Below are 144179 nucleotides of genomic sequence, written 5' to 3' on the forward strand. Positions count from 1 at the left end.
AGGATTTAGTTGAAAGCACACTCTTGTATTGCATCCAGTGTGTTCAGTATGTTTTAAAGTGATACTTCACTCTTGACACATATTCAAAGAAACCACCATCATAATATATATAATATTTTCCCAAGGCATAGTTAATAAGACTGCAGTTTTTGGTGGAAATATCACTTTAAGTTGTAGGATTACATATTATTTTATTTAGCATTGCTTGTGAAAGCAATGCTGAACTGTTCTTATTTGAACAGTGGCATTTCTTTTGTCTAATGTTTGGACTGTTTCTCTAACAATGCCAAACTGATTAAAACAGTACCTGGAAAAGGCACCATGAAACACTTCAGTCACCCTATTCTACACTGTTGCCTGTTAAAAAGTTAGTGACATGATTATCAGTATAAGGAAATACATATAAATTTAAATATATGAATATGATACTGATACCATGCTTTACATTTCTCTGTCAGTGCACCCAGTCACTATAGGCTGGAAATGCATGTATTTGGCCTTTTGAGATCAGCAAATTCAATGACTGAACTGGATGAGATGCTCCTCAGCTGCACAATACTGTTCTTCAGCCCATGCAGTTCAGAAAATATTGAGAAGCACTTTAAGAACATTCAAGTTATGCTAACTACTATAGAAGATACACCTGTCAGTGACAGATATATTGTTGCTAAGCAGTTTGAGCTAAATTACTATTTGCAGTATTCTCTTTTGAATATGACAGTCAGCAAGATCTTGCACTTATTTTTTAGGACACAATAAATCCAACACATTTTCAGAGACATATCAGGGTGGTCATCAGCAACACACCACTTGACCTAGGAGATCCAAATGTGTATTATTCAAAGATATTCATCTCTTCCTTGGCCATTTACTTGTATGATGCTAGATCAGTTAGGTCTTTATATGTTCAACCTATACTAAGATATAAACCATGAAATTATTAAGTGTTTAACATGTGATCATTAAATTTATTTATTATTATTTTTTTAATAATAATGATCTGATGGCAAGATACATGATGTATGCTGCGATTTATCGTTAAACAAGGAGCAAACATAAGAACATCTTAAACAAAATTTTACATAGTTTATATTTTTAGGTGACCTGGGGAAGGCATGGTGAGGCACTTGCTTAGCAGCAATTTTCAAAGAAATTTTTAAGAATAACAAAGAAGAACACCCAGCTATACTACAAATTAGATATGTATTTTTTGCTGCTAGCCATAATGCAAGAAAAACATATTAGTTACTTAAGTCTTAGAACTTCACAAAAGGACATGAAGCATCATGGAATAGTACCAGTGGGATCTCAGAAGAATAATCACAACCCACCAGTACAGTCGTACAGTCATACAGCCCTTTTAAAGGAATTTGTTGATACAAACCATACACAGATCTCACCCCTATCTAAGTAGCATGCCTTCAGGGATTGTTCCTTGGTGGTTTTCCTCTTGTGCACCCCTGTGATGCCCAGGAGGCTGAAGGCCTTACACAGGGGCTGAGCTACAAAAAAGCCTCTATAGCCCACCTCTATGGGCTCGCACCATGCTGTCCACCCCTGTCTGTGGCACTTTTCTACCAAGTCTGCATACTTGGCTCACTTCCTTTCGTTGGCCTCCTCCATCCTCTCCTCCCAGGACACTGTCAGCTCCAGCCTGAACACCTGCGTTGTTGATTCCAAAACCAGCACTGTGTCTGGTCTCAGGGTTTTATTTGTGATGTTTGCTGGGAATCAGAGCTGCTTCCCCAGGTCTCATTTGCCAGTCATGTGCTAAGAGCCCTGCTGTTGTCTTCGGCTGGGGCTAGGGCTTCTCCTCTGCTCTGATGAAGGCATTTGCCTGCCTTGCTGGTCAGAAGTGCTTGAACTGGTCTCCGGCACTGCAGATGGTGTTGGCAATTGACTTCATCACCTGGTCATGCTGCCAACAGTAGCACCTTCACCCAGCATTTTGGTTCAGCAGACCTGGGCTCCTTGTGGAGATGATGGGCTATCTCCTCTCTGGAACAGATGAGGTGGCCACTGAATTTCTGCCCTAGCAGCTGCCTGGTGAACACAGGCAGCAAGAAGCTTATTCTTCCAGAGGATAGTATGGAGTTTTCCCAAGGTCTGCCTCTCTTCCTCACCAGCCTCCTTAAATTGCTGTTTTAGTGTATGTGGCTCCTGCCTTATCTGGCTGATTTTCTCTGCTCTGTGGTTCTTCAGATTGCCTTTCTTCTCTACTGTGTCACACCTTTCAGCTGCAATGCTGATGATCATGGTTGACATTGTCCAGAGTCTCCTGTCAGCATCCCCCCTTCATGCTGCTTCCAGGATACTGTCCACATCATCATCAATCTTGTGCCAGTCCTTCTCCTTGCTTACTGGAGGCCACTTGTCCTACCAATGTTCTCCTGCTCTGCTTGGTGATGGAGCTCCTGGCATGTAGCTGTTCCAGGCAGTGTGGGATTTATTCCCCATTCTGATTGTTGATGTGAACGTTACCCAAAGCTGCTGGCTGTATCTGCATGATTTTTTGTATTGCGCTGCTGCCACATGATTGGCTGATTAGATAATTGCATGAAGGGGTAGGTGTACAGGTGTTCCTAATACAGTGTTCTGTGAGTGTGTATATACAGTCTTAAATATAGCTACCACATATATTGGAGTTGACTAAATAATGAATATGAGACTTTCAGGGGTATTCAAAGGATACTTACATCCAAATACTTTTTCGGAATTACAGTACTTTTTATGTGTCCGAAAGTAATTGGACAAATTAACATAATCATAAATTGTTATTTTTAATCTTCCAAATCCAAATTCAAGAATTCACAAAAGGTTTTCCAAGCTTAACAGTTTCCAGCTCTTTTAAAATCACTTCTTCTCACTGTTAACTTCGCACTTTTTGTCACTAGCCATGATTAAATATTATTCTAAATATAAATTAATCTGCAGGTGTGTCAGAGAAAAAAAGGTCTTGCATTTCAGCTGTGTTAACATTGTCTACTGAAAGGAAAAATTGCAACGTGTTGGCGGTCGGGCCACACTGTACAATACAGTACAGTGGGGCCAGTTAGCATCAGTCCACAGGCCGCATTTGGCCCTGGGGCCAGACTTTGGAGACCCCTGGAGTTAATAGTGTATGTCTATATAGGCTAGTATGCTATTGATGTTTTAGAGATGTATAACATTAAACCTGCTAGACAACAATACTGTGGTCTATGTCGTGCTTTACAAGTTTATCATTAATTTGGTGGACAAACAGTTGTTTAATTTCTCCTATCAGGATGCTCACGTGCAAATTACTTTTGTGTAACCTAATACTGCAAGGCCTAAATTAGTCATTTAAGTCAGTAGTTAATAGCATAATAGCAACTACTATATGCTTTAGTTCATGATGGTGTGCAAAAACACGCAGAAGATGGCGCTATGGCACTTCTACTGGTGCGCACAATGGGCGCGTATTTATTACAATACACTGCTGGCCAAAATGATTGCTGGATCTTGGAAATGCCCTGATTTATGAAAACAATTAGCACTCATTTTGAAAGTCTCTAGCTAGTCGGTATGCTCACAGCACACATGCCGTGATTTGTTATAGGGCTCATCTGCAAATTACATCCTACAGAGACAATATCGTGATGGTGACTACTAAATGAAATATGGTGCAGTCCTAGGCGTAATCCCCCGTTGCCACCCACTATTTGTCTCCACCAGCCCTTCCAGCCTGCCCTCCTCACTGTCTCTCAGCTGGAATAGGCTGTTTCAGTCTTTTTTCTTCATACAGCAGGCAGATCGCGCACCTGTTCATATGGACGACATTAACGACACTGAACTGTCTAACCCCTGTCGTTTCCATCCGCCGTTTCAATGACTGGACCAGAAGAGCGCAATATATTGAGATACATGAAACATCTTCTCTGTAATAAACGAAAGAACTAGAGCCTAACATTCACTGTCACTGTTTTTCCCGAAAGTTTGTTTTCGGTGTAGAATAAAGGTTTTGTAGCTCCGCGATGGAGAAAGTGGGATTTTGGTGCCTGGTGTTACTCGCTTACACTTCAGCCGCCCCAAACGCCCCTCGCGCGCTTCAGCAGGAGAAAAGCGAACAAAACAAACCTTCAGAAGCTGAGCTGGAAGATCAGGGTAACGTTTTGATTGAGGTAAGAAACAACGCCATTTCACGATGTCAAAGTGCACAGTTATTTTTTTTTCTAATGAATGTACATTAGTTGTTAATCGATGCTTCAGGGTTTTATGATTAAAATCCAATAAACAGTGTTTACTGTGTAATGTGCTGTGCATGCACCGCAGGCTTCTTTAACGAACCTCTTTGAAAGTTTTACTTTGTTACGTTGCTGTGTTGTGCATTGATCATGGCTTGGTGGAAAATGTATCCGTGCGTCCTCTTCTCTTTGTAGCTGCTGGCTGATTATGACAAAGAGAGAGGCGCTGACTGTGGCTGTAAATGTGTTGTCAGAGTCCCGGGCAGGAGCGCGCGCCCTCCGGAGTCCTACACGGTGCAGAGCGTCGCGTCTCGCCACGGCTGCAAGTGCGCATGCGCAGCAACTCCACAGCCAGCGCAGCAGCCCTGCGAGGAAAGCTTAAGAGAAAAGAAGCTGCAGCAAGTTGCGAGAGAAAATGACAAGGTGAATGCAAGTGGATTAAATAGAGCTGCCTAAAACTCCCAGCGTTGTATAGTCGCTCTGGCCACTTTATAATGTACACCTAACATGAAGCTACACACACCGGCCATTTTATCAGGTACACGGAGCCTGTAGGAGCACATTGTGGGAATGCAGTTATTGCAGTCAGCCCAGCTATTGTTATGCTTTTGGATGCTTTTGGTTAGTGGACTGTCCTTTAATCAGCAGTGACACTGAGGTGTCTAAGTAACACTGATACACTCATACAAGCTAAATACACACAACCATGTCAGTGTCACTGCTTTCTGTTTTGCCGAGAGTGGTCTAGCACCTAAATATAGTATTGTCTTGTCAGTGATCAGCCCTTCTCATTGAATGAGAGAATGGAGGCTGATGAATTATGCATAGCAAAAGATGGGCAATATTTATGAGCTGTATATCAACAAAGTACACATATTAGGTAGGTTTATGTGATATGGCCAGTGAGTGTAGCTACAAGGTGACTGTATCTAATAAAGGTGTTTCTAACTTTTCCAAGTCCAACTGTAAGTAAACTAACAATAGAGTTGTTTTGCTTTACATTCCTAAGCAATTTACAAAGTGTGTCCAGACTTGTAGTTATGGTTTGATTACCATGGAGATTACCATCTACAGATGGATGACAAATTAAATGCAAACCTGAATAAATAAATGGAGACATAACAAGTACAGATGCCTCCAGACAGATTTACTGCAGTTAACATCCTACCATGCTCTGTGGCATATATAAAATGCAGATCAGGCTCAGGTGACTAACATATTGCGTTAAAAAAATGACAAGAGAAATGATCAAAGTGACTTAAAATGAAGGATCATTATTTAGGCATGGAAGGCAGGAGCTTCAGGCACAAAGGCTGCTCAGCTGAAACTGTGATTCATAGAAACAGTCACTAAAGAGCATTTAGTTCTATGGGAGAGACATCAGTAAATAGGATTGGAAATGTGCACATCCAGTGACTGTGATGCTTGTGCATTTGTGTGATATGTAAGGAAGAACAGAAGAGCAACTGTTCTACAGGTGACTGAGAATTTAGGATATGATCAGATTGTCGGCAAGAACAGTTCATCCCCAACTATAAGTGCATGTATGCATACGCCAAAATAACAGTACAGGCCTGAATTTGACCCCTACAGTGATTGTCCGGTGGGTCCGTTCTGGTGTGGGAGGAATTTTGCTAGCATGTTTGGGTCCACTTGTCCACTTAGATGGAAAGGGTCACTGCAAAACAACAAAACAAAAAAAGGTATTCTGACTATATTATTCAATGATGAAACATTTCTACCCTGATGGGAGTGGTATCTTCCAGGATGACAGTGCCCCCATACGCAGGGCACGGGGGATCACTGAATGGGTTGATGAGTATGAAAATCATCTAAATGAGAGATCTGTAAAATCTGTGCCAAGGCACACTGAAGCTGCTCTGGTGGCCCAGCACCTTACTTAGACACTTTATTTTGTTTTTTTTCTTTGTCACCCCTCTGTGTACTGTCTTGTCTATCCTAGTGTGAGCTATGGTGGCATTGTGTTATATAGCCTGTGTAGCCTGGATCCATATGGATCCATTGAAACATTGCTCTTCCTTACTCATTCCAATGGTTTGAGAACAATACTAAAGCATACCCTGAGGCATGAGCTGCAAGGATTGTCCCAAGCTCTGTTTATTTTGTTTGATCCTTACAGCTCCTGGCTATAATGGACTTGCTGGAGGACTCTTTCTCCAAAGCAAATCTGTTAAAGTTGCTTAAGCTGAGTATGCTCACTGCCGAGCTGCTGGAACGGGTGGCCAACATCGAGAGGGTGAGTATAGAAAATGGATATGGGGAAAAGTTAGCAGTGTTTGATATCTATGATATATATTTGTGTATGATATCTGTGTCAACCACAGTTATGTCTGATTTAGCCAAGTTTAAACTATGAATTTGTGATTAAATCATTTGCAGTTCACTTGGAGGGGGAAATCGACTGTCAAAAGATTGGTGTGTCAGTCTTTTTTATGAATATATTGTAAAGCTCAGTTCATCAGCCTTGACTCAAATTAGATTGGAATTGGAACCCAAATAAAGCATTATAAAATGGATAGTTTCAGTTCTGAAATCTGATTGCTGTTGTAAAATCCTCCATATATGCACACCTGTGAATGCATCACAATAGCTGAATTCTGTGTCAATTCAGCAGGTTTTAAATAATAAGAAAACAGCAGGTTTTAAACAATAAAAAAAACAAAAAAACTGTTACACTTAAGCCATTGTTCTGTCCAGATAATGCCCTAATCCTTGTCTGTTAAATTGTTTAGCCATCAAAGATTACTGTTAACATATTACATAGCCTGGTGGAAGAATTGTTTATCATGAATATTATTAAAATTAAATTCTTTAATGAACACTGGATTTTTGTTAACATATTGTTTTTGCTGCCCTTTTTATACAAGCAATAAGCAACCCGAGAGCGTGTTTTTATTGTGGGCTTTGCGTTGTACCCTTACCCCATGATAAAATCATTGTAAAGCCCTGTCGTTGCTTATTGCTAATGGCTTATTCTATGCCATCATATTCAGTTGTCACGCTGGGATCTTGGGTGGTCAGTGCCACTGTTCATCTCTCTGATGGGCTGGTGGCTGGGATTCTGCCCCCTCCCCAGTGTGGCGTGTGTCCCTGTCAGGATGTGGTGACTCTTCTCTTAATGTAGTGCACAAAGCATTTTGACCCTGAACTTGTAAAGCATCAGATAAAATCCTAATCACAGTAGGTTACTCTTTATTTGAGCAGTGGTTAAGACTTTGGTCTATTGTTTGGAAGGTCTTGAGTTCACATCCCAGCACCATTAAGATGCCACTGTTGGACTCTTGAGCAAGGCCCTTAACCCTCAACTGCTTAGTTGTAATCCTGTCTCAATTGTAAGTTGCTTTAGATAAAAATGTTAGCTGAATTAGGTAAATGTAAATGTATTTACCTATTCCTGTAGCTCTGAACTTGTCTTTCATAGATTCTCTTTTAACAGATATTAGCAAACATTGTCCCTGTGTCTGCTTCAGTTTCATCTGGGTTCAAATCCTTACGCTTGCCCATTTTTCCTGCTTCCAGCTACCAGAACTGACTGTTCACTTGCTGCCTAATATTATCCCACCCCTTGACAGGTACCATTGTAACGAGATAATCAATGTTATTCATTTCACCTGTCAGTGGTTTTAATGTTATGGCTGATCAGTGTATTCCCACCATATGTCCAGTGTTCCCAGGATATGCTCTGGATCCACCACGACCCCTTCAGTGGTTACTGAAAATGAATGAGTGAATGAATAAATTAATGTTTAATGAATGCAGCGATGTTTTATATAAGCCAGTAGAGTCATGTTTTCTAACGATACACCAATTAAGACCATCATTGGGGCTGCTGTGATCACTTCTAATATTAGAAACACTATATTTAAAGCTGTCTGTCTATATTTTTAAACTGTGGTTGGTTATGTAAGAGGTACTGCACAGTGAATGTCTCAATATAAGTAAATAACAATTCAAAATTGTGTTTTTTTCTGCAAGGCTCATTACTTTCTGGAATCGGGACTCTTTGGCAGGCAACTTACTGGCATTTAACATATGTTTGTGCATGTTTTCCTTACTCAAAACTATATAACATTAAAATAACAAACTTGTCATTTTATTTAACTCTCATGTTACCCTCTCCTGCATAACAGTATGCCACCGTTATATGATTGTTGTTGTCTTGGGGGTGTTGTATTTTTCTTTTCTTCTCTGTTTTTTTTAATTAAAACATTTCTGTGCATAGCCTAGGAAATAATTCCTTTGTGAACAAATCCATGTCATTTCTTATTCTGATTTGTTGCTGCAACAGTAAAGGCAAGAGCATAGCATAAACATTAATTAACAGATTCACATTAGTGGCTGTTTTGTGCGCTACACTCCAGGTATTATTTCAGAACCAGACTACTGAGAAGACTAAGGTACAGAGTGTGCCACCAGAACCAGAAATAAGAGCAGTCCTACCGACATCTGCACCCCCACCATGGCGTGAGAACAGAAAGAAACAGAGCGAGAAGAGTAGTGAGGCTGCAGCTTATCAGCATACAGAGGTGGGCAGATCCTAACACTATAGCAGCATACATCCAGGGGTGGAAAATACTTGAGTCATTGTACTTCCTTACTGTAATTTGCATATGCATTATTTTGACCTATTTATATAGTTGAAATGGAATACTTGTGGTCCTACTTCTTTTAATTCTAATTACAATTCCAAAAAAAACCTTTCACTCCTTCTATTTTTATTTAGACCTTCAAAGTATTGATTACAAATCACAGCTCTCTTCTTCTCTGTCATACAGCCAATGACAGTGAACAGGCCCGGCAATCAATTGAGTTCAGATTATCATCCAATCAAGTAGAAAATCAAGTAGAAAATCCAATCAGTGTAGAAAAAACTATGAAGAATCATAACAATTTGTCATCTGCTCCGAACTTCTCTTGCTACACAATGTAGTTAGTGCTATAGCTATTTGTGTGCATATGAATGTGGATAATCCACTACACTGCAGTGTGGAACTTCAGGATGAACATCCCTGGCCCTTACCTCAGTAAAATGTTTCAATATGTTGGAGTAAGCAAAGACTCGTATAATAAAATGAGAATAAAACAAAGGCATGAACTCAGTTAGCCTGTTTTATTTGCTAATGCCAGGTTGGACTAGCATTGATGCCAGTAGCTAACATAATTAGCTAGGCAGTAAGTCAAATTGATTTCTGATTAATTTATTATTAAACTACATAGCGTTAGTCATGCATATGACCAGCATACTTACAGAGATTGAATGACTCAGGCAAAACTGCAGTTGCTTTAAAATGAATATCATCTTCTTACAGTTTTTAGATAAGTAATAAGTCACTTTTAATAAGTAACTTTTAAGTGACTAACTTAATTTCATCAGTTGAAAACATTTACTTATTACTTAATACTTCGGTATATTTAAAAGTAGCAAAGTTTTTAACTTTTACTTGAGTACATTTGGCTGGATACTTTCACTTTTAACTGAGTAAGATTATGACACACTATATTTTCTCACTGCTTTTTCCACCCCTACAAATATCTACAGTTTCCTTTTACAATTTTATGAATCACGTATTCATAAAATTAATATAGCATAGGGATACAGCTAAATCATTGTAAAATAAAATGTGCCAAATAGCATCTAAGACTGAATGGTGTGTGCTAGGTGCAAGGTGGCATAACCATCCTTGCTACCCAGCTACAATCCCACATGTGATATGACCTGTGATTTGGACAGAGTAAGTATGAGGAGAAGTTTGTGGGAGGCCTGTTAAAAAGGAGTGGACCTGGACCAGATGTTAAAGCTTTACAGGAACAAGAGCATCATGGGAGGCAGCAGCACCCAAAGTTGATTGTTAGGGGGATCACATACTACAAATCTGACCCGGTGGATGAGACAGAGACAGAGGAGAACAGTAAGTAAATACAATCTGTTTACTACATATTCTAAATCAACTGACAGATACATCTAGAAAAGATGGCATTTTCAGAGCTGCATTATTGAAGGCCATGCTACAAAGTCTGTTATCCACGTATGCTAGTTTGCAATCCCCATGGTCCTTGAGTAAAAATAGATAGGGAAAATACACCTATTTTACAATTTATCTACAAAAAATAGAATTACAAAATATTACAAATGATTTTGAAAAAGTATTTTTTCATGGCCCTCTCCAAACCTGATTTGAAGAAGTAGGGTTTTGGGCCACCATGAGCTACCGGAACACTTTCAGAATCAGTATCAGAATCAGAACACACTTTATTTGCCAATATTATCAGAGATCCACAGTCATGTATCAGAATTTCTCTTGGTGTGACTGGTGCCATGTAACATACACAGGTGTAACACAGGTGTCAAAAATTGTCACATACACACATTGTATATAGTGCCACAAATTAACATACAGATACAGAGACAGATCAGACTTACAAAGTGCAGAGACAATAACACATATGTGTATAACATGCAAAGTATGAATCTAAAACCAAGAAAAACATCATTAGTCTTGGTTGGTGAGGTTGATGAAGCTGTTGTGATGACAAGCTCTCTTGGTGCATATGGTTCAGTAGCGCCTGCCTTATGGTAGCTTCTGAAACAGGTGGTTCCCTGGATGGGTGGGGTCAATAGCAATTTTCTGGCCCCATGTCCTTGCTCTGGTGGTGTACAGTTCATTGATGGGAGTGGGCAGGTATCTGATGATCTTCTCAACAGTTCAGCTTACTTACTGTAATATTCTCTTGGACTGAGAAGAGTAGGAGGGGAGCCACACAGGGATGGAGGATGTAAGGATGCCCTCAATGATAGCTCTGTAAAACTGAACCAGTATTGATAGACATACATTGAGTTTCCTCAACTGCCTCAGAAAGAACATTCTTCCATCCATGTGCCTAACTAAGGCATGTGATGTTCTTCATGTTCTTCATGAAGAACAATTCTGAGGATATTGTTCGCACACCAGCCTGCAAGTTGCGTTCTCTTTCAAGCATTCAGTTCGGTATCTCACTATGGGACACACCCCTTCGTGCTGTCCCTCAGAAGCACTATTGCATTCTGCCAGCATGGACTGGCTGGTAGACATGACATGTGCATTGCAGAGGCAGGGCATACATCTGCCTTATAATCCTCGGCACTATGTCACCGAGTCTAAAACCTCTTCTTGCTCGCAGAAGCATCTCTCAGATGACGAGCGCAGCTAGCAGGTCAGCTAAACTGTTCAGGGAGCGAGTTACCCGCCTGCTCTAAACATTCGTCTGCTTGCGGCTAGCCTGTTCCCAAACAGTAGCCTTAGTCAGCTAGTCACCTTACTATGCTGTGCTTATTGATGTCTTACATGGAGACGTTGTGTGAACACTGTGCCCGCTTTTCCCTTAAGAGTCTCCAGTGCTAGCTGTCCTGTTTGGCCACCTGTATATAAGCGTTTTCAATGATGGGTTGCCTCCCTCAGGCTGGATCCGCCATGTGCATCGCCATGTCACTGTGTCAATAACCTGTGCAGCGGCCCTGCATCCCTGGAAATGCCCCTCTTTTGTGACGTAAGATGTGCCAGTGGGAACTGTCCCGACCAGAAAGGCAATCATGACAGATGCCATGGGACTTGTATATGTTACTGGAGGTAATTTCAGAACCTCCATTTGAGTCTCTGGATCAGCTAGATCTCAGAGCTCTCTTTTTGAGTTTCTGCACAGTGCCTCAGTAACAACCACGCTTTGTCGGTAAACCCATTATATATGCAATTTCTATGGGGCGAGGCTCAGGTCTTGCTGAAGCCTAATCCCTCTTTCATCCACAGTTATTGAAAGCCAGTTACATTATTAGCTTTCTATCCTCCTTCTTTTGTTTCTGGACAGGAGTGATTAAATGCTCTCTGTCCGGTCCATGCGCTGCAGACCTATGTTGACAGGAAATCCGACCAGCTGTTTGATGGGCTGCGCCTCACTTGGGTAGGCCAATCACAAAACAGCACTTTGCGCACTGGATTATGGAAGCCATAGACTCAGTTCTCAGTGATTAAACCCATACTGGCGCATTCTGTCCTTAGCTTGAGCTCGTGAACAGACATGTCAGTCACGTCAGTTTGGCCATGGTCATTGAGATAAGCTTGGCTGGCATTTCTGGAGTCACCATATCACATAGTGAGATACCAAAATGAATGCTTGAAAGAGAACTTTAAGTTACAACCGTAACCCCAGTTCTCTGACAGCATGAGTGAGGTATCTAATTGGACCACCCTCCATGCGTAGAATGAGGAAGAGGTGTGTTTGTGTAGACTGTGTAGCTGATGTTGTGCCAAGGATTATAAGGCAGATGTAAGCACGAAGGGGTGTGTGCCATAGTGGGATACCTCACTCATGCTAACTAGAGAACTGGGGTCACGTTCGTAACCTAAAGCTACTTTCCTTTGTCAGTCAGACTTATCAGTGTCCTTTATGAGAGCCACTATAGTGGTATCAGCTACAAATGTGATGGACTAGACTGAGAGATGGAGAGAAATGCAATCATTTGTACATAATGAGTATAGTATAGGAAAGTACGCCCCCTTGTGGTGCACCCTGCTAGTTGATAGGCTGCATGGTTTGATTCACACATGTCTTCTATCTGTCAGTTGATTAGGAATCCATTGACAGATTTCAGAGAGGATAGCCACCTGAAGAAGCATGGCATACATTCGTTTAGGGATTAAAGTATTGAAAGTGGAGCTAAAGTCCACAAAACGGATTCTGGCATAGACACCAGTATTGTCCAGATGGTCCAGGACATAGTGGAGGCTCGTATTGACCGCATTCTCCACAGTTGGTCATATAGGCAAAAATGCAGTGGATCCAGACGGGGGCTTGTGTTCCTTTTCAAAATCGATAACACCATAAGCTTACATGATTTCATGATCACTGATGTCAGAGTCGATGCGCACAGATTCTACAGGTCACTGGAACTGTACTAGAGGGATGGAGCACCATTCTTTCAGAAGATGTTTCCCTAATTAATTTTGATGATGATGGTGGAAAGTGCTGTCTAACCTGTTGGTCCAAAGTCTTCAATTAGTGTTCAGTTGGGTTGGTAACTGGTAACTATGTTCATAGCATATGATTTCCATTATTTTCATCCTTATCAAACCTTTCAGTGAGCCCTCGAAGTTGAACACAAAAGCTGTTCAGAAGGTACAAAAAAAGGCAGTTTCACACAACATTTTATGATTCCAAAGCCTTTGTTTAAAGATGTAGGGTCTTGTAAGAGCCTCACATAGTATTCAATCTAAAATGGGAATGTTATGATCATAAATCTTAAATGGATAAGACAGTGATTTGTTGTTTAATTCCTTCCTGTAGTGGGTGAAGATGAAAGCCACAGTGGTGACAGCTCCGTAGATCTTTTTTCAGAGGAGGAACTTCTTCCTCTCAGTGCTCCTTCGTTCAAAACTATCACCAGACCATGGCCAATTTCAGCTAAACCCAACACTCCACCTCAGGATAGTACAACACCACAAAGTGTGCCCAAGCCTCAGCTGGAAGAATCTGACTCTTCTCTGTCGGTCAAGAGGAAAATGCTTAATAATTCAGGGCTTGCATTGGCAAAAACCTTCCAGTCAACCACAGAAAGCTTCATCAAGCTCAGAGCCTTGCAGTCCTCAGCTACCACAGATAACGTCCGAGCCATTTGGCCCACAAAACACACCATACCTCAAACACTCCCTGGAACAGAGGAAGAAAGAGAGGAGAAGACCACTTCTCAGATGATGATGAACATGGAATCAACTTCAAGTCACATAAAGATGAAGTCTAATTCAGCTTCTTTAGAAATGACAGAAAACATCATACCAAGCACAGTAGCGGCCGTCATCAGTCAGTCAGAGGTCACTATGAAAACTTTAACTGAGCAAACTCACAACACTGGAACCATTTCCAGGCAGAATTTCAGTCAGGCCAATGAACAAAACACGCTGTCAAATGCAACTTCATCACCAACCACTCAGAGCCAAGCTGCTACTATTCCAGAAACTTATTCCAATCCAATCACAGATGTGAGAAGCTACATGAAGACCAATGCTGGGATGACAGCTACTACCACAGAGTCTGGCAATACAGGAACAATTGTCATTCTGTCTACATCACATGTAACTGAGGGTGAAAGTGATTCCAGCACAACTGCATCAGTGTCCACAAACAGACTGGTTAATAGTACCACTACAACTATTACCACTGGCAAACCTGACAAACACAATACAGACAGCATTAGTTTGGTTAAAAAACAGCAAGACCCAAAACGAAAGATCATTAAAACTGTGGAGGATGAGGATGTTGAGGAGAAACCTCAAAGGCAGCCAGGTAAACAAAGTCTCTAAGTTTAACTACAGCAATACCACAAGCAAAAATGACTATGACCAATTATTTTTGAATATTTTATGGGTGGTTTTGGAATCTTGCCTCAATATTGCCTCTGATTTCCTAATTTTGTGTAGGTAGTGGGCAAACTAAAACTATACAATTATATATATATATATAAAATGTTCTTATTTCTCATTGAAAATATAAGTCATATTTTGAAGTACTTTTTAATTCCTGTCCTGTGTCCTGTTTTGAGAATTCAAAATTGCTTTATGCAAAATCCTTGATTTATGCAAAAATGTTCAACTTCTGAAAATTCATGCACCACTGAGTCTAGGACAGTTAAAAATGTGTGAGTATTTTTGACTACAGTGTAATATAATGACTAATATTAATAGCATAGCTAGTCCTAGAGGCTGTCTGTACCACTGACACTGACACTGGGCAAGAAGCAGAGTACACTCTGGATAGAATGCCAGTCCATCATGGGGTACACCATACATTCGCACATTTAAACATACCAAGGGGCAGTTTAGAGTAACCAGTCCAGCCAGATGACCAAACAGAGCTAATCTGAACTCATTTTCAAATGTAGATATTTCTTATTTTTCTTTTTAGATATTCTAAATGAGCCTTACAGGAACAATTTTCTAGAATTGTATAAGAGATCAATACTTTATGCCTATACTGTATGTTCTTAGGCTTATACTGTTATAATAAAAGTATAAAAGTGTCTGTCAAATGAAAAAAGTATCTGCCAAAATGAATAAATGTAAATTAGATGACCACATGTTGAGAGTGTATTGTGTTCCAAACATGTCTAAGTCAGATTCTACCCTGAACTGTAAACTAAGACCCTTAAAGAGGACTATTTTCTTGTTTGCAGGAGAATGCAAGGACACACTGGCCACAATCGCAGAACCCATAGCACACAACACATATGGCCGTAATGAAGGTGCCTGGATGAAAGACCCATTGGCTCGTGACAACAAGATCTATGTTGCTAATTATTATTATGGCAACAACCTGTTGGAGTTTCAGAACATGGATGTCTTTAAACAAGGTATCATTTCCAGTGAATATCCAGTGAGCAGAATTAGACTGAATTTCATTTGGAAAGCACTGCATGGACAGCGTTGCATGTACCTATTTTGCATGAAGGCAAGTCAATAATTCTGCTAAAAAAACAAGATTTCCATAAAACATGATATACTGAACTGTCATTTTCAGGCCTTTAGTTGAGGAATAATTTTAGTAACCATTTTAACATGCAATGTTTGATGTAATAAGCAGCAACAGAAGGCTGGAAAATTTTATTTTATGGTAGTTTAATATGGACACCTTCTCAATCTTGTTTAATTACTAATATTTGTTAATACTATTAATATTGAATCAATATTGAATTCCAGGTCGTTTCACCAACTTCTATAAGCTGCCCTATAGCTGGCTGGGCACAGGCCATGCAGTCTATGACGGTGCCTTCTTCTTCAACCGTGCTTTCTCACGTGACATCATCAAGTATGACCTCCGGCGGCGACGTGTGGCAGCCTGGACCATGTTGCATGACGCTGCACTGGAGAGTGATGAGGTTTCATCATGGCGATGGAGAGGCCACTCGGATGTGGAGCTGGCTGTAGATGAAAGTGGCCTCTGGGTGATCTACGCTGCACTGGATGACGAAGGTTTCTTACAGGAAGTGATAGTACTGAGCCGTCTGAACCCGGATGACCTGACCACACAGCGAGAAACCACATGGAGGACGGGGCTGAGGCGTGAACGTTATGGCAACTGTTTTATTGTATGTGGGGTCCTGTATGCAACTGATCACCATGGAGAACAGCGGGAGAACAATCTGAGCTATGCCTTTGATACACATACCAATACACAAATGACCCCTCGGCTCCCTTTTGGCAATAACTCCACTTACATTGCTCAGATTGACTATAACCCCAAAGAAAGGGCACTTTATGCCTGGAACAATGGCCACCAGATCACTTATGATGTTGTATTTGCATACGTAGACCCACTTTAGATGGGAAAGCAGATCATTCTAAAGTGTATTATATAAATTTGGGGAAATGTATGCCTATGATACAATATGTGTATGAAATGTGGACTGTGGAGCAGTCACTTAACATTTTTGTGATATATTATCCCTCATATTTCTCATTATGCTGATGTTTGTACCAGTTATCTACAGTCAACTCCAAAATTATTGCCACATTATTAAAATAAGCAAAATTGAGTACTGTATTTTTCCCACATTTTTGCCCCTGCAAAACCTTTAATATTTTTATTATATTTAATATTTTAATTAATTAATGTAATTTTATATTATCGGCGCCATTACAATTAATATTTGGTGAAGCTTCTCTGGGAGAGAATACCAAAACTGAGCTTCTACCTGCAATGTCCAGTATAGCTGTAGAGGATCTTGCATCACTTCTCCATAAAGACCATTTCAAACTGTGTGTGCATGTCGACTTCCCTCTTCAATTCAGACACAGGTTTTCTACAGGAGTTCAAAAATTTTATGTATGTGTTGGTGCGTTTGGCTCATTATCTTGTTAGAAACTCTATCTTTGGTTCTATCTTAGCCTCCTGGTAGAGGCAACCTTGTTCAAGCTGAAATGTCCAGGCTAGCAGAATTCATGTTGACATCATATTCAAAAGAACTACTAGCCACAACACAGCCTCAAGGCATTACTTATCCACCCCCATGTTTTTCATTCCAATGGGGTTCATAGCCAAAAAGTTTGACTTTGACCACACACACTTCCAGTTGTAGTTCCTGAGGGCTTCTTTAATGCAACCCTTTCAAACTGTGGTATGGACGAGATGGCATCTAACACTTTTTGAAACTAATACATAAATCAACTGTGCAGAATTCAGTACAATTCTGAACGTTTGGGTGCTTTGCCTTCCTCACTTCACTTTGCAAATAAAAACAGATTTTTTTCTGACATTTTTGCATTTATTTAAAATATTAAATGTAAATATTACAATAATTTTTGGCAATAATTCTGGAGTTATAATACTATAGATGGTTTACAAGATACTAATATCGCTGTTTTGCTTAACAGTTCTTAGGAAAAAACTAATGTTTTGAACTCAGTGCCTTTATAAACACAAAATAACGGCTCAACCAAATATCAAGTTTACAGTGAGGGGGAAATACATCACTTATGTTTCAGACACTTTTGTTCTAGTTATATGTTATAGTTATTTAGTTCCAGTGCATCCAATATCCAATTCAAATTTACACACATAATGTCTTTTGATTTTGTACATGTAAAAGTACATATTCGTAAGCATGAACCAAAATATGTTTAAAAACAAAATTGATAGGGAAAAAAGAATTTGGACACCACAAATTGCCAACATTAGTGCTTTGTTGCAGAGCGGTGTTGGCAATTACAGCTCTATGATAAGATGTTATTGGGTTTTTGCAGCATTATGGCTCAATTTTGGCCCATTCCTCTCAGCAAAACATCTTCAATTCCCCAAGGATCCATCTGATGGATTCGCAAATTCAAAATCCGCCATAAATTTTCAATGGGATTCAAGTCAGAAGATTGGCTAGACCATGCAGTGACTTCTTGAGTTATTGTGGCTGCATGTTTGAGATTAAATTCTCTACTAATATGTCCCGGGAAATCACTCCATTAGTGTTTCTTTCAATGACGTGTAAAGCCCCAGTAATGTTTGCAGAGAAGCACCACCACATCATGATGTTCCCACTACTGTGCTTCACTGTAGACATGGTGTTCTTCGGATCCTACACACAATCCTTCTTTCTCCAAACATGAAGCGTTTAATTAGTGCTATATTGCCAAAGAGTCTTTTTGTTTCTTCTGAGCATATTGTTCCAAAATAGTTCTGATTTGTTTTAATGCTTTTAGACATGCATCTCTGTGCTTCTTTTTTAACAAAGGAACTGTTGTTCCTGCTGCTTTTGCGTCATCCTGCAACCGAAAGTGACTGCTGGCTTCTCTCTTACCTTCCTTATGATTAGTCTGAGAGCGTGGTTCACCTGTCTGGGGATTATTATTTAGAGTGCAATGAAATTTCCACCTGTATATCATCGAGCCAATTGTAGTGAAAGAGATGTTTAAGGTCTTTGCTATGGCTTTGCAGCTTTTTCATTCAAGTGTTGTTTAATAATGTTGTCTCCAAGAACTTTAGGAAGCTTTGTTGCTTATGAATACATACTTTTTGTTCAGATTTATATGAACAAAGACAAAAGATATGTAAGTTTGAAAGCGATATATGCACTGGAAGTATATTAAATAACAAAAACAAAATAAGTGTCCAAATTCTTATTTCCCCTCACAGTGTACACACATCATGGTTCACATGCAGTCATGGGAAAACAAAAGAACACCCTCCTACAATTGTATGTTTTTAGGATCAGGATGTAAATAACAGTTTATGGTCCTTAACCCCACTGAGATGAGAACATTTACTTCAGGTTATTGTTGCTAAAGGTGATTCTACATGTTACTGAATTATCGGGTGTACTTATTTTTCCCACCTGGTTTTTGAATGTTGCTTTACTTTTTTGGGGAAAAAAAACTACATATTGAAAACTGTTGTTTTTTTGGTGGTTGGTGAGGACCACACAATTTTTATTTAGGCCCTTATAAATAAAAACATAGGGGAAAATATATATATATATATATATATATATATATATATATATATATATATATATATATATATATATATATACATACACAGTCAGGTCCGGAAGTATTTGGACAATGACAGAGTTTTTGTGATTTTGCCTTTATACACCACCACAATGGATTTGAAATAAAACAATCAAGATGTGATCGAAGTGTAGACCTTCAGTTTTATTTTAAGAGGTTCCACAAAAATATGGCATTTACCATTTAGGAATTACAGCCATTTTACAGGGGCTCAAAGGTATTTGGACATAATTGTAAATATAACCATAATTTTAATACTTGGATGAAAATCCTTTGCAGTCAATGAGTGCCTGAAGTCTGGAGCCCATGTTCTCAAAACTCAAATTCTGAGTTTCCTCCTTGGAGATGCTTTGCCAGGCCTTCACTGCAGCCACCTTCAGTTGCTACTTGTTTGTGGGTCTTTCTGCCTTCAGTCTTGTCTTCAGTAAGTGAAAAGCAGCTCTATTGGGTTGAGATCAGGCGACTGACTTGGCCATTGAAGAATATTCCATTTCTTTGCCTTCAAAAAGTCTTGAGTTGCTTTCGCAGTATGTTTTGGGTCATTATCCACCTGCACTGTGAAGCGGCATCCTATCAGTTTTGTAGCATTTGACTGAATGTGAGCAGAGAGTATAGCCCTGTACACCTCAGAATTCATCCTGCTACTTCTGTCAGCAGTCACATCATCAATAAACACCAGTGAGCCCGTTCCATTGGCAGCCATACATGCCCATGCCATAACACTGCCTCCACCATGTTTGACACATGATGTGGTATACTTTGGATCATGAGCTGTTCCTTTCTTTTGCCGTACTTTTCTCTTCTTGTCATTCTGATACAAGTTAATCTTGGTTTCATCAGTCCAAAGAATCTTATTCCAGAACATGGTAGGCTTTTTTAGATGTTTTCTGGCAAAGTCTAATCTGGCTTTCCTGTTCTTGAATGTTACCAGTGGTTTGCACCTTGTTGTAAACCCTCTGTATTTACATTCATGAAGGCGTCTCTTGATTGTAGATTTTGACAATGATACGCCTACCTTCTCCAGAGTATTCTTGACTTCCGTTGATGTTGTGAAGCGGTTTTTCTTCACCAAGGAAAAGATTCTGCAATCATCCACTTTAGTTGTCTTCTGTGGTCTTCCAGGACTTTCGATGTTGTTGAGTTCACCAGTGCTTTCTTTCTTTTTAAGAATGTACCCAATTGTTGATTTGGCCACACCTAAGGTTTTTGCTATCTCTCTTATAGATTTATGTTGTTTTTTCAGCCTAATGATGGCCTCCTTCACTTGCATTGAGATCTCCTTGGACTTCATATTGGTAGCACCAGTCGAACAGCTGCCAAATGCCAACTCAATACCTGATATCAACTCCAGACCTTTTATCTGCTTCATTTGTCTTGAAGTAATGAGGGAATGGACTGCACCTGGTCAATTAACTTCTCGTCAGTCAATTGTCCAAATACCTTTGAGCCCCTCAAAATGGAAGTACTTTGCTTAAAATGGCTGTAATACCTAATGGTAAATGGCATATTTTTGTGGAACCTCTTAAAATAAAGCTTAAAGTCTACATTTTGATCACATCTTGATTGTTTTATTTCAAATCCATTGTGGTGGTATATAAAGGCAAAATCAAATACTTCCGGACCTGTCTGTATGTGCATATATATATATATATATACAGTCAGGTCCATAAATATTGGGACAGTGACACAGTTTTGGTAATTTTGCCTCTGTACACCACCACAGTGGATTTGAAATGAAGCAGTCAAGATGTGACTGAAGCGTAGACTTTCAGCTTTAATTCAAGGGGTTTAACAAAAATATTGCATTAACCGTTTAGGAATTACAGCCATTTTTTACAGAGTTCCTCCATTTTCACAGGCTCAAAAGTAATGGGACAATTGACTGATAAGCAGTTTCATGGCCAGCTGTGGTCTGTTTCCTCCTTACATCATGATAAATTAAGGAGATAAAAGGTCTGGAGTTGATTCCAAGTGGTGAATTTGCATTTGGTAGCTGTTCATGGGAACTCTCAATATGCCGTCCAAAGAGGTGTTGAAGGAGGCCATTATTAGGCTGAAAAACCAAAACAGACCTATCAGAGAGATAGCAGAAACTTTAGGAGGGCCAAATCAACAATTTGGTACATTCTTAAAAAGAAGGAATGCACTGGCGAGCTCAGCAACACCAAAAGGCCTGGGAGACCACAGAAAACAACTAAAGTGGATGATTGCAGAATTCTTTTCTTATTGAAGAACAACCCCTTCACAACATCTAGCCAAGTCAGGAACACTCTGGAGGAGGTAGGCCTATCATTGTCAAAGTCTACAATCAAGAGCCACCTTCATGAATGTAAATACAGACAGTTTACTGCAAGATGCAAACCGCTGGTAACATTCAAGAACACAAAGGCCAGATTAGACTTTTGCTAAAAAACCTCTAAAAAAAAGCCTGACCAGTTCTGATGTAAGATTAACTTGTACCAGAATGATGGGAAGAAAAAAGTATGGAGAAGGAAAAGAAGGGCTCATGATCCAAAGCATACCACATCATCCGTCAAACATGTGGAGGCAGTGTTATGGCATGGGCATGTTTGGCTGCCAATGGAACGGGGTCACTGGGGTTTATTGATAATGTGACTGTTGATAGAAGCAGCAGGATGAATTCTGAAGTGTACAGAGCTGTACTTTCTGCTCAGACTCAGTCAAATGCTGCAAAACTGATAGGACAGAGCTTCACAGTACAGATGGATAACAACCCAAAACATACTGTGAAAGCAGCCCAAGAGCTTGGAAATTAAATGTTCTTAAATGGCCGAGTCAGTCACCTGACCTCAACCCAACTGAGCTGCTTTTCACTTACTGAAGACAAATCTGAAGGCAGAATGACCCACAAACAAGCAGCAACTGAAGATGGATGCAGTAAAGACCTGGCAAATCATCTCAAGGGAGAAACCTCAGCATTTGGTGATGTCCATGGGGTCCAGACTTCAGGTAGTCATTGACTGCAAAGGATTTACCTCCAAGTAATAAAAATAATCCTAATATTTATGATTATATTAGTTTGTCCCATTACTTTTGAGCCTGTGAAAATGGAGGAACTCTGTAAAAAATGGCTGTAATTCCTAAACGGTTAATGCAATATTTTTGTTAAACTCCTTGAATTAAAGCTGAAAGTCTACGCTTCAGTCACATCTTGACTGCTTCATTTCAAATCCACTGTGGTGGTGTACAGAGGCAAAATTACCAAAACTGTGTCACTGTCCCAATATTTATGGACCTGACTGTATATATATATATATACACACACACACACACACACACACACACACACACACATACACAGTACTGTGCAAAAGTCTTAGGCACCCTATACTTTTTAGTAAAATCTTTGTTATAGATTTTTATTTTATGACTTCTACATTGTTGATTCAGTACAAAAACCATTTTAGATTCCTTAACATTAGTTTTCCAGCACAAAATTAAATGTTACAGAAAAATCTTTCAATGTCAGTAAAGAAAGCAGCATATTACATAAGAGACACTTTTCAGACAAAAAAAAAAATAATGAAGGCTCCTGGGTTTTGCTGAAAAATTAGAAGCAAGTGTGACAGTCAGTTTTCAGAAGAACTGTGGCTGCTTCTGCAAGATGCTCAGTAAAATCTGCCAGTTAACTTCCTTATAAAACTCCATATATTGTACCTGAGACTAATAATTTTATTTTTAAATCAAAGGCTCACACCAAATATTGACTTTTTATTACTGTTTACTGCTCTTTATAGTATTTTTTTATGTAGAAACATTTAATTTCATTATTTTTGAAGGCATCTTTACTCTACAGCATTTCTTTGCATGTGCCTAAGACTTTTGCACAAAACTGTATATACACACACACACACACTCACAGAGCACTTTATTAGGAACACTATACTAATACTGATTAGGGCCTCACTTTGGTCTTAAAACAGCCTCAATTCTTCGTGGCATGGATTTCACAAGATGTTGGAAACATTCCTTTGAGATTCTGGTCCACGTTGACATGACTGTATCACACAATTCCTGCAGATTTTTCAGATGCGAATCTCCTGTTCTACCACGTCCCAAAGGTGTTCTACTGGATTCAGATCCAGTGATTGAGAAGGCCACTGAAGAACACTGAACTCATTGTCATGTTCATGAAACCAGTTTGAGACGACTCCTGCTTTGTGACATGGTGCATTATCATGCTGGAAGTAGCCATTAGAAGAAATTAAATTGTGGCCATGAAGGGATGCACATGGTCAGAAAACATTCCCCACACCATTACACCACCTCCACCAGCCTGGACTGTGGACACAAGGCAGGTTGGGTCCATGGATTCATGTCGTTGGCACCAAATTCTGTAACTACCATCTGTTTGTCTCAGCAGAAAATGAGATTCATCAGACCAGGCTACGTTTTTCCAGTCTTCAACTGTCCAGTTTTGGCTGATTAGATAATTGCATGAATGAGTAGGTGTACAGGTGTTCCTAATAAAGTGCTTATTGAGTGTATATACACCCACACATTTTATATATATATATATATATATATATATATATACATAAAGTCAAAGTTTCAAGATGTTAAGTACCAAAACAATTTAGTGACTATTAATGCATGCTATATTGTATATTACTTACTAACAGTATATTTTGATGCTTGTGTTCATAACTGTTTCTCACAGCGAGCTCAGAGAATTTTGGCAAGGGGGCGTTATACTCCGCAACTCTTTGAGAACACTTTATGTACTGTAATATTGTCACTAGCTGAAATGTGTGTAAACGTGCAAAAATTGTTTTATCTACCAATTAAAATCCATATGTATTGCAAAAATTATTAAAAAATTATCTTATGGGAGATTTACACTTGATGTACACTATATAGCCAAAGGTTTGTGGACACCTGACCATCATGTGTTTTTTCCCCAAACTGTTACCACAAAGATGGAAGCACACAATTGTATAGAATGTCTTTGTTTTCTGTATCATTGCAGCTTCCCTTCACTGGAACTAAGAGGCCCGAACCTGTTCCTGCATGACAATGCCCCTGTGCACAAAGCGAGCTCCATGAAGACATGGTGTGTGAAGGTTGGAGTGGAAGAACTCGAGTGTCCTGCACAGAGCCCTGACCTCAACCCCACTGAACACCTTTGGGATGAACTGGAACACCGACTGAACCCCAGGCCTCCTTGCTTGCCATCAAATTACAGCAGTGTAGTTAGAAAAAGTCTGTCTAACCTTTGAGTAAACATCTTCCAAAGAACCAGGGCACTGAAATATGACCACATATCCTAGAACTGAAATTGAAACAATGAAAAACTCAGAGGAAATCGGGGAGGACTGTCTGTCTTCCCCACAGTTAAAGAGCAAAAGTACCATCATAAATACAACATACTCAAATATAGTCCAGTGTTTATTTAAGTTTTGAAGTGTTGCTGACGTGTCTTGACATTTGAAAACAAAAGAATTTGCAATTGATCAATATCACTTTTAAAAAGTCATGCAGTGAATGAGCAGGTTTACTCAAATAGTTTATCATCTTCCAATTTTAAACCTTTTCTGCTTTGCAACAACAATGAGAAGTGAAATTAGCATCTTTTCCTTTTTTGTAACAATTATGCTATTTATTAATATAAATTTTTCGTCATAAAATTAAAGAACATAAAATGAAAATGAGCCTTGTATATGTACCAAGCTGGAAGCTTGGTAATAAAACTTCATTAGTACACTCCTACAAATATACACAATTCAAAGTGCAAACAAAAGCCAAAATTAAATCTATTAAGTATCTATTAAGTATAAGCCAAACACACAGATCAATAAAAACGTCTAAGAATTCAAATCAAGAGTAGATTGAACACAAACCTGACATGGTTTCCTGAGAGCTTTAATGATTACAGTTTAAGGATTTTATGGTGCAGCTGAAATATGTGTGGGGGTGGTGTTCCTCAAGGTTCAGTACTTGGCCCATGCTGTTTTTCAATCAAACTGTTTTTCTCAAATTCTACTCCAGATTTCATACATTGCTACTCCAATTTCTGACGAAGAACAAAGAGATAAAATGTGTCCAACAAAAAGGGCTAACAACAGAAAAACCATGACAAAAGGTGTTCTGATATCAGTAGGCATCTGGAGTCAAGCAGAGCCCATGAGGACTCCAACAGAGGGTGAAGCGTGATTGTTGGTAGGGGCAGAGTGATAGAATGATTCAGCATCAGTTTCATTGACCCGCAGGATTGGTGGGATACTGGAGGACTTGATGTGAAGGATCCTGGTGTCCATGACTTCACAGTCAATCTGCATCATCACCTCAAACTCCTTGTCCTTTATCACACTTTCTGTAATGAGAAACAAATGAACATTTGAACCACACCTGATGTTCATTTACATCCTTGCATCTGTACTTCTGGAAAAGCACTGTGACTCTCCAGCTGTAAGATTTTCAGGACATGGAACCCATCCTGCGAGTGGTGGAGGTTAAGGACACCATCCTTAGACACACAGCCAAAGATGAGTCACATGTTGGCTTTAATCTTACCCCTGCAATGAACCCAACACACAAACAGATGACTCTTAAATGAGTCGAGCTCACGTCCACTGAGAATAGGGTCTGGGGTGATCAATGAAGAGGGTTTGCACCTCCTATTCTTTAAAAAGTTCCAAATCATTACAAACATTCTACAGTAGACAGTCAGTATTAAAATACCACACACACAGCTTTCCCATTGCCATGTATACTTAGTACAATTGTGTGTGTTCTGATGATGCATTCATTGTAGGGGTCTTCAATGCAAAGCTCTAATTACAAAATGTTATGGGCCATTGTGCACGAGTAACTAAAGGGAGTCGACGCTGGAGAACTTGTCTAGGTGTCTTCCCCACCATAACTTTTTGCCCTTTTTATTTATTTATTTGTTTATTTATTTATAAAAAAAAAAAAAAAAAAACACTTCAAAAAAAAAAACCACTGTCCAAAGCCACTAGCTGGTACTAGAATTTTTGATGGCACATGGCTGATTTTGACACAATGATTTGCTATGGGAACTGTGATGGAAGTAACAAGAACACACACATGCACAAACCCAGCATTCAGCATAGTATGCAAAATAGCCCATAATACTGATAGTTTGCAAAATTATTTAGATATAAAAACATTGCAACTGCAAAAGTATTCACCCCCACTGGGTGAATTTGGTTCTGTTACAATCAGTTCCATCAGCAGTCACATAATTAGATTATTGGAGTTCACCTGTGTGCAAATAAAGTGTCATATCATCTCAATACAAATACACCTGTTCTTGGAACGCCCAAAAGTTTGTTAGAGAACATGAGCTATGAGACCAATGAGCTATGAGCTATCAAAAGAAATCCAGGACATAGTTCTGGAAAAAAAAAAAAAAAGTGGCAATCAAGGTTTGCTTACACACACACACACACACACACACAGTCAAATTCATTATTAAAACATGTAAAGAGTATGACACAACCACAACAGACAATGTGAAGCCATAATGCCTCCACCACATAAAATGAGCACGATGGGGCACGGTAGGTCAGGTGTGAGACTACGAGTCAGTGTCCCAGCCGGTGTAACTAAACATACACACATGGCCAATTTAGCGTTGTTGCCAGAATTAGTGCCAGAAACACAATTTTCCAAACTCTCCTCAACAAACTGAAGACAGGAGACTCACAATGTCTACATTTTTGATTAGGACTCCCTAAATGGAATTTTGAAAGGGCAGAGCGTTTGGGTTCTTCCTGTCCCTCTGGCCTAGGCTTCTTGGACTTCTTAGACAGGGATATGTTTCTTCTGAAAGTCACAGAACTAATTAGTGCAAGTGTGACCTTGTTTAGCTTCTTAATTAGGCATCCAGGGGTAATGACAGAAGCGATGATGGAGATGGAGAGATGGAGAGATGAAGATCAGATTCTGTTTTTTTTTAGCGCATGCAGCATTCAGCAAAACCCAGAATTCCATTTGCAGTTATCAATGCAAATGGAGCACTACACTGCACAAATGTATGCATTCAAAGCCGTTGTTTTGTACTCAAGTAATTTTGAATATAAATCAATTTAAATTTAAAAAAGAGCATACAGACAAATCTCTTGTACAGATTAACTACCTCAAAGTCCAAGAGGTAAAGCCTATACTGTTAAAAACAAATTGCTCTTGAAGCTAATCAGATTGAACCCAAAATGCCAGCGTCCCCTCACCATGCTTTTACTTCAGAGTCATGAAAGACTTCTATCAGGGCAAGCATATGAAAGCCATTTATAAGCAGGAGAAACTAAATTGATGCAGCATGTAGCTGAAAGAATTTAAAGCATATTTCAGCACCAGAAGGGAGATTATTTGGACTGCTGAAACTGTGCCATACTGCCATCTAACACTTAATCAAAATGCCATCTTAGCCTTTGCACGTCGTGTACCGAGAAAGAGAGTGAGTATATTTATTTGTAACCCAGTGACTATATAAAATGTGTATGTCCACACTCTAATAGCCATAAAAACAATAACAAAAACTATGTATTTCCTTAATGAATTCACTGTTCGTGATTCAAGATTATTTGGTCAGATAAGGCAACATTGCTTGACTCCACTGACTGACAGCTGCTGGGGTTCCCAAAATTAGGTCAGCCTTCATTCTCTCAAGATCATAATTATTAAAAAGAAGATGAATGGCCTTTTTTCAAGACCTATAATGTTACAGGTTATTCACAGGAGGGTTATGGTATTGCATGCGCCCAAGTCACTTTTTCCTGGACTAACACAGCCTTGGACTCATCAGCTAGAGGAAACTACAGAGGAAAGGAAAAAGTAAAACTATTTTGAATTATGATACAATGTTTGATTGACTAGATTTTACTTTGTTTCTATGCCATTCTCTATCTGAATAACATGCCTTATAACCGCGAATGGCTAGGCAGAGAAGAAAAGAAATGCAAACTGCTCTGCATTAGAAAACATCAAATGTTTTGTCAATAAATAATATATGTGTGGCAAGTGAACTGTAAATACAGGGTTGGGATTCAGCAGAGATTCAACAGCAATTAAAAAAGTACAATGTTGTCAGTAGACATTAAGAACATTAAGCTTTCTCCAGATATGATCAGTCTCTCATATTTTGTTGATGTTTAAAAAGAGCAGGTAACTGAGAACTGAGGCTTTGCCATCGATGACCAAAGCCAATTCTCAAACTGATGAAAAAACACAGTGGGAACACACACACACACACAAACACACACACACACACAAATTGATACAATTTTCACATTTATGATGATACTCGTTCCTGTTCTAATGCTGATGTTTAAAACAGACACAAGCATACAAACTGTGGAATGCTACTCACAGCAGAAAGCAGACTTTGTTTCATTTATCTTTTCAAATCACAAAAATCAAGTGGTTTTGGTGATATTGAAAAGATAAATAAAACAAGTGAAGAAAAAAAATCTGGAGCAGAAAACAGTTAATAAAACTGGTCCAAAAGTAAATATGATTACTAATGCATGCACCATTTTAAACCATCTGGCCTGGATGATGTGCCTTATCCATTTACATTCTATACTCAGAGAGATAAATGGCCTTGTCGAAGGCATATGGCTGGGAACAGAGTCCAAAATATATGTTTCTCCAGTAGCAACCCCAGAAGGCTTTTTGTTCCTTTATTTATCAACTTAGCCATGGTTGTCTGTCTCTAAAGCAACTATGCATGATAAAGAGGACTGTTAGGTCTCACCATTGATATTCATTGCTGGGAGAACAACTGACATCTTTGGTCTGCTTCCTCTGTTGTGGTTGGTGGCAGGAAGAAGAAGGTGATCCTGAGGCAGAAATATAGAAAATAGGTGTTAACAACAAACATCACACACAAACAGAAATTCCTCTTTAATAAATTTATATGAGATCAGCAATCTGAAATACTCAAACCAGCCCGTCTGGCACCAACAACCATGCCACGGTTAAAGTCACAGAGATCACACTTTTTCAATTCAATTCAATTCAATTCAATGGACATTGTCACAAAGCAGCTTTACTGAAATATACATACAGGATATATATTGTAAATGCATGAATTTATCCCTAATGAGCAAGCCTGGGGCGACAGTGGTGAGGAAAAACTCCCTGAGACGATATGAGGAAGAAATCTTGAGAGGAACCAGGCTCAAAAGGGAACTCATACTTATCTGGGTGACACTGGACAGTGCGATTATAAATAAATCCCTTCTATAACAGTGTACTACATGGTCAAATAGTGCAATTAAAATTCATTACAGTTTTCATATGAAGTCTGTTTTGTTGAACCTATTCACTGTCCACTGATGGAGACCTGATTGCAAAACTGCTCGCAGCAATCGCAGTCTCAAGCCATCACAGTTCAGCTCCCCATATGAGATCCCCAAGCGGCACCATCCCCAGCATTCCCAATGATCTTCAGGCCGCCCACGTGGGGCCACTCCCATCTTTTTCTTCATTCTGATGTTTGATGTGAACATTAACTGAAGCTCTTGACCTGTATCTGCATGATTTCATGCATTGTGCTTCTGCCCCATGATTGGCTGATTGGATAACTGCATAAAAGAGCAGGTGTAGAAGTGTTCCTACTAAAGTGGATAGTAAGTGTATGTGGCTGAAATTGCAGCTGAGCACAGACTTGGATTTTAAGGCTAACTTCAAACCATACCATAGTTTACATACTAATAAATACTGTTAATTCTTTTGATCCTGGATACAAAAACAGCATTCCATCTGTGTCTGAACTGGGAGACAAACTTGTGAGAGACAGTCTCATCACCCTCCCTACAGCCACCCAGACTTCTATTTGAAACAGTTCATTTGAGGGAATGTGCTCCAAGACAATGTAATATTTAATTTTGTAGATTTTGTTAAATGGAAGCCAAAAATGATTTGGGTTAAACTAAACATATTTAAATTGGTAAATCTGGCTCAAGACACATAAAATATAATGCTTTAATGAATAAATAAAGCCTTGTGTTCAGTTAGCATCATATAAATCATATCATGCTTAGTAAGGCTATTGCCCCACTGCTTTTTAGGAGTCACTTTAACATTTTAAAGTTACATCAGATTTATGCATAGTGACCTGATTCTACTGTACCAATGGAAAACTTTATAATCACTTTCCACCTGTTCTAAGAGCTGCCAAAGCACTTGTGGAAAAATGTGTGCATCTGAACACAGTAAAAGATATTAGAAAAACAGAGAGGAGCAGAGTGGCATGTTATATTCATCTCAGGCTCACTACTGCAGTCCAACATGCAACCTGGAGCACCTCTGAAACTTGTGAAACCAAAAATGGGATCTTCGAGACCTATTAGCTCCACTAAAAAGAGAAGAGAGAGAAAACTCTCTCTGGGGTTGCGGAGACCAGTATTGAAGCAGCTATTCTCATATGGGCAGGGATAATGTCTTCCAACTCAAAGCTTTCCCAGGGCTCCAGGTTCTCTGTAAGCCAATAATGTTGCAATCTGATTACATAAGCAAAAGGGGAATGGAAACATTGACGAAACAAGTTGGAAATGTTAAAGGGGTAACATGGGAGTTGGGGCTAAAAAAAAGAGAAATGAAAAAATTAAATATTCAAAAGAGATTTTAAATGGAGTCCAGCACAAGATGCAGAGATCTGGAAGGAATAGAACACAGCAGGGAGGGTGGGACCAACAAAACACCATAGAGTCACACACCCTAAATCCCAGGAAACAAAATACATGAAAATAAATAAGCTAATAAACTCCATCTTCATCGCTCTTTCCCATTTTCTGGCATTCCATGTCTCAGAAAATGCAACCAAGTTGCTGTTGGATAGAAGGTTTTGGTGTAAACGTCTAAAAATCAATCCAATCTTCTAGTCCTGAAAGTGTTCCAAGAATGAACATACTGCCTGTTTTTAATTAGAAAGAGGGGAAGTGTGTTTAACATGAAAAACTAAATAAAAGATTATTTAGTTTTTCATGTTAAACACTTGCATATTGAACACTTAAGGTCATGTAACCTACTGATAACCATTTGAACAAGAATGCCTTAAGACATTTGCATCCATTTTCCCAATATCAAGCATTCAGTGATATGGGAGTATAAAGGGGATATCAAAACCACGTCTCTCAGCTATTCATTAACAACTTGATTCCCCAAACCTACCTACATCTGAACAAAAGGTCACATCAGAAGCTGTCAGGCCATCCATCAGTGCCAGGCAGTGATCATAGATGTTGCTGTTATCACAGAGTCAAAAAGCCAGAGGCAGCTCAGTAAAACAGACTCAGTAAAGTGATCTCTGATACAACTTTATCCTGAATAAACAAATCCGATGTTTTCTGACCTGACTCATGAGAGCCACAACCCATTTCTGGACAAGACTCTGAAAGTAGTTTGACATCAAGATGCTTTTTGAAATTTTGTAGCAAGACAGACTTGTCTTGTGCGTGTGGAGAGAGCATCTATTTACACAAGGAAAAGCAAACAGGTCTCAAAACTGTTTTCAGATGCATTACTCATCTTTTGTAAGAAACAAAGGAAAAACAAAACAGATTAGGATAGGCAGAAGCAACATTGTTTATATATAACCCAATATTTCATGGGAGGGAGTTACTGTCTAGTGTTGTAACTTGTTAAAACACAAACTATACAACTCAGGTTTCATGCTGCTTATTACAATTTAAAAGTAGAACAAAAATTTGCAAAAGCAGATTTACATTAGACTTCAGGAGGGATGAGACATAAAAAGCAACTTTTCAATCACATCATCTGAGTGTATAATCAAAAGCTGGTAGCACCTGCTCTATAGGCGGAAAAATAAAACCAGGTCCAAATTCCCAGCAAAAGCAGAGGCAAAAGCTAAAACATGGTCTCCATTAAGTCAAACTCTAACCAATCAACACCCAAGCTCTTGTGGGCCTCCTGTTCTCTAAACCTACAGTTGCCTGTGTTTGCGTGTTCATACACAACCTCATTTCTTCTTGGACACGTCTGTGCACCTCTGAATCACAGAGATGTTCATCAGAGGCAGAACTCAATGTTTCCTACTCTGAGTGAGACCATATGGTTCCTCTCTTACTTAAAGAGGGTGGGACATTGGAGTGAGCCAGTCCCAAAGTGTGGAACTCCTGTTCCAACCTCTTCACATGCTCTTCATTAATAAAATTAATTTGTTTACAGGGTGAGCCTGGGTCTGATAGTGGAATTGTGGTGTCTAAGACAGTGGTTCTCCACTACAGAGCTTGTGGAAGCGCTGCGAACAGTTTGGCATTCTCTCTGCTCTGAGGACTTGGGAACTGGCCAGTGAGATGAACTGGGTTTGAACAGAGAAATCGCTTCTGCTTTGCACAAGTCTCAGGACTTTGAAGACACATGCAAAATTATAATGATTTCACTGCCTCAATATCTGTTGCTGTAAATGTTACTATATCTCTTGTTCATACATTTAAAAGTAAAGGTAGAGGTGTAATGCAATGTCATTATGTGTTTCTGATTAGCGCTCAAATTTCATATTTCTTTTTGTATTTGGATTTAAACCAGAAGTGGATGTGGTCTATACAAGGAATTTTTTAAAAAAAAAAAGATTGTTCAATCCAGGCAATGTATTCTTATGCAGTTACATCCCAAATGTAAGGAAGCAGAATGTTGCTGGTTGCATTGTTTTCATCACAGAAAATCTGAAATGTTTTTTTTTTTTTTTTGGTTTAAAAAATTTTGAATCTATTAATTTCTGTAACGCTGCTTTGTGACAATGTCTATTGTTAAAAGCGCTATACAAATAAATTTTAACTGAATTGAATATAAGGAGATTTACGACATACACTGTATCAAAGATGTTTCAACATGGAATGAAGATACTCCTCCTTGCCATAATTAGGTTAGTTCTGAGAACTCAATCTAATGTTTTTGTTAATAATTCCAGACAGATAACTTAGCTCATTATCCAGTACAAGACAAAAAACAGAAGCACTAACACTGTTATAGTTACAGAGTTTGTGTCACATTAGCAGCTCTTTGGTCAGCACTATCAGCACTGTGGCTAGCCTGTGGCCAGAGCTTCTTCTGCAGAGAAATAATGCCTAGACCGAAAGTAGCCCAACACTGTCATCAACATGAGGTAGCACTAAGTTGAGTGGTCCGGATAACTGTAGGGCACCTGGTTTTGAGGCATATTCCTATAGTATTCCTGCGACTATATTAGTGCTGGGCAATTTTCACGATTAATCAGGTTGATTTTAATTAATGCGATTTTTCAGAACGTTTTAATCAAGATGGTGCATGTTTATTTTTTTTATTAAAACATCCATAAATGCTATTTAAAAGTTTAAACCAATACAAAGGAAAAACTCAGACTTTTTTTTTTTAAAGAACCATTTTTTGCACTATTTGCTATAGATGGCGCTGTTACTATTTTTTTTTTTTTTTTTACTATCTACAGTTTCCAAAGTCCATTCTATTAAATAAAATACTTTTAAAAATGCGTAATTTTTCAATTGCATTATATAAGAACAAAAAAATTGAAATCATAATCGAGAATCATTCATAAAGTTGCAATATCAACTGTATGTGACTGCAAAAAAAAAACAAAAAACAAAAACAAACAAAAAAACCCCACAAAGATTTAACAAAGCTACTCACCCTGCGGAAAGAGATCACATAGAAGGTGTCGCCTCTTCGGTTGATCTCATCAAAGAAATCGCTGTAAGTGCGGTGAGGGGCGTAGTAGACCTGCAGCTCGTTGCCTGAATGCCTAAAGACAGGGAAAACGTTCAAAAACTAGGCCCAGACACAAATGCTTATGAAATGCAGCCCTTTTTTTTTTTTTTAAATTCAAGTCAATGAGTCACCAGGTGAAGTCTCTGAACTTTTTCATTCGCTTATGAAAGTAGTAAATATGATCTAAAGAAGTGGCATGACTTCATAATAAAACACAGGAACTACATTTAAAAATACTAACATGGTTACAACAGAATAAAATCCAGGGAAACCAGTACAAGCTACAACAGGATATTATTTACATGCTTTACAAGTTTCCCTGATAGTCTTTATTTGTTATTGGAAACATTATAGTTTTAGGAGAAAGACTTCAAAATAATTTAAAACCACCAATATTTATGTAAGGAATTAAGTAGCTGCACTAAAACAACCTCTCAAATAGTTCCCATAAAGAGCCTTTGCCCTGGAACAGCTAGAACAACAGAAAACTGAATCCCATTCGGTACATTTAGACCACAAATAATTAAAACCATGCTCAGTCAACAACAGTATAACATCACAGACAAAGGCTTATCTCTAGATCATTTACTCTGAAGCAAAAATAATATGAAGAAACATAAAAATGTAGCCTAAAAACATTACATGACAATATGCAGGGCCGTGAATTTCAGTCAACCTGCATGCAGTTGCACAACATTTACTCTATAAAAGGACTGAAGAATGGTGTTGCCCCACACGCCCTCATTCCATTACACATGACTTGACCACCCAATTTCACATTTGCTAGTTGTGTCAGGAAATTGTAGCTGTAGTAGATTATGGTCAGTATTTTTGTAAGAATTTCTACTATGCCAATATCTAAACTACTCTTGCCAATTTCGGAACAGCAGGATTTTATAAACATTCATATGATATTTACAAAGCTGAGTCTTTATGCAAAGCCATTAAAGTCATTGCCTGCTGTTATGTTTATTACACAGGCATGTCTATTTGCATAATTTATAAATGCATAAATAATGATGGGTCCTAAGGGGTCTGTAATAGGTTTACAAATATCCTAAAGCACCAGGTCAATTAAAAAAAATTCTAATACCGCTAAAAACAACTACAAGGTGTTAGCGTCAAATGAGCAGCACTCACTTGTCAGAAGAGTCTGTGTACTGTACAGTTACGATCTGCGCAACTTCCGCCTTTTTACTGGTCATTTTCTTAAAAAAAAATAAATAAATCAATTAGATTAAGATATTTCAGCACACAGGCACACACACACACACACTATATATATATATATATATATATATATATATATATATATATATATATATATATATATATATATATATATATATACACACACACACACACACACACACACTGCTCAAAAAAATTAAAGGAACACTTTTTAATCAGAGTATAGCATCAAGTCAATTAAACTCCTGGGATATTGATCTGGTCAGTTAAGTAGCAGAGGGGGTTGTTAATCAGTTTCAGCTGCTTTGGTGTTAATGAAATTAACAACAGGTGCACTAGATGGGCAACAATGAGACGACCCCCAAAACAGGAATGGTTTTACAGGTGGATGCCACTGACATTTTTTTCCCTACTCATCTTTTCTGACTGTTTTTCACTAGTTTTGCATTTGGCTAGGGTCAGTGTCACTACTGGTAGCATGAGGCGATACCTGGACCCTACAGAGGTTGCACAGGCAGTCCAACTCCTCCAGGATGGCACATCAATACGTGCCACTGCCAGAAGGTTTGCTGTGTCTCCCAGCACAGTCTCAAGAGCATGGAGGAGATTCCAGGAGACAGGCAGTTACTCTAGGAGAGCTGGACAGGGCTGTAGAAGGTCCTTAACCCATCAGCAGGACTGGTCCGCCACTGACGTCCTGTGCTTTTCACAGATGAGAGCAGGTTCACCCTGAGCACATGTGACAGTAGCCGTGGAGAACATTATGCTGCCTGTAACATCGTTCAGCATGACCGGTTTGGTGGTGGGTCAGTGATGGTCTGCGGAGGCATATCCAATGGAGGAACGCACAGACCTCTACAGGCTAGACAATGGGACCCTGACTGCCATTAGGTATCGGGATGAAATCCTTGGACCCATTGTCAGAACCTATGCTGGCGCAGTGGGTCCTGGGTTCCTCCTGGTGCACGACAATGCCCGGCCTCATGTGGCGAGAGTATGCAGGCAGTTCCTGGAGGATGAAAGAATTGATACCATTGAATGGCCCCCACGCTCGCCTGACCTAAATCCAATAGAACACTTCTGGGACATTATGTTTCGGTCCATCCGACGCCGCCAGGTTGCACCTCAGACTGTCCAGGAGCTGGTGCCCTGGTCCAGATCTGGGAGGAAATACCCCAGGACACCATCCGTCGTCTCATTAGGAGCATGCCCCGACGTCGTCAGGCATGCATACAAGCACGTGGGGGCCATACAAACTACTGAGTACCATTCTGAGCTGCTGCAATGAAATTTCAGCAAAATAGACTAGCCTGCTGCAGCATTTTTTCACTTTGATTTTCAGGGTGTCTTTGAATTCAGCCCTCTGTGGGTTGATAATTTTCATTTCCATCAAACGACGTGGTATCCTTTCGTTCCTAACACATTACCCAGTCCATATCAGTATAGATATCCAGCATGATATTTTTCCCCATTGAGATCTGATGTGTTTTCAAAGTGTTCCTTTAATTTTTTTGAGCAGTATATAGATAGATAGATAGATAGATAGATAGATAGATAGATAGATACACCATATAAACATTCATCATAAAACAAGGTATTTTGCTTCAAAATGGTATTATTTACTAAAAGCAGAATACAAGCAACAATGTATTAAGAGCATGCATATATATAATATATAATATATATATATAATCTATATAAAATATGTGGTGCGACAGAATTGTGTTCATCAAGTAAAGGAGATAGTATTCATTCACATTTCTCAAGTTGCTGAAAAATCTAATTCTGCATAAAAAAGGTATTCTTGATTAAAAGTGTTACTTTTTTTCAATTCACTTATCAGTTAAAGTTTGCAGGAACGGTCAAGGCATTGATAGAATCTTCCTTGCTGTGTATATTACTGGTTCATAAGGTGTTAAATAAGATATGGCCAAATGAATCAGACTGACTAAGGAATTTGCTAGTGGTACACCCTAAGCAGTAAAGATGTACCATTCTATTGAGTGTGTTTGTAGTTCTGCATTGTGTGCAATGGACGTGAAATAAACCTATATCTGGATTTCTGTGAAGCTGCTTTGTGACAAGATCTATAAACAAAATTAAATTGAAGTGAAATAAACTGTTGTGCCAAGTTGAGAAATGTATGGAAAGTTTTGAAAAAGTGGCACTGAATAATGTTTGTTAGCAAGAGTAAAAACTTTAAAAGGAACCTTTTGCATTAGTCTTAAGTAGCTTTTATGTAATTAATTTAACATGACAGAAGGTAGTGTTATAGGAAAATATTGATGTATATGATCAATATATATGATCATATACATCAATATATATGATGGGGTGGTGACATTACCACCACACAGTTGCTTATCTTTATAAGATCTTTATTATTTTTATATCAAAGCAATTCACTTATTACAATTTTTTATTTAAGAGACTTTTTCCTGTCTCTTGAAAGTAATAAAACAAAAATGCAGCTTGCCATGTTACCAAGAAACTACAAAGCATAACTCCTCTATCCTTAAGACTGTGTCTGAAAACTTAAAGTTACAGCTTTTCCTCTGACTGTTACAAAGCGCTAACACTGGAGACTCCTTTCATAAATGTTAAATAAACATCTCCTCACATAAAGCTTCACCGTATTAATGATTACATATGGTTCACATTAGGCCCTCACCATACAAGCCCCTGTTTGGGTTCAGGGAAACAACCGAGTGTGAGCACACTGATCTATGTGCAATTGCTTGAACTTTTTTCTCTCTCCACTGTCAAAATATATGTGCTATTTATATCACTGGATTCCAAGAGTGATAAGAATGGAAGTGGAAGATTTAAATCATTGCAGTTGCGTCCTTACTTCTCTTATGTGAGACAGAAACACATCCAATGAAAGCCAGGGATAAAAGATTTGAGAAATAATAAGTCTCCCTTACAGGCATTCCAGCCCTACCTATTCATAAGTGAAGACTCGCACTAGCTTTTCCTCAACTTTCAGACTGACTACTTGTGGGTTTCTTTACAGCCTGTCTGCTGCTATGTAAAATTCGGTAAAACAACCTGTAGCTTTCTAGTTACAATTTACACAGTGCTGAATTGGCACAACTGGGCAAGTCCAATTACTTTATTTTAGAAGAATTTATTATAAAACACCTGTAGGGCTGATGAAGGTAGGGGTTTCTTCAGGCCTTAGTCTTATCACCCCATAATGTTAACAGACATGACATGAGTAGAAGGTGGTAATTAAAGAGACAGGAGTGAAAGGACACGAAATGAAAGAAAATGATGGCTGCTCAGAGAAACCTGTTTAATTTAATTTCTAAAAACTACGAAAATATACAAGCTGAATGTGAGAAGACAGAGGGGGAAAAAGGAAAGAGTTCTGATAGGTTTCCATAAAAGATACCTAGTCAAAATTACTATCACCTAATTTTCCTTTCCTAGTAACTCTTGAACATGTGTCTACTACTCAAGAATGTATGTTACTGTTAAACAGTATGTGGCATAACATGGAAATTAAAGATAGGTCAAATAGAGACTAGCACACTCAACACAATAAACTATTTTAAGGATCTGTGTAGATGTAGAAGCTCCTGAGAGCTTTCACTGTGTAAATGGGAATCTATGGAAGATGATGACTGGGTGAGTGCCTCTGATCACTTGTACCGTGATGGTTCTGGCTCTTGAGTGGGTGCTGCTGTTGCGCTGGTTCTTAGTGCGCTCTGCCTCATGGCGGTGGACCCATCCCCTCAGCTCACTGGCCATCCTACACACAGAAGAGAAGGAAATTGTTTAGTCTGCTGCAAATATACAGTGCAATTTATAAGTATTTGGACAGGGACAGCTGTTTTGTCTCTAAAGTGCACAACTACGGCACTGAAAGGCAACAATCACTAAGAAGTGCAGAAGTCAGTCTTTATTCAGGGACACCTGAATAAAAATCCTATAGAGATGAAATGGTCTTGAAATGGAGGAAGTTAAACAGCAGGACTAGGGACCAAACAAACTGTGAACATCACTGAGATTTTATATAAAAATATTTAAAGTATATACAAAGTATACAGTCAGGTCCGGAAGTATTTGGACAATGACGGAGTTTTTGTGATTTTGCCTTTATACACCACCACAATGGATCTGAAATAAAACAATCAAGATGTGATCGAAGTGTAGACTTTAAGCTTTATTTTAAGAGGTTCCACAAAAATATGCCATTTACCATTTAGGAATAACAGTCATTTTAAGCAAAGTACTTCCATTTTGAGGGGCTCAAAGGTATTTGGACAATTGACTGACAAAGTTAATTGACCAGGTGAGGTCCATTCCCTCATTACTTCAAGACAAATGAAGCAGATAAAAGGTCTGGAGTTGATATCAGGTATTGAGTTAGCGTTTGGCATCTGCTCGACTGGAGCTACCAATATGAAGTCCAAGGAGATCTCAATGCAAGTGAAGGAGGCCATCATTAAGCTGAAAAAACAACATAAATCTATAAGACAGATAGCAAAAACCTTAGGTGTGGCCAAATCAACAGTTGGGTACATTCTTAAAAAGAACGAAAGTACTGGTGAGCTCAACAACATCGAAAGGCCTGGAAGACTACAGAAGACAACTAAAGTGGATGATGGCAAAATCCTTTCCTTGGTGAAGAAAAACCCCTTCACAACATCAACGGAAGTCAAGAATACTCTGGAGAAGGTAGGCGTATCACTGTCAAAATCTACAATCAAGAGACGCCTTCATGAATGTAAATACAGAGGGTTTACAACAAGGTGCAAACCACTGGTAACATTCAAGAACAGGAAAGCCAGATTAGACTTTGCCAGAAAACATCTAAAAAAGCCTCCCATGTTCTGGAATAAGATTCTTTGGACTGATGAAACCAAGATTAACTTGTACCAGAATGATGGGAAGAGAAAGAAAGGAACAGCTCATGATTCAAAATATACCACATCATGTGTCAAACATGGTGGAGGCAGTGTTATGTCATGGGCATGTATGGCTGCCAATGGAACGGGCTCACTGGTGTTTATTGATGATGTGACTGCTGACAGAAGTAGCAGGATGAATTCTGAGGTGTATAGGGCTAAAGTCTCTGCTCACATTCAGTCAAATGCTACAAAACTGATAGGATGCCGCTTCACAGTGCAGGTGGATAATGACCCTAAACATACTGCGAAAGCAACTCAAGACTTTTTGAAGGCAAAGAAATGGAATATTCTTCAATGGCCAAGTCAGTCGCCTGATCTCAACCCAATAGAGCATGCTTTTCACTTACTGAAGACAAGACTGTAGGCAGAAAGACCCACAACAAGCAGCAACTGAAGGTGGCTGCAGTGAAGGCCTGGCAAAGCATCTCCAAGGAGGAAACTCAGAATTTGAGTTTTGAGAACATGGGCTCCAGACTTCAGGCAGTCATTGAATGCAAAGGATTTTGGTCCAAGTATTAAAATTATGGTTATATTTACAATTATGTCACTTTGTCCAAATACCTTTGAGCCCCTGAAAATGGAGGTACTTTGTTGAAAATGGCTGTACGCAGCTTGCTGCATATGCGGCTTCGTAATTGCAGATCGGTCAGAGTGCCCATGCTGACCCCTGGCCACCACTGAAACCATCTACAATGGGCATGTGAGCATCAGAACTGAACTATAGAGCAATGGAAGAAGGTGGCCTGGTCTGACGAATCACATTTTCTTTTACATCATGTGGATGGCCGGGTGCGTGTGCGTCACTTACCTGGGGAAGAGATGGCACCAGGATGCACTATGGGAAAACAACAAGCAGGCGGTGTGATGCTCTGGACAATGTTCTGCTGGGAAACCTTGGGTCCTGGCATTCATGTGGATGTTACTTTAACCTGTACCACCTACCTAAACATTGTTGTAGACCAAGTACACCCATTCGTGGCAACGGTATTCCCTAACGGCAGTGGCCTCTTTCAGCAGGATAATGTGCCCTGTCTTACTGCAAAAATTATTCAGGAATGGTTTGAGGAACATGAAAAATAGTTCAAGGTGTTGACTTGGCCTCCAAATTCCCGAGATCTCAGTGTCTGATCAAGGGTCTGTGGGATGTGCTGGACAAACAAGTCCGATCCATGGAGGCCCCACCTCACAACTTACAGGACTTAAAGGATCTGCTGCTAATGTCTTGGTGCCAGACACAGCAATGGAAGAGGTCTTGTGGAGTCCATACCTTGACAGGTCATATATACAACACTATTAGGAACACTATACTAATATGGGGTAGGGCCTCCCTTTGCTTTCAAAACAGCCTCAATTCTTCGTGGCATGGATTCCAAAAGATTTGAGATTCTTTGAGATTCTGGTCCACGTTGACATGACTGTATCACACAATTCCTGCAGATTTTTCAGATGCGAATCTCCTGTTCTACCACGTCCCAAAGGTGTTCTACTGGATTCAGATCCGGTGACTGAGAAGGTCACTGAAGAACACTGATCTCACTGTCATGCTCATGAAATCAGTTTGAGATGAATCCTGCTTTGTGACATGGTGCATTATCATGCTGGAAGTAGCCATTAGAAGATGGGTAAATTGTGGCCATGAAGGGATACACATGGTCAGCAACAAAACTCAAAGAGGCTGTGGCATTCAAGAGATTGATTGGCATTAACGGGCTGAAAGTGTGCCAATAAAACATTCCCCACACCATTACATCACCTCCACCAGCCTGGACTGTGGACACAAGGCAGGTTGGATCCATGGATTGGCACCAAATTCTGACCCTACCATCTGTGAGCCTCAGCAGAAATCGAGATTCATCAGACCAGGCTACGTTTTTCCAGTCTTCAACTGTCCAGTTTTGGTGAGCCAGTGCCCATTGCAGCCTTAGCTGACAAAAGTGGAACCCGATGTGGTCTTCTGCTGTTGTAGCCCTTCCACCTCAAGGTCTGATGTGCTGTGCACTCTGAGAGAGCTTTTCTGCTCACCACAATTGTACAGAGTGGTTATCTGAGCCTTTTTTCTCAGCTCGAACCAGTCTGGCCATTCTCTGTTGATTTCTCTCATCAACAAGGCGTTCCTGTCCGCAAAACTGCTGCTCAGTGGATGTTTATTCTTTATTGCACCATTCTGAGTAAACTCTAGACACTGCTGTGCATGAATTTCCCAGGAGATCAGCAGTTATAGAAATACTCAAACCAGCCCATCTGACCCCAACAATCAAGCCACAGTCAAAATCACTGAGATCACATTTTTCCCCATTCTGATGGTTGGTGTCAACATTACCCAAAGCTTCTGGCCTGTATCTGCATGATTTTATGCACTGCACTGCTGCCACATGATTGACTGATTAGATAAATGATGATTGCATAAATGAGTAGGTGTACAGGTGTTCCTAATAAAGTGCTTGGGGTGTGAGCACTCATGCGCCTGTGTGTGTGTGTGTGTCTGTCTGTGTGTGTATATATTATATAAAATCATTTTATATAATTTTATCTACTGTTTTCCAACTTCCATTATACTGAGTAGACTCTAAGCTCATGTTAACTTGTCAAGAAGTAGCTTGAAATTACACATGGTTTAAATTATTCGTGCACTTGTAGTAACTGAGGCATGACATTTTTCTAGGATGTCTGAGACTGATGATAATAACTACATACATTATATGGCCAAAAGTATGTGGACACCTGACCGTCACACCCACATGTGGTTGTTCCCCAATTGTACAGAATGCCCCTGTGCGCAAAGCGAGCTCCATGACATGGTTTGCCAAGGTTGGAGTGGAAGAACTTGAGTGGCCTGCACAGAGCCCTGAGCTCTGGAATGGGATGTTCAGAAAGCACATATAGGTGTGATGGTCAGGTTTCTAAAAACTTTTACAGTGTAGATGAAAACCATAGCAGTTTGAGTACACTCAATACTAACTTTATGCACTTGGTCCTGTTTACAGGAGGCTGGCAGGGAGGAGGAGGAGTTCTGAGGAAGAAAGGATCCCTTTTAACCACCATGAGCGCCTTCTCTTCTGGCATTGATTCTAAATCCTCCAACCTAGGGGAAAGAAAAGGGCATGAAAGACAAAAAGGCAAGTGAGTCAAAGATACAGGTGAGGACATAAACACAAACAACCATGCATGTTTGTATCACAGGATACCCTTACTTATTTCCAGTGTGAGAAGACGGAGAATCATGTAAGCTGGCTCCCTCGCTGCTGATCTTTGACGAGAAGCCCAACAAGTGTCTGCTACTGGGACTAGGGGCTGCTGCAAACCTGGAGTCTGCATCTCCCTCAAAAAGACTAGAGAGAGACAGAAAGAAAGAGAGAAAAGAGAAAATAAAATCAAGGAAATCAATTTAAAATAATGCTGCATTACGTGATTCCGATAGAATTTAGCAACACTGCAAAAAATGACATCTTAGCAAGTGAAAATATCTTGAATAGAGTAAATCTGATCTAGTATTTCCTATTGTAAGATTACAGTAAACCTATTACAAGATTATTACACTTATTTTTAAACACATTTTACTAATTTCAAGCTGGAAATAATCTTGTTCTATTGGCAGATAATTTTGCTAATTTTAAGCGTATATTTCTAGAAAGAAGCAACATTATCTGCCAATAGAATAAGAACATATAAAGCTTGAAATTAGTAGAAATGTCTAGAAATAATCTTATATTTGGTTTATTGTAACCTTATAATAGGAAATACTAGATAGATTTTACTATTTTCACTTGCTGGGATGTCATTTTTTGCAGTGAAAACAAACAGCAAAAGATTCGACCTCACTCCAAAGCACTTCCACCCAAACATGTGCGCTGCCTACAAACACAATGAAGAGCCAAAAATGATCAGAACATGGGTCCAAACAAGTACAGTGGATATAAAAAGTCTACACACCCCTGTTAAAATGCCAGGTTTCTGGTGATGTAAAAAAAATGAGACCAAGATAAATCATTTCAGAACCTTTAATGTGACTTATAACCTGTACAACACATCTGAAAAACAAACTGAAATCTTTTAGGGAGGGCGAGTAAAAATAAAAAAACAAAATAATGTGGTTGCATAAGTGTGCACACCCTCTTATACCTGGGGATGCGGCTGTGTTCAGAATTAAGCAATCACATTCAAACTCATGATAAATAGGAGTCACTACACACCTGCCATCATTTAAAGTGCCTCTGATTAACCCCAAATAAAGTTCAGCTGTTCTAGTAGGCTTTTCCTGACATTTTCTTAGTTGCATCTTACAGCAAAAGCCACGGTCCACAGAGAGCTTCCACAGCATCAGAGGGATCTGATTATTAAAAGGTATCAGTCAGGAGAAGGGTACAAAAGAATTTCCAAGGCATTAGATATACCATGGAACACAGTGAAGACCATCAACAAGTGGAGAAAATGTGGCGCAACAGCGACATTACCAAGAACTGGACGTCCCTCCAAAATGAAAAGACGAGAAGAAAACTGGTCAGGGAGGCTGCCAAGAAGCCTACAGCAACATTAAAGGAGCTGCAGGAATTTCTGGCAAGTACTGGCTGTGTAGTACATGTGACAACAATCTCCCGTATTCTTCATATGTCTGGGCTATGGGGTAGGGTGGCAAGACGGAAGCCTTTTCTTACAAAGAAAAACATCCAAGCCTGGCTAAATTTTGCAAAAACACATTTGAAGTCTCCCAAAAGCATGTGGGAAAATGTGTTATGGTCTGATGACACCAAGGTTGAACTTTTTGGCCATAATTCCAAAAGGTACGTTTGGTGCAAAAAGAACACTGCACATCACCAGAAGAACACCATACCCACAGTGAAGCATGGTGGTGGCAGCATCATGCTTTGGGGCTGTTTTTCTTCAGCTGGAACTGGGGCCTTAGTCAAGGTGGAGGAAATTATGAACAGTTCCAAATGCCAGTCAATATTGGCACAAAACCTCCAGGCTTCTGCTAGAAAGCTGAAGCTGAAGAAGAACTTCATCTTTCAGCATGACAACGACCCAAAGCACACATCCAAATCAACAAAAGGATGGCTTCACCAGAAGATTAAAGTTTTGGAATGGCCCAGCCAAAGCCCAGACCTGAATCCGATTGAAAGTCTATGGGGTGATCTGAAGAGGGCCATGCACAGGAGATGCCCTCGCAATCTGACAGATTTGGAGCGTTTTTGCAATGAGGAGTGGGCGAATATTACCAAGTCAAGATGTGCCATGCTGACAGACTCATACCCAAAAAGACTGAGTGCTGTAATAAAATCAAAAGGTGCTTCAACAAAGTGTTAGTTTAAGGGTGTGCACACTTATGCAACCACATTATTTTGGTTTTTTATTTTTACTCGCCCAACTTAAAAGATTTCAGTTTGTTTTTCAATTGAGTTGTACAGGTTAGAGGTCACATTAAAGGTGGAAAAAGTTCTGAAATGATTTATCTTTGTCTCATTTTTTTACATCACAGAAGCCTGGCATTTTAACAGGGTTGTGTAGACTTTTTATATCCACTGTAGCTAGACCACTAATTTAATTATATATATAATTTATATATATATAAATTATATATATAATTAAATTAGTTAATTAAATTTATATATATATAAAATAGAGCAGTTTTAACATTGTCTATTTTTTTTTAACTAATACTTAGTTTCAGCTTTGTGTGGGCTTTTGTACTGTACTTGTTCTCCCACTCAAACCAAGCTAAAACCATGTATTGGCAAGTTTTTAAATGCTAAACATAAATATACAGATTATGTTAAACAACTTGTCAGAAGAACATTTTGTTTTTTTTGGGGTTTTTTTTTTTTTTTTTTTTTATTTCCCAGCCCCAGATGGCAGTGGCATCATCAGGGTTCAAACTTGTGAGCTCCTGACAACAGGGCAAATGCTTTGTGCCACTCGGAAGCTGTTGTGTTCCTAACAAAGGAATATGCCTACATACATTATGGGCATGTAGCATACTGACCATCAAACCACTGGGCATTTAGCATACTAATCAAAATACAAATCCTTATAACGAAGGTCAAAACAATTAGTCTGCACTGAAGATATGAGATACTTATTGACATACTAGAAATTCAAGTTATCCTTTGTTTATAATGGAGCTAGACAGAGACTGTTTAACATTTCCTGTAGCCTAGGTAATGAGCACAGCTCTACAGTGTGATCAGTGGAAGTTACATAATACGCATGTAACTTTAGTGTGATGATAATGCATACATTTGTGGACAATCCCATCTGTGTAATTTACAAAGATATCTCTTACCCCATGCAAACTGGTCAAAGTCTTTACAGACCAGAGAACTTATCATCTGAATTGCATTATAATCAAAGAACGTCTTATTTACGGTTTATTTAAATAAACCATCCTTCCTCAATGGACTCCCACAGAGACTTCAAATTCTTTCCATAAAATATAGATATGTATATATACACCCATTCTGCCATCAAATGAACAGACCGTAACTACATTAAGCCGAACAAGAAATTTGACCAATTTCTCACTGGACGTCCTTACCATCTGTGTAGATTATATTAACTTACCTCATTGGCGCAATGTTGATGGCCAAGAAAACCAGGACCACCATGAGACACACGGCTCGTCTCTTTGGAGCAGTTGCCTTCAGAATGGTGTTCTAAACACAAACACAGAGGAGATACACAGCATGTCATTGTATTGTCTAAACACAGGCAATTGCTTTAAGATTGCTTTACACAGGAAGCCTGGCTTGGAATCACTTGGAACCTGCAGTAGTGGTCTAATCTATAAATATAGTCGATAAACTGTAAGTATAAAGTTCTGTTTGATTATTTCCATTCCTTTCTGTAATTTGTTGTTTATAAGTGTAGCTAGCTAGCTGTCACCTCCTTTTCCAGCTAGCAGCTTAGCTGGTTTTTGGTATGAAATGGCAGACACTGCTAATGGTGACTTGATTTTAGAAAGTTTGATGCTAATACTTATGACAGGAAACTGAAAATTAAACACGATCACTGACCAATGCCCAGGATTTTAATTCAAAAGTCAGGGTGCAAAAAAGGTCCTTGTAGCTGTCTTGGTACAGTAAAATTTATTGACTGTGTTTATTATTAGACTTGTATTATGTGGAGTGGTCGCGGGAAAAAAAGTACCTGTGAATGATCTATTACTATAGACACCAGGAACACCCCATGAAACCTGCCGATTTGGAGATGCTCTGACCCAGTCGTCTAGCCATCACAGTCTGGCCCTTGTCAAAGTCACTCTGATCCTTACGCTTGCCCATTTTTCCTGGTTCCAGCACATCAACTTCGATTACTGACTGTTCACATGCTGCCTAATATGTCCCACCTCGTGACAGGTGCCATTGCAACGAGATAATGAATTTTATTCACTTCACCTGTCAGTGGTTTTAATGTTATGGATGATCGGTGTATATCAAATATAATATTGCAGGACCTACTTCATTCATCAGACCCTCCAGTTGCTTTTTCAGTGTCCCATTTTCATTTTTCAGCTTCTCGTTCTCAGAGAGCGCAACCTTCAGACGGGCCTCCAAGGTCAGCAAGTACTCTTTCTTCTTCTTCCGTGATAGAGATGCAGACTCTCTGTTCTTGATCATCCGTTGCTGCCGTCGTGACACGCTGGACTGGAAGAGGGAAAAAATAAAATAAAACAGTTATTTAATTTTTCTGCCAATACAGATATGTTATTTGTTCCACACACACTGTATTAGGATTACATGATTTCTTTAAACACCTGCAATTTATAGTAAAATTAAGCTAAATCTACCGAAACCTCAATTCGAAAGTCACTTAAAGCCCTTGTTTTTTCTCCCTTCAAGTGTTCCACATAGTAGTGGGTTCTGATGGTTGCCTGGTTAACAGAGCTTGTGTTTAATATCTACTGCTAAGCATCATGCAGTTGTTATTCCCTCTGCATTCCAATCACTCTTTAGTGCTGCATCTGCCATTCTTAGCTGTGATTCTTGCTAATTCATGGCTCTTTATTTTGGAGTGTGTATTCCCACCACACAAATGTTTGTTTTTCTACACCTGAGTTGGATTTCCCCATAATGTATATTGTACCAGGTAGGCTAACCATGCCCAGTGATTGTGCAAACAATGTCTGAATCTCTTGGAAAACAAGTGTTGGTCTAGATACCATGCACTATTAATTGCTGTCTGCTATTCTTAGCTGGAATTCCCAATTTACAGCTCTTCATTTTGGACTTTTATTCCCTCCACACACAATTGTCTGCTTTTCTGCATTTGGGTTGTGACAGCCACCCTGAGCGCGGCTGTGGCTCAAGTAGGGTTGGGATGGTACACCTCAACCCACATCATCAAATACACTTTTCCACATAGCACCTATGTCTGCAGGGTTTTCCATGCCAAAGTGCAAAACCTTTAATGACAGTTCTGCTGGAGGATTATGGCAGGTCCCAGTTATGAGAAGGGTACAAATTACAATGTTTTTGCCAGTCCCCAGCCTTTTTTGGGCTTCAACGCCTTGCTAATTTCAGATCAGACCCCAGTAAAGTCATTGCTCTGTCTCAAGTTTCGTGCCTCATGGGCAGAGGTGCTTTAGAAAAGTAGACCCCACAGTTTAAAATGGAAAGTACTGTCTTATTCAAAAGAAGGACTGCAGGGTACATCCAATTATAAATTTAAAATTTTTTATTCAAGATATGGTCTGGTGCCACAAGCGTACTGGAGAGGCAGCGTGGCCCGCCATGTGTAAAGTACATCATCCAGCTTGAGTGAAAGGTGGGCCATCTTGCACTCAGGTCATTCTTCCCAGTTCTCAGATGTTGCCAAGTTCTGGTCCGCTCAGACAGCATTGTTACCATCAGGGCAGAGTGACAGAGAGAGTGGCTCTTGTCAACTTGCACAGAATCTACTCAGGTGGGCCTAAACACACCTAGCCTGACTGACAGTAGACTGAGACTCCACGTATGTACAGGGAAGTGGTATGGCCCAGAGAAGGTTGGCCAAGCACACATGAATCTCTTTGCCAATGTCAGGTTAAAACATCACCAGTTCTGGTTCTTTCTGGCAGAGCTGGACAGCCCTCTGGGACAGGATAATATGGCCCATGGCTGGCCTCACCAGTTATCTCTTTCCTTCACAAATGGTAAACCATGTCAAAGAGCCCTTCTTGTAGCCTCAAAATGGGTCAGCAAGATCACGGTTCCCACTGCTGCTGTCACTGGTTGTCAGAACACCCTGGAAGCTTACTCCCCAAGTGTGCTGTCCCAGACAGACAGTAAGATTTTGCATCCACAGCCTGTGTTTTTGGGTTTCACCCCTCAGACTAAACCACCAATCAAAGACTGGTATGTAGCAATCCACGAAACACTTCTGAATGCAAACACCCCAATCACATGGGCCACCATTCATTCATGGACCCATTTCCACCCAAGGGCATACAACCCTTAGGTGGAAATGGGTCCATGAATGGTGTTCACCTTATCTGGTCACTGGGCCCAGTACTTTGTCAAGTTCCTAGAATCTTTACCTTACTTCAGGAAATTCTGAATATATTATATATATATATATATATATATATATATATATATATATATATATATATAAATAAAAGTCCTGCTTATACTCCTATGCACGAAGGTGTGACTTGAAGTTGGTGTCTCTGAAAATAGCCTTCCTGCTAGAAATCATGGTTGCCAGATGACTATAAAATTTGTGAGTGTGGCAGTCATCTGAGTGGAGTTCCTAATGACACTGTTGGCAGCTGTTATCCTGGCAGTTAGGAGGGGTAAAATTGAATGCTATGAATGAATGTTATATTGTATATATACAAAGGTTGCTCTATGAACCCTGCAGGTGTTAACACCTCTGATATTGGTTTACGAGCCATTTAGTACCAGGTTCAGCACAAATGGGGCCCTGCCAGACCTGTTTGCAAATGGCTGTTCGCCATGGCCCCTGTGAGAGCTCCCAGGCTATGCTAGACCAACCAAATATCCACTGTGCTGCGGTACTGAACTGAATTGAATATGAGCCAGTTTGTGGGAGGGAGGAAAATGTTTTAGTTAAAGACTTTTTTTAATTTAGCTTACACACGCAGGATTGGGGACGAGGCTACCACAAAACCAGACAGAGAGAGAGAGAGAGAGAGAGAGAGAGAGAGAAAATACAAGCATGAAAGAAAACATGCCCATTATTTCTATGGCTTGACTTGCCCTCACAGCCAGGCCTCTTTAAGAATTTGCCCTCCGCATGGCCGTAATTAAGCTGTTTGTATCCCCACTTGGCCTGTTTTCATGCCATCCCCTGAGGAAGCACGATAGAAAAAGTTCCCAAGCCAGGGATCTTTGCCATGGGCAGGGCCTGGAACAAACAACATGTTTGGGTAACCAAAGGTCAAGGGGCCACACTTTAGCCATGGATATTAAACAGGGTTAGAATGATTTGTGAAAGAGGGAGGTTTGTTGGATGTTGGCACATCTTGCAAAAAATCAGCAGAAAAATGTGAAAAAAAAAATGTGACAATGGATTTGGACTGAGAAAAGGAAATCAGAATCATGACAAAATTTTACTTCAAATTAGTCAGCACAGGTGAAACTAGATAGTAGAGCCCTGCCTGTATATCGGCTGTCTGATAAATTTGTGTGCAAACACAAAAAAAATTATATCTAAATAGTACAATACAGTGCACACTTAGTCAACTGTCAATCCACAGTTCATGGTAATTGCCTGTTCATAGCATTTCTCTCCACGTTTTAGTGTCAGCAAGTAATTTTAGCAAATATAAATATGAGGATATTCCCATAAGAATATCCTTTTACTAACTGCTTCAAACAAAGCTCCTATATAACTTTTACAGTGGACTGTGGTCTACTTATATTGTGTTTCATAATACATAAGCATTGCACAGACCTTTATAAAGTAATGGTGATTTATGAAAGGCTAATGTCAAAACTTATGAGATGACACCATAGGTTGTACATAGCATTTGACTTTGCCTTTACATTAAAGAGAGAAAAGCTTAACAGATTAAACATTTACGTCAAAAACCCAAGGAAGTGGGAGGATTAGGTTTGGCAAATTTGAAACTTTACTTTTAGGGCATTCATTCATTCATTCATTCATTCATTTTGTTCAGTACTCAGAATTATTCAACACAGGGTTAAATTATAGGGGTTATATTTATTCCCTTCTTGGCTGAGAATAGAAGTGTCTTCTTCGAAGCATCCTCTTCTCATCACTGCTCACTGGTTGCACGAGCTCATGCTCCACTCATGCATTCTCTTGTTACCTTAAATATGTTGCTGTAGTAAATCTACACTTTAATAACCAGTAAATGATAAATTATAACAGCACTTTTATTCACTTTTATTACTGTTGGTGCTGGAAAGCAGAGACAAGCAATAGTTTTTATAAAAATTTTGTAGGCTTAAAACAGCTTCCAGTCAACCAAGGGTCTAAGCAGCTAAGCTCAGTGTTATGCAATTTTGTAATGTTAAAGGATATATTCACTTTTAATGGTGCAAGATTCCACTGCCAGCAAATCTCTTGTGTGGTGTCTTAAATCAGTTCTTTCACAAACAGCTGTGCATACAGTGGACTGCCCAGTTAGTGGAACAGTTAGTGAAAATTTAAGCCCCCTAAGGTTTAGGCCCTCTGTTCTTACTACCCAATCCATGAAAACTGCTCCATCCTATAGACTGACAGTAACAGACAGTGTCAACTGTCCTCATGGTTTTTCTATTACCCAACTCTGGCACTGTTGCTAATGGTCTGAATGTTCTTAAGTCAATATTTTTTAAATCCTCCTTAACCTCATATCTTTTATTTACTATCTGCTAATTTGTCTTTAATAAGCAATACACAAGCCCTGAATTAACAAAAATGTAGGCTCCCAGTTCCTGCAGTTCCTATAGTGAAACAAACTGACAATCTTCTGACAATCAATATATAGCGTATACTGTCAGTATATTGATTCTTGTCATTATATACACACTACTGTAGTTTTAATCCTTTGAGATTCTTATAGTTCAGGTTTTTTTTCTTTTTTTTTCTCTGAAATATACGCTCACAGAGAACTATTTTTTTGTCTTGGGAAACTGCACAACTTTGTCATCTGGAACAACATTATCTGTATGGTCACATTCCACTCAAGATGACTTTCTCACTCATTACTGGGCAGTTACAGAGACTTGTTCTCAACTTTGATGGTCAAAAATCATTAAAAACATATGTGGATAAACAGACCTCAGAGACTCTGTGTCACACAGACCAACAGCACTGTTTATAATGTCTAACCAATCCAGCACTTTCACTCAACAGCGTCAAACAAGACACAGAATTGCTCAAACAAGTATTTAAACAAATCTCTTTGGACCATGAATAAGAGGTGATCTACTGTACACAGACTCAGTTAGCTTTTATCTACTGTTAGCTTCTTCAAATACACGTCTATTTCTAACAAAGCACAACACTCAGTGAGCAAAGGCTGAAAGTTTTAACAGAGACAATACAGATCAGATATGCATTTCCTGAGCTCTACAAGAAAATAATCAGTGTTCTGTCTCTCCATTGCCGTGACACTGAGCTGCTGTAGGCGATTTTTTCCATGGAGCTGTGCGTGCATGTGTGTGTGTGTCATCTGCCACGTTGGAGCAGAAATTTCTGACCCAGTGTACGTTTCAGGGAAAAAAGCAAAAGATAAAACCAGAAGGAGAGAGAAACACTAGGAGAGGGATAGAGAATAACACACAAAGCAGCCCTTTCAATATGCAGTATATATTGTCAAGTACACTCTACACTCCTAAATGCCAATTGCAGAACGACTAGAATGGTGACAACACACACACACACACACACACAAACATAGAAAAGACTGTATATGCTGAAAACATCTCAGCCATTTTAGAGTAAGAAGCACTCACTCACTAGAACAGTGTAATTACTGTTCTTACTGATGTAATTTACAGCTTGTGGCACAGTCATGACCAAGTCGAAATGATGTTCTGTATTCTTGAATTATCTTTGTGTAGAATGTACAATGTACTGTTTGGAAACCGTCATCACAATACTGGCTTTTGAAAAATGACTACTTAAGTAGCGTAACAGTCTGTAGTAAGTCTGCGCAAATAAGCCCACTAACAATAAAAAACAAAACAAAAAAAAATTCCAGATGGGGATTTCTATGGGAAATTTTGATCAATCATGCAATATTTTGCAATGCACATCCAATCACAATGTGTAGCAATTTGTGTGATAAGCTATTTTTACCTGAATAATTACATAAAATCATGAGTAACACAAACACACATACACAGATAATGGCAGCCAGATTGCACACTGGCCTTACATCACATGGAAAAATAACGGCGGAGTCGCACAACACTCGGACGCATAACATTAGCACACTTACATTCACAGACACACACATACAGTGAATTAAGTATTCAGAGCCCTTTACTTGTTGCATACTTTATTGTGTTGTGGATTTGATTTTGGATATAGGTGCCATTTTTACCCATCAATCTACACTTAATCACCCATAATGATGAAATGAAAACATGTTTTTAGAGATTTTTGAAAATTAACTAAAAACAAAAATGGAAATATCTTATTCACAAAAGTATTCAGACCCAAAATGGCAATTATATCCACTCAAAATCAAATCCACAACACAATAAAGTATGCAACAAGAAGAGGGGTCTGAATACTTTCTGAATCAGCAGTAAACAATATTTAATTTGCACTAATGGAACGGTAAACTTGCTCATCCCAGTAGCATGTGTACTGCAGCATAATCGTTTTAACTCGCTGTGCAGGATGATCCAACACAACCCACCACCACAGCTGACAATCAGTATGGGTTCACTGAGTCCCAATTGAATTGCACACTTCACTTCATGCATCTCTGTGTTGAACAGATTTCTAAATGTAAGCAAATAAGCGCATTACATTCCACACAGAGTGCTCTCAGTGACAATACAAAAGATGACGTATTAATATTATTGGTGTGCTGGGACCTGAGAAGCAAAGTATTACCATTAAATCTTTGATCACATACTTCACTCACACACGAGCACAAACACCCAGAAATGGGATAATGATTCAACGCTGACCCAGATTTAAAATATGCTCATTTGAAGGCCTACAGGATTTCTACTTTTGTTTAGCTGCATTGTTTTCCTTTTAGTATCCCAACAGCCCAAGCCATGGCCCAAAATCTCTTCTCATACTCTCACTCTGCCACACGAAACAGAATATGGATATACAGATGAATAGGTCCGTTTACACCAAGGGACATAACTGATAACACAGATTATTTCTATATGATCCAACCGAGCATTAGCTAATGAGTTATTAATTTGGAGATAAAGAAAAAGGTTCCTCCAAAATGTCAAGTGGTGGTCCACATTCAAAGCTTTATTAAAAAAAAAACACACAAAAAAATGCATTTCTAATGACCTCTGCAAACAAAAAGCATTTTGTGAGGACCAGCCGAATGTCATGAGTATTGAATAACCATAATTTGATTATTTTATTTTAATAAAATAACCAATATCAACCTTAACATACACTATATGGCCAAAAGTATGTAGACACCTGTCCGTCACACCCATATGTGGTTCTTCCCCAAACTGTTGCCGCCAAGTTGGAAGCACAAAATTGTGTAGAATGTCTTTGTATGTTGTAGCATTACAATTTCCCTTCACTGGAACTAAGAGGTCCAAACCTGTTCCAGCATGACAAAGCGAGCTCAATGAAGACATGGTGTGTGAAGATTGGTGTAGAAGAACTCGAGTGTCCTGCCCTTGAATGTCCAACCCCACTGAACACCTTTGGGATGAACTGGAACACCGACTGAACCCCAGACCTCCTCACCAACATCAGTGCCTGATCTCACTAATGCTCTTGTAGCTGAATGAACCACAAATCCCCACAGCCACGCTCCAACATCTAGTGGAAAGCTTCCCAGAAAAGTGGAGCTTATTATAACAGTAAAAAAGGGGAATAAATGTGGAATGAGATGTTTAAAAAGCACATATGTGCTTGACGGTCAGGTGTCCACATACTTTTGTCTATATAGTGTACCTCAACTTTGAACTTTAGTACCAATTAGTTGACATGAGGTGAACCGTCACTGTACCAACCCGAATGTCACTGTCTCACTAGCTTGAGCACAACTCAGTTATATGACATATTTATTTATTCATACAGTACATTATGCACTCATTATGTGCTTTCGATGCATATAATGAGCACATCATGTACCTAAGATAGCTAGAAAGTGGGTTCACGTTTTTGTAATCATTTCTGCCTATATGGCCAAACAGACGGGCTGGCCCTGGTCCTCATAATGGACCTGATCCCCATTAACACGTCTAGATGTAAATATCAGGAAATGAATGCTGAAATTCTGATCTATGGTCTCATATTCATCTTTTGAGTTCAAACTCAAATTTGTCAGTATATAGTGAAAACAAATGAATTGGCCTTGCTGTTCCAATACTTTTGAAGGGGACTGTATAATCTCCTACCTTTTAGCTTTTGAGTTCCTGACAATAAAGCTATATTTTTACACCTTCAAAAAATTTATTTTTAACTTGAATCACTGTAGATGGCAAGGTAACACCCTTGGCTCTCACCAGAACATACCAAATCTACTAAGTTTAAAGGTCTAGGAGTTCTCAGAGTTGCTCTGGCTGCTTACAAATCCCCTGACAAACTTGCAACAACTTGGACCAAGCTCAGGAAATAGTTTCTAATTACAGTGTTCCATTACTGTTATTCAAGGGAGAAAACTGTAGCGTAAGTGCATCTACTACATTAAATACTGTATAGCGACACTGGTATCAATTATTTATTTATCTACCATACTGAGTGGAACATTAAATCAATGCTCATATGATTAACATTTATATGGTGAGAAAATCTTGCATCCTATTGTTGGAGAAGCAGTCAAACCGAAATAAAGTTTTTCAAATTTTCCAAAGACTAAATTCCAATTGTTTAAACTGTGACTGAAAACATAGGTTTGTATTATGTTTTAAAATGTACAATAATTTGATTGAAAACCATTTTATCAGCTGCACAATATACACTGAGCAGCGCAGCTTTTCTGTTTACCATTCTTCTTGTTCTGAAGAGACACAGCATGATTACAGATGTGAAACTCCTGACTTTAAAAAATAGCAAACACAAATGGTGTTGCTTGTCTGTCTTTCAGTGAGTGTGTTCTTGTGTGCATGTGTAATAGTTTTATGCCTATGGTTAGACCCTATTCTATAATAATAATGGTGTATAATAACTCGAAAAGATAGCCATTCAATATCATGACCAGCCATCACTGCTCACAGCAGACTGTAAGGAAAGTATGAGCATTCATACATCACAGCCAAATGCGAGAATTGATCAAATATTATGCAACAAATTTAGGGATGGAACACTGTGGGAAATATGTGATAGTATACACCAATCAGCCATAACATTAAAACCTCTGACAGGTAAAATGAATAACCTTGATTACCTCGGTAAAAGGGGTGGGATATATTAGGCAGCAAGTGAACAGTCAGTTCTCAAAGTTGATGTGCTGGAAGCAGGAAAAATGGGCAAGCGTAAGGATCTGAGTGACTTTGACAAGGGCCAAATTGTGATGTTTAGACGACTGGGTCAGAGCATCTCCAAAACGGCGGGTCTTGTGGGGTGTTCCCAATATGCAGTGGTTAGTACCTACCAAAAGTGGTCCAAAGAAGGACAACCGGTGACAGGGTCATGGGCACCAAAGGCTCACTGATGCACGTGGGGAGTGAATGCTAGCCCATCTGGTCTGATCCCACAGAAGAGCTACTGTAGCACAAATTGCTGAGAAAGTTAATGCTGGCTATGATAGAAAGGTGTCAGAACACACAGTGAGTCTCAGCTTGCTGCGTGTGGGGCTTCGTAAATTGCAGACCGGTCAGAGTGTCCATGCTGACCCCCGTCCACCACCGAAAGCTCCTACAATGGACACGTGAGCATCAGAACTGGACCATGGCGCAATGGAAGAAGGTGGCCTGCTCTGATGAATCATGTTTTCTTTTACATCATGTGGACGGCCGGATGCGTGTGTGTCGCTTACCTGGGGAAGAGATGGCACCAGGATGCACTATGGGAAGAAGGCAAGCTGGCGGAGGCAGTGTGATGCTCTGAGCAATGTTCTGCTGGGAAACCTTGGGTCCTGGCATTCATGTGGATGTTACTTTGACACGTACCACCTACCTAAACATTGTTGCAGACCAAGTACACACCTTCATGGGAACGGTATTCCCTAATGGCAGTGGCCTCTTTCAGCAGGATAATGCACCTTTTTTTTTTTTCTTGCAATATCACCCAGCCCAGAACAGGATCATTACTCCAACAAGTTTTTCTGTGAGGCTCAGCCTATAAACACAGCACTGAGAGTAGCTGCAAGCACACATGTAATGGCTGGATTTACAAAACCTGATTTATGATTAAAAAGTTTTGGGAAAATATGAGTAAATCAATCAACATGGTCAAAGTGGTCTTTTAAATAAAGCTGTATACTGTAAAAATTAGCACTGACTACAAGTGTCATTACATCATAAAATGTAAGAGCCTATCAATTTCAGATATGCAAATGCAGGTCATGCATATTACAGGAGAGTACTTCAATACTTTTACCACAGCTAAGCAGGAACCAGACAGATTCCAACCGAAGTAGGTACAATTTTTAAATCTAGATCAGGGGTCTCATTTTTCAACCGTGTATATGCATAGATTTTGGCATAAACTGTGCGTTCATACATTTGTGTGCAATGAATGTGATTGATCAAGTTCTTTTTGTGCAGTGTTAGCATTGTGAGGGTGAAGAACATTTGGTGGTTTGAATAATCTACAGTGTAAACTCAAAACCAAAGTCTGTACCAAGCTATAGAAGCATGGCTAGTTTTTAAAGACTTACATCCTCATCTGATGGAGGGTTCCGGAGTGGGATGCCTACGACAGGTGGGGGGGCGACAGGGGTGGCGGGGTTTGTGGGCCTGTCCTGTGCCAGGCTGGACATGGTGAGCACCCGGGTACCTGCGGGAACAACCTGTGGAGGCTGCAGCTGCAGAACCTGGGTGGGCTGAGAGAGCAAGGTGGGATGACCTGAGCAGAGAAAGGAAAACATCCGTAAGGCAAAAGTACATTAGAAGCAGGCTTGATCTTCCTAAATGTGCACTTAAGAGACTCAAACAACAGACATGATGGCTGTAAAATGTACATGTGAATAACACTGTCAAATAAAACATTACTTGTTATTCTCCACGGTTTTCACTTGCCATCCACATCGTCAGAACTACTTGGTAGAGACAGCAGAGAGACTGTCCAGTCTTTGGGCACTTAATGTGATCCCAGTGTTTACACTAAAGACTGGAGAAACGAGTTACAAACTGTCCAGGGTTTATTCTCAACGTTAAAACATATGCCAGACGTGGTCTCACACATGGAGCACAGCTGTCACAGTATGGCGAGTTGCCCCATGATGAGTTACTGCTGTTACAGAATATCTCCAAGAATTCCACCAATATTCCAATCAATACTGTCTAAATAATGACAACACATTACAGGGATAAAACGCTGCAGTCTTGGTTGAAAAAAAAAAAATTGTTTTAAACAATATCTTTGTTTTCCATTTCAAAAACATGGTGTAGTGTCCTCCAGTGGCCAAGTGTGCATAGAATACTAAATGGTCCCTAGAAGGACCTACTATTCAAATTTCATGACAATAGATGAATGTTAACCCTGTGAAATGGCTGTTGAAAGTTGATTGCCTGATGGCGGCCATGGTGGTCATCTTTAAAAATTTATTTTAAAAAACACTGTCCGGTGAGCTTTTAGCTTTCAGCATTTCACAGCATTAACATCAAGCGTTCTTTACAAAACATGAATAGTATGTCCATCTAGGAACAAGCTATAGTATAGGGGTATTCAACTAAAATTTTATGATGGTCCAATGACAGTAAATTTCTTACTGAGGCAAGAAAACATCCAGATAAGCAACTAACATGACTGAACAGCAACAACAGTTACATTTTCAAAGCTTAGCCATTAGTGATTAGTTCATGGTTATTTCAACCTGATGTGATTATGTTTTGGTTTGTAGCGGTACTTCACATTACGACTTTTCATTAGCACCATGCACTCAGAACCTTTGAACTCTGAGGTGGGGAGAATAAATATGTACTTCTCTATCTAATTGTCTTTACATGCTTTTTCATGTTTTTTTTTTTTTTTTGTCGTCATGTCACTTTGCTAATCAGAGCAGTAAATTAAAGGTAAATAAAATAAAATAAAACTGAAATTCTGTGAAAACCTCCCTTTCTAACCTAATGTCTCTAGCCCTGTAGCTAGTCGCTGGTTTGATTAGCTGCCTGGAAATTACATTATTATGATCTGAAACAGAGAATCAGCTACAGAAGCTGAGCTGGTCCCATTTTTAGAAATGTAGAGTGGCTTGAACTGTGGTTGATGTTTTTCATATGTTGATTGGCTAGTTTCCCTATGTACTCTGTTCAAGTCAGTTGAAATTCATTGCTGGGTCTGTATCCAGAATGCTGTGTTCCTTTTGATGTATTTAATAAAAAAAAATCTTCCAGTAGTATATTTAAAAAAAAAAAAAAAAGAAAAAAGAAAAAAAAAAAATATATATATATATATATATATATATATATATATATATATATATATATATATATATATATATAAATATTGTAAAATATGGTATGGTTAAAATTCTTCTGTCAATGTTCATTTGCTGCAGTCACTGGTGCCATTTCCAAAATAAAGGTGTCCGTTTCCAAAATGAAATGCTTTACACTAATATTAGTTAAAAATGGGAATGCAAAATCATTATAACATAAAAAAGGGTTTTGGGACAAGGGCTTTTGAATAAAAATATGCAACTGAAACTTGTATACTGAGGCTGCTCCATACCGGCTATTGCTGATTGACACTTTAATAAGATGAAAACACAGATCTGGCCCTCAACAATGTTCTCAAAAGAGCTGAATAAAAAAAAAATCTTGTTTTTTCCCTTCGTGCTGGCAGCCAGGGCTTGAGGAAACACTGTCATATCAAAGCATCTCAGCATGAGGAAAATCAAGTCATCAGTTGGTTTATTGCGAAAGGTGTGTTTAAAAAGTGTTTACACTGGCAGAGCAAGATGGACATTGGCTCTGACCTAGAGACCTTAGAAACTAGTAATGCATGAAAGCATCATAAGTATGCACGCACAGACGCACATATGCATGCACGCACAGAGAGAGAGAGAGAGAGAGAACTTGGTGTGGTTTCTTTTCTTTTGTTTCTCAACCAATATTACATTTATGCCAGTTGGATGAAGCAGAAACACACAACAAAGGCTTTTAGCTCTAGAGGAACGTGTTGCACAAATGGAACCAGACAGGTTAGTCACAGTGCCATGTGACAGCACGAAATTCACAAAATCATCAGAACAACAACAAACAACAAACGTCTTTGTTTTATACAGTTACAAACACAATGTTAATGTAGCTCATAGGCTATAGTGGAGCTCAATCACATAAAAAGCTTCACCTGTACCTGGGAGTTAATATCATGGTTTCCTTAAAAACAAAGCAAAAGGGTACAATGTTGCCACCAAAATAAGCCTGGTGCTTCTAACTTTAAAGAACAGGAAGAAAAGGGAGAAATCTGATTCCATCTTTAGACCACAGTCTGCAAGTTCCAGCAAAATAAAACAACAACAACAACAAAAAACACAGAAATTAAAACACAACTCAACTCAACAATGAATATAACAACTTTGATGATGGTGGACTCCACCACTGTAACCTCATAGCTTTGCTTCCTACTTTGAGAACGAATGGCTCAAAGGCACCAAACTCAGCTAAGCTACAGTCATGGGAAAAGGAAAGTACACTGTCCTTCAATTCTCTGTTCTTATTTATCAGCACCTAAATAACAATATTGTGTGGTCCTCAGCAACTTCTATAAACAAACAAATAACCTCAGGTGACAACAACAAAAAAAAAAAAACACAACAACAGATTTCAATATATAGTCATTATCTTCCCAAAAAATAAACCAACATTCAGAAACCAGGTGGAAAAAAAATAAGTACACCCTAAAATTCAGTAACATGTAGAACCACTGTTAGCAACAATAACTTGAAGTAAATATTTTCTGTAGGAGTTTATCAGTGTAGAGCCCTGGTGTGTGAGGGTGTGTACATGCTTCTTTGCGTGTGTACGTGTTCGCCATCTCTCACTCTGTCTTTCTCTCACTCGCTTCTCAACCGAACACAAGTTCACAAACAAATAGACTGCTGGTAATAAGGCACAGGTGAGAATCATCACGCATTACCTGCCGGTTCAACCCGCCTCTTCTCCATCCCCAGCTGACGCTCAACCACGCCCCCACCACCACAATCAGTCTCTCACATCAGTTTGGAGAAATTTTGGCCCACTCCTCTTTACACCATTGCTTCAGTTCTGTGATGTTTGAGGACATTCGCATACACAGCTCTCTTAAGATCTCTCCACAGCATCTCAATGGGGTTGAGGTCTGGACTTTGACTTGGTGATTCCAACACCTTGATTTTTTTTCTTCTTTAGCCATTCAGATGTCAATTTGCTGGTGTGTTTGGGATCATTGTCCTCTTGCATGACCTAATTTCAACCCAGCTTAAGCTGCTGGACAGATGGCCTCACATTTGTCTCAAGAATATTCTGGTATAAAGTGGTGTTGATCGTTTTCTCATCTACTTCAAGTTTCCCAGGTCCTGTGGTTGCAAAACAAGCCCAAATCATCACCCCCTCACCACCATGCTTGACAGCTGGTATGAGATGTTTTTGGCGATACACTGTGTTTAGTTTTTGCCAAACCTGGCGCCGTGCATGATGACCAAACATCTCCACCTTGGTCTCATCAGTCCAAAGGATATTGTTCCAGAACTTTTGTGGTTTGTTCAGATGCAATTTTGCAAAGTCATGCTCCATATTCTTTTTGGAAAGAAGGGGCTTTTTCCTATCCACCCTTCCATGAAAACCACACTTGTTCATTCTTATTCTGATTGTAATGACATGAACAAACATTTAATGTTCTTACAGAGGCCTGTAGGTCACATGATGCATTCATTTTCATTTGTAACACCTGGCTGCTAATTACTTTCTTTATGATTGTGGAACTAGGAAGGATGGCTATTTATTGTGGTTTTTTTGTTGTGTTTATGCTACAGATATACCATCTGAAGTGTGCCAACGTTTTTAGTAGTACAGGACCAGACAAAAACCTGTGGTTCTCATCAGAGCTGCACGATATGGACAAACAAATATGCAACGTGTTCAAGTTGTTGAATATGACAATGGCGCAGATATTTTAGGCCTATGCCTCAAAAGACACCATCACCAGTACGTCAGGAACGTTAACAGTGTATAACACTTGTACATCCTACATAATACACTACATGTAAAGTACAACATTTGAGGAAAAAAACGTCAGAAACAGCTGAATGCAGCATTGTTAAAAGAGATCTCTGTCTTTACGTACTTATTCAAGTAATAGGACTCCCCATTAAAACTACTTTTAAAAGCAAACTTTATTTAATAAGCCATCACTGCTAGATATGTTTTACACAAAACCTGGGGTAAAACTAAAGTGGTGAATTTTGCTTTTCAGTACCAGCTTCTTCATGCTCACATTTTCGCTCCTTGTTGCTTTTCTGACACTCAGCCTAACAGCACTCATTTTTTTCAGTCAAACATAGCAGTGTTTCTGGATGTTTTTGCACTGCAGTCCTGTTCTAATGATGTCACTTGCACACACACTTACACTAAAACACACACAGACACATCTACTGGTTGAGGGATTCCACTGCTGTTTGTGGGTAAAGCCCTTACTGCAGTGCTATTAGTGCCAACTTTTAAGCCATTCTGTTATTGCAGCCCTTTACAATATGTTCTTCAAGGAAACTCACTGTGCAATAAAAATGCAATTAATCAAGCAAACCTAGTCCTAGATAATGGAAACCTTAATATTTATTGATAAATGATCAGTAAAATTGCTCATCCCATCCCTGATTAACAGACATACAGTACTGTGCAAAAGTCTTAGGCACCCTATTTTTTTTTTTTTAAGTACAAACTTTGTTATAGATTTTTATTTTATGACTTCTGCATTATTGATTCAGTACAAAAACATTTTAGATTCCAAACATTAGTTTTCCAGCACAAAATTAAATGTTAGTAAAGAAAGCAGCAGATTCCATAAGAGACACTTCTCAGATAAAAACATAATGAAGGCTGCTGGGTTTCACTGCAGAAATAAGAAGTGAGTCAACAGTCAAAGTCTCCAGAAGAACTGTAGCTGCTTCCGCAAGATGCTCAATAACACTTACAGCTCATCTCCTTATAAAACTGCACGCACTGCACCTTAGAATACTATTTTTTTGAAGGATCGTCACACCAAATATTGACTTTTTTTTTTCATTTATTACTGTTTACTGCTCTTTATAGTTTTTTTTTCAAGTAGAAACATTTAGTTTCATTATTTTTGAAGGTATCTTTGCTCTACAGCATTTCTTTGCATGTGCCTAAGACTTTTGCACAGAACTGTATCTAAACCTGAGGGGGGAAAAAAAACACGCAAAAAAGTGCTGTGTTGCAGCTCAGAAAACACTGCTTTAACACCATTTCCATAGATTAGGATGTTTTCACCAGAATGATTTGAGTGACTGAATGCTTCCTGACCTGCAGGGGGAGCCGGCTGAATGGTGACAGGTGCAGGTTTGACCACCGGCACTATGGTAGCCTGCACTGGCTGGATGATGATGGTTTTGGTCTGCAGGGCAGCTGCAGTCTGAGCAATGGGCAGCGCTGTGATGAGTGGTTTAGGCTGAATGGAGACTTTAGGGCTCAGATGAATGGGCCTCAGGACAGGTTTAGCTATAAAGAAAAGAAAAACACCAACTTACATAACACTAATACCATTCTGACTGGATAAAACAATAGATCATATTAGCATAAACATGAGCTTGACACCAAATAATACACATATCTAACCACAGGCAATACAATTGTGTGCTATCATTATTCTAAAAAAATTGCACGACGGTGTGCTTTGGTGTCCATATTGTCAGAATAACCATGAATTATATTACATTGAGCTCAGTAAAGCAGAGTGAACTCAGATAAATTGGTACAGTTTAACTTATCAGTGTTTATTTTCTGGACTGACAAGTACAACTCAAAACTTATGTTATTAAGCCCTTATAGTGGAATTGCTCGATAGAAACAACACGATTAATCAGTGTGACATCATATAAAAGGTGTGGTCTGCATCAAACAGAAAAATGACCCCAGGTAGGAAAAATTCTATACACTTTTGCTATTTTTTTTCTAAGGTTATAAAATTGTTATGAATAGTACCTTACAAATATTTATGATGCCATACAGACAGGTCCATAAATATTTACATATTGACAAAGCTATTGTTATTTTAGCTGTCTTCCACAGTGTATTGGAGCTGAAATTAAATAATGAATACTTCATGCTGTCTCATGCTACAGTTAATTTTTTAAACCCTAATTTTTCAGTGTTCGTGTGTGTGTGTGTGTGTGTGTGTGTGTGTGCTTAGTGCACAAAAGTCAGTGAATGGAACGGAATAAATTGTCAGTATCTAACATAGCAATAGACCGAGTGTTTTCACCTTTTATCTGATTGATCTTCTTGATTGGCTTCTTCTCAGGAGGTGGTTCAACAAAGCTGCTGGTGTCTGAGCAGACAGAGAGTGGAGAGTGCTGAGACTGGCTGGAGAGTGGAGACAGAGCTTCATCCTGCCAGAGGACAGAAAAGAACAGCAAGACACGCAAATATAGCATTGAGACTGCAGGTATTCACACGGTAATTTGTAGGTAGCCACTTACACACACACACAGACACACAGAGAACAATGGTAACAGCAACAGAGAGTGGAAGCATGTGTGAAGACAGAGAGCCTGCTAGAACTTGCTGGAGAGAAATGCAGGGTTAAAACTAACAACAATCATCACTGAAGCCATGAAACCTGGGACTGAAGACAAAACAATCTAACAGGAAACAGGCACTGATGGAACAGCACTACTGTAGGCAATTTAACTAAACTGGACTAGCAAATACAATTGGGGTTGTAAGTTTACATATGCCTTGCAGAATCTGCAAAATTTAATAATTAAAAAAAATAATAATAAGAGCGATCATAAAAACTGCATTTTGTCTTTTATTTAGTGCTGCCCTGAATAAGCTATTTCACATAGCAGATGTTTACATATAGTCCACAAGACACAATAATAACTGAATTTACACAAATTAACCAGTTCATAAGTTTACATACGCTTGATTCTTAATACTGTGTGTGTTACCTGGATGATCAACGAATGTTTTTACGTTTTGTGATAGTTGTTCATGAGGCCCTTATTTGTCTTGAGCAGTTAAACTGCCCACTGTTCTTCAGAAAAATCCTCCAGGTCCTGCACAATATTTGCTTTTCCAGCATCTTCTGCATATTTGACCCCTTTCTAACAGCAGCTATATGATGCTGAGATCCATCTTTTCAGACTGAGGACAATTGAAGGACTCATACACAACTATTACAAAAGCTGCAAACATTCACTGAAGCTCAAGAAGGAAACACGATACATTAAGAGCCAGGGGGATGTAAACTTTTGAACAGGATGGTCGGATGCTGTAAACTGTAAAAAGTTTACATCCCCCTGGCTCTTAATGTATCGTGTTTCCTTCTTGAGCATCAGTGAATGTTTGCGCCTTTTGTGTCTAATAGTTGTGTTCAAGTCCCTCAGTTGTCCTCAGTGTGAAAAGATGGATCTCAACATCATATAGCCACTGCAAGGCTTATGTAAACTTATGACCCCAACTGTAGATCCAGTTATGTGTCACTTGGTTATGAGTTTCACTGGGCCATAGAGGAACATCTGGAATGAAAGCTCAAATTACACAGATGAGGAGCTAAATGCCTCCATCATGATCAAATTAAATGATACTTTTCCCACAACTGATTACAAACAACTACTGTATTATAACTCATGACATACAATGTGATGGTTCTGTTGCACTTTCATTCAGAGTCCATGCAGCGGCAGTTTTCTGTGTTAAACAGAAACATGCAGGTCTGTTACATATGACATGCAGGAGCAAGATGTTCCTTATGCAGCTGCTATAGCTTTATGACTCGAGTCCGGTCTTGGGAATAAGATGACTGATGATAAGATGATAAGAAGATGATAAGAAGACAACTATTTGCCCCAGCTATGATTGGTCACTCTAAACCAATCCCCTTTCTTCTGGAAACAGACCTTGATCTCATTCAAAGTAAAATTCACAAAATGGCAAAGACAAGAGAGATCACAATAAACTTCACCTTAACAGTGTTTAACACAGTATTTCCTTCTTCTAGAAAACACAGCCTAATCATTGGTGCAATGTAAGAATAAAGCCAACTCATCAGAAACAAGAAAAAGCGTGACGTTTCATAAATTCTGAAAGAAAAAGAAAAAAGTTAAAATAAAAGATAAAGATAAAAGTAAAAAGATTTCTCATACAAATGTCACTACTAGAAATGCACTGCTTAATGTTATGTGCAAATGACAACTTGATATTTGAGAAACCTTGAGCTTTGATATCATTTAAAATCCTGGTATATTTTGTCAGTCTGGTATATTTTGCATAAAATGCATGCTGACAATTGAAGCCCTAATGACAAGCACGCATTTTTGCAAAATATACCAAAAAAAAAAAAACAACAACAACAACAAAAAAAAAACCCAAGCAGCTTTTTCTAATGTGTTTGTGGGTGACTGAGAGACATGTGTCACAGCGCTATCACAGCGTCACTGTCGTGAGTGACTGGCAGGATGAGAGGAAGAGTGCTCTCTATGTCCTCGATGATATTCATTAATGATACACTGGCTGCTTGGTATGATAAAGTACTCTGAGCTGTCAGCGGGTTGTCATCACCTCTCACAATGAGACTAATGAGCATTGTGACCTGAGGGGTGACTGAGACGTTCGCACACAGGCATCTTAATTAGATGGCAAAACTATGTGAAAGTGTGGAAGTGAGCGTCCAGATTTTAGCCTCTCTTGCTGTGTTTTTCACTTGCGTGCTCTCTCTCTCTCTCTCTCTCTCTCACACACACACTCTGACAGACACACACACACACACACACACACACACACACACACACACACCATCTGGACAGGTTAATGCTTATTCTCAGGACAGCTGTGAAAGGTCAATCTTCATTATTTCTCAAACTTGATAACTATGTGTTTCCTCAATGACGTACACTTTTTTGGCACTTTGGTCAGTTATACTAACCATATAGCTGCAATTTCCAGGTATACAGTTCTGTTGTTATGCACATTTTACACAAGTGGATCAGGTTTAGCAGCACTGCTGCCTTTTTCCTGTCTGTGTACAATTACTGGCTACACCTTTTAGGTGTACAGCTAGAAACTACAGCTCACTATTTTCATGGTGTCAGTTTCTGACCACAGGACTGCCGTTAGCTTGGTTGGAGTACTGATTCTCAGCTCAGCAGTGACACTGAGGTGTTCAAAAATCCCAGCAATGCTGTGTTACCTGATACCGTCACATTAGTTACACACCCACCATGAGGCCATTGCCACATCAGCGTCATTGCTGTGGAAAAAACATAGTGCACCCTCTGGTCACTGGTAGTTCCTTTGCAATGATGGACCAGGCAGAAAATAAACAAGACAGGGCATGCTGTTACAAGAAATCAAACAAGGGCATGGTGGTGCCCAACGTTAAGTGGAGTTACTGTTACTGCCACAAAGTTGATTATTTTCCTATAACAGCAAATCCTGAAGTGTTTTTTGCCACCGAATGCCACTTTTTATTTATTAAAATAAAAAATTTTTTGCTGTTTATTGTTGTGGAACAGCAAAGTTATGGCAGCTACATTACAGCAACTATGAACAGTCATTCCCTCATTCAAGAAGAAGATAAAACATGTCGAACTCGATGCAAACGGGCCTCCACCACATCTAGTGCATCGTGTTACTAATTTGTATGTCAGTAATACCCCTAAATATATAACAGGAAAGAAGCTGAGGAAAAAAAAAAAACTATTTCAGACATTTGACCTTACTTACCAAAATCGAATCTAATCAGTTCATGTGCTGGTTATAATAATAATTCCACATAAATCTTGCAAACATTCCACCACTTGTTCTTAAGATATCAGCGGACAAACAGACGGATGGACAGATGGATGGACAGACAGAGGGATGGACACACAGATGGACATACGGATGGACAGACAGAAAATATCAGTGGTGGAGACATAACACTGTAGCTTGTTACTGAGACTCCTCAATGTGTTCTGTCCTGAAGACTTTCTTAACCTGAAAAAACTTAACAGCTTTACCTCTGACTGTTACAAAGCACTGACTGCCAAGAATCTGTCCAAAATGTTATACAAACATCACTGTACCAATGATTATATGTTCCTGTGTTAAATATCTACAGGATTTCTGTTTATTAATATTATTATTAGTTATAATAATAATAATAATAATAATAATAGCATAATTAGTCCACCATAAAAGATCCTGTTAATAAGTTGATACTATAGAAACAATGTACTAGAACAGGTGCATTAATATTAACCTGTGATCTGAATTATAGCTGGAAGTACTGTCAGAGCTTCTGTTATGGAAAATACCTTCTGACCAATCAAATTTGAGTTACTGGCAGTGTACAGTACCTTATAAGCAACATCCACCTGCTATACTGCCTACCTAATACTGTGACTGTAACTATTAAACACACTTGCATTTTAAAACATTTTGCAGCCTATAAGGACAAACATTATTTCAGTGCTACATCATTATTAGTGCTACTAACACTACTTAAGGTTTAATGATGAATCTTAAGGAATCTTAAGATATTAATCAGACCTGTACATAATTCAAGGCATTCAACAATGTTTCTAAAACATAATTATGCACAGCACATTGCACAACAACAGTAGCAACTGGTTTTCAAGTAAAGGCGTGCAGGTTTGTAAATTCCCAATAAGCAGTTATACATTATTCCACATGTTTAAACAATCTGCCACGGTCTCAAAATGGCTGAAGAGGTTTATCAGGTTCTGCTCCTGTTTGGTCACATTCTGATCATTTTGGACACTCCTGGATTAGAATATATCTGCAAGCCTCTAACCCTGAATAAACAATACATGTTTGGGCTGAACTTGTAAACAGAGATTAATAGTTAATTACACCCACATAATAGTTTAATTATGCCCACACCCTTTAAAATAAATCTCAGTGGTGCAGGATGACAGGAAATGAGCGATGAAATTTTTTAAAGACTACGACTAAGGGAATGCCTACAAACACAAACAGGTTATGACATCCAAAACAAATAAGGTGCAAAGGGACACACCGAACAACACAGATGTAAAAGAAAAAAAAAAAAAAAAAAAAAAAAATCTTCTTTGAGCATGCCCATGTAAATCTAGGCTTCCCACACATTATCCCCAAATATACACATGCACACACCCAATGAGTTTGCTTACAAGTAGAGAGTAGGGCGAATGGGCTTCCGTTGATGTGGGTGAAGGGACAGAATTGAGTGTGTGGGTCGGAGAGAGGGAGTCTGCTGAAATGTCTCCATCTGCAGGTTAAAACAAAAATGACAGTTCACAATAACACCACTGAGTGGAAATAAATAAATAAAAATGGAGACTCACAATATAATTTTGAAGCCTAAAAAAACCTTGGTGGATGTATAGTGATTCCCAACTCTGCAGCTGGAGTAAAACATCATAAAATCATAGAGTAGAAAATCTACCTGTACACATGCTGCTGGTTTCTCCCCACCCTTCAGAGCTCCAGACAGGGAGCTCGATGTCGAAGTTCAGATCAGCAGCACTCCCCGTCTGTGAAAACATGCAGAATAACAGCTCTTCTTAGCATCCAGGAAAAAAAAAACATGCTGTTTTCAAAGATTAAATCATGCTCTCATGTGCAGGACGAACACCAATAACACCAACAAGCAAAACTCAAGAGCAAGAAATTTAAATCAGATTCGAAGCTCAAACTCAGAAACGTCTTTGAGCTGGGGTCTGTTAATAATAAGTTGATAAAGCATGTTAAATGAAAGCGATTTCAGAGGCAGACAGAAAAAGAGCTGGAGACAATGCAAGTGCTTGCCTGCAGTACAGTAAAACAATTTATAATTTATTGTATAATCATATAATTTGCAATTATTTACAATAGTCAAAATTTGAAGTGATCTTTAATTGTTAAATTCCATAATCATACGTTTCCATAGAAACACAAAGTTCATTCTCCATTATATTTGCATAATTTCTCACTCAAAGGCTATTTTTATTTTGTTGTGCAACACAGTAATAGTGTTATAACAGTGGAGCTGCCCCAGTTTTACGAGTTAGCCGAGTTAGCAGGTTCAGTAGTAAACAGTGAATGGTAGAGTGAGGGAAAATCACGCTAGCAGGACACATTTACACGCCTGCTGGTCAACTAGATGGCAGGGTCGATATGGCTGAACCCGACCCAGGATGGAGGCAGAGACATGAGTGTTTTTGTTCACAGAGCACAGTGAGTGATGGCTAATAAGCCTGGCAGTGCTAACAAGCAAATTATCATACCGAAAGTAAAGGACACCATAGAGTTCCATAACATAAAGCACTCATTACAATCATGTGTGTGACATTACATTAAACTTAAAAAAAAAAAAAAAAAAATTATAACTATATTAATGTCTGTGAAGGTTTACACTCATCCAGGCCAATCAAATCATGGCAATTCAGTCATAAAGATTTCATCTGAGGGCTTCATCAGTTCAGATGAATGCTGTGAGAAAACTGCGAGACTGAATGGGGTCTGGAGGTGCGAGCTGGTGTGAAAAATGGTAAACTAGCCCGGATGATGTATTAATTAGATGTTAGCTGGAGTCAGAGAGCACCTCCTCTATTCAGCGATGGTCATACCAGTTTAACAGAAAAAGCCTCCTCGATTGTGCTGTTAAACCAGTTTAGACCACAGACTGGGGAGCCGCAACCTCGAGCATCTCCGACTTTAGGATCCACATAGTCTATAATAAGTCTGTTTCTCGTGAATTATTTATATGTATTTAATAGGATTTGTGATTTAGATAAGTCTATCATAATTATTACATAATCAAACATAATTCCAACTTGTGTTTTAGATAATTAATTGTACACTGCGTGAATCCACAGTAATATTTATCAATGTTCATTTCTTGATATAATCAAATGTGTCATAAATGCTAAGTTTCAGCGCATTAGTACAGAATTGTGCATTCCTCATTTAGTTTTTGTCCTAGTACTTTGTTTATTGTCCATTAATGTATTTATGCATTTCAGTAATAGGTTTTATTCATTCATCATCAGTAACTGCTTTATCCCAGTCAGGCACATTCTCACACACACACACACACACACACACACACACACACACACACAGACCCCTACAAGAAATTTAGTGTAGCCAGTTTAATGAAGCTTCTACATCGTAACAGGCCTAAATAATAAACTTAATTTACCCACTTTCTGTTCAAATATAAACTAAATGAACATGTTTATAAATGAAGGTTTAATCCTGTTTGTGCTATTGCTAGCCTGTTGAAGAACTGAGAAAATCGGCCAAAAGAAGAGAGATTTCCCACTGTCCTACTGTAGCCTGCTCTAATTTAATTTTACAGACATATTCACAGCTGTAGTTCATAATGTCTGTAAATGTGAAGGCTGTAGTTACAGAACTTAACACGGCTTATTTCAAATGAAGCAGACATGACAAATTAGAGGCACCTCATTTAGGTGACCATCACTTCACCCACATTCAAATATTCTTTAGATATCTAAATACCTAAAGATTGTGTGCTGTCTTGTTGTGACTTATTCTTTTACAACTTGTCATCACAAAACAGGGTTATTCATGAAGGAAGTAGAAATTCTTGCAATAAAGAAACAGAGAAATGTGTGTGTGTTTGTGTATAGCTGATCTTTGGACTTACATAGCCAGCATTCTCGAGAGCCTGCAGCAACTCCTCAGCATCTCCCAGGCCGTCTAACTCATCAAACAAACTGATATCTACACAAGAAAAGGACAATGTGATGGAGATGATGATGATGGGAGTGGTTACATTTAATGTTGTCCTAATTTACCCATCCAAACCATCAGTTTAACAGCGTTAGTTCCTGTTATTACTTATATTATATAACAGCCATAAACACCAGAAGGAATGACTGGTTATGTCTGTTATAACCTATAATCCCTCCAAAAGTACTGGAATGGCAAGGCCAATTCTTTCGTTTTAGCTAAACACTGAAGACATTTGGGTTTGAGATCCAAAAATGAATATAAGACGATAGATCAGGATTTCAGATTTCATTTCCTGATATTTACATTTAGATGTGTTAAACAACTCAGAACATGGCACCTTTTGTGACAGACTACAATTTTTTTGGTGGGCAAAAGTATTGGAGCAGATAGTCTTGAAGAAACTTAAAGTAAATAGCACACAATATTTGGTTGCATATCTGTGCAATAACTGCATGAAGTCTGCGACCCACTGACATCACCAAACTGTTGCATTCTTCTTTTGTGCTGCTTTTCCAGGCTTGTAGCAAAGCTTCTTTCAGTTGTTGTTTGTTTTGAGGGGTTTCTCCTTTCAGTCTCTTCGTCAGGAGGTGAAATGCTGCTCAATTCGGTTAAGGTCTGGAGATTGACTTGGCCAGTCTAACACCTTCCACTTTTCCCCTGATGAAGTCCTTTGTTGTGTTTGCAGTGTGTTTTGGGTCATTATCTTGCTGCGTAATGAAGTTCCTACCAATTAGATTGGATGCATTTCTCTGTAAATTGGCAGACAGAATGTTTCTGTAGACTCCTGAATTCATTCTGCTGCTACTGTCATGAGTTTCATCATCAGTAAAGACTAGTGATCCCACAACAGGGCGACAAGAAACACCTGTCAGTCACATGTTCCAATATTTTTGATCACTTGAACAAATGGGTAGGTTCAAACAAAAGGTGCCATCTTCTAAGTTGTTTAACACATCTAGATGTAAATATCAGGAAATGAAAGGTGAAATTCTGATCTACTGTCTCATATTCATCTTTTGATCGCAAACCCAAATGTCTTTAACATAAAGCATAAACAAAATAATTTGCCTTGCTGTGCCAATACTTTCGGAGGGAACTGTAAGTTATAATCATGAGAGATTCCATGCATAAATATTAAACCCATAAATGTCTACTTTCAGAAAACTTCAGAGTTTTGAAATAACGCTGAGGAAACGTCGCCTAACGTGAAGGAAATTCCAGGGTGGGTCATTACTTTTATAACAACAATATATACTAAGAGGTTTTTGATGAGAAAACAGTGTGACGCCAAATCCATCCGTGTCGTGAGTTAATATTAGCTCATCTGGCTAACTAGCTAAAAGTAAACGGCAGGATGACTTTTAACTACAAGCAAAAAAATAAATATCTGTACGAACAATGGCACCGAACAACAACTGTGTTTTCAGAAACCTGGGAAAAGCACATCTGTGTGGAGGTGTGAGGAGGTGTTTGGAGGTGTGAGGAGGTGTTTGAAGGTGTTTGGAGGTGTGAGATGATGGTTGGATATGTTTGGAGGTGTGAGGAGATGTTTGGAGATGTGAGGGGGTGTGTGGAGATGTGAGGAGATATGTGGAGATGTGAGGGGATGTGAGGGGGTGTGAGGAGATGTTTGGAGATGTGAGAAGGTGTGAGGAGATGTGTGGAGATGTGAGGGGGTATGAGGAGATGTTTGGAGGTGTGAGGGGGTGTGAGGAGATGTGTGGAGATGTGAGGGGGTGTGAGGAGATGTTTGGAGATGTGAGGGGGTGTGAGGAGATGTGTGGAGATGTGAGGGGGTGTGAGGAGATGTGTGGAGATGTGAGGGGGTGTGAGGAGGTGTGAGGAGATGTGTGGAGATGTGAGAAGGTGTGAGGAGATGTGTGGAGATGTGAGGGGGTGTGAGGAGGTGTGAGGAGGTGTGTGGAGATGTGAGAAGGTGTGAGGAGATGTGTGGAGATGTGAGAAGGTGTGAGGAGATGTGTGGAGATGTGAGAAGGTGTGAGGAGGTGTGAGGAGTTGTGTGGAGATGTGTGGAGATGTGTGGAGATGTGAGAAGGTGTGAGGAGGTGTGTGGAGATGTGAGGGGGTGTGAGGAGGTGTGTGGAGATGTGAGGGGGTGTGAGGAGATGTGTGGAGATGTGAGGGGGTGTGAGGAGATGTGTGGAGATGTGTGGAGATGTGAGGGGGTGTGAGGAGATGTGTGGAGATGTGTGGAGATGTGAGAAGGTGTGAGAAGGTGCGGTGTGTTTACCCCACTCTCCGTCCTGATCGATGGACATGGTCGCTGTGTCGTTATTCATCGCTGTAGAAGTTTGTAGACTCGATGGATCCTCGACGTCCAACAACAACAACTCTTTCGACATACTTCCTTGAAGACATTAGTGACATGTATAACTTAGAGAATCAGAATTAAACCCGGTTAAAATCGTTGAACATCTATAACATCACTGCTGTTCAAAACATTTCCGGTTCGAAAACAATCCACACTACGTACACGTCTGACTTTAGCGAACATCTACGGGTACCGAAGGGGGTCACGCAGTGACGAGCGAACGCGCACTCGAAAACAGATTGACGCCGCAAAATGGCAGCAAAACGCAGTGAGGGGCTTTCTGATGAGGTTTATTTTTGGCCAAGTGAGGTGTCTGTTGAATGAAATGCAGCTCTGTGTGAGGTAGTCTTGTTAACAGGTAAGGTTTGAGACTGCGGTTAAGCAGCTGCTCTTCCTGAAACCACAGTTAATCTAGCGGCACTTCAATTTCAGGGGCGCGGCTTTTAGACGCTTAGCGGTAATAGCGCCGACACAATCATAGCAACTGAACTTTTATTAAAAACGATAATTTTAAATAAATAACAAAACGAACACACAGAAATTCACAGTATTTATGAGTATTCAGGCTAAAGGTTAAAAATGGCAAAATCAAGTTTAAAGAGACGCTATAAAGCATTAAACCAAATAAAATAAAATTTACTAAAACATTTAAAAACTGTATTATTATTATTATTATTATTATTATTATTATTATTATTATTATATAAATCTAACCATAAATAAATGTTTAAAAAGTGTAGCTGGTTTATTTCACAGAGGAAGTCTCTGTCAACAAAATATTAATATTTTACTTCATTTTACTGCTGAAATAAAATAAACATTTCAAATCTCAAACCCGCTCACACTGAGCTCCTCTCTACTCACAGCAGAAATAATTCACTTTACTGTAGCATTATAAAGTAAATACTCTTCAGTCACATGATCTGTCAGTATAATTAAACCAGCTGGTTATTATTATTTATTTATTTATTTATTTATTGTTATTATTATTGTTATTATTACTTTTTTGGATGCTTTATAAAATGAACATTTTAAATTAGTAAACTATCAGCTCCATGCAGTTTAGTTCACACTGAGCTACTCTATGCTCGGAATAAAAATTAATAAAATTTACTGTATTATTATTATTATTATTATTATTATTATTATTATTATTGTTATTTATGTATAATAATAATAATAATAATAATAATAATAATACAGTTTTTAAATGTTTTAGTAAATTTTATTTTATTTGGTTTAATGCTTTATAGCGTCTCTTTAAAATTGATTTTGCCATTTTTAAATGCAAAAGATTATTAAAAAAACCTTTAGCCTGTATACTCATAAATACTGTGAATTATCGTGTGTTCATTTTGTTATTTATTTATTTAAAATAATCGTGTAGTTGAAAGTTCAGTTGCTATGGTTGTGTAGGAGCTCACCTTGGGCGCTATTACCGCTAGGCGTCTAAAAGCCGCGCCCCTACAATGGACGAGCCGCTAGATTAACTGTGGTTTCAGGAAGAGCAGCTGCTTCACCGCAGCTCAAAAATATTTAAGCACGAAATTATTGTTATTCAAATCCAAGACAATCAGCTACAAACTAGTATTTTCTGGTGATTGATGCCGAGGATACGGTGATTTCAGTGGAGATCCGTAACAGCGAGGAGAGCTAAGGGACCGTCTACGAATTACGGGTTTTGTTTAAGGTTGACAATGTAATGAATAATACACTAATGCGTTAAATTATTCACTCACGGAGCACTTTATTAGGAACACCTGTACATCTACTCATTTATGCAATTAGCTAATCAGCCAATCACTGTGGCAGCAGTGCAATGCATAAAATCATGCAGATACAGGTCAAGAGCTTCGGGTAATGTTCACATCAACCGTCAGAATGGGGAAAAGACTGATTCGAGCTGAGAAAAAAGCTACACTAAACTCAGATAACCACTCTGTACAAGAAAAGCATCTTGAGGCAGAAGGGCTACAACAGCAGAAGACCACATCAGGTTCCACTCCTGTCGGCCAAGAACAGAAAGCTGAGGCTGCAGTGGGCACTGGATCACCAAAACTGGACAGTTGAAGACTGGAAAAACGTTGCCTAGTCTGATGAATATTGATTTCTGCTGAGGCTCACAGATGGTAGGGTCAGAATTTGGTGCCAATCCATGGACCCAACCTGCCTTGTGTCCACAGTCCAGGCTGGTGGAGGTGGTGTAATGGTGTGGGGAATGTTTTCTGACCATGTGCATCCCTTCATGTGCATCCCTTAATTTCTTCTAATGGCTACTTCCAGCATGATAATGCACCATGTCACAAAGCAGGAGTCGTCTCAAACTGGTTTCATGAACATGACAATGAGTTCAGTGTTCTTCAGTGGCCTTCTCAATCGCTGGATCTGAATCCAGTAGAACACCTTTGGGACGTGGTAGAACAGGAGATTCGCATCTGAAAAATCTGCAGGAATTGTGTGATACAGTCATGTCAACGTGGACCAGAATCTCAAAGGAATGTTTCCAACATCTTGTGAAATCCATGCCACGAAGAATTGAGGCTGTTTTAAGACCAAAGGGAGGCCCTACCCAGTATTAGTATAGTGTTCCTAATAAAGTGAGTGTATGTATATCACAATGTCATTAAAATATATGTACATTTATATGTTTGTTTGTTTTTTGTTTTGAATCTAATTTAAAGAGATGAGTAATTTATATATATTGTATGTGCATCTATTGCAAAATTATTACTCTGATTTATAGAAGAGATAAAGTACAGAAACTGATTTTTGCAGAGAATGTAAACAGAAATGGCTCCCCAGTAATAGGTTGTCATAGATGGTTTTTTTAATGAATTTCTATTTGGGGGAAAAAAATGTAGACGCTATTACATAGTTCAAGACTATTGTTTCAAAACAAGTGCGCCTTCTTTAGAATATATTGCACTCATTTCTTTGGTGTACTTAACTGTTACTAAATTTTAATGACGTGTTATTTTTCTAAACGGTTAAATTTACTGATCCAAAACAAAAAGTTATGCACCTTCTCTCAAATATATTACACTCTTTACTTTGACAAGTTTATCTTTTTACCCATTTTTAATGAATTTTTATTTGGAATAAAATTCCATGGCTTCTAAATGGTTGGATGTATTGATCTAAAACAACTTGTCCAATATTATGCACCTTCTCTACAATGTACTACACTCTTTAATTCCATTCAATTCAATTTTATTTGTATAGCGCTTTTAACAATGGACATCGTCACAAAGGAGCTTTACAGACATAAATGGATTCACAAAAAATATATTGTAAATATGTGAATTTATCCCTAATGAGCGAGCCAGAGGCGATGGTGGTGAGGAAAAACTCCCTGAGATAATATGAGGAAGAAACCTTGAGAGGAACCAGGCTCAAAAGGGAACCCATCCTCATCTGGGTGCAACGGAAAGTGCCATTATAAATAAATCCCTTCTATTATTGTGTACTATATGGACAAATAGTGCAATTGTGCAACCAGTAAATTCATCACAGTTTTCGCAAGAAGTCCGGTTGGTTAAAATCTATCCACTGTCCACTGATGGAGTCCTGAGTACGAAGGTGCTCGTGGCAACTGCAGCCCCAAAGCCACTACAGCAATCAGAGTTCCAAGCCATTACAGTACAGCTCCCCATATGAGATCCCCAAGCCATCTCCACAGCCCCCAGGTGGCACCATCCCCAGCAATCCAAATGGTTCTTCAGGCCGTTCATGTGGGGCCACCCCCAGTAGCAGTGAGCGAACTCAACCGATGAGAACTCCAACCAGAAGTAGGGCATCAGGATGGGTCAGGCAGGTCCAGAGAGCAGAAGGGGCCAATATCACTGGCATCTCAGGAGTAGCATGTGTAGCCCGAGAGAGAGAGAGGGAGGGAGAGAGAGAGAGAGAGAGAGAGAGGGAGAGATTGTTAGGTAAGCTTTTGTCCTCTAATGGTTAAGGACAATGTACTTTGCATGCAGAGTGCAAGCAGGGTCTCCAGCAAGACTATCTGTGTCATACACACTGCCACGCCGCTGGCCCGTGACACAAGCTGCCGTCTGAGTCCACGAAGCCAAGCCCTTTCTTCTGCTGCCCGGCAAAGCCGCACCCCGAAGACTGCATGCTACTTCCCATGCTACTTCCTGTACTCTCACTCTACTTAAGTAACATTTATTTCTCATTCACATACACACACACCATCCACTTTCATGTTCACTTTGTAAATAAAAGCACTTCTGTTTCCCTAACTTCCCACTGGTCAATGTCTATGTTATGCCTGTCACAGCTGTGGGTTGCTACACTGATGGAGAATGCGGGTGGAGAATGCAGACCAGACCCCTGATGTGGAACCCATGCTGAGACAGCTGCTCGAGGCCAGCCTCCACCAGCAGACAGTCACACAGGAACTGGCACAAGGGCTCCACATTGCCACCCAAGAGCTGCTAGCCCTCCGGCAGACCAACCCCAGACCACCCCAGCCACCGCTGTGGACACCCAGCGCCTCCTCCACAAGGTGACTGCCGAGGATGATATTAAGGCATTCCTCCTCACATATGAGCACCCTGCCATGCAGGAAGGCTGTCTGTGAAGAGAGTGGGCCCTGGCGCTCGCCCCCCTCCTCTCCGGCGAAGCCCATCGAGCCTACTATGCCCTCAAGCCAGCGGCCGCAGCCAACTACGTCCAGTTGAAGGAGGAAAACCTGGCACGGTTCGGGCTCTCTCCCTCCAATGCCGCGGCCAAGTTCCACAGATGGACATATCAGCCTGGGGCTAACCCTTGGGCTCACATGGATTCCCTACTCCACCTCACCAAACGCTGGCTGCAGACTGAGTGACACTCGCCCCACGAGGTGGCAGAAAAGGTTACTATGGACCGCTTCCTGCGAACTCTGCCGCTGGAAGAGAGGAAAGCCGCCAGGATGAGAGCCCCTAAGGATACTAAAGAAATGATTGAGGCTCTGGAGTGTGCCCTGGCCACCATATCCATCATCGAGAGGAAAGAAAGAAGCTCCACATCAACCCCCAGCGTGCCGGCTTCCAACGCCACCTCAAGCTAAGGGACATCGGGGAAAGCAGGAGCCCCAGCAGCCACTCTGTCCATCCCTCACCTGGAAACGTCTCCATGCCCAACTACCTGGGGCCTTCTTCCAACTCATGGACCAACAATACTTGGCTGGCCAGCTGCACGTTCCACGACCCCACGCCACTCCGGAGCCCAACAATCAAAGTGAAGGTCAATGGCACCCCCGTCCCTGCCCTCCTTGACTCTGGGAGCACAATCATGCTTGCCTGGGTGGCAATCCTACCCAATGTAGCCAAAGCCCAGTCCTGTGTACATGGAGATGTCAGGGAGGTACCTGCGGCTGAGGCTCGTATCGGGGACCACTGGGGGAGTGGCTGCTGCTTGTAGGGCTCGTAGAGGAGCTGCCTGTCCAGCTGCTCCTGGGGAGGGATTGGCCCGCGTTTCCAGCCCTTTCCAGTGAACAGCCCAAAACAACCAGACCCAACCCTCAGAGGAGACGGGCCCACCGATGACCTCCCCGCAGCTGAGCCACCTACCTTGCCCGGGAAGAGGATGACTCCGATGCAGGAGTGGAAGGTGAGCCCCTTGATTCCTCTAACCCTGTTCCTTCTCTGTTTCAGCAAGTCACCTAAGAGGGCAACTTTGGGTGGGAGCAGAAGAGTGATGACCGCCTCAAGCATTGTTGGAGCCAGGTGCTGTTCCTGGAAGGTGAAAACCAACGATCTGGTCCCGGGGTCACACATCCTCATCAAAGGCGGCCACTGTACTACCACACAGTGCCAGGGCTAGGCCTGTGACCTCCTAGTTGGCTCATTCCCACCCCTTGGGCAGCCACCTGGGAGCCCGCAATGCCCTAGAGAAGATACAAGACCGCTTCCACTGGCCCTGGATGGATGCTGAAGTAAAGAACTTCTGCCAGCAGTGCCCCCAGTGCTGCCCTGCTCATTCCACTCCCCATCATTGGAATTCCATTCCACAGGATTGGCATGGACCTAGTAGGATCCCTCCAGAAGTCCGCCCAGGGCCCTGAGTACACATTAGTGATTGTGGACTATGCTACCTGCTACTGTGAGGTGGTGCCCCTCCGGAAGGCTACCCCCCGAAACATTGCCCGAGAGCTCATGGTGCTCTTCGGTCGGGTGGGAATACTGAAGGACATACTCTCCAACCAAGGTACGCCCTTCATGTGCAAACTGTTCACGGATCTTTGTAGGCTGTTGCAGGTAAAACACCTTCGGGCCTCAGTGTACCACCCGCAGACTGACGGCTTGGTCAAGTGCATCAAACAGATGCTCAAGAGGATGCTCCAATGGATGGTGGACGAGGAAGATTTGAGAATTGAGACATCCTCCTTCACTATGTACTGTTTGAGGTCCAGGAATCACCTCTGATCCTCTTTGGCCATCAGCCTTGAGGGACTGCTTGATGTGGTGAAAGAGGCTGATGATGTGGTGGGAGCAGCAGCCTTCCCCCTACCACATTCTAGTGGAATACATCCAGGAAATGCAGGAGCTGATCAGGTGGCTCCCCTGGTCCACCAGCATATGGAAGAGGCCCAAGCGGAACAGTGCTGGGTTTACAACCGCCTGGTCTTTGTTTAAGAAATGGATTGAGCCTGTCCTAGTGGTGTCAGCCTTTGCTTCTACCTCCTCAGAGCCCCCAGAATATACCTTGGTTTGGAAGTGGGATGAGTCCCGTCCTAGCACCGACAGTGGCCCTACTGTGTCCTTGAGGCCCGCCGTAAGGCTATTGAGGAGGAAGTTGATAGGATACTAAGGGATGGCATCATAGAGGAGTTCGCCAGCCCCTGGTCTAGTCCCATCGTGGTGATTCCCAAGCCCGACGGTGGCCTCCGCCTGGGCTATGACTTTCGGAAGCTCAACCAGGTGTCCAAATTTGACTCTTATCTCCTCCCTCGAGTAGATGACCTAGGGAAAGCCTGTTTCATCTCCACGCTGGACCTCACCAAAGGGTATTGGCAGGTTGCCCTAGCCCCTGATGCAAAGCCCAAGACTGCATTCAGCACTGCCAATGGCCACTGGCAGTGCACCATTCTCCCCTTCTGCCTCCATGGAGCACAAGCAACATTCCAGCAGCTCGTGGACATCGTCCTCCAGCCCTACGCTGCAGCACACTTGGACGAAGTGGTCATCCCTCCAGTACCTGGGCAGACCACATCCACCATCTCAGAGAGATCCTAAGTGAGCTCTGGAAGTCAGGGCTAATGGCAAAACCCAAAAAATGTCATCTGGCACTGACCAAGGCACAGTACCTCAAGTACCACATGGGCCGGGGGCTGCTCAAGCCGCAAGAGAAGAAAATACAGGCAGAAAAAGGGTACCCGCAGCCCACCTCCAAGCGCCAGGTACGTGCCTTTTTGGGGTTGGCAGGGTGTTATCTCCGATTTGTACCAAATTTCTTCTCTATAGCTTCCCCCCCACTCAGAACTTACCCGGAAAGGCCGGACCGGGTGCACTGGACAGAGGCGACAGATCAGGCATTCCAGGCCCTGAAGACAGCCCTCCCAAGGTCCCCTGTGCTTCTGAACCCAGACTTTATTCTGCCCTTCCTGGTCCACACAGACGCCTCTGAGACAGGTCTAGGTGCCATGCTCTCCCAGTGTTTCAACGGAGAACAGTACCTGGTCCTCTACGTCAGCAGGAAGTTGACCCCCACTGAGAACAACTATGCCACAGTGGAAAGAGAAGCCCTCGCCATCAAGTGGGCCGTTAATGAGCTCCGCTATTACCTGGCCGGCTGCCACTTCACCTTAATCACAGACCTTGTTCAGTGGATGGCCAGAGCCAAGGACAGTAACATGAGAGTGACTCGATGGTTTCTCTCCCTCCAGGACTTCTCTTTTCAGGTCCAGCACCAACCGGGGGTCCTCCACGGGAATGCCAATGGCCTTTCCCAAAGATACGCTCTGTGGACCCAACCATCCTCAGCAGTAGGCTTGGAGCTGAGTGGGGGGTACTGTGACAGCAGGCTATCCTCCCATGCATGTGGAAGTGCAAATGCTCTTCACCTAACTGTTGTGGAAAGCACGGGAACACATGAGTGCAAGGCGGGGCAGCAGAACAGGACACTACTTGGGCAACTAATTACACCAAGCGTGGGTCTTCACCCTCCCCGAGGGCACGATGAAAGCAGCAAGCTGAGACAGTTGTCTCCATATCAAAACGCTGATCTCTCTTTCTGTATTTTCAGACACAGACGTCAGCATTGAGGATTCCACTCATACTCACTGCCATGCCACCGGCCCGTGATGCCGCTCACTGAAAGCTGCCGCCTGAGTCCGCAACGTCAAGCCCGTTCTTCTGCTGCCCAGCAATGCTGCACCCTGAAGACTGCATTCCCGCACCACCTTCTGCACTCTCACTCCACTTAAGTTACGTTTATTTCTCACTCACATTCACACACACCATCTACTTTCACTTTGTAAATAAAAGCACTGCTGTTTCTCTAACTTCCTGCTGATCTCTGGTGGTGTCTGTGTTCTGCCCATCACAGCTGCTAGTTGCTACACGATGTGTGTGTGTGTGTGTGTGTATATATATATATATATATATATATATATATATATATATATATATATATATATGTGTGTGTGTGTGTGTGTGTGTGTGTGTGTGTGTACAGTCAGGTCTGGAAGTATTTGGACAATGACAGAGTTTTTGTGATTTTGCCTTCATACAGCACCACAATGGATTTGAAATAAAACAATCAAGATGTGATTGAAGTGTAGACTTTCAGCTTTATTTTAAGAGGTTCCACAAAAATATGGCATTTACCATTTAGGAATTACAGTCATTTTAAGCAAAGTACTTCCATTTTCAATGACTGCCTGAAGTCTGGAGCCCATGTTCTCAAAACTCAAATTCTGAGTTTCCTCCCTGGAGATGCTTTGCCAGGCCTTCACTGCAGCCACCTTCAGTTGCTGCTTGTTTGGGTCTTTCTGCCTTCAGTCTTCTCTTCAGTAAGTGAAAAGCAGCTCTATTGGGTTGAGATCAGGCGACTGACTTGGCCATTGAGGAATATTCCCTTTCTTTGCCTTCAAAAAGTCTTGAGTTGCTTTTGCGGTATGTTTAGGGTCATTATCCACCTGCACTGTGAAGCGGCGTCCTAACAGTTTTATAGCATTCGGGTGAATGTGATACACATCAGAATTCATCTTACTACTTCTGTCAGCAGTCACATCATCAATAAACACCAATGAGCCCGTTCCATTGGCAGCCATACATGCCCATGCTATAACACTGCCTCCACCATGTTTGACACATGATGTGGTATACTTTGGATCATGAGCTGTTCCTTTCTTTCTCTTCCCATCGTTCTGGTACAAGTTTCATCAGTCCAAAGAATCTTATTCCAGAACATGGGAGGCTTTTTTTAGATGTTTTCTGGCAAAGTCTAATCTGGCTTTACTGTTCTTGAATGTTACCAGTGGTTTGCACCTTGTTGTAAACCCTCTGTATTTACATTGATGAAGGCGTCTCTTGATTGTAGATTTTGACAATGACGCCTACCTTCTCCAGAGTATTCTTGAAATCCGTTGATGTTGTGAAGCGGTTTTTCTTCACCAAGGAAAGGATTCTGCCATCATCCACTTTAGTTGTCTTCTGTAGTCTTCCAAGCCTTTCGATGTTGTTGAGCTCACCAGTGCTTTCTTTCTTTTTAAGAATGTACCCAACTGTTGATTTGGCCACACCTAAGGTTTTTGCTATCTCTCTTATAGATTTATGTTGTTTTTTCATCCTAATGATGGCCTCCTTCACTTGCCTTGAGATCTCCTTGGACTTCATATTGGTAGCTCCAGTCGAGCAGATGCCAAATGCCAACTCAATACCTGATATCAACTCCAGACCTTTTATCTACTTCATTTGTCTTGAAATAATGAGGGAATGGACCGCACCTGGTCAATTAACTTCGCCAGTCAATTGTCCAAATACCTTTGAGCCCCTGAAAATGGAAATACTTTGCTTAAAATGGCTGTAATACCTAATGGTAAATGGCATATTTTTGTGGAACCTCTTAAAATAAAGCTTAAAGTCTACATTTTGATCACATCTTGATTGTTTTATTTCAAATCCATTGTGGTGGTGTATAAAGGCAAAATCACAAAAACTCTGTCATTGTCCAAATACTTCCAGACCTGACTGTGTGTGTGTGTGTGTGTGTGTGTGTGTATGTATATATATATATATATATATATATATATATATATGTATTAGGGCTGGGCAAGTTAACGCATTATTATTGTGTTAACGCATTAATTAATTAACGCCGACAATTATTTTATCGTGCATTAACGCAGTTTTTTAAATTACTACTTTATTTCGAAAGTCTGTTGCTCACTGGCTCTGAATACACATACAGACAAACAGTGGGTCACAAGAGGGGTGGGATGTTGATCAGTACTGGCTTGGGATGGGCGTCATCACGCATCTCAACCAATGAGAGCATTTGGGGTGGGCCTAAGACTGCTGAAGCGTGCACATGAACCCGGAGAACCGGAACAGAAAAATGGAGAAAGGTACCGAACATTTACATGGACATTTTCAGTTTAAATCTCTTCCAGACGGCGGAGTTGATAGAACAAAAGTTATATGTAACCACGTAAGCAAAGCAAAGCTGAATTTTCTTATCACTGGAGTACTTTGAGTCTAAAGTATCACTTAAACGCAACACACACCGTTGATGCCAGCAAATCACCCACCCAAGCAAACAGTGGAGGCAGACTTCTGCAGACTAAGTTGATGCAGCGTGTGGGAGAATAATAGATAAAACAAAAGCAAGACAAGCTAATAAATGCCATAGCGAAGTGGATAGCTACAAACTGCAGGCCGATAAGTGTTGTGATAGATGTCGGTCTGAAGAATGTTCTTAGGATCGCAACGAATGACAGCACGTATGAGCCTCCCTCAAGACGCACCATCACAACAAGAATTCACGAGTTGTATGAAAAGGAGAGGACTACAAAAGCGACGGCGTTGCAACATGCACCAACTGTTTCCCTCACTGCAGACTATTGGACTTCGCTGGGTAACCATAATTACCTCGGAGTTACAGTGCATCATATTGATGAACAGTGGAAGCTGCATTCACATGCTCTGACTGTAATGAAAACGGAAGATAGACATTTTGCCAAAACGTGCGCGGAACATTTTATTCATGTTGCACAGCAGTGGAACGTTTCAAATAAAGTATATATATATATATGTATGTATGTATATATCAATTTTTTTTTATAAAGTAAAAGTTTGGAAACGTCAGAATCGGTGTCACACTGCAAATCCCAGAACACAATGCAAACTACAATACCCAACACTCACGTACACTTGTCATCTTCAAGGTAACACACACCTGAGCCCAAACACAATCACACTCACAGTATATGAAGACTCCTAGTTCACACTCTAACTATGAAGTGTATGCTCTGTGTCTTTGTTACCAGTCGTTACCAAGCCTTTGAACTTTGTGATTCTAACACACTAGTTTTGATTTTGTTTATGGTTCTCCTGGTTTTTGATACCTGCCTAGTCTATGCTGTTTGCAGATCACCTGACCATTGCCTGTTTGTTGATACTGAGTTTGTCTTTTGAGTTGGATTTGTCTTGCCAGCATTGTAAATAAAGCATTGTTTACATGCACTTGTGTCTCTCCCTGCTGCTTGTCAACTAGCTGTTTTGGCTGAATACTTTCTACTGTTCAAAAGCTGCTGAATTTTTTTCCAAATAAAAAAAAAGTCATAAAAATTTGGTAACAGTTAAACTTGCCCAAGTAAGGCGTAGGATATTCTAGAGAAGGTACATAATATTGTCCAAGGTGTTTTGGATCAATTCATCCAACCATTTAGAAGCTATTGAATTTTTTTCTAATAAAAAATATTTAAAAATCAGTAAAAATTAAACTTGCCAAAGTAAAGAGTGCAGTACATTCTAAAGAAGATGCATAATATTGTACAATTTGTTTTACACTGATACATTTAGAAACTATTGATTTTTTTTTCCCAAATAAAAATTCATTAAAAATCGGTAACAGTTTAACTGTTATAAACTGTTTCATATTCATCTTTTGATCTCAAACCCAAATGTCAGTGTATAGCAAAAATGAGAATTGGCCTTGTTGTTCCAATACTTTTGGAAGGAAGTGTATATCTTCTCTACACACAAATAAAGCACTAATCAGTGTGAAAATCGTTTGTTTGATTTACGTGCTAGACTTCATATTAGCTATTCCTTAAGCTTTACTTTTTTTGTTATATCTCTATACAGTTTTAACGAGAGGTTATATATGGCAGGTGTAGAACCCTGGTGTGTGTGGGTGGGAAGGAGGACTCAGGAGACAGGTGATTTTTAACAAAGCTTCGTTCTTCTTTTATTTGTTCTGAACACTTTTTCTGAACTCAGCTTTTTCTCACTTGCAGACATGCACATGCACTAACACAAACACGGAGTCCAACTCAGCTCCCTCTCCAGTTCACAGTCTCCCTAAAACACAAACAAACCACACCTAAGTAAATTGGCCGTCATTACACACAGGTAAGAAACGTCCTTCATGTGGTGGAGCCATTGGTGTGGGGCATGATTGGAACAGAGGGTAAAGGGGTAAAGCCCACTCGCACAGCTCTGTACACTGGAGGAGTCTTGATGTGGTATTCTATGAGGTCTATGCAACCAAAACATGTCGGAGAATTCCCGTTGTAACCTGGCAACCTGTGCCCTCTGGGACAGTGAACGGTGGTCTCCACAAGGGACTGGGGTGAATTGGGCCGCACCTTTTCAACTTATCTCATTCTTTCGAAGAGAACCTCGATCTCTGGAAGGGGACACAATGGCGCTTTTGGGGTGGCTGGCAGATTTAACAGCTGACATTTACAGCTTGCCATACGATACCAGCGAACATTGCTGTGAATGCCGGCCAATAGAAACGGGCCATGAGACAGTTTAGTGTCTTATCCTGTACCAAATGCCCAGACATGGGATTATAATGAGCTGCATGAAACTGTATTTCCCTATGGCTCTTTGGTACCAACAATTGAATTGTCTCTTCCTTACTCTAAGTGTGCTGTGTCACTTGATATAATGTATCCGAGCATCAGCTGTGGACAGAGAGGAGGCAGGTCGAGCTGGCAGATAATGCGTGATGATTCTCATCTGTGTCCCGTTACCAGTAGTCTACTTATCGGTGTCTCTGTGTGCTTTCAGTGACTGCAGTAATGAGAGAAAGAGAGAGAGAGAGAGAGAGAGTGGCATAGCTGGCGAAGCCTGCCACACACAAGCGCCCCGGAGCATGAACTTGAACTGTGAACTTGGCAGAGCGAAAGACGCAAGTCTGTGATGGACCCTCTTTGTTTGATTTGTCCTTTTTTTGTTGAGTTTGGAAAGTGCTCTAAATAAACGTGAGCCTGGAGCTCGGCTAAGGTTCCGCGTGCCTCCCTTTCTTCACCCTCTCACACACTGTGGTTTTACAGTATCCTTAAAAACTGAAAAATACAGGTGGGATAGTGCAACATTGTGCTGAATTTGCTGACCATCAATCACTCTCACTTGGTTGAAGGTGTCCCTCAGGTTCTTGTCACGGGACTACTCCAAGGGGAAATCTCCGAGGGGAATCCCCATGAAGGGTGGAGGGGTGGAGCCCTCCCCTCCCTCCATGTTTTCCTGATGCGGAGCGGACGTAGACGGCCCCCACATTGCCTCCCCAGCCAATTCTGCACATATTTCACACTGTGCCTCACTACTACAGGACCTGGAAGCATCCTTGATTGCCGATCCATTGCAGCACCTCCTTTTTTACAGTCTGGTACTCCAGCTACAATACAATAGCTACAGTACAATCAGAACTGGAGCTCCTCAGGGTTGCGTCCTCTCCCCACTGCTCTTCTCCCTGTACACCAATGACTGCACATCTAAAGACCCCTCTGTCAAGCTCCTAAAGTTTGCAGACAACACCACACTTATTGGCCTCATTCAGGACGGTGATGAGTCTGCCTACAGACAGGAGGTAAAAGAGCTGGCTGTCTGGTGCAGTCTTAACAACCTGGAGCTCAACACGCTCAAAACAGTGGAGATGATAGTGGACTTCAGGAGGTACCCCCCTGCACGCCCCCCACTCACCATCATGGACAGCACTGTAATGATAGTGGAGTCATTCAGGTTTTTGGGCAACACTATCTCTCAGGACCTGGAGTGGGACATTCACATTGAGTCCATTGTTAAAAAGGCCCAGCAGAGGTTGTATTTCCTTCGCCAGCTGAGGAAGTTCAACCTGCCACAGGAGCTGCTGAAACAGTTCTACTCTGCCATCACTGAATCTGTCCTCTGCACTTCAATAACTGTCTGGTTCAGCTCAGCTACCAAATCTGATCTCAGAAGACTACAGAGGATAGTCCGGACTGCTGAGTGAATCAGTGGTACACCCCTCCCCACTCTCCAAGAACTGTACTTATTCAGAGTGAGCAAAAGGGCTGGCAAAATCACTCTGGACCCCTCACATCCAGCACACTCCCTCTTTGAACTGTTGCCATCTGGTCGACGCTACAGAGCACTGAGCACCAGAACGGCCAGGCACAGGAACAGTTTCTTTCCTCAGGCAATCCATCTCATGAACACTTGACAATAAAACATGGAACACACAACACTATCATACATTTACTTACTTAATACACATAGTTATTTACTTTTCAAATTTGCACATAACATACCTGTACATACAAAATTGTCTATTTTGTATATTGTGTTTTTGCTATTTGTACATTGTCTATTTGTATATTTGTATATTATTCTTTTTATTGCCTGTGTCTTGTCTTGTCACTGTCATTCTGTTGCACTGTGGAGCTTCTGTCACTAAAACAAATTCCTCGTATGTGTAAACATATCTGGCAATAAAGTTCGTTCTTATTCTGATTCTGATTCAGCTGCGCATTCAGAGACAGCTGCTGGGTGGTGAGCTGGGATTACCCTGACAGCAAGGGGAGGACCCATAGGGCCCATTAATTCTTGGGACATTCCCATGCAGCTCCCAAGCACTCGAAGAGCTCCATGAAGGCCTCTGGATCATCCGTAGAGGACAGCTTCGTGAGTGTCATGGCCAGGCCAGCTTGATCGGCTGCAGATGGAGACGCTGCAGCTGAAGGCATGGTTGGTTGCAGCGGCATCTGGAGCACCCGTTGGTTCTCAGCCTGCCCCTTAGCGATGGCCTCGAACAGCTGCTGCTCTTCACAGTGCAGGTCAAGGAGATCTTGAAGATGTGTCTCGTGGATGCTTTGCTAAGTGGAGAAAGTTGCACAAACACACTCACAAACACAAAGCTCAGCACAGCTCTCTCTCTCCGGTTCACAGCCTCCCTAAAAGACAAACCACATGTAAGTAAATTTGCTGTGATTACACACAGGTGAGAATCATCCACCTCCTTTCCATGTGCAGGTGAAGCTCAACTTAATCTCAATGCTCAGATCTCAACTCAAAATCTCAACAGTGTCGATTGTCTCTGTCCCTGAAATTGGCAGCTCCATGCTGTATGCGTACACAGATCATGAATGATCACCTGTCACTTTGTTGCTCGCTAGTTTGAACACACCTTCAGAGTCACAGTGCTGTCAGTCTGTGTGAAGCAGTACCTGTTCACAACTGCACAAGTTTGTTTCACAATGATTCAGTTGTATTTCTGATCTGATCAATTTAAGAAGACTACTCACTTGATTTGTTAATGTTTTTATATCAGTGGCAATGCTTCTGGGATTTTTATTCACTCATCAGGAATGAAGGCAAGAAAACACACTACACCTGTCCATCTGACATCACCACACACACACTCACACACTGATTCAGACCTAGGGCAATTTAGCATAGTCAGTCTACCTACTGTTATGCTTTTGGGAATTGGGAGGAAACCATAACACCTGGTGAAAGAGTTCTTTCTTGAATTCTTAAAATTCCACAGACTGCAAGAGAACACTACATATAGTCTACAGGGACAATGACTGAAATGATGCATTAACAGCTGCAATCACCTATGTTCTTCATTGTTTTATTTTGTACTTATCATGCTTATAGCCACAAGGTTGCCCTTATTTGTTTGTTTATTTAGCATGCATTGTTAAAACCAATATATGTCTTGTTTGGTATGTGTGTGTTCGTTGAATAATTTTCTGGAAGATGACAGTGAGGAAATTTAGGTAGAATGTCAGTATATACATGTGATAATATTTGGGGCTAAAAGTTTGATAGGTGATGTCTAGCCAGAAAGGGTTAGAGCGACACCAAGGAGTTGAAGAGTCATTGAGTCATCAGAGAGAAGTTGAGTCATCCATTAAGAGTCACCAGGAGCTCCAGAAGTTTTCGTCCCTCAACATCACGAGGAGATCATGCTCACTCTGAGACTCCGCATCAAGACTGTTTCCTGCAAAGCCTCCTGCAAAGTTTCACTCGTCAACGCTCTTTTGCAACCTGCCTACGAGACTCTGCCGGATGCGCTCCTCACTTCAGTCACCATCCTGACTGGTCTCCGGAGATGCCACTCTAAAGCTGACCAGGCCACTGGCGGATCCACATTGCCAGGAAAGCCCTCCAGACAGTGATGCAACGAGGGAATCCCCATCCAAAGAACAATGTAAACGCAAGTACAGTACCCCCAGATTCTCGCTGAACTGGTGCTTTTAATACAAAGTTTAAAGGCCTTTTAAAGGAAACAAAGGTTAATTTGATAAGTCAATGGTTCGTTCAGGTCAATGTCTGAGATATAGCACACAGTACTAGAAACTGGGGATTTCATTCATTCTCTGATCAAAACCCTTCTTCACTGACCTTTGTGTGTGTGTGTGTGTTTGTGTTAGATTTTTCGGCGTCTTAGAATAGTCTAATAAAGTCTCTTCCAATTTAAAAGCAAGTGTCTTATTGTGTCTTATAATTTACTGCCTTAAACTGCCTATCTTGTTACTGTGCTCTTAATACAGTGTTTTCGCTATATTTACATTTCTGTAATTCATCCTCCATCTCTAATTACTGCCTCTTTCTCAAGTATTATGTAAATACATATGCATATCTCTTTATTTATACAACTGTATATAGAGTAAATAATGCATAAATCTGTACATAAATCTTCTGTTCCAGATTCATACACATTATTATTTTTTTTATTTTTTAAAAAATTTTTTAAAAACTATTTAAATGTTTTCTGTTCTCATGTAAGATATGTATGTATGTACCAAGAGCACCTTAAAAAAACCTCAACAAATTCCTTGTGTGTCTGCGCACACACTTGGCGAATAAAGCTAATTCTGATTCTGATTCTGATTCTGATTTAGGATATTATTGCCGGTGGCCACAGAGATAGTATCTTATGCAGAATTAACAAATACACTAATCTCAATTTATCGCTGGATGTATAGTTGATTAGTTTTTGCAATATTAAGCCTGAAAAATTTTCCCCTCTGAGCTGAGCTGCTAGTTTTCCCTGCATATTTTGGTGGAGGATGTGGGCAGCTTAATCTCAATAGCTAATTTCTAAATAGCTAAAATAGCTACAATGGGAAAATGCGCACAGGCAGTAACCCAAGCTCAGGATTGAACCATTGACCCTACAGTTGGCAATACCATGCCATCCTGCTTCAGATTTGCAACATTTATATCAAAGCAAAATCTGGTGTCTTTATTGTGTTATTTAGAAATTGGAATTGAGTGTCATGTTTACTGTCAAGTCACACTCTATCAAGTCATACTTGAAATCCTAATTTACTGTTTTGTGACTTTAACTTTTCATTGCTGACCTCAGACTCAAGTAACTCAGATTGCCTATGCTATTATCAACCCTGTATTCCAGAAATTAGTATAAATGATGCACATTATTATCTTGAACACACAATAATATGTGAACAAACCTCTGCATATTAACAGAGCGAAAAGGAAGATAAAATATAGAATCAGAATAACTGACATCTGTCACTAAAGGACACACTTAGAAAGGTTTGCTACCTGGGGTGGAGCTAGGGGGTGCCCAGGGGTGGCCATGGCCACCATGGACTGAAGCCACCCCACTGGCCACACCCCGGTTGCAATTGTACTTTCAGTCCTTTTTTCTTTTTTTTTTTTGTCAAATAAGTTTTTTATTCAGTCATCGAATAACCTTACAATAATCACAAGTTCCAGTAGTAATTTTCTTATATGCACAGAAACGTACAAATAAAATAAATAAATAAGTAAATAAATAAGTTAAAAAAAAAAAAAAACATGTAACACCCCTTCCCCAGCCTGTTAATATAAGATACAGTGACATTCAAAACAGCTTTTAAGTTACAATACATTGCATTAAGGAATAGAATTCCTCTTGAGGTAACAGAAGAAAGGGTCCCAAATCTTGTGAAACTGTCCAATGTTGCCTTTTAAAAGATATCTGATTCGCTCCAAGTGCAGAGTAGATACCAGCTCCTCAAGCCATAGTTTAGCAGCAGGAGGATTAACCTTTTTCCAGAACAGTAATAACAGTTTCTTGGCTGTTATCAAACAATATGTAAGGAATTTAATTAGAATGTCCTAATATAATGAGCACTGGGTCTGGATCCAAGTTTACACTAAGGACATCTGAAAGCACTTTAAAAACTTCACACCAGAATCCCTGTATTTTATGACAGAATATAAAACTATGAGCTAAATCAGCATCCTCCGATTTGCACTTATCACAAATAGGAGAGACATTGGGGAAAATCCTATGTAATTTCTTTTTAGAAAAGTGTAATCTGTGTAGGACCTTAAATTGAATGAGGCATAATCTAGTGTTGACCGATTGCTTATCAATATCCTCCAAGCCACTCTGCCAAATCTCCTCAGAGATTCCAATTCCAATCTCTCGCTCCCATTCCTCTCTGATCAACTTTGTAGAGGGGGAAATAGCTGCTAGTAACCTTTCATAAATTAAAGATAGCTGACATTTGTTTCCCCTGAACTGTATAAGACAATCATCAATAACTGAGGGTGGGACCTCGTCTAGGGAAACATTATGTGTACGCAAGTAATTCCTTATTTGTAAAAATCTGAAAAAATGTTTTTTGGGAGGTTATATTTCTGTTGTAGTTGCACAAAGGAAGCTAAAGCCCCATCAAGATAAAGGTCCTTGACTGTGCATATACCCAATTCCTTCCATTGATTAAAGGTTGTATCCAACCTTGAAGGGGGGAATGATGGGTTATTTGCAATTGGAATTAAGAGAGAGAGTGATTTTATCTTAAGGTATTCTCTTATCTGTCTCCAAATACGTAACTGACTCTTTATGACTATACTATTAACTGCTGTTTGGTCTAATATCACGGGGGAGAGTAGCACTGCTCCAAGATCATAAGGATGGCAGTAATCCCGCTCTATCTGAAGCCAATCTGGGGCAACAGCCGACCGTTCCAACCATAGTGCAAAAACTTGTAAATGAGTAGCCCAGTAATAAAGGCGAAAATCCGGAAGGGCCAAACCCCCCTCGTGTTTAGGTTTACAAAGATGAACTTTTTTGATTCTGTGACTCTTATAGTTCCATAGAAAGGGAAGAATAATCGAGTCTAAGTGTTTAAAGAAGGACTTGGGCAATAGTATTGGAATATTACGAAATAAATATAATATTTGAGGGAGAAATATCATTTTTATCGCATTTATTCTGCCAATTAGGGAGATCGGGAGAGTCCTCCAATAATATATACAATTTTGTAACTTAGATAATAAGGAGTTGAAATTAGCTTTGAAGAGAAGAGAATATTTATAAGTAACCACAATTCCCAAGTATAGAATTTTTTCCGTGGAAACTTTAAACGGGGAAGAATGTATTACAGACAAATCCCTCAAACCAATGGGCATGAGTTCACTTTTTTCAAAATTAACTTTAAAGCCAGAAAATTTCCCAAAGGTAGTAATAGTCTTGAGCATAACAGGAAGGCTCACCTGTGGTTGAGTAATATAAAGCAAAATATCATCTGCATACAGCGATATTTTATTAATGGTGTTTGAAGTATTGAAGCCATGTATGCAAGAGTTAGAGCGAATGGTTTCTGCAAGGGGCTCTACAGTTAACGCAAACAAAAGGGGTGAAAGGGGACAGCCCTGCCTGGTACCTCTTTGAAGATAGAAAGAGTCTGAAATTGTTATATTTGTTAAAACCCGTGCTGATGGACTACTGTATAAAATTTTAATCCAATTTATAAACTCATCCCCCATATCAAATTTCTCAAGGACAGCGAACAAGTAACGCCACTCCACTCGGTCGAACGCCTTTTCGGCATCCAATGAAATCACAATCAAATTGTCTCGAGTTGCCTTAGGGTGATAAATTATATTAAATAGTCGTCTAATATTATGCATAGTGCTTCTTCCTGGAATAAATCCATTCTGATCTGTGTTAACCAATTTATTAATTAATTTGCCGAGTCTATTAGCAAGTGTCTTGGATAATACTTTTTGATCAACATTAACAAGGGAGATAGGCCTGTATGCCTCGACTTCTTCAGGATTTTTACCTTTTTTAGGAATTACCGTGACAATAGCCTCAGAAAAAGTCGGTGGTAGTCCAGTTGTTAACGCTTGCTGAAAAGTTTTAAGTAAATATGGAGTAAGGATATCACTAAATTTTTTATATAGTTCGACTGGCAGCCCGTCAGGACCAGGAGCTTTTCCGCTCTTCAAAGTATTTATTGTGTTCTTTAATTCCTCTAAAGAAATATCTTTATTAAGGGATGCCTGATCTTCTGGAGAAAGCGTGGGGAGATTACATTTACGTAAAAATGTATCCATTACTTGTGGGTCCAAATCAGTGTCTGAAGAGTATAACTTTGAGTAAAATTCGTTAAAACACTGGTTTATCTCTTTAGTTGCGATACAATGCGTCCCATCTTTGGTCTTTATTTTATGAATTGTCCTTTCACTATCTATTTTACGCAATTGTCTGGCTAGTAGTTTATGGGGCTTCTCTCCGAATTCAAAGTATTTCTGTTTAATGAAATGAAAAGTTCTATTAATTTTAGTAGAGACTATATTATTGTATTCGTACCTTAACTGTAAAATTTTCTTATAAGTATCTAACGAGGGGTTTAGTGCATTTTCAATGTCTAGCTGATGAATTTGTTTCCCTAAATCAGTTAATTTGGATTTGTATAATTTATTCCGGGACCCTTGATATGATATAACACAACCTCTGATAAATGCTTTTAACGTTTCCCAGAGCAGTCCTGATGATATCTCTGGCTTATCGTTGCTATCGAAAAAAATTTCCAATTGCGAACTCATGAAATCAATGAACTTAGGGTCATCAACTAGTTGAGGGTCCATCCTCCATAAGGGTCGGATAAACGATGTTTGATCGAAAACAACTTCAAATGAAACTGGGGCATGGTCTGAAATCAGTATATCGTGAATTTTAGAGTTTAGGATATTGGACATAAGATTGCTGTCCACTAAAAAAAAATCAATACGGGTGTATACATTATGTACATGTGAGTGAAATGTATAATCTCTTTTGGTTGGATGCATAAGTCTCCATATGTCTACCAAACTAGAATTATTAACAAAAGCATTCAAAAAATTTCTTGAATTAGATTGTGGAGAGATTTTGAGAGATGATCTATCGAGATATGTGTCAAGAACACAATTAAAGTCCCCACCTATAACAAGATTTGTTTGGGACAATTTAGGAATAAGAGAAAAGACCTTCCTAAAAAAGTCTGGTTCGTCATTATTTGGACTGTACACATTTATTAACGTAATCGGAAAACCATAAATCTCACCAGACAGAATAATATAACGACCTTCCCTATCTGTTCTCAGAGCATTTTGTTTAAATGGAACCCCTTTTCGAAATAAAATAGCAACCCCCCTAGATTTAACTGAAAAATTAGATTGATAGATCTGTCCTATCCAACTACCTTTTAGTTTGTCCTTGGAGTCCACTTTGAGATGAGTTTCCTGCAGAAAGATTATATCTGAGCAGAGAGATTTTAGATGTGATAATGTCTTGCTTCTTTTAACGGGATGATTTAATCCTTTAACATTCCATGAGATAAATTTGAGACCCTTTCTGTTCCTTTGAGATGTTATTTTTTTGCTTGATTAAAAATCAAGCCAATCATCTTCACTGCTTGTTTACTACCTTACATCCCACATTCCCCAAAACTTAAACCTTAATCCCGTCATCTAACCGACTAACTAGAACTCGCGGCGCGATACGGAATTACACAACAAGTTAAGTAAAATATAATAACAAATTATATAAAAGATACAGTGAAATAAAACCTAACAAATACCTTCAAAAAGGATCAAACCTTAAACTTCCAAAAACTCGTATCAGCACAGCTCCGTAATAAGGAGTTCAAGGGGAGCATCTCAATATAACATACGACAAGAGTCATGTAAACAGCCATGTAAAGAGTCAATGCTTATGATTAAAGTTCGTCGGTCACATTATTCTGATCTTACTTGACTCAGTCCAACGACATCCTTTAAACTGGTCCTGGAATTTCAAAGTTGCTTTCAGCAAACCTGACCGCTTTATCTGGATCGGTGAAGTAGAACTCTTTGCCGTTGTGCGAGACCCTCAGTTTAGCAGGGTATTGCAGACCGTATTTGACTCCGGGTTTATCCTTCAGCAACTCCCTCGCGCGTTTGAAAAGTGCGCGTCGCTTTACCACAGCAGGCGGATAGTCCGGAAAGATGTGGAGTCTTTGGCCCCTGAAGAGAATCTGCTGCGTCCTGGCCGCCTTTTGCATGATTTCTTCCCTCTCGTGGACATAATGCAAGCGCAGAATGAAGGCTCGAGGTGGTTCATCATTTCCAGGACGGGCGCAGAGAGCTCGGTGGGCTCGGTCCACGTGCGGGGGTTTCTCTAACAGCAGGGCCTCTGCAGTCCTTTTTTCTTAAGAATAATTAATGTTTCTTAGTGATAGAGCCATCTCTTTACTGCCACAACACATAACTTTTCTCCAACTCGGATTGTTCGTTTTCAGTCATATCTATGAGGGTAACTGTGCTGCAAAACTCTCATCTTCATGCCGCTTAATAGAAGAGTATACGCTCTCGCAAGAGTTTCTGCAGCACACGTTTCAATGAGCCAGTGGAGGGAGTCCCGTGCTTCGTGTACTAACACATCGTTACAGGTGAGCCTCTTTTCTGTGAGCCTCTTTGAGTTCTCTTTTCTGTTTCTATCTTTTGGGGAAAACATCGTCTTTTAATATAAAGCCATTGTGAAATTGGCAATTAAGACTACGAGTTTGCTAACAGTAGGCTAATCTATATCACTCATAGCTTGATGTCTACACATTGACTTGAACATTTAGCACTGCACTGTGTAAAACAAATCATAATGACTCATGTTAATGCTTCTTAAGTTGTTGTAACATTTGGTTAACTTAAGTTAAGACATCTAGATTAACAGGAAAAAACAGTCATTTTCTATCTTTATCTGTATGGTTCTATAGGCTTGGGGAAAAATGAAAACGAAAAGAATATGATAACCTGCATTTTAATACAGGATGTTATTTAGATACTAAACTGCGGTTACTGCATCACTTCATTGCACACACCAACATGACTTGATATAGCCTTTGCAGTAATTGAGTCAGGCTTTCATCAACAGTCAGAGGATGAAAGGGTGAACAGCAAAGTTGCAATAAAATGAAATTTATACAAAGCTATTGCAGCGATCTTGTAGGCTACCAAAGCACTGGATTGTTGTGAAATCATGTGAAAGTCGAAAGTGTAGGCTTCTTTGGTATGTTTAGTATTTTGATTATGATTAAATTTTTAGCATTTAATTCTTTCAAATTTGAGATAGTGAAAAAAGAATATATCCAAATTCTCTAAAAAGTAAGCAAAAGCACAAAATTAGGCTTTATCTGTGGAACAAATTGATGGCAAATTACTACTCTTTAAATATTTTAATAATAGTATTTCAAAGTGTATATTTCATTCTTTCACTTGAAATAAATTCAAATTTGAATTCAGTACAGAGTTGCCAGGCTTTTGTGGTCCTTTTTAAATGATGCTTTTGCAGCTTTGGGAGATATTACATTTACTCTGAAACCAGAAATCATATTAAAGATTTGATTGATCAAATATATTATGGTGTTGACTTTCAGATCCCATGTAGTTATTTGCTCTAACAGCACAATAAGTTAACCTGAACATTTTGAATGTAATGACTTTCTTTCATGAAACACAAAAGGAGATGTTAGGCAGGATGTTAGTCTCAAGTCTCACCATGGTGACTGAGGTTAACATTCTGCCTTACATCTCTTTTTGAGTTTCATGGAAGTAAGTCATATAGGCAAACAAGTACAATTAATTATTGATGATTGTGCTGTGGGCGCCTAAAATAGCCAAGTATTTTAAGATTGAACACATTTTTTTGTTTGTATAATAACATTTTCAGTGCCACCCCAGAGTGACTGCAGGCCGCTCACTGGCCACCCCTGCAAAAAAGTCCTGGCTCCACCATTGTTTGCTACCAAGCTAATGTGAGTCAGCAATTTCTACCTCAAGTTTACGTTGTATTTTAGTCTGTTATTGCATACCTATTAAGTAATGCAAATCCTGATGGAAGAGGGGCAATCAGGGGTCTTCATCTCTGGGTTAAGGTGAAAAATCATATAAAGTTTTGTTTATTTAAATTGGCAACACATTTACAAATTTACACCAAAATAATCATTTCACATTTTTCTAGCAGAAGTGATCATTTCAGATAAGATATTAAAGAATGTTGCCAATTATATGTTTTCTTCATCTATACCTTTCCTGGTAGAGGGGAGATGGAAAAGATACATAAATAAAAGATAAATACAATCTCAAAGTTAGATCAGTTGATTTATTCCACTTTTATTACAACTGCCTTCTCATGCATGACTATACTGAATCTTGATGAATCTGAACTGTTTATAGACCTACTAATATTACCTCATATAGAGCTTATATAAGGTAAGGATAATATGGCAGCAAAAGAAAGCACTTGATAACAAAGGCAAAGGCAGTGGCTTGGTACTCACATGAGGAATACAAGGACTCAGCAATGAACAAAGAAAAGGGAGGGTATAAATAGATTAGCAATTCAGGGGCAGGTGAAAACAATAACGATGTTTAACAGGCAAGTGAAAAAAATTAAAAAATTCAAATTCATACAGACCAAAGTCTGTATAGTCCCAAACCCTAACAGGACCCCCTCCTAGGAATGGCTCCTGATGTTCCTCCGGGGGTGATCAGAACAGTGTCACTGGAAATCCTGAATTAAGTCAGGGTCGAGAATATTTTGAGCAGGAACCCATTCTTCTGGGCCATAACCCTTCCAGTCCAAGTACTGGCTGTACCCACAGACTACACGAGAGTCCAGCAGGAAGCGGATGGTGATGGTGAAGGTTGAGATGGAAAACATGGAAGGTGGGATTGATCCGCATGGACTGGGGAAGCAGGAGATGGTATGCCACTGCATCTTGAAAGGGCTGACAAACCGGGGGCCAGTTTATGGGACTCTACCCACAGGGGAAGGTCCTTGGTGGAGAGCCAAAACCTCTGTCCAGGGCGAAGAGTAGGGACGGGCCTGCACCGGCAGTTGGCCTGGAGCTGCTGGTGCTGAGAGGCCCGTTATAAAGCCTGCCCTTACCCTTATGCATGCCCTCAAGCTCTGTGCTGAAGGAACCCCAACCTTGGGCTCCTGCTCTGGGAGCAGTGGGGGCTGGTACCTGAAATGGCACTCAAACGGGGACATCCCAGTAGGAGAGCAGCGTAGAGTGTTGTGCACATACTCTGCCCACAGGAGCTAGTTGCTCTGGGAACTTGGGCTTGTGGATGTCAGGTAGCGCCGTCATCTCCAGAGTCGTCTCCAGATCCTGCTTCAACCTCTCCATCTGGCCACTGGACTTGGGATGAAAACCAGAGGAGATGCTGAGAATGATGAATGCCCTGAGCAGCCGAAAGAATGCCCACCAGAACTAGGAGGTAAACTGCGGCCCCCAATCAGACACCAGATCCTGTGGAAGACCATAAACTTGGAGCACATGCATGCACATTAGTTCAGCACTGACTTGAGCAGAGGGGAGTTTAGGTAAAGGGATCAAACGGCATGCTTTGGAGAATCTATCAGTTACCACTAGAATGGTAGTATTACCTTGAGAGGTGGGTAGTCCTGTTATGAAGTCTAGCAATATGTGGGACCATGGTCGCTTGGGGCTGCGTAGTGGATGGTGTAGTCCCTGGGGACACTGTCAGGGATCTTTACTTGTGGTAGAAGCAGCCACAAAATCCTGTGTATCTGTGGATGCTGGGCCACCAAAAGTGCCTTGTGATGTCCAGGGTCCACATAGCGCCTGGATGAACAAAGATGCATGAACAGTGCCCCATTGCAGTACACGGGGGCACGGCTTGAGGTTCTTGGAACCAGGATGGTAGGAGAGGGAACTGGAATCTGTTGAAGAACAGAGCGCACCTGGCCTGACGGGGGTTTAGTCTCTTGGCCTCCTGGATATATTTGTCGTCTTTGTTGTCAGCCCACACAGTGAGTGGTTGTTGGGCCCCTCCAACTAGTGCCTCCACTCCTCCAAGGTTGATGGCCAGGAGTTCTCTGTTGCCAATATCATAATTCTGTTCTTAAAAAAGGCATTCATCCAGGGCAGTAGCCATTAATGGTATTCCCGGCCACTGACTGGATGGTCAATGACCCTTCTCATCTTCTCTGTGAACACTTGATAGTTGAAATACAGGGGACCCTGCCCCTCCCAAATGCAGTTGCCCAGAACAGTGCTTTCCCAGTGAGGAGGGGGATGATGTATGTGACCTTTGACTGTTGAGAAGAGAAGGTGGATGCCTGGAGCTTCAAGGTGAGGGAATATTGGGTCAGAACTGGGGTCCTCTCATATTCCCATTGAACCTTTAAAGGGCAGGAATCAGACCCTGGTCATGAGGAACCAACAATTTAACCACTGCTCAACATGCTAGGCTAAATTCCCAGAGCCAGAGATAGGGGAATAAAACAGAAAAACTCTTGACTTCAGAAAAATTCACGAAAAAAAATAAATGTCTGTGACCAAAATCTGCATAGTCCAAAACCCTAACACTACATCTACCATTATTACTGAAGTACACTTCTTGGAGTCTTCTTCATTGTGTGTGTGTGTGTGTGTGTGTGCGTGTGTGTAATATGTAATGTGAAAACATATACAAGTATTGTGATGTATCGCTTATTCCTATGTTTAAAGCACATGGTGCATTAATGGTTCTGGTTATTTTCTGCCTTTACAGACAGGTTAGAGGTAAAGACAGCCTGGCTGAATATGGTCTGTTTCTTGAAGGTTTTTTTTTTTTTTTTTTTAACTTTTGCATAGATGATATCAGGGTGAGTTAATATACTAGTTGAGAGGAATGGTTTAGTATCAGCAGGAGAAAGGAGGCAGATGATTACACACACATATTCTCCACCCCACCATATACAGTGTGTTAAAGCTAAAATAAGGGTAAAAAAGAGTAGATATTGACTAAGAAAAGAATGACCAGTTCAGTGAGTTTTTTGAAGTGCTTGAGTAACAAGATTAGTGTATAGCTGCTCAGAATGTATGTGTTGAAGTAGTGGAACTGAATATCAAGAGTAAAAAGATTATATATTAAAAGAAAAGGCCCATAGAGAGAGATGGCACCGAAGTCCTGGGCCCCTGGGCAGGAGTAGGGACTGCCACCCCACCCTGCCATGCATGAACCAATGCATGGAGTGCTGAGCACCCCAGCCCACAACCCAACGCATGCAAAATAAAATGCATACATTACTACATTACACATCCATTATGAATATTTGAGTAGCCTTGGTGCTGCAATCTTACCTTAGACCACTGGCTTCTTTCTTGCTCTTCATGTCACAAACAAAAGTGTTGCTGGGATTTTTAAACCCCCCCAGTAGCAATATTGGGTTGAAAAACAGTATGCAAAAACAAAAACAAACAAAAGATAAACGTAGTCTTAAACTGACAGTAATGAAGAGCTTGAGTACGACTAACATTGTGGATGAGCTATGGACACCTACATGTCATTAATAACATGTACTTCTCTTCAGATTTATATATAAACACATATCTTCAGTGTTGCATGTGCATATAGCTGTGTAATGAACATGTAACCTGTGCATATACCTATAATAGCTGTGTTTCTCCATGCCCTGTTTTTGTGTGTTTTTCTTGCTTGTAGACTTCTGCCACTTATTGACTTGTACCTGTATATTCGGTTTGTAATTAGGGATATGTTTTCAAGTGCTTGTGTTATGCTTTTGCACACACATCTTTCCTCCTGTGTGTGCCTGGGTTTTTCATTGCATCCCAGCTAAGAATATGTTTTAGGAAGCTTTGCTACATTATCATTATCGTGTTAAAAAGAGTGATCTAACGTGAGAAAATAAAGTTATTGTTCAGTATCTTGAACCAGATCTGCTTAGCTCAGCAGCTTAATCATGCTTAAACTCCACTGACTCCCAAATGGAGACAATCTGAGGATTAACAGGTTAATGTAACACTGGTGGCAACAAAGACATTTGTTTGGATTGGATTACAGGTCGTTATCTCCCTGTCCACTGTCTGGTTGCTATAGGAACCACAAACTTGAAATCTCCTTAAGTTTACCATGTTTGCATGTAGCTTGAACATATTTTTACTTTTACTGTTGAAATTAATTTGTGGCCCAATCCAAATGATTGAATAAAGAATTCACAGGGATTTTTTAATTCATCTAAGAATTATATGACAAGTTTTGCAGTCAAGAAATGTCATTGCAAGTTTTTTAGGCATTTAGGCACCACCCTAAATCCTGGGGAAAAAAAAAAAAATAGTAGTAACTATCCACTGTTGTTTTGTGTCACTTCGTTAAGACGCCCTTACACGGAATTCAGTAGTGCTCCAATGATATGATTTATGGTTGAGTTTATTTACAAGGAAAAATTCCAAGAGCAATCCAAGGGGCATTAATCCAACATCACAAAACAAAGGAAAATATTATATTATTCTGTGCAAACAAACAATTGAAAACCTTATGTCTGCTGGTGTTTTTCACACTTCCAACATTTCAATAGCATTTTTATGACGTCATTCAGTAGAGACGTGACATTTCATTCATATGCAGAACAATCTTTAGCCAGCAGGTGTCATTATATTGAAATAAATTAAATGTCTCATACACGCCGGCCCTCTTACTGTTACTGTCTTAGGACATACAATAATTACCTTATACAATATGGAGACATTAAGCAATCCAAACACAATAAGTACATGGTAAATCAGTTTTACAATATATTATTTACAGTACTTACATTATTCACTTTCCAGAATGCTTCATGTCATAATGCAGAACATCACATATTAGAACTTCATCACATCAATCATAATATTCACATTAAATCCAGCATGTTTTAGGTCATCAGTTAGTCTGTGAAATCCGTGATTCAGTTTGTCAATTGGATAATAATCAAAGAGGTTCATATTTCAAAGTTTATTCAAAGTAGTCCATGTGAACATGAGTCCAGATGAGACATGATAAACATGCTCATAACCCTGATAACTATTCATGAAACCATCATAAAGAATTTTCCACCAACATGCAAACCTTAGTAATGGGTCTTTCTATAACACTTAATTTTGTTTTCAAAAGAAGGCTACGAACAGTTCCTTTGCAATATTCAATTGTTTCAATAACCTTTCCAATCATCCAGCATTCCACATTGAGCTAGAAGTAAGCTTTGTGATTACAGAGTATCTCTGGATGGCATTTCCTTGGTGTGATTATTGACTCCAGTCTTTCATTTGAAACTTATGTAGATAATATTACTAGGATAGCCTTCTTTCATCTCAGAAATATTGCTAAGATAAGAAATATAATGTCACTACACGATGCAGAAAAATTATTTCCTGCTTTTTTTTTTACCTCTAGGTTGGATTATTGTAATGCCTTGCTGTCTGGCTGTTCCCGGTAGATGCATAAACAATCTCCAGTTAGTCCAGTATGCAGCAGCCAAAGTTCTGACTAGAACCAGAAGAGATGACCACATCACCCCTATCTTATCCACAATGCATTGCCTCCAAATCAAATTTCACATTGATTATAAAATACTACTATTGACCTATAAAGCACTGAATGGTCTCGTACCTCAGTACCTGAGCAAACTTTTATGATCTGCCACGCCTACTTCAATCAAAAGGTGCAGGCTATTTGTTGGTACCTTGAATAATGAAGGCTGCGGCAGGGGGTAGAGCTTTCTCTTACAAAGCCCCACAGTTATGGAACAGCCTTCCACTTAGTGTTCAGGGCTCAGACACAGTCTCAGTGTTTAAGTCTAGGCTGAAAACATATTTGTTTAGTCAAGCCTTTTGTGAATAGTTTTTCTTAGGTAAAAGAGCAGGTCTGGAGGGTTTCACAGGCATAGAGTGTTGTGGTGAACTGGGATGATTGGATGCTGTCGCCCCCCAACTCTCACACGTTCACTCAGGTGGAGTGGCTGGCCGCTTTATGTCCCAGGAGCCCTCATGTCTGTGTTAGCTTCTGGCTCTCCCTTTTAGTTATGCTGTCACAGCTAGTCTTGCCAGAGTCCCTGCTTGCTCTCTACACACAAAGTACATTCTTTAACCATTATGTGACAATTAGCACACCAAACAATCTCTCCCTCTTGTTCTCTCTCTCTCTCTCTCTCTCTCTCTCTCTCTCTCTCTCTCTGTCGAGCTACACATGCTACTCCTGAGATGCCAGTGATCCTGACCTCTTCTGCTGTCCGGACCTGCCTGACCCATCCTGATGCCCTACTTCTGGTTGGAGTTCTCATCACTTGGAAAACACTCACAGCTGCTGAGGATGGCCCCACATGGGCAGCCTAAAGTTACATGAGATTACTGTGGATGGTACCACTTAGAAACCATGTAGATGGCTTTGAACTTCAATTGATATGAACAGTTTTCCTACAATGGCTTAGGTGTAAAACTGCAATTGCCACAAACAGTTTTGCACTCAAGTTTCCATTAATGAACAGTGGATAAGTTAAACAAAATAGACTTCACATGAAAACTATAATGAATTTTCATGGTTACACAGTTGCACTTTCTGACCAAACAATATACAGTTATAGAAGGGAATTATTTATAATCGCACTATCCGGTGTCACCCAGATGAGGATGGGTTCCCAGGGATTTTTTTCCTCACCACTGTCGCCTCTGGCTTGATCATTAGGTATAAATTCCTAAAATTAAAATTTATATCCTGAATTAATATATTATATTATAATATTTCTGTAAAGCTGCTTTGTGACAATGTCTGTTGTTAAATTGAAATTGACTCCAAGATCTTCTTGGTGCGGTAGTCTGCCATCAAGACAATATCTCCAGGAATAAAGTTTCTCCTTTGTTTGTTCCATTTCCGCCTCTCCTGTAAATTTTCTCTCTCACCCATCTTTTCCAGAAAAGGTCTGAAAGATATTGCACTTGCCTCCACCTACATCTAGAGTACAAATCAGTTTCCTTGAACAACCCTGGTGGTAATATGGGCTGTCATTTTAAAAGTAGAAGGTTTTGGAGTTAGGGGTTCAAGGTCACACTTTTCAAACTACTGGGGTGGTGGCCCAGCACTACAGGCAATAACAGACAGGCCTGACTTGGTTGAAAAACCAATCAGAACTTCCAGTTCAGCTGGGCAGTGGGACATTCTCCTAAAGGGGATCTCCTATGAGCGATAAAGGGTTAACAGCGCTAATAAAGGGTTAACAGGGTTAATAATCGTGTGTTGAATCAGTATCGCTAATGTTTCAATAATTTATGTGACATATGCACATATTCTATATTCTGAATCGATTACAGGAACATTCCTCAACTGACATTCTTCAAATAAAAATTACTACAGTGATTTAGGCAAACAGCCTATTGCAGAACATGAACATGTCTTCGATTTTTATAACATATTTGAGAATTAGTGCTATCTAACTTTGTGAACTAATTTTTGCTGTTATTAGCTGCCTGTTTCACCTTCTCAATATTAACTCACGTTTTGTCTGCCTGCCTCATTAATAAACTGCTTAACTGTTAACTCCTTATCTTTCATTGTTTTGTCTTGTCTTGAGCAAGTTGGCGCAAGAATTTCCTTCCGGATCAGTTAAGCTGATCTTCATTAATAGGGAAAAACATTATAGATATGAATGTACATAAACAATGAGCTTTTCACCAGTTCTGTGCATTTCACAATGCTCTCTGCGTTGAACATGCAAACATACAGTGACTCTCTAATATGAAACCAACTTTACTGGGGTAGCATTACACTTTAATTTTATATATATAATTTTATATATATATTAATTTAAAAAAAATATAGATATATATACCCTCAGAAACAGAGTCCTCTGCATACTATATCTATTATTTGGATGATGGATATCCTGTGAGATTGATGATGTTGAATATATATATATATATATATATTGCAAATGCAATCATAATTCACAAAGCTACTTTTAGGTTGCAGTAAATCACCCTGTGTTTACTAAATGTATCTATTTGCATAGACACCACCTTGTATTCTGCACTTTAGAAATGCTCCAAATTGCATATTTATTAAGGCAAACATGAAAAACAGACAAGACTTACTTTTGCTTGTGTGGAGGATGCAATCCTCCTGTTAGTACATTTTAATTCATTAAATTCATCAATTCATTTTAATTAAATTTTATTCATATAGCGCTCGTGACAATGGACATTGTCACAAAGCAGCCTTACAGAAATCCGGTACAGATTACAGTAAATCAGCTTGCACGTTTTTGGGGGAGTTTGTTGTCAAATTTGAATGTTTTTACATGCAAAACATTAGTACACCAGGGCATCAAAGTTCCAGTGTGCTGGAAATAATGAACGTATTCTTATTCTAAACTGCAGTTTGTTACAGGTAAAAATAAATAAAACATCACTGAGCGACAAAATACTCTAAAGGTAGGGTTGTGCTGCTCTGAGTCAATGTCAGTGTCAAATTTATTTATATAGCACCATTAAAATCAACAATGTGTTTTACAACAGTAAATACAGAAACTAACATATAAAAAATATATAACAATCATATAACAAATATAAAACTATCTATATGGCTGGTCAAATGCACGATCACCTGTAAGCTTCAGTCTAGATCTGGGAACCGGTAGTAGCGCTTGATCACATGACCTAAGAGTTCTAGAGACATTGTGTCAACCTGAAAAGCATAAAATTCAAATAGTAAATTCGAATCCAGAGTTGTTTGATGAATATTAATAAATACTTAACATAATAGGTCTATTATGTTTTGGAAGGCATAACATAGTCATGTAGCCAAATAACCACACTGCAAAAAATAACCGTCTAAATATAAGAAACAAATGCATGATTTAAAAAGATACAGACTAGAAACAAGCCAAATTATCCACCAGTGCAGTAAGACAATTATACTTGGTAAGATTTCTTGAAATAAGAAACCATATCTAGGCTTTAGAAAAGAACAAAATGTCTTAAAATAAGCATTAAAACACTTATTCAAGCAGTGTATTTAGTCTAATTAACTTAAAACTAGCTTGTTAATTAATTTTAAACAGTTTGCTTATCTTAATTTGTGTGAAAATATCTTAAAACTAGAGCTACTAAACAAGATAATTCCTCTTAATTTAAGCATTGTCATCATTATATATTCTGACTTAAAATGAGACAAAGCATTTAAACTTAAAACAAGATTATTAAAATCAAGATCACGCATACATATTGTCAACAATTATTTATTCAAATGAAGACTCAGTAACACACAGTAGTTACTATGCAAAAACAAAGCAAAATCATTACTTGCTGCTTCTCAAAATACCAGGCAACAGAGTTTATAGATGCTGAAAAGCTCCTCGATCCGATGTCATATTATCCAGCCAGTTTCAAAAATGTCTGTATATATTGACAAAATATAATCTGGAAGATGTCATTGCACTTAAAACTGGAAATTAAAAACCATACTGGATAATTAGAAAGAGTGTGATGACTTAATACTGCAGAGTCTTATAATTTGTTGTTAGGTTGGAATAAATAATACTAATGAACAAGTCCTAAGTGTGATTATTGAGCATTTTTTACTGGGCAACCTTAAAACCAGTTATTACAGTTAAAACAAAGTCTTAAAAGATACAAGGCTGGCCTCAAATGATGCCTGTGATGGTAAATAAGCTTAATTTGCAGGTAAAATAACTAACTTTAAGCTTTGCTAAGTAAGTAAGAAAAAAAGATAAATAATCTTAAAACAATCATAATAATCTTACATGGCCTGCTCTTGCATAGTACTTTATGAATGAAGAGAAAGGAGGGAAAAGAGAAGAAAGTATACAAACAGAGCCCTCAGAAACAGAGTCCTCTGCCTATTATATCTATTGTTTGGATGATGGATATCCTGTGAGATTGATGATGTTGAACCTCGTTGTTCAACATTGTCTCACCAAAGCATCCATAGAGGAGTGACAACTTATCATCTCTGCATGTGTGCTGGGGGAGGACAGGCTGGAGATCTGGAGTGTGTGTGTGTGTGTGTGTGTGTGTGTGTGTGTGTGTGTGTGTGTTGGGGGGGGGGGGGGGGGGGGGGTTAAAGCTTTATACAGTGTGATGAAGATGGAGTGCGGAGAAGAGGAGCAGATGGAGAGAAAAGGGGCTCCACCAGGACTGCTTCTCAGTCTCAGAGAGAGAGAACCACAGTCACAGTGAGCCAAAAAAGGAAAAGGACCAGGGAAGGCAGTGCAAAGTACTGTATAATAATAATAATAACAACAATAATAATAATAATAATAATATATTTAATTTAATATATTTGTATTTAATTACTATACTATATAACTATACATTTATTCATAAATTGAATTATTTCTCACTGTCCTCATGTATTTAAGGGTGAGGCTGTGTATAAAAGAAAGGGAAGCCTAGTAGTTATGAGAGCGAGCACTGTAATTAGGAGTGTATGTGGTGTGTATAGCAGTTTTGTGTGCAGATAGTGTATCTGGATGATCCCTGTGTAATCTGCAGAGTTGAGTTAGCAGGTGGCCCCAGCCTGGTCTGGGGGAGGGACTGGCTTTACAAGCATTGTTTGTCAGGATTGCATTGTGAATACAAAGGGATTACCGCATATGGTGTGTGTGTGTGTGTGTGTGTGTGTGTGTGGTGTTTATCTTGCGGAGAGGACGGTCTGGGTGATTTAAAGTGATGACGGATGTTAAGAAGGAGGGCCAGAAAAAAAAAAAAACACATAATCCATTACATGTAGCTACTACATCTGGTGTAACTCATTTCTGTGATGCTAACAGAAAAAATAAAATTTCTGCAAATGGATCATTTTAGAACTTGTCTTAAAAAGTTTAATTAAGCTCAACTAAAATAAACACTCATCATTTGAAACTGTTTAGGAATTATTTTTTAATTGCTTGCAAAAATATAATTGAAACACATTTCATAATTTTGTTATATATTGTTTTGGTAACCAATGGAGGTCTTACAATATGAGACTTTCAAATAATGTTTAATTGATTAATGATTTATTATGGCTATTTAAATTATGTGCGCAACTAAACAACACTACAAACCCTCCTCACAGACTTAAACCTTAAAGAACCAAAAGCCAACAAAGCACTTGCCCTGAACCATGTGCCACCATTAAGCTTGGACAAAGAAAGGATTGACAAATCACCGATTTAATCCTTCAGTTTGACTTTAATGAATTTATGTTATCTATTGGACAAAAGGGAGGGGAGTACAAATGAAAAGCCTTGATTGGTGTGAGATGAGTTGGAAAAAAGGCTATTCATCTTTGTTACCATCCTCCTGTGTTTCTTTTATGTGCCGTTTACAAGATTGCAGGCTGAAAAAAGCAATGCTTGTTCTACAAAACCAGAGCGAAGGGGTTCTAAAGCACACTGGTCAGCACACTGGTCAGCAAAGTGTCTGCGGCTTCAGAGTTCAAGATTGTGAATGTTTGTGACTTCTGAATAACCTTCAGAGGACTGGGAACTAACCCCTGCATGACCCCCACTCACCAAAGAGAGATCTGAGGGGGTTTGTGAGGGGTCTCTGGACCACACATTGAAGGACTGGAGAGATCGTCTGCAACAGGAATAATATAAACAAAAATGTCTGGGAGAATATAGCTTAAACATGAGGAATAAAGATGTGTTCATATAATATAATATAATATAATATAATGTTTTTGTTAAAAATTAATTATTTTCTCTTAAGTCTGTCCCTGTTCTGGTTAAACTACAGTTGCCACAGTATACCCTCAGGACAAAATTAATCAAAACCAGCACAAAAACAAGTCAACAATGGTCACATTCTTGATGTTAAAATTATAAGCTAAGATTTTTAAGATAATGTAGATCTGGACCCAACACTGGGCGCAGAGACCAACTCGCTCAGATTGTCTCGGACCAGTTGTTTTGGTCCGTACCTGAGTGTGATTGCTGTGTTCACATCTGCTTGAATGCACAGAAGAGGAAAATTGTGCGGCCCTCTACAGTTTAGTATCTTTTTTCTGAGCGTGAAGATGATGACTAGCTTCTCTCTTGAACAGCTGTTTCTGTGGAATCAACAGATATTTAGGATGCTTTCACATGCAGTTCTAGTCTGTTAATCAAAGTAAACTCGAACTAGTATGGACAAACTTTAATTTAATTATAAACTGTTAATTTGTATGTTTATTGCATTGATTAATGTTTTTAAACAGTCTAATAAACAGATAATGAATGTTCACAACTTGATAACTGGTAAAGCATCATTTTTGCCATAGTATTGTTTTATTATCAAACATCATGTATAACAAAGTCATAAAGTCATCATAAAGTCGGTATTGGTATCGAAGTCAACATTCTGGTATCGTGACAACCCCACTACCTACTGCACCACCGTGCCACCCATATTTTTATTTTTTTGGAGCTAAATCCTAAAATAGAAGTACGTTTTTTTTCCCTCCTCAGAATCCAGAGGTACAAACTTCTGCAGCTGCAGTATTTATGACACATGATATCTGTGCAGCTAAGACCCAAGCGGCACTGTGAAACCTTCAGACAGGCCCAGTACACCACACTGTGGCATTGCCGTTAGCTGCAGTGATCGTTCCTCACACCTCCCTCTATTTGGGCCCCATGTAGGCTAAGTTATGGACTATTGACGAAAGCGCAAGATTGTCGTCCCCCCCTAGCATGGGCCCCATCAGGCTAAGCTGCGCTCACTGTAGCTTCCCTTCACTCATTCCGGGCAGCGGAATGGACTGAGATGCCGCTGTGTGAACCTGAGCAACTCTACAGCCACCCGAAGAAGAAGAAGAAGAAGAAGAAGAAGAAGAAGTCAACGGAAGTACAGAGATAAGCAGAGATGGACAACAGTGACGCGTATTTACATCTCAGTGAGTTTCTCTCCAGGGTTTTCTGCTTCTCCGTCGCACGGAGTTTTGAGCTCTTCCGCGCTCTTGTTTACTTTCTGTGTGTGTGTGTGTGTGTGTGTGTGTGTGTGTGTGTGTCAGAGTGGCAGCTCTATTTAACACGGTGTGTTGTCGGAGTGCGAGTCTGAAAACAGAGGACACTTCGGGCTGAGAGAGAGACAGACAGACAGACACACACACACAGACAGACAGAGAGAGAGAGAGAGAGAGAGATAGACAGATAGAGAGAGACAGTCAGAGAGAGAGAGAGAGAGAGAGAGACGGACAGACACAGACTGAGAGATAGACACATAGAGAGAGAGAGATAGACAGACAGCCAGACAGACACAGAGAGAGAGAGAGAGAGAGAGATAGAAAGAGAAAGAGAGAGAGAGACGGACAGACACAGACTGAGAGATAGACACATAGAGAGAGAGAGATAGACAGACAGCCAGACAGACACAGAGAGAGAGAGAGAGAGAGAGAGAGAGAGATAGAAAGAGAAAGAGAGAGAGAGACGGACAGACACAGACTGAGAGATAGACACATAGAGAGAGAGAGATAGACAGACAGCCAGACAGACACAGAGAGAGAGAGAGAGAGAGAGAGAGAGAGATAGAAAGAGAAAGAGAGAGAGAGACGGACAGACACAGACTGAGAGATAGACACATAGAGAGAGAGAGAGATAGACAGACAGCCAGAGAGACAGAGAGAGAGAGAGAGAGATAGAAAGAGAAAGAGAGAGATAGACAGACAGACACAGGCTGAGAGATAGACACATAGAGAGAGAGAGAGAGAGAGAGAGAGAGGGGGGGGGGATTAGCGCTGATGCAGTGTCTCTCTCTTAATTCAATTAAATTCAAATGAGCTTTATTGGCATGACAAATTGTACAGTGTATAGCCAAAGTATTTATATGGGTAAGAAATAAAACCTGAACAGAGAACAAATGATAAGATGAACAAGTGAAGACAAAACAAAAAAGTACAGTCTATGGGCTCTGAGTGGTGTGCGTGTGTGTGTATGTGTGTGTGTGTGTGCAAGAGAGAGAGTCTGTGTGTCTGAGTTCACTTTGTGTGTGTGTGTGTGTGTGTGTGCGCGTGTGTGTATGCGAGTTTATGAGTGCATCACTGTTTGGTCGACTCTTCCCTCTTTTTGTGGCAGGCATCGATGTTCCATGCTGCTAGTGAAATGCAGTCTCTTTTTTTCTCCAAGCAAATACTGAAGTTGTGTGTCATTCTCCCGCTTTTAGAAGTCAGGACAAATAATTTCAGATTTTGGATAGAATCGTTTTGGAATTTGGTCATAGTTAGGACAGGTGGTTAAGAAGTGTAGCTCTGTCTCTTACACTCCTTGGTACAGGCGTAACCTGCTCTCTCTGGAGAGCCAGCTCTGTGTGTATCTGCCTCTCTCTATAGCCGGGCCGCTCTGTGTGTATCTGCCTCTCTCTATAGCCGGGCCGCTCTGTGTGTATCTGCCTCTCTCTATAGCCGGGCCGCTCTGTGTGTATCTGCCTCTCTCTATAGCCAGGCTGCTCTGTGTGTATCTGCCTCTCTCTATAGTCAGGCTGCTCTGTGTGTATCTGCCTCTCTCTATAGCCGGGCCGCTCTGTGTGTATCTGCCTCTCTCTATAGCCGGGCTGCTCTGTGTGTATCTGCCTCTCTCTATAGCCGGGCTGCTCTGTGTGTATCTGCCTCTCTCTATAGCCGGGCTGCTCTGTGTGTATCTGCCTCTCTCTATAGCCGGGCTGCTCTGTGTGTATCTGCCTCTCTCTATAGCCAGACTGCTCTGTGTGTATCTGCGTCTCTCTATAGCCAGACTGCTCTGTGTTTATCTGCCTCTCTCTCTCTATAGCCAGACTGCTCTGTGTGTATCTGTCTCTCTCTCTATAGCCGGGCTGCTCTGTGTGTATCTGCCTCTCTCTATAGCCGGGCTGCTCTGTGTGTATCTGCCTCTCTCTATAGCCAGACTGCTCTGTGTGTATCTGCCTCTCTCTATAGCCGGGCTGCTCTGTGTGTATCTGCCTCTCTCTCTATAGCCAGGCTGCTCTGTGTGTATCTGCCTCTCTCTATAGCCAGACTGCTCTGTGTGTATCTGCGTCTCTCTATAGCCAGACTGCTCTGTGTTTATCTGCCTCTCTCTCTCTATAGCCAGACTGCTCTGTGTGTATCTGCCTCTCTCTCTCTATAGCCAGACTGCTCTGTGTTTATCTGCCTCTCTCTCTCTATAGCCAGGCTGCTCTGTGTGTATCTGCCTCTCTCTATAGCCGGGCTGCTCTGTGTGTATCTGTCTCTCTCTCTATAGCCGGGCTGCTCTGTGTGTATCTGTCTCTCTCTCTATAGCCAGGCTGCTCTGTGTGTATCTGCCTCTCTCTATAGCCAGGCTGCTCTGTGTGTATCTGCCTCTCTCTATAGCCGGGCTGCTCTGTGTGTATCTGCCTCTCTCTATAGCCGGGCTGCTCTGTGTGTATCTGCCTCTCTCTATAGCCGGGCTGCTCTGTGTGTATCTGCCTCTCTCTATAGCCGGGCTGCTCTGTGTGTATCTGCGTCTCTCTATAGCCGGGCCGTGGCTACTCTGTGTGTATCACTGGGGTTGCGTACAACAGTGCGTTCTCAGTGCTGGTCCCAAGCCCGGATAAAAATTGGGGAGGGCTGCATCAGGAAGGGCATCCGGCGTAAAAACTGTGATCCACAGTGGCGACCCCTAATGGGAGCAGCCGAAAGAGGAACAACATTCTTGAGCATTTCATTGAGGATGCAATCTGGTCCACTCGCTATTTTGGTTTGCAGGGCCTGTATTTTAACAATCATTTCTTTTTCTGTAATGGGGTAGTCTAATGGGTTTTGGTATTTACCAATTGTATGTTCCATATGGATAATTTTTTTCATATATTTGGGTTTGTTCTGGGTTCATTTTTATTTTGCTGTAAAGTTGTTCAAAGTGATTTTTTCCAGGTGTCTCCATTTTGTATGGCTGTTTGTTCATGTTGTTTTTGATTCAGAAAATTCCAGTCGTCCCAGAAATTGTTAGAATTTACAGATTCTTCAGTAGTTTTTAGCAGATTTTGGATGAACTCACTCTCTTTTTTCTGAGTGTATTTTTGTACTGTTTAAGTTCTTCACAATACTGATGGCGTAAATCTGCATTGTTTGGTTGTCTGTGTTTTTTTTTTTTGTTTTTTTTTTTTTTATTTGATAATTGTCTTATTTTTTCCTCATAGTTTTACAGTCTAAATCAAACCATTGTTTGTTCTCATTTGGCCTTATGAATTTTCTTTAGGGCTGGGTAATAAATTGATATTGATATTTATAAAAAAAATAACTCCATGATATCGATAATAAACTTTTTGAGCAATGTTCAATATTTAGCCTGTGTTTACAGTAAATAGTACACACTTGCACACACGTTTCTGCATAAGCCACAGCGCAGTTGTGTCCGCAGTGGACGCGAGTCTTTTGTGGATGTAATGATGCTACAGCAATTACGTCATGTACAGTTACGGAGCTGAAAGGCAACATACGTTCCAAAACCAGGAAGAAGAAGAATTTTCGGAAACGTAGAAATGTGTGACCGTGAGGAGAGTCGGAGAGTCAAATGTCTGCTGGAGACAATGAATTTGTAGCGAAAAGAGGTCACATAAATTCGGTGATATGGAAGTGGTTTGGATTTCAAAAGTTGGATATAGAGCAGAACAATGTTTATTGTGGAATGTGCAGGCGACATGTGCAAACAGAGACAGGAAACAGAACATACCTTTTCTACCACTAGAAGGTACCAAAGTCTGCGGTCCAAAACTGCTAGCACTAGCATTCAAACTCGTAAACAACCCTTTTCTTGTAGTCTGACAGTGAGTCCCCTGCAGTAGTCGCTCGTATCTGCCTTTTCAGTGATTGCTCCATATGAGATGAGTTCAAAAAGAAGCAAGGACGTGACGAGCACAGTTTCATATTTTATAGAGAAAGACATGCTTCCAGTTAGAGGCTAATGAAAGTACTTGATCCCAGGTATGTCCCTGGACGAAAACATTTTTTTAAAAACAGTGCTGCCAGTGTATGTGGCATGCAGAGGGAAACTGGAGGGGAAACACATTTTTCCATGACCACTGACATGTGGTCTAGCCACAATTCAGAGCCTTACATGAGCCTCACTATCCAATACATTGATGAGGAGTGGAATCTTGTAAACACATGCATGCAAACAGATTATTTTCCTGAGGACCACACTGGTGAGACAATAGCACGAGGGCATACAGAGTCACTTGCATCAAGGGACCTCAGCGAGGACAGGCTGGTGTGTGCTATCACAGACAACAGGGCTAATGTAGTCCAAGCCATCTCCCTCAATAACTGGACCCGACTGCAGTGTTTTGGTCACCAGCTCCACCTAGCCCTTGGTAAGTTATAAAGTTAGATAGTGATAATTTTGTTATAAAGTTTTTTGTTTACTTATTAGGTGAATTGAACATTTATCATATAAAGGATTTATGGGGGTTGTTTCACATGCTTTTTATTCCAAAATACACTTATTTAACATACATGACATTAATATTGTCTTTTTTGATTATCCTCAGGGAGAAGTGGGAGAGACAAGAGACTGGAAAGAGCAATTGGGTTGTGCAAAAGAGTGGTCAGTGCTTTCTCTGTTTCCTGGAAGAAGAAGAAGAAGAGAGACTTGTCAGTGGCACAAGAGGAATGTTCTTTACCTCAGCACAATTTGGTCACAGAATCACCTACCAAGTGGGGTTCGCGGCTGAAGATGTTAGAATGGGTGCTTGAACAGGAGAGGGCCATTACACAGGTCCTTTAATTCTTATTTTTATATCTTATTTTGTGTCTTCTTGTACCTCTACTAGTGTTTAACAGATGCTGAAAAGTCTTTTCTTTATTAGGAACCAGACCAGTACTTGTCACTTAAGTCACATTTTTCTCATTTGTATAGATATGCAGAGTGATTTCATTTTTGTTGTATACAGTGTATTTATGTAGCACTTAAAAATAAATACAACAGCCATAATGTGTATGTTGAGCTTTTGTGTTATGTTTTTCTAAAAGCATTTTTGCCATTGCCTTGAGGTGTAAATGCCATGTTGGTTGTGGAAAGTACCAACTTGTTGTTTAAGAAATAAATAACTGTTCAGAACCAGATCAAACCTGTTGTGATTTATGGAGTATGAAATCTTAAACTGAGTATACTTCTTGAACTTCAAATTGAAAGGTAGCTTAACCTGTTTCCTTGTAAACAAGCGAGATATGTTTCCGTTAATTCTTGAGGTCTAACAAACATGAGGAATGCATTTCCTTCCACATTAATGGTATGAAATGAATATTGTGATAAATATCAATATCGAACAATGTGAAAAAAATATCGTGGTAATTTTTTGGGCCATACTGCGCAGCTTTATCAAATATGTAATTTATGTTCTCCACAGCCAGATCTATGCCACCCCCACTGCGAGGGTAAAACCTACATAGGAAGTTGTCTACAAGTAAACATACTTTGTGGCCAATTGCTGTCACATATTTTTCTGTGCTGTTTTGGGCCCATCTGTAGTAAGCTGTAATGTTATACAGCTTACTGGGCTGTGAATGCATGTTAGTATTTTTTGTTCTTTTGAGATACACAGTAATTTGGCTGTGATCTCACAGTGGTGTTAGTGGTTTGACTGTGAATGCTTTGAAAGAGAATAGATGTAAGTCTGTAATCATGTAATCAACTGTTGAACAACCATGAAATGAGCTATAAGTGTTCCTTCCAAGAAAGTGTCCTCTCACCCTACCGTTAACAAGGTGCAGACCAAGGTTTCGACAGAGCTCAGTCAGAAGCTTCCCATTTTTGTTCAGTTGGTCATCAGAGTTATTCCTTGGGAAGTTTACTATGTTTTGTGGGTAGTGTTCTAGCATTTAGATTCCCACAGCACAAAACACTTCCCTGGGTCTGGAAGTGGTTAATTTCAATTCAATTCAATTTTATTTGTCTAGCGCTTTTAACAACGGACATTGTCACAAAGCAGCTTTACAGACATAAATGGATTCACAGAAAAAATATATTGTAAATATTTGAATTTATCCCTGTGAATTTATCCCTAATGAGCAAGCCAGAGGCTACAGTGTTGAGGAAAAACTCCCCGAGATGATATGAGGAAGAAACCTTGAGAGGAACCAGGCTCAAAAGGGAACCCATCCTCATCTGGGTGCAACGGATAGTGCGATTATAAATAAATCCCTTCTATTATTGTGTACTATATGGACAAATAGTGCAAATGTGCAACAAGTAAATTCATCACAGTTTTCGCAAGAAGTCCAGTTGGTTAAATTCTATCCACTGTCCACTGATGGAGTCCTGAGTACGAAGGTGCTCGTGGCAACTGCAGCCCCAAAGCCACTACAGCAATCGCAGTCCCAAGCCATCACAGTACTTGGTAATTTGACTGTGGAGAGTCTCAAAGATGTCTTCATTACAGTATGGAGATTCAGAGGGAGGAATGTAAGGGCACATAAGAAAACATCTTTTGTTGATTGGCTAAGGTGTTTGTTAACTTTGAGCTAGATGTGGGATTCTTCTTTTTTAATTGTTTGGATGTATTTATCAATTTCTAGTTTGTTCCAGATTATGATGCCCCTGAATCTCTCCCATGTGTATTTCTTTCATGTTTCCTGGAGGATATAGATATTTCATGGTAACCTGTGGGACAAAGAGTGACTTCATCAGTTCTGCACCATGTTTCTTATAGTATTATATGTCAATATCAGATATGGTTTTTTGAAATTATTGGGTTTGGGTTTTGTACTCAAAACAAGTTGATACCTTGTATGTTCCACATTGTGATAGTTAATGATTTCATTTGGTCAAGAAGTTTAACAAATTAAGTCTGAACCGGGCCTTGATGTCTCCCAGGTTGGTGTGGTTTGGTCCTGGTTTGGTTTCAGGGTTGCAGCATAACTAGGCTGCTCCTGTCCTTCAGGCCAGTGGGGGTGTGAATGTGGACTTAGAGGCTGAGAGGCTGCTGCTCTGTTGAGGTGCTGTTGCTTCTTGCTGAAGCTGCTCTGGGTTTTCTGTGTTTTTGCTGCTGTTGTTGCCAGGGGAAAGGGCCCTGGTTGCAGGTGCAGGAGGGGCAGGATGTGGGTGGTGAAGCCCATGGCGGGTGCTTGTGGGCACAGTGAGGGCTGTAGTGTAGAGCTCAGCTGAGTGTGGAGAGACGATGCTTTGTTGCGGTGCTGGGAGAAAGCGTCTCACTGGCTGAGGGATGGTGGTTGCTCTGACGCTCTTTGGGGGGCTGTCAGGGGTTCGGCTCAGGGCAACGTCTTTAAGGGTTTTAGCAAACACATGAACCCTGTCTTTACGGAGGTGGACATGGTCATGGAGGTGGTGAAGATCTAGTGTGGGATGATGTGCTAGGTGAATGTTTGGCATTCCAGCACATCCACATGAGATGTGTGTGTTCGTCCTTTCACCATACAAAGAGTGGAAGACTGTTTCTGGGTAGGATGGTGAAGATAACTATTTTTGATGTTCGGAAGGTTTGTGTTGCTTTAACGGCCACCCGTGTCACTGATTCTGCCACTCGCTATTGTCGTGCCTTCAGGTCATTCGTCCCCACATGGATGATAATGTGGCTGGATTCACCCAGCTTTTCCTTGTTCAGTAGTTGTAGGGCACTATCTGTTTTTGGGCACAAGACTTTTAATGTTTTGTGGCTAGGAAAGAGCTGTTTTTCATTGATGAACCTGCCGTTTGAATCAATTAAGATGACCACTTCTGCATTCTGGGGCGCATTTTCTTGCTCTTGGGGGCACTCAGAGAAAGGCATCCCCATCTCTCTCTCTCTCTCTCTCTCTCTCTCTCTCTCTATCGTGTGCAGTGTCCAGAGCACAACTTACTGTCATATTTATGGGTTATTGTGCACGTGTGTGCGTGCACATGGTGATTATATACTCTCCAACACATGGCCCCTCAGGCACAGGGCATTTCTACAGCGTTACAGTTCTGTGCTTTGGCTCTCATAGGTCAGTTTATAGCAGCTCACATCTACAGAATAATGTCACCCTCAACATGGCAGTCGGGTCAACTCAGAGTCAAATCTCCCACTGCAGACGAACCACACTGGAGGTCATCTGGGACCGGACCGGGACCACCTCAGTCAGATGGTCTCAGAGCAGTTATTTCAGTCCACATTGAATTCAGTGGGTTTAAATCCAAACCTCAATCACTATAAATAACTATACATTCATGTAACTTTCGGGATTAGAAAGCTCTATGGCTCTACTAAATCAAATAAAATATTAAAAAGATAAAATATTGTAAATGTTTAACACCTACAACCCAAATTCCGGAAATGTTGGGACGTTTATTTAAATTTGAATAAAATGAAAACTAAAAGACTTTCAAATCACATGAGCCAATATTTTATTCACAATAAAACATAGATAACATAACAGATGGAGAAATATTACACTTTTATCCACTAAATGAGCTCATTTCAAATTTGATGCCTGCTACAAGGCTCAAAAAGTTGGGACGGGGGCATGTTTACCATGGTGTAGCATCTCCTTTTCTTTTCAAAACAGTTTGAAGATGTCTGGGCATCGAGTTTATGAGTTTCTGGACCCGGTGACTCGGGCAGAGATTATAAACATCTAATCTAAACACAAATGAACATTCATTCATTCATTTAATTATTTATTCATTCATTCATTTTCAATAACCTGGATGGGACACCACACCATCACAGGGTACCATTCTCACACACACACGCACACACACACTCAGCCTGCCTGCCTACATGTTTTTTGATGGAAACTGGAGCAGACATGCAGAACAGTAACCAGGGACCCTGGAGCTCTGAGGCGGCAGCACTATCCACTGCGCCACTGTGTGGCTCACATTGTTAATTAAGATCATTTAATATTTTAAAAGTAAATTCAGCACTTCTTATCATTTTCACCAGGATGTATAAATGTGTGATTTCATAAGGTCGTGATTTCCTAAGGATTTGGGTGTACATATCCTCAAATTAAAGCAGAAAGTATGCACTTTGAGCTCATATTCATTATTTAATTTCCATATATTCCAATGAATATATGGTAGACAACTTAAACAACCATAACTTTGTCAGTATTCAAATGTTTATGAACCTTCCTCTTTTTATCTTCATCTCTTAGACTTGCTCATATTATAATAAACCATAGGCAACCGGACAGAACATGGAAAAAATGTCTAATTAAGGTGAACTTAAACGTGTGGATGATAGAAAACAAGAGGTAGAGTCATGCTATCTTCTCTTTGAAAAAAAAAAACCTAAAATGAAGGAATGTTATGAAGTAGTGACCACCCTGGCTGAGTGAACTGATCTCTTTTACTACCTGTGTGAGTGTAAAACACTCCCAATGAACACGTCTAACACCACAGAACAAATCTGACCTCGCACAGACAGAACTTTGAGTGATGGCAGCAACAAGAGGGCTGTCAAAATCTGTAAGACCTAAAATGTTAAAACTGCAAGTTTTACACTCAGAATTGAACAACTCAGACGCAGTGATGGTTTCTGTTGAGCTTAAACTGGTTAACTTTTTTGAGTCAGTCAGTAGGCTTGGGACAATTGACGGTAGTATCAGGAATCGCAGATTCATTACAACTATCATGATGGCTGTCAAGTTATCCTGCTGTCTTACTTCTGAGCAGAGCAACAAAACATCTTTCTCTGATGGTTCTTCACTTCGCTTTCAGTGCTGCTGAACAGATAAAAGCAGTCTGCAAGATAAAAGTCTTGCAAAACATGAACGGGGTTTAAATTGAGAAAATAAAACACTGTGTTCTATAACAGGACAACTTCACTATACAACAAATCAGTTAGTGCAGTATCTCTTCTGCTGTTCCCCACAGAGCACATGCACACGTAGTTTATGGGACATTCCACCAATAGCACACCTTTTTTTTATCCGAAAAATTTTCAAAGAATACAAACAATACAAAAAACACAAATAAACAATAGTTGTATAGTCTGCAATTGTCCTATTACAATATCCAAATAAAATGACAAAAAGGTGGTTTTAAAATATTTTTAAATACCAATAACCTTAGTGTATCCCTCAAACAGGCTGTTTTCTCTTGCCCCACCTTGTTGACAATCATTTTTCACACCAAATATAGTAATACAAATATAGTTTTTTTTTGCATGGTCAAATGTTTATGTTTTAAGTGTGAAATCATTCATTTGCATTAATTAAATTAGTTTAAGTAATAATAATTATACATTTTAAGCCATGTCCCACACTGTATGTGCGACCCTGTTACTAAAACCCATTTACCCGGGAAGAAACAGGAAGTTCCCCTCAACTATCTCTCATATTTTTCAAATATTGTCAGCATTGCTTGACTTCCAGCTCAACAACTCAATTAACCCTGTTAATTGTATAGCTACAAAGAATATTAATGTATAGAATTTCTTTTTTTGTTGTAAAAATGTGTTCGTCATGATGTTGAAAGCAACACGTAGTTAGTATCCTTTACTGAAAAATGGCTAATATTAGCCTGGATCTTCAACCATGTAATGAACAAGCTGATGCCTCTTGCAGACTATTGATGCCTGCAGCGGTGCACTAAAGGTGGAATTTCCCTTATATCATTTTAGTTCAATTTTATTTTTAGCTTAATTACAGCCGATAACTTGTTATGCTTATTTACAGTCCTGACTTGTGTTGCAAGCATTCCTGACCTTGTTAACGAGTTGTTAATAATAAAAAAACTGACCAAATGCTAGTGACTAGCAGCTACATCCCTTTTGTAACCAGCTTTTGGTATTTTTTTCTGCTCTAATGATGTAAGGTGTACATGACATAAAGTCACAGGTCAGCATTAACTGATGCTGATGTTGACAAACATTTTTCACTGTAAACACATAACAGCAGTCTACACCAGGCCTGTATGGTCATCTGTTCATGCCAATGCTCACACTACACAACGTTTGATTTAATGTTCTGATGTGTCAGTACTTAGTTGTGACCTGTGACAACTTTGAATGGAAGCCTGTTTTTTCCCAGGTGAATTTTGTTTGCCTTCAGTTGAGTGCTGTTTAAGATGATGTTTAATGGTTATTTAAGCATTAATTAAGTGAATATCTCAGACAATGTGGCCCACTATGGTTTTCTCTATTAAACACACTAGGAATGAGAGTGAGTGTTTTCATCGTACAGATCATAATAAAAAAAAAAATCAATAAAAAATAAATAAGCAAAACTGAGGTCATTCACCTTTTTCATTTTAATTCATTGTTTGCAGTTCTTAAGAGTGTTTAAGAAGAAAAATAAGAAAAACTAAACACTGGGAAGAATGAATTTTAACATTAAAACAGATGATTGTTGGGTAATAAGAGCGCTGGTCTAGGCTGAGCATAGCTATGTGACTTTCAGGATACAGTGGCAAAGTTTATTGTGTTGAGGATACCATATTGTCATTTTGCCCACCTCTGACTCACACACACACACACACACACACACACATGCACACACATGCACACACATTCTACAAGTTTTCTTGCTTGATATTGTGTTGCTCAGATTCAGTCAGTGTTATTTTTAATGTGCTGACACTGGTAGAAAATCTTGACTTCTCTCTTCTTTTTTTTTTTTAATATAACAGCACTGTTTGCTTTCTTCGTCTCAGAACCCCGTGTCTATATTTATGCTCATCGGGGACTGGTGATTGTTCACATTTATTGCAGAGTAATTATGTGGGGGGTGTAGGGCAGAGTCTCAGTGAAAATATTCAACCAGTGCAGTAGTAAAGTCAGACGCTATTATGAAATGCCAAAATGTTCTCTTAATTTTTCTCTGTGAGCAAGAGAGATGGTACTGTAACTACGAGCTTTCTATTCTTTGTCTGAATACTGACTTAAACAATGCAAATCTACCCTGCTGTTCCAAGGACAAAAACACAAGAAGTCTTGCATGTTGACACGACACACCCTGAGCAGCTCACGTGTGTTTTAGTCATCAGAGTGGGGGAAAAAAACCTTTTGGGCTATCCGCTGTACACAGAGCTGCAGAGCACGCAGCACAGCTCCAGCATGTTAAACAGTACAGCTTTATACAAAACCACACTGAGAAACACAGCATCTTAGTGCCACTGTTTGAAAAACAAAAGCACAACATTTTGACAATTAAGTTGTAACATTATGAGAAAAAAGTCAGAATATCTTTTCAAAATATATTTTGCCATACATATTTTGCAGTTGCCATAGTGTTATTCATTCACTACACAAAATGCTGGAGTATCTGTGATTGGTCAGGAGAGTGACATCATACAATAAACATGTGATTTCTGAGGTCTCACATAGCATTTTGCTATTTTAGGATTTCCTGTGAGTTTTAACTTTTGGTTTCTACCACAGCAATATTGAACGCTTAAATCTGGTTGGTCAGAAGGTGTTAATTCATTCTCTATAACAGCAGTTCTCTAAGTAGAGCTGGTTGTAATTTAAATCACAGATTTACATTAATGTGCTCCTTTTAATATGTTATTGTTTCCATAGTAACAGCTCATTCACAGGGCCTTATACGGTGGACACGTCACATAATCCAGTCTAATCACTGATGTGGTGAAGTTTTCTGTAAGGCATTTGTTTTGCATTTATGGAAGGAGTCTCCAGTGTCAGCTGTTTGTGACTGTCGGTACATTTTCCACCGCATGTCAGAGGAGTTTGTGCTTTCTGGTTTCTTGGTGACAACCTGCATTTTTTTTGTCTTATTAACTTCAAGAGAGAGAAAAAACAGAGGCTGGTGAGGAAAGGACTGTAAGACTATAACGTAAGACGTAAGTGAGATCAGGAACAGGAACTTGTTTCACGGACATTAGAAGTAAATATAAACAGATAAATGTATGATGATGTTCATTAATAAATTAAAAATTGTAATCATTGAAAATTTACTGTGGTATTAGGGGAATAAAACACTTCAGGACGTGCTGTTATTGGAGAATAAATGTTGAGAGTAACTCCACCCCAGTGTTGATTATTGTTTCTGAGAAAAGAGCACACATTTCTCTAGTATGGCAAAACCTCCACACTCCACTTTATGATCCTAAATGCTTTTTAAGTGTATTTTATAAAGTTGGGTTTTAGATAGTTGTTCAAGGTTTTGTTAATGAAAAGAAGTGAGTGAATATAAGGTTTATTTAATATTTAACAGTTGCTTAACATGTCCATGAACCTGTTGCCCGCAACAGCTCAGTTCCACTCTGTTGCGTTTAGTCACTGTTCATCCAATACTTAGGTGATTTCCTATTCACAATTTTACAATGTTAGAATTTCACAACGTTAGAGTTCAGAATGATGTCATTTTCAACCTCTGTGTTTTTGAGCTGCAAAGTGGGGGAAAAAAAATCACAGCAGCCTCTATGTTTGTCAATGGGTGACGTATATTTTCCTTCTCAGAACAGTGAACAGTATAGTCAGTGTTTCTGTATGCTGATAGATTTGATGTCACTTGCTGAACTTGCTGAGACCGTCCTGAATTTCAGAGTAGAAATTTCAAGTTTTCTTTGGTTTTTCCTAACTGGAGGTCATAAATTTTGAGTTCTGAATTCTTAATTTCTTGGTAGATGACATTAAATTTTCCATTAATGTGTCCCGGTACATGGCTGCATTCATGTTTCCTTCAGTGATGTGTGATGCCGCAGTACCATTTGAGAGAAGCAGCCCCATATCTCCCACCACCATGCTTCACTGTGGGTCTGGTGTTCTTGGGATCTTATACACAACCCTTCTTTCTCCAAACCAGCTGGATTATTGCAGAAGAGTTCTATTTTATGTCGTCTGACCAGAGTATATTTTTCCAAACAAGTTCTAATTTGTCAAATTGCTTTTAGACATGCATTTTTATGCTTCTTTTTTAGCGGAGGAGTTTAGCGTTCCCTCTAAACTGTATATGACACTGACATGAGTGTGGTTTGTTTAAACAAACATTTCAAATGAAAGATTTTCTTTTGTGAAAGGAAGTAGTGCATTTTCTTTCTCTGGGTGTTGGATGAGCGAAGTAAAACTCGGTGGCCGATATATCAATCTCAACCGTGGCTGAAAAACTGAGAGAAAAAAACGGCCAGGATTATGGAGTGGACAAATTGTTAGTCTTCATGTCCAGGACAAGCAGACTGATGTAGAAATCCTGCTTCACTAGCAGTGGATTCTGGGTATCTTGTCTCCAGCTTTGTGTCTGACTGAGTCCTGATAGTAATTCTGATTTTGATAATGTCATTAGCTTCTTTTAGATCCACTTTATCAACCATATCTCCTCCTTAATTAGCTCTTAGTATATACTGATGTTCTTGTGGGAACACTTTATGATTTAAAGGACTCCTATGAACACTGTGCGCTGGTATGTTGGTGTAGCTGCAGATAATCGCACACCATTGGAGCTTTATCTGTGTCACTGAGCCATGTGATTGCATTCAATTATGTCTATATGGGCCGTTTCCTTTATGAGCTGACATATTTTTAAGAGGTATATTTGTTCAAGTTGCCCTGAAGGTGTTCTCTTTGACTACCATCTCCAGCCCCCTCTCATGCTCACTTTTTCTCTTTCTTTCTCTGCAGGAAATGTGCCATGTATAAATTTTGCACCTTCACTTATGAATATACTATGTGTGTGTGTGTGTGTGTGTGTGTGTGTGTGTGTGTGTATTTGTGTGTAACTGATGTTGCATTCGACTTAACTCTGAAGAGGGAAGTTGGAGCTCGGAATGACGTTACTTTCGACCTCTGTGCATATGTGTGGGGGAAAAACCGTGGACGCCTCCATGTTCGTCTTTTGCTAACAGCAAGCTAGCAAGCTAACTGTGATGAGTGATGCATATTTTCCTCCTCAGAACAGTGAACTGTGTAGACAGTGTTATAGGTTTAAGGAGCGAATATGGCTGTATGCTGATTGGTTGATCAGATACAATATAACTCATTTAAAGGTAAGAGGTGCTGCAGTGTGTTCACTGCTGATGCTGCATGTTGCTTTGACATCACTTCCAGAACTTGGAGTTGAGGAGACCATCCCAAGTTCCCGAGTAGGAATTCCGAGCTGAGGTTGGTTTATTCCTAGTCTGAGGTTGGGAATTACCAGTTAGAATCTCTAGTTGAGTGCAGCATTAGTAGCAGTGCTGAACTCTCCTTCTTGCCCAGGGAAAAGTGTACAGTCACCAAGTGACTTAGGGGCGGAGCTACAGGCCACTGATTGACTTGAGTGATTCATGAGTCATGACAATTGTGTTTGACCAGACAACTGCCTTTTTAACTAGAACTGCTTTTCTACCAGACAGAACGGTACATCAAGTCTGAAAATGAGCCATTGCTTCTTACCTTTCTTCTTATCTCTTTTCTTAATGCCTCCATCACTGGGTGGTGGAGGTGTGTAGCATATAATACAAGAAATTTGGTATTCATGAATATCTTATTAGTTCAGGAAAATGTTTGTGCTGTACATTTCGCTCCTGCGTGTGTGAATTTTATGAAGACTCAAAAAAATATAAGAAGACTCACTAATGTATACGTCGATTGTGAACCTCAGCTTCAAATAAATAAGCTCAGACGAGCTTATTTATTTCAATTGCACACGTATTTAATAAAACATTTTGTGAAATCCAGACATTTCATTTTAATGGCCTCAATTAAAGAAATAATAAATAGAAAAAATGAATAATTAAAGAAAGCAGGCCATCACAAATTCATAAAAGATCCTGTGCCATTCCTGTGAATGTCCAAGTCATGTCAGTGCTTGGATTTCTTGATCCTGACACGTTTCAAAGAGAGATAAGTGACTAATCAGGCCTGTCTCAGCGTACAATGAGCCGTATACTCCCTGGTGTCCTATGTGACATCATCAGGCTTCTTCCTGCTTCTTCCTCCTGCCTTTCTAAGACGGTGTGTTGGAGGCCGAATCAGTGCACGAGAAGCCAAAGTGTGAGAGACTACTGGCCAGGACACTTAACACAATTAAAAAGCAGTTAAATATAGCAGTTTCCCTCTGTGATGTGTTTGGTGTCCATGATCACATTTTCTTTTCATGTCACTTGAGCCTAATTCACACCTAGTTCACATTTTTTTTCTGTAATTTGTTTCCAGATTTTGGACTTTTCAGGTGCTCTTACACTAATAAATAATGTATTTTTTATTGAGTCAACTTCCACTTTTGCCTCTGAGAAATTCTGAGATATTTCGATCTGGCATAAGGAAACCTTTACTAGATTGATAAATGAGGCTCACTGTGTGTGTGTGTGTGTGTGTGTGTGTGTGTGTGTGTGTGTGTGTGTGTGTGTGTGTCCAGCTGATCTGCAGCAGGAAGCCAGGAAGCTTATCCATTTTATCATGGATAATCTTAAATAATCCTGCAAATTCCACAGGCTCCTCCATTGCCTGCACTCAGCCAGCTGCTAAACTCACACACACATACACACTTGTACTCATTAGTATAGCCACTGAGGTTGTGGTCAGCACACATCACAGGTGCACAGCCAGAGTGCTGGAGTAGTGCTGAATTACTATGGGCCATTACATGATGTTATTATTATCACAGACGCTTCAGCACTGTGTTGTTACAAGTGACTGTGTGTGAAAAGTGTATTGTGGTCTCGAACCTGACCCACATTTTAGTGGATTATATTGAGTTTTACAAAATAACAAAAACCTAGATAGAAAGAAAGAGTTGCAGTCCTACCTATAATCTTGCAGATAGATCTGTAATAATTGTCAATCAGTGATTTCATTTTAAAGACACCATAGTAAACCTCTACATGCTATAGCGTTGCGCTGCATGTCCCTAGTTTCTTTACTTTCAGCCATTTGCTGACATTTTTCTGGTCATGAATTTAGCTCACCTTTTTTCAGACAAAGCGAGAGACATTTTTGTTCATTAGTCAGGATAGGAGTCATGATTTTGTCCTTAGCTGTAGAGAGTTTCTAATGGTATAGCTGTGCAGCTATGCAAGGCTCGTCTTTATAGTCTCGAGTTTTCTTACATACTGTATCAGTATGCATCAGAATATGCATCAGAATTTAGACAGAATGTAGAATACAAAATATGTTTGCTAACTGTAGCCTATAACAGATAGTCCTGTTTTTGTTTCATGTGGTGAGTGGGTGTTTTAACGCATGAGCTAAAATAAAATCTAGCTCCTAGTAGGATTGGGCTATATGATGGAAGTATCATATCGTTCTCAGAGACATTTCAACAATACATACAGTACGATGTGAATATGTATCATGATATCATGTATACATGAGATGATGTATACAGGTTTATTAACAAACTGCCTGTGATAATGTAGTATTGCATTAAAAACTGTTTAATTTAATCCCTACAAAGTTCACTTCACATTTCAGACACCTTTAAGAAACATTCACTCGACAGAGAAAAGCCACAGTGATTAACTCAGAAGTGTGCTGGAGAGTGGCATGTTTACCTCATTCATTTATTCATTCATTCATATTCAGTGAACAAGGTACCTGCATTATTCTGGTCAGGGTTGACAAAAAAAAAAAAAAAAAAAAAAAATATTTATTTATTTATAAAATGTCTGATTTTCTTCTGGAGTGTGCTGAAGTGGGATTTAAAAAAACAGTTCTGTGCACTCACGAAAGTACACAATCTGCTTTTTTAAATACATTGTGATAAATTATATCAGTTACATTGATATAATAAATGTTGGGACAGAGTACACACTGTTGACTGTGACTTAATGATTTCGGCTTATTTTTATGACATGTGCACATATTCCCAGGACATGCGGTGCTACTTTACAACACACTGAGGGTTTTTTTTTTTGTGTGTGTGTGTGTGCGTGTGTGTGTGTGTTTTGCCATTTGTACCACTGTAGCTTTGGTCAGGCTTCTTGAAAGTAGTTCATTTGATTTCATAGCATATTCATTTGGAGTAGATCAATAAGGACTGGAAGTGCACTGTCATAGAATGCAGGAGTCTCTCTCATGCCTCTGTGACTCGGGGTATGGTACAAGACTTGGCTTTGGTTTGTTTGTTTGAATTGGGTCGAGCGGCTGTGTGTGTATGTGTGTGAGTGAGTGAGTGAGTGATTTCTTCGTCTGTTGATTGCTCTGCAAGTCTCTGTAGATGTCCATGTTTCCTGGTGATTTCAGACCATGTGCAGTTAATCAGTAACATGTTGTAACCTGTGTATTTGTGACAATGAGACAGTGAGACTGGGCAGTAATCCCTAGAGAAAACAGACATGGCTTACTGTTTGACCCAGTCATATAACTTTACGTAGTTTACTTATATAACTAAACAGAGCTAGTGAGGTCAGACATGAAAAAAGAATGTTTTTAAGACAAATGGACAGAGATGTAGGTATTTATTCTCCTGTATCAAGCTATCAAGCTCAAAACAGAAGTGTCTCAGAGTAGAGGTTTGCAGCTTCCTGTACTTTAATACAGGAAGTCAGATATGAAGCTTGCAGGACACAAAGAGGTCACAGTCATTAATATGGGAATGTACAGGCTACTTGTGTGGAAATGACAGTCATTAACCACATTCATTTATTCATCACCAGGAAGTGCTTTATCCTGGTCAGAGTCTAGGTGGTTTAAATTGGGGGGGGTGGTAGGACAGTGAGGAAAAAGTGAGGAAAAAAAAGAAGAGAGTGAGAAAAAAAAGGAGATGCCTGGACCAGGAACCACTGCCCAGTGATCCTCTGCCAGCTGCATGGCTTCGTCTAGGGACAAGGGCCGGTGGCCCTGGACCCACTCCACCGTTTCTGTCAGGACTCGAGTGATGAGCTGCTCCAGTACCATGTGCTAGATGATCCATTTTGCATCCTGCTCCTCCATCATCAACCACCGGCAACAGGAGTCCTTCAGCTGCTGCGCATAGGTGAAGGGGCAGCTGATCTTGGGGAGCTGCAGCAACAGGAAGCGTCGGCAGTGCTCTTCAGGTGTCCAGCCGACATGCTGAAGGACCGCCCACTTGACACTGGAATACTCCAGCGGTGTCCACGGTGGCAGCTGCTGGGTGGTGAGCTGGGCTTCCCCCGATAGCAAAGGGAGGAGTCACAGAGCCCATTCCTCCTCCAAACATCCCCACGCAGCTGGTGCACACTTGAAGAGCTCCAGGAAGGCCTCCAGATGATCCACGGAGGCAGCTGCTGCTCGTGGCGCAGGCCGAGGATTCAGGCTGCGCTTTTCAGCGCACTTTCAAAACTGAACAGAAAACACCCGTGGCTTTTGCTCTGTCAGGTTCCAGTTCACACTTCTTGGCCTGTGGATGTGTGTGTGTTTCTTGCGAGCTCTGCCAAGCGGTCTCGCAATCTGTCTCTCTCTCTCGCCCACGGGTTACGGGAGTCACTGAAAGCACCAACAGACAAAAATAAGTAGACTGCCTGTAATCAGACACAGGTGAGAATGATCAGTTGACTGACATCTCTGAAACAGAAGCAATGTGGAACTGAAACATCTGTTCAGTTTCAGTCCAGTTTTGTTTGAGTGATTAGTCTGAGCTCGTACAGTCGTACATGATGTTCCTGAGCAAAGACACGTCACATGCTTCCTCCATGACAGGAAGTTTTGTAACTAATGAATGTGGGATTGAACCATATTAGAGAGATGTTTAGGGAGATTTTTTTTCCTGCTTTAAATAACACACAGTTTTGCAGTGAGAAGTGTGATGCTCATAACACTGTCAGAGGAAACTGAGAATATACAGTAGATTTACGGGATTCCGTATGATTGTAATCTGCAGATTTAATGCAATGATAAATACAACTCGTGGCTAGAGGTTAGTACAGCCATCAGCATAATCAGTATAATTAGCATAACATCACTCAGAATTAGACCTGATCATAGAAAGTGTGTTGTATCACTTTCCTGTTCTGCAAAAAGAAGAGAGTGAGAGAGTGAGAGAGAGAGAGAGAGAGAGAGAGAGAGGTTAGTATAGGACACACACACACACACACACACACACAGCCTGGTTTCAGTGCCTATGGGTTTTCTAGCTTTTGCACATCCGGAACTGTAGAATGTGCTTTTCAACGTCTTTCATGTGATTCTTCTTCCGTTTTTAAGCAAGGGATGTAGGAGTTAGTCCAAGGTCAAAGTTTTTCGTATTGCACTTATCATGGCCTGTTTAAATATTAAAGTTCATTTTATGATTATATGCAATTGCTGACCCTGATATACCCATGAGCTTGCCAAGATAAGACAATGATAAACAAAACAGTCTTTTTGTTGCTGTAGTCTGATTACACTGTAAAAAAAAATTCTATGCTACAAACTGAGCCAAAACAGGATTATTTCCCATCTCTCTATCTCTCTCTCTCTATCTCTCTCTCTCTCTCTCTCTCTCTCTCTCTAGCCCTTCTAACTTTTGTGTCCTCTTATCTGTTTCATGACAGCTGGTGAGATGATAAACCCACTAAAGCGGCTTTAGTGCTACGATTGATTAGACATCAACCTAATTTGGAACAGAACTCTGTGTGTGTGTGTGTGTGTGTGTGTGTGTGTGTGTGTGTGTGTGTGTGTGTGTGTGTGGACTTGCTGGACTGTCCCTGTGCTGCCTGACTGGGCAATTACCACTTGCCAATTTAAACAGCTGTTCTTTAAACTTGCAGTCCAGTAGTCTGTGCACTTTTATTCCAAGGAAATCCTCAACAGTGATGCAGTACAGTGATGCAGTACAGTGTACAGTACAGTGATGCAGTACAGTGATGCAGTACAGTGTACAGTACAGTGATGCAGTACAGTGTACAGTACAGTGATGCAGTACAGTGATGCAGTACAGTGTACAGTACAGTGATGCAGTACAGTGATGCAGTACAGTGTACAGTACAGTGATGCAGTACAGTGTACAGTACAGTGTACAGTACAGTGATGCAGTACAGTGTACAGTACAGTGATGCAGTACAGTGATGCAGTACAGTGTACAGTACAGTGATGCAGTACAGTGTACAGTACAGTGATGCAGTACAGTGATGCAGTACAGTGATGCAGTACAGTGTACAGTACAGTGATGCAGTACATTGATGCAGTACAGTGTACAGTACAGTGATGCAGTACAGTGTACAGTACAGTGATGCAGTACAGTGATGCAGTACAGTGTACAGTACAGTGATGCAGTACAGTGATGCAGTACAGCGTACAGTACAGTGATGCAGTACAGTGATGCAGTACAGTGTACAGTACAGTGATGCAGTACAGCGTACAGTACAGTGTACAGTACAGTGATGCAGTACAGTGTACAGTACAGTGATGCAGTACAGTGTACAGTACAGTGATGCAGTACAGTGATGCAGTACAGTGATGCAGTACAGCGTACAGTACAGTGTACAGTACAGTGATGCAGTACAGTGATGCAGTACAGTGATGCAGTACAGTGTACAGTACAGTGATGCAGTACAGTGTACAGTACAGTGATGCAGTACAGTGTACAGTACAGTGATGCAGTACAGTGTACAGTACAGTGATGCAGTACAGCGTACAGTACAGTGTACAGTACAGTGATGCAGTACAGTGATGCAGTACAGTGATGCAGTACAGTGATGCAGTACAGCGTACAGTACAGTGATGCAGTACAGTGATGCAGTACAGCGTACAGTACAGTGATGCAGTACAGTGATGCAGTACAGTGTACAGTACAGTGATGCAGTACAGTGATGCAGTACAGCGTACAGTACAGTGATGCAGTACAGTGTACAGTACAGTGATGCAGTACAGTGATGCAGTACAGTGTACAGTACAGTGATGCAGTACAGTGATGCAGTACAGCGTACAGTACAGTGATGCAGTACAGTGATGCAGTACAGTGTACAGTACAGTGTACAGTACAGTGTACAGTACAGTGATGCAGTACAGTGATGCAGTACAGTGTACAGTACAGTGATGCAGTACACTGATAGTGTACTATCTGACGCTGACAGTGTACAGTACAGTGGTACAGTACAGTGATGCAGTACATGGATGCAGGACAATTATACAGTGATGCAGTACAGTTATACAGTGATACAGTACACAGATGCAGTACAGTTATATAGTACAGTTATACAGTATACTGATAAAGTAGAGATATAGAATACACTGATAAAGTAGAGATATAGAGTATAGTATGCTGATAAAGTACAGAGATACAGTACAGTTATACAGTACAGTTATACAGTACACTGATAAAGTAGAGATATAGAGTATAGCATGCTGATAAAGTACAGAGATACAGTATAGTTATACAGTACACTGATGAACAGAGATATAGAGTATAGTATGCTGATAACAGATACAGTACCATTATACTTTACAGTTATAAGTACACTGACACAATGATGGATTGGATAGTGTTGGTTTGATTTGTTGCATATCAGGGTATTTTATATCCGTATATTGTTCTGCGGGTATCGACACATGGCAGTCTGTTCTTGCTGCTGAACCTGATGGGTAACTGTTAAAAGCTGCACTTTGCACCCTGACCAGCAGGTCATCACTATCACTACAGAAGCCTGATTGTGAAATACTGAATTTGACGCAGCATTCAGTAGAAGTGGGTGAATAGAGTGCAGACTAGCTGCTAGATCTTTCGATGTCTCAAACAAAATCCTGGCAGGAAACCCTTGCAGATCAGGTACTAGGGCTGTTCACTGCTCTGAAAGAAAGCCTTGCAGATCAGACACATGGCTACACAGATACACAGCTATGGTGAAGTGCTGGCTACACTGAATTGGTTGTGGTTTTAATACAAGGTAGTTCTATTAAATGCATGTCTACATATGTTTGTAAAAACTAAAGGTTCGTATAGAGGCTCCCAAGTGGTTTGATGGAAAACCACTTTGCCCTATTGTCTGGAGATTGCGAGTTTGAATCCTGCAGTCCAAGTGAGCAAAATTGGCCATGCTCTCTGGGTGGGAGGGGTGGCATGATCTCTCCCCTATCAATCACAGTGACACTAGCCAATCATGGTCATCTGTGAGCTCATGCAGAAGGAGATGGATAGTACTTTCCTCTGAGTGTGGTACACTGCTCCGTGATGCAGCATGCACAGCGGTTCAAAAAGATGCAGCTGACTGTCTTCACGTGTCTCAGAGGGTGATTACCTTCAACCTCCTGGATTGGTAGCTGTCCTATGATAGGGGAAACCTAACTGTTGGGTGGGAATAGGCCAAGACTAAGGGCGTACTCACACTAGGCGTAGTTGCCTTGTACCGTGCCCACGCACAATCGTCCCCCCTCCCCACTCCCCCGCTGGCCTGTACTCACATTGCACTTAACGTTCCAGGCCTGAGCACGCTTACATCATTACGATGCGACTTTTTGTTTTGAAGAAAACAAGAAGAAAAGCGCTCTTGCACAGCATAATGGAGTCCATCATTATAACATTACTTGCTTTGTGGCTTATTTGGAATCGTTTGGGGCGCAGTGCCACACGGCTCTCTCACATGCCTAATAGATTTATCACTTATGCAGCTCAGAGTTTTTCACTTAATCATGCTGCACATATCATTACCCTCATTCCATTGAGGGAGGAATTTGCAGCTTTACTCGCCGACTACAATTCTCGTTCATCAATAAGATGAGAAACAAACCTGTTATGAACCCAGATATTCTCAAATGAATTGAAAAGTGTACTATCCAAGTAGTAATAGAAGATGTTTATTGTTGTAATGATGACAGTAGTGCACACACAAGTAGTAGCCTTTACTGGTTAACATTAGCTAACTTTATTGTGATTAGGTTACTGTAATCTGACACAAAATATTGGTCTGTCCCTTAGCATAATGACTGAAACACAGTCTACTGTTTATGTTATTATACTTCAAAGTGCTGTAAGGTAATAGTCTATGCAACAATTAACTTACAATTAACGTTACTTCTGTATTCTCCAGAGATGTGGTGTGTGGTGGGAGCATGTTGTCACCAGCTGGACAGATTGTAAATGGAAGATAAATTTTAGAATGAGAGAGACCACATTCTTGCAGTTATGCAACATCCTATGGCCACACTTTCAAAGAGTGACAACCACATTCAGGAAACCAGTGCCTGTGGAGCAACGTGTGTACGCTGTGTTTCAGAACCATCTCCCATTTATTTGGGATTGGCCAGTCTACCGCAGTCACTACTGCCATCATGTTGCCTCTGTAATTGTGAACAATTTGCTTTCCCTCTAAATCAGAACACCCTCGGAACATGAAATCAAGGTCATAATTCATGGGACTCATATTGGGATTTTAGCTACACCTGACAGGCCTGCAGACTACTACAACCATAAAGGTTTCTATTCTGTCATGCTGCAAGGTGTGGTTGAACATCGACTTCGGTTCTGGGACATCAGTGTGGGTTGGCCGAGCAAAGTCCATGATGCCAGAGTGTACAGCAGTTCATCCTTTTATGGGAGGGGCAGAGTGGTACACTGTTGCCTAATATCACAGAGAGGTTTGCAGGAGTAGATGTGCCAGTGGAGATGTTGGGGGATGCAGCATATCCACTACTGCCATGGTTGATGAAACCATACCCTGAAAACCAACGAACAACTCTTGCACAGTTCACCTTTAACAACCGGCTCAGCAAGGCATGGATGACAGTGGAGAAGGCATTTGGCCATCTTAAGGGAAGATGGCAGTGCCTAATGAAGAAGATGCCATCGACAACATCAACACTATCATTGCAGCCTGTTGCGTGCTTCAATGTTTGTGAAGTTAATGGTGAGGAATATGATAATATCGATGTTCATGAAGAAAATGAGACCTGTGAATGGAATCTTCTTAATGCAAACACCATGTCAAATGCCTCAAGAGATGCCTTGTGTTCGTATTTCTCAAAGTATTTCTGTTGAGATATTTTTGGCACATGCTGGCAATAAATTCATATTGTTCATAGTACTGCATTTTTTTTTTTTTTGATAACATGAACTGTAAATTTTTGGCTGATGCTGGCAATAAATTTATATTGTTCATTCCAAGAACAGTGTGGACCTTATTGGTTTATAACAGACAAAACATTGGCTGATGGCCAAAATGTTTTATTCAAAGCAAAATCTTGAAGTACTTCCAACGGTCAAAAGTCAGTACTTCACAGAACACACCACTGAAGTGGTAACACGTAAAAATAAAAATATATTTGTTCATATACAAGTGTTCAAATATATAGGCCACATAAGTGTAACTGTGTTAAGGCACTACTGGGAAAATAATTCTGTGTGAAGTAAAAAAAAAAAAAAAAAAAAAATGGTAGCATTACTTATGATAATAGTATGTAGTATGTATGTAGTATGCAGATGTTACGTATATTGTGGTAGCATTACTTCTGAACATAGAATAAAGTGCATTATAATGAACATTCTTCAAAATATGAAAAAAGAATTAACAACCTAGTGTTCAGACAGACCTACTGGATATATGTTAGGCCCCACAACTGTTTAAGGCATTGAAATAAATCAGCAGGTATAAGTCTTACAGTACAGAACAAAAGCAGCATTGTAATTACAATAATACTTGTAAATATAAACCAATTACACAATATTGACTGTATGCAAACAAAGAACTAGGCCTATAGCTTAAAGTTTGGGATAGACCTGTGTTGATTGAACGGGCTGATCAGTGTGGGCTGGTGGTTTCTCCTCATGGGCAGGGTAGGAATAGTGCAGAGGAGGGGGATGGTGATGTTGTGAATGTGAGGCTGTGTGCTGCTGGAATGAAGGCATCATGGCATCAAACAGTCTGTTCATCATTTGCTGGAACATCCTGTTTAATTCTTGGCATTCCTCCCTCTGTACCTGTTGCCGATGCTCCTCCATCTCCATTTGTGCCTTCATCCAGTTATTGAGCATCTCCTTCTCTTGCTGGTGACGCAGCTGCTCCCCTTGTGTGAATTCATCATGCTGTTTCTTTTGCATGTCCATAAAGGCCGCCATCATGTCACTTACATCTGTCTTCATCTTCCTCTTCCTATTCTTGCCCTGTACTGAGGGTGTTCTATCAGGTGTACTACTATCAGAGGTCTCATGTGATGTGACTGTCAAAATAAAAGCAAAATAAACATTGTAAAAACAAATATAAATATTTGCTCATCTTAATAATCACAGGCAAAGACCATATGCTGGCATGTACAGATCTTGAATGACTGAGCATCAACATAACCGTCAAATAAGAGCTAGCATAGGCTAACGTTACTCAATGCTCAGTGGGCTAAGCAGGCCAGTGTCCTCCGTAACGTTGTCAGATGGTGCAGATGGTGTTCCTGAATGCGACTCCAAAACTTTAGGTTCGCTATTTGGTTTAAGGCTGATTATATTGTCCACAGCATCATACCACTGGAATCTATCCGTTTTGTCCGATGAGCTGCCAGATTTACAGAGTGCATCCATATGCTTTATATACTGAACCTGAAGCTATTATACCAAATATCTCAGAGTTCTTGTGTATTGTGTCTAAGTTGTATACTCTCGTCTGCCCAAATTTCCAGTAAACACTGCACCTCTGACATAGACCAAAGTGATCCCTTTACCGCCATGTTTTAAATGGAACAGTTGCATCAACGATGTCATGTTTCTAGTTCTGTGCTCAGCCACAGTTAATGATCACACTAGATGCGTATCGCGCCTGACTCCAAGTGAACCATGCCCGAGCCCACCTCTTCAAGCAGGCCTGGGCATGGTTCAGTGTACTGTGCCCGGACACGGTACGGAGCGATCACACTAGTCAAACGAACTGCACTTTGAGGGTCAACTGTGCTCGGGCACGGTACAGATCGCCTAGAGTGAGTACACCATACATTAGAGAGAAAACTGGGTGTTAAAAACTGGGTGTTAAAAAGTTTCAAAAATGTTTTTAAATTAAGCTAACACGACATGCTCTTTCAAAATATTCTAAGAGCACAGATGTGCCTGTATTATAGGTATACCTTCACACATAATCACACACACACCTTCAGGAACATCTGAATATAAGAATCGAATGTGTGAGATGTGCAAATGCAGAATTATATTCTAAGAATATAAGAATCGAATGTGCGAGATGTGCAAATGCAGAATTATATTATGAAGTATTTACTTGTACAACATTTCTAGTCTAGGCAGACAGTTTTTTTTATCAATTAACAGCTTCATGCTTCTTTTTACAAAGTTGTTATTGATCTGTCATATATCAAAACCGATGGCGGATTAGCCAAAAAGGTGCATATACTCAGCCAAGAAGTAGTTGTAACAGTATTTGTTTGAAACACTGCAGTGAACCTGAGCACTTCAGTGAGGCATGAGAGTGAAAAGCCAGGTTGTTCTGAGCTGTGTTCAGGCCTTCTGGCCTCGCTTCAGGATCAAAATGTGACATTTACTAAAAGCCACTGTCAGAATGTGTCTTGTGTCACAGCCAGTGAGCAAGAGATTGAGAAAGGAGAGTGGAGGAGGAGCCACTCATGGACATTTTAAAAACCTCTTTGTTGGGCAGTTTGTTCTCTGATAAAGATTGAAAGACAGTCTGATTGAATTCTGGAAAAGAAAGCTTACTATAATGTGGTGTAAGTTAATCTCTGAGAGTTGATAACTCTCCTATATTAAGATTCAGATCCATTATTAACTACATATATGGGTATCACCACATCCCCATTCAGCTACAGTGTGTTTTATTAGCAGCTGACTGACAGCCTTCTTAAGCAGACTCTCTTAGTAAAAATTAAAACTTAAATTATTGTTATTTATACATGCACTGGGGTTTCTGGGACCCTGAACAGTGAGGAAGTAATGAAAATGTCAGGTTTAGAGAGAGTGGTCACTGGCACTTCATTGCTGAGGTTTCTGCGTATTACACTGTAAAGCGTGTGAAACAATGTGTGCAGTTTTCATATAAAATGGTTAGTGGTGTATTGTTGCAATTACGGCTGTAATTCAGCCTGTTTAGGTACAGAGTAGAGGCTTTCTGAATTAGTTTCCTTTACTTCTATTATTGCATTTTGGTGAAATTCTGGAATGTTAAAAAAAAATCTGATGATCAAAAATTACCTTAAAATACAGCTGGGTTTTTGAACATCTGGAGTTTAGAGTTCTATTTTGATGGAGTTAGATTTCTGGATGTGTGTCAGTTAGGTAATCTTTAGTAATTATGATTGAACATGATAAGCAACTTCTGTATAAATCACAGAGATGGGAGTGTCTTCTTTCGGAACGCATGGTCATCACACCTCTGTGCTACATACATATTTGTATTAATATATACTGATCGTTTTAACTTCTATTATAGCTTCTTCTTGTAGGGTTTGTGGCTGTGTATGCTGTGTTTTATCAGCAGTAGGTTACAGTTACCTGTGTAAGGAGCTCAATAACCCAAAAGGACACATCCTTTTAAATATCGTCTGTATTTTATTGTTCTGCATTTTACTCAGCCAGTACTTTGTTTTATTGGGAGGCAATAGAAAAGAGCAAACGCTTCCTGAAGTGTACTGAAGAAAAAGTGCAAAGCTTCCTTTCCCAGAGGATTTAACATCTCTTTACCAACATGTCAGTTAGATAGGATATAGTTTAATATTATATTTTATATTGTAAAAAATACTGACATGACAGATTCAGATGAGACTAAAATCCAGAGATAATTACATTACCCCACCTGCCCATATAAAACTAGTCCATATTTGAATAAGATCTTAAGAGCAATCCTGTAAAGTACATTCTAGTAAGTGTTCTAGTAATTTTCCAAAACAAATCATTTATGGGTCATGTAATGCCATCATCTGTGAAAGCTGGAAACAGATACTGTGCTTTATTGAAAATCATGACAGTTTATCATACCATGAATATTATTAACTGTTTGTCTCTTCCCACAGACTCACCTGGGGCGCTTAACTCCTCCCTCTCGCAGCCTCCATCAATGAGCTCCATGATCAATCATGCGTCCGTCATCAGTACCTCAGGTCCGCTCCCTTCGGCTATGGGCTACTCGGTCATCACTTCCTCTATGAGCTCGCCCTCTGTCTCACTACCCTCCACGCCTGCCATGGGCTTTGGCGCCCTCAATAGCCCACAGGTAAAAATGCTAAATTCTGATCAGGCCGGAAATCTTGAGTCCCCTAACAGAAGCTTAGACTGGGCCCCATCTGTCCTATACCAACAGTCTCTACTTTCAGGGCCATTTGTGTAGCTCTGGTAAAAGTGAACATGTTGTTTGGGTTTTAATTGTAAAAGAAAAGAACTTCATATTGCCTTAGTGGCTACTCCTAAAGTGCACAGAGTTTTAGACACATGCTTTAAAACATTGGTATCACTGGTAACCACTGAGCAGTCTCAGTAAGCAAGCCAGATCTAAAAATAGCTTAGTCTCACATAGATGTCATATATCACATTTATTGGCTTTGACAGTAAGAGTAGTCCTGGTTAAGGTTGGAGACGAGTTTAAGATGAGGAGTAGATGAGGTTGGTTTGTGCAGCAAATGTTTACTGTGTGACCCACCACATGCCTTGTGAGATAAACAGTTTCCTGACAGAAAATTCAAGGAGTAAATAAATGTAACAGAGTTACTTCAGAAATTGAGTGTTTTGAAATAAAATCCATTTTCAGTTGTGCAAAGTAACCTTGTGTCTCTTTTGTTTGTATTATCTGAAGAAGTCATAAATAGAAGCAATCATTTTCTCTCCTTGCCTTTTCACTTCATGTCATTTCCACTGAGAAGCCGTTTTTTAAATGTGGGCTTCAGTTGGGGAAGGGGGTTTAATAATTCACTATAAACTACACCTCTGGCGGGTCACAGTCCTTGAACAGTGCATGGACACTACAGATTCAGAAAAAAGCTTACTTTTAACTTAAATGGTCTTTTATTGGTCATTTACTGAAAGGAAAAAGTGCACTGGCTGTGTTTTATAGCCAGAAGTGCTGACAGAACATGAGTGTTTAGAGTAGAACTAAATAATTTATGCTAATAAAAAATAAATCTTTGATTATTCGGATTTGTAATCTGACACTTACATAGATTGTTCAAGACAGTATTTTATTGCAAACCAATATGCTCTTAATGTCACTCTTGAGCTTTCATATGGTTTCATATGGCTCTTCTTGAGCAACAGTTTCTTTCTAGCCATGCCTCCCATATACTTGTCAATTATGGAGAGCTCTTGAAATGGTTATGTGGTGCACCTTCACTCCACTCTCAGCCTCTGTACTCTGTAACTCCTTCAGAGTTACTGTTGTCCTCACTATGGATTCCTTCACCATTCTCTGTCTTGTTTTTGAGTTTTGAGGGAAGGTTTCGTGTGGGTAGAGCTTGGGTGGTGTAATGCTGCTTGCACTTCCTCACTATTGATCCAAAAGTGCTTACTTTAACTTTCTTAGAATACTTCTTAGTCTTTGTTTTCACTTATTTCCTTCAGACTGACCCTCTCTTCAATCACAGTTCAACTGGGGTTATTTTTGTTCAGCAAATGGGAGGTGTTTTAATATTTCACAACCTGGGGGTTTGAATACTTATGCAAGTAGGATTTTTCAGTTTTTGATTTTGAGTGAAATATTTGCTGACCAATAATTAATTTTGACTTTGAAGATTCACTGTTAAAGAACATGAATTTGCAATAAAAATACTGACAGGAAGAATATGTGCATTTATCATTTGTTATTCGGGGGGTTGAATACTTTTGCAATACATTTTGGTTTTCTCTCTCTAAAGATCACTGTAGCTAACTGATGCTGTATTAAACCTAAGCCTAACCTTAACCTCAGTAACTAGAATGAAATGTTTGTCTCTTTTAGTTTTTCAAATAAAAGATGTAAAACACTGTATTTTTGTGAGGACCCAGTGTTTGTGAGGACATTTGGTTGTCCTTGGTCTTCAAAAACGACTGAATGTGAATACACACACACACACACACACACACACTTGTTGGTAACACATTCATAAGGTCAAGGGTATGATAATACGGGAAACAGAAGCTTACAGTGGGGACAGAAATCATGAAAAGATTTAAAATGATTTGTGTGTATGTGTTGAGATGTCTGCCCTGTACTGGCAGGTGCGTAGCAAGCATACATTGCCATACATCTGAGCAACTAAGTGACAGAGTGAGAGAAAGAGAGGGTGATAGAAAGATATAGTGAGAGAGTGACAAAGAGAGAAAGAGGGATGGATGGATGGTGTTTATAGAGTAATGGACACAGGCAGAAAACTTCACAGTTCCACTGTGTGTGCCTGTCGATGCAATAATGCAAGATCTGATCTTAGCTCACTCTTTCTCTTTCTCTCTTTCTTTCTTTCTCTCTCTCTCTCTCTCTCTCTCTCGCTGTTTCTCTCCCTCTCTGTATTCATCCTGCAGATGAACTCTCTGAGCAGTGTCAGCAGCTCAGAGGATGTGAAGCCTCCTCCTGGTCTGCCACCTCTGGCCAACGTCAACAGCTACCAGTGCACCAGTCCTGGCTCCATGTCCAAACACATCTGCTCCATCTGTGGTGATCGCTCCTCAGGTAATCATTGTGATTTTATATACAATCAGCACAGTATGCTGAGGGCTATCTTATTAAAAATGCCATCTGATATAGATACACTGATCAGCCATAACATTAAATCCACCTGCCTAATATTGTGTAGGTCCCCTTGTGCCACCAAAACAGCTCTGACCCGTTGAGGCATGGACTCCACAAGACCTCTGAAGGTGTGCTGTGGTATCTGGCACCAAGACATTAGCAGCAGATCCTTTAAGTCCTATAAGTTGTGAGGTGGGGCCTCTATGGATCGGACTTCTTGTCCAGCACGTCCCACAGATGCTCGATCTGATTGAGATCTGGGGAATTTGGAGGCCAAGTCAACACCTTGAACTCTTTGTCATGTTCCTCGAACCATTCCTGAACAATTTTTGCAGTGTGACAGAGTGCATTATCCTGCTGAAAGACGCCACTGCCATTAGAGAATATCGTTGCCATGAAGGGATGTACATGATCTGCAACAATGTTTAGGTAGGTGGTACGTGTCAAAGTAACATCCACATGAATGCCAGGACCCAGGGTTTCCCAGCAGAACATTGTCCAGAGCATCACACTGCCTCCACCTGCTTACCTTCTTCCCATAGTGCATCCTGGTGCCATCTCTTCCCCAGGTAAGCGACGCACACACATCCGGCCATCCACATGATGTAAAAGAAAACATGATTCGTCAGCGCAGGCCACCTTCTTCCACTGCTCCATGGTTCAGTTCTGATGCTCACGTGCCCATTGTAATCGCTTTCGGTGATGGATGGGGGTCAGCATGGACAGCAAGC

The 144179-nt window shown here is 40.0% G+C and overlaps 3 protein-coding genes across 6 annotated transcripts in view; 2 read left to right on the forward strand and 1 right to left on the reverse strand.

Moving 5' to 3' along the window:
* The first annotated feature begins 3718 nt into the window (after positions 1-3718).
* On the forward strand, positions 3719-18844 carry olfml2ba (olfactomedin-like 2Ba). Of its 3 annotated transcripts, none has more exons than XM_034313722.2 (8): positions 3719-4142; positions 4401-4628; positions 6346-6462; positions 8588-8752; positions 9958-10135; positions 13542-14537; positions 15424-15600; positions 15947-18844. In XM_034313722.2, exons 1-8 carry the CDS (start codon positions 3996-3998, stop codon positions 16567-16569), a joined length of 2631 nt encoding a protein of 876 aa, XP_034169613.1. In that variant the 5' UTR covers positions 3719-3995; the 3' UTR covers positions 16570-18844. The 3 variants fall into 3 exon arrangements, with proteins under 3 accessions (XP_034169613.1, XP_034169614.1, XP_034169615.1); XM_034313723.2 differs by having other exon boundaries at positions 8600-8752; XM_034313724.2 differs by having other exon boundaries at positions 4001-4142; positions 4460-4628.
* A 5796-nt stretch (positions 18845-24640) lies between these two features.
* On the reverse strand, positions 24641-74776 carry atf6 (activating transcription factor 6). Its single transcript, XM_034313805.2, has 16 exons — positions 74494-74776; positions 72154-72230; positions 69946-70033; positions 69671-69768; positions 64774-64900; positions 63816-64010; positions 58007-58194; positions 47523-47708; positions 46627-46718; positions 43263-43400; positions 43031-43153; positions 38810-38909; positions 35102-35169; positions 33884-33995; positions 28989-29073; positions 24641-25583 (listed from the first exon to the last, which is right to left on the reverse strand). Exons 1-16 carry the CDS (start codon positions 74603-74605, stop codon positions 25381-25383), a joined length of 1992 nt encoding a protein of 663 aa, XP_034169696.1. The 5' UTR covers positions 74606-74776; the 3' UTR covers positions 24641-25380.
* Positions 74777-111807: 37031 nt separating this feature from the next.
* rxrgb (retinoid X receptor, gamma b) overlaps positions 111808-144179 on the forward strand; it is a 46083-nt gene continuing 13711 nt past the window's right edge. Inside the window, exons 1-3 of one of the 2 annotated variants that reach the window (XM_026946895.3) lie at positions 111808-111983; positions 140768-140967; positions 143241-143388. In XM_026946895.3, the coding sequence (XP_026802696.1) occupies positions 111953-111983; positions 140768-140967; positions 143241-143388 (379 nt within the window). In that variant the 5' untranslated portion in view covers positions 111808-111952. Of the gene's footprint in view, positions 111984-138560; positions 138713-140767; positions 140968-143240; positions 143389-144179 lie in introns of those variants that run through there. The other variant, XM_026946896.3, reaches the window with a different exon arrangement.

This window comes from Pangasianodon hypophthalmus, chromosome 19, assembly GCF_027358585.1.
Source record: "Pangasianodon hypophthalmus isolate fPanHyp1 chromosome 19, fPanHyp1.pri, whole genome shotgun sequence".
Lineage (NCBI taxonomy): Eukaryota > Metazoa > Chordata > Actinopteri > Siluriformes > Pangasiidae > Pangasianodon > Pangasianodon hypophthalmus.

What these genes read in the sequence shown, in the direction of transcription:
- olfml2ba (XM_034313722.2), top strand. Translation starts at nt 3,996, where the DNA reads ATGGAGAAAGTGGGATTTTGGTGCCTGGTGTTACTCGCTTACACTTCA. An exon ending in CAGCTTATCAGCATACAGAG is followed by an intron (nt 8,753 to 9,957) that starts GTGGGCAGATCC and finishes TGATTTGGACAG; the next exon opens with AGTAAGTATGAGGAGAAGTT. An exon ending in GAAACCTCAAAGGCAGCCAG is followed by an intron (nt 14,538 to 15,423) that starts GTAAACAAAGTC and finishes TCTTGTTTGCAG; the next exon opens with GAGAATGCAAGGACACACTG.
- atf6 (XM_034313805.2), bottom strand. Translation starts at nt 74,605, where the DNA reads ATGTCGAAAGAGTTGTTGTTGTTGGACGTCGAGGATCCATCGAGTCTA. An exon ending in AACCAGCAGCATGTGTACAG is followed by an intron (nt 69,769 to 69,945) that starts GTAGATTTTCTA and finishes TTTAACCTGCAG; the next exon opens with ATGGAGACATTTCAGCAGAC. An exon ending in CCCAGCAATGAATATCAATG is followed by an intron (nt 25,584 to 28,988) that starts GTGAGACCTAAC and finishes TTCTCATTACAG; the next exon opens with AAAGTGTGATAAAGGACAAG.